General features: G+C 42.8%; 5 protein-coding genes and 2 non-coding genes across 10 annotated transcripts; 2 read left to right on the forward strand and 5 right to left on the reverse strand.

Moving 5' to 3' along the window:
* Nucleotides 1-207: 207 nt before the first annotated feature.
* Nucleotides 208-279, reverse strand: trnag-ucc (transfer RNA glycine (anticodon UCC)). Its single transcript has one exon. It is a non-coding gene; the product is annotated as a tRNA-Gly (tRNA).
* Nucleotides 280-1404: 1125 nt separating this feature from the next.
* LOC142381796 (histone H1.2-like) lies at nucleotides 1405-2156 on the reverse strand. The gene has a single exon (XM_075467027.1). It carries the CDS (start codon nucleotides 2129-2131, stop codon nucleotides 1502-1504), a length of 630 nt encoding a protein of 209 aa, XP_075323142.1. The 5' UTR covers nucleotides 2132-2156; the 3' UTR covers nucleotides 1405-1501.
* A 2974-nt stretch (nucleotides 2157-5130) lies between these two features.
* On the reverse strand, nucleotides 5131-5927 carry LOC142381803 (histone H2B). Its single transcript, XM_075467035.1, has one exon. The coding sequence runs from the start codon at nucleotides 5852-5854 to the stop codon at nucleotides 5480-5482; it is 375 nt and encodes a 124-aa protein (XP_075323150.1). The 5' UTR covers nucleotides 5855-5927; the 3' UTR covers nucleotides 5131-5479.
* Nucleotides 5928-7543: 1616 nt separating this feature from the next.
* Nucleotides 7544-7927, reverse strand: LOC142381804 (histone H4). The gene has a single exon (XM_075467036.1). It carries the CDS (start codon nucleotides 7897-7899, stop codon nucleotides 7588-7590), a length of 312 nt encoding a protein of 103 aa, XP_075323151.1. The 5' UTR covers nucleotides 7900-7927; the 3' UTR covers nucleotides 7544-7587.
* A 23012-nt stretch (nucleotides 7928-30939) lies between these two features.
* On the forward strand, nucleotides 30940-78387 carry LOC142382701 (uncharacterized). Its single transcript, XM_075468823.1, has 20 exons — nucleotides 30940-31011; nucleotides 33696-33797; nucleotides 39686-39805; nucleotides 42485-42604; nucleotides 43308-43528; nucleotides 45758-47549; nucleotides 49276-49449; nucleotides 50314-50487; nucleotides 52695-52868; nucleotides 53012-53199; nucleotides 53344-53424; nucleotides 66078-66285; nucleotides 67266-67385; nucleotides 68645-68764; nucleotides 69441-69661; nucleotides 72458-74240; nucleotides 75939-76112; nucleotides 76974-77147; nucleotides 77291-77467; nucleotides 77623-78387. The coding sequence occupies exons 2-20, from the start codon at nucleotides 33715-33717 to the stop codon at nucleotides 77636-77638; spliced, it is 6120 nt and encodes a 2039-aa protein (XP_075324938.1). The 5' UTR covers nucleotides 30940-31011; nucleotides 33696-33714; the 3' UTR covers nucleotides 77639-78387.
* Nucleotides 78388-82314: 3927 nt separating this feature from the next.
* Nucleotides 82315-82386, reverse strand: trnaw-cca (transfer RNA tryptophan (anticodon CCA)). The gene has a single exon. It is a non-coding gene; the product is annotated as a tRNA-Trp (tRNA).
* Nucleotides 82387-91362: 8976 nt separating this feature from the next.
* Nucleotides 91363-111928, forward strand: LOC142381790 (protein NLRC3-like). 4 transcript variants are annotated; one of them, XM_075467013.1, is made up of 7 exons: nucleotides 91363-91434; nucleotides 96878-97161; nucleotides 100594-102364; nucleotides 104088-104261; nucleotides 109212-109385; nucleotides 109529-109705; nucleotides 109861-111928. In XM_075467013.1, the coding sequence occupies exons 2-7, from the start codon at nucleotides 96885-96887 to the stop codon at nucleotides 109868-109870; spliced, it is 2583 nt and encodes an 860-aa protein (XP_075323128.1). In that variant the 5' UTR covers nucleotides 91363-91434; nucleotides 96878-96884; the 3' UTR covers nucleotides 109871-111928. The 4 variants fall into 4 exon arrangements, with proteins under 4 accessions (XP_075323128.1, XP_075323132.1, XP_075323129.1 ...); XM_075467014.1 differs by having other exon boundaries at nucleotides 91378-91434; nucleotides 96807-97161; XM_075467015.1 differs by lacking the exon at nucleotides 91363-91434 and adding an exon at nucleotides 92438-92601.
* Nucleotides 111929-114066: the final 2138 nt, after the last annotated feature.

Consider the following 114066-nt stretch of genomic DNA (forward strand, 5'->3'; position numbering starts at 1 on the left):
CACATGTTGCTCATTTAATTACATGTTAATGCAAAGTTATTTTGGAAATAAAGAGAAACGTACAGACAATTACTGAATTGATGTCTATTTTCGGGGAGGGGGGGGGGGGCACCACAATGTATTTGTGCTTAGGCCACCCAAATGGCTGGCGCCGGCCATGACTGATGTGTTATCAGCCCAAGATCTCATCTTTCAAAAAAAGTCAGCTGCGTTGGCCGGGAATCGAACCCGGGTCAACTGCTTGGAAGGCAGCTATGCTAACCACTATACCACCAACGCTGTGGAGAGCAACATCTGCCACATCTTTTAGCTGTGGTCACATCATCCTTCACATACTTCATAATTATCTGAAGCATGAAAAATGCTGCTGATTTAATATGAAGTGAGTGAAAGTTCAGCAGGAATTATTACTGATTCTGATCCTGATGTGATGTGAAACAACAGAATTCAGATGTTAGGTGGCCTCGTCTCGGAGTTTGTTGATCAGGAAATGAAGAGCGTGAACCTTGATGCTGTTGTTCCTGTAATAATGTACTTTATCCTTTAACAGCTGTCAGATTGGCAAAGAGTTGAGGGTGGGATGACAGAGAAGAAATATTTGACTCTTTTTGTTGAGCCGGATGTAAAATTTGAGGAGGTGAAGGAAAGATGGAGGAAAAGTGGTTGAGGACTCAGGAAAAGCCGTCAGTTCCGTGATCAGAGGCGGATTCCAGGATGAGGTTGAATGTTCGTGAGATGATGTAATGAGACGTGAGCGCACATTCCTGCTGTGTTTGTGCAGCAATTCCTGCTGAATGTGGAGAGTTTTTCCTTTAATCAGCAGCTGATGATGGGTCTCTGAACGCGGGCGGTGCTGAGTTTCTGGGCCATTCTACGTAAGAGTACATTAATATTTTGCCTGTCGTTTTCTCGAAAATTCGACTTTAGTCTCGACTTCATTCTCGACAGGCAAAATATTATATTAATATTACATCAATATATAAAATATTTTTTCTTATGTCTGGCCCTAATAGTGTTCCGTACCATTCTGAGGTAATTCAGTGAAGAAAGAAAGTTTATTAAAGTTGGATGGATGTGTGTAAAAGAAAGACTACTTGTGAATGTGAGCGAGAGGCTGGGACACTAACAGAGCCTGAGAAGCAGTTTTATTTGCTTATTTTCTTGTTCATATTGTGTTTTCTGTATGAATATTTGTTTACTTTAGTCTTTAATATGTGTGAAAGTGAGTGTCTGAGATGAGTTTGAGCCTTAAAGCGGAAGGCAGATGTGTGAGAATGATTAAGTGGAGCAAAGTGATGATAAATCAGTACAGCTAAAACATTTGTAATAATAAATGAATAATAACTTAGTGTATTACATATAAATATTTTGCAGGGTTTAACGTGAGCTGCTGTGGCTGTGGTGTTTGTGTGTGTGTAAAGGAGGATTGGGCTCTTTAGCGGAGGCTGTGGTGGCTCTTAGAAGAGCCTTTGTTCGGGGTGTTGTTGCGTTTCGGGGCCGTTTACTTCTTGGCCTTCCTGGCTGCGGGCTTCTTGGCGGCAGTTTTCTTGGCTGCGGGCTTCTTGGCTTTGGCCGCTTTGGGCTTCTTAGCGGCGGGCTTCTTGGGGCTCTTCTTGGCTGCTGCGGGCTTTTTGGCGGCGGCGGCGGGTTTCTTGGCCGGAGCCTTCTTCGGGGACTTCTTGGCCGCTGCTGCGGGTTTCTTGGCGGCGGGCTTCTTGGCCGCGGTGGTCTTCTTGGCGGCGGGCTTCTTGGCTTTAACGGGAGCCTTCTTCTTCACCACCTTCTTCACCGGTTTGGCGGCTTTGGGCTCCTTCTTGGCCAGCTTGAAGGATCCGGAGGCCCCCGTGCCCTTGGTCTGGCTCAGGGTGCCGGCGGTGACCAGCTTGGTGACGGCGGTGTTGATCCGTTTGTTGGACTTGGTGACGTCGACGCCATTCCCGGCCAGCATCTTCTTGAGCGCCGCCAGAGACATGCCCTTGCGCTCCTTGGACTCGGCCACGGCGGCCACGATGAGCTTGGAGAGGCTGGGTCCGTCCTTGGCGGCCCGAGGAGCGGCCTTCTTCTTCGGGGACTTGGCCGGGGCTTTGGCCGGGGCTTTGGCCGGCGCGGCTGCTGGAGCTTCTTCTGCCATGTTTGCGTGTCGCTGTTCAACTGAACGTCTCGAGCTCAGAGCAGGAGGCGGGACTTATTACACACATGAGAACCGTGGAGAGGCAACGCACTCCGCCGCTCTGCCGCCGCCTCTAATGCGGCCACACTTGTGTTTTCTCCGCCGCGTTTTCCACGCTAAATCCCCCCAAAACCAACGTTTTCCGACACAAGTCCGATTGGAGCAGGAGGGAAACCCTCGTCCCCCCACACTGAGCTCACGTTCGGCTTCCAGGACTTTTTCTCTCGGTTCCAGGAGGCTTCAAACCGCTCCGATACTCGGTCACTTGGAGCGGCTCGCAGCGAGTTTTCTCCACATTTCGTCTCCTAAAACGTCTAAAAGCGCTTTGTACGGGATATAAGAGCGATGTTCCCGTTAGCAGAGACATCTGTGGACAGAATTAAGACGAAATGGTGGATCTGCGGGGATTTGTTGAGTTGTAACGGAGGAAGTTTTGGCTGGAAGTAAACACACGGCCGCTGCTGCTGCTCGGGGCGGATATTCCTGTCACAGATGATCCTCAGGAACAGACTTCCTGTCTCCTCTAAACACACATTAATCAATAATTACGCCTAAAACTCAATAATGATGGTCACCGACACCTTCAGATAAAAATAAAATGCTTCTTTTTGTCTTATAAAAAGACATGAGGTTAAATGTTAGTGAAGCTGTTCCCCCACACAGATTCATTAGCTAACACAGTTACATCCACATAAAGGGGATCCATCAGATAATCCATTATTTTAACATCTGTAACTGTATGTTGAGTCCACAGTTCGGGTCAATGTTATTGAGGGCAATCGTCCCTTTAATTAAAAGAACACATGATGACCATATAAAAGGCGGCTGCCTTTGCTCATGTTGCTAAAACTGGAGATCAGACTGAGATGGATGCTTTGAAATGTAAAATAGCTCAATATAAAAAGGCTTCGGCTCCCAAACTGAAGCAAGATAAGGCGGAAGGAGTGTTGATGAGTTTAGAAGCCAACAATACAGCCACTGATGTCCACGCTGAGACGGGAGTTAAGTTCCTCGGTGTCTGGGTAGAAAGAAAAGAGCTAAACGAGTGTGAGAAGTTGAGAAATGGGAGAATAAAAACACTGATTATAAAGCTAAATGGATCCTAAACTCTTGATTTTAGTAACTTTGCTCCCTTCAAACTAAAAACTATATTGATCTTAATAAATAAATTATGATCCAAAGTTTATTTTGGGAACAAAGCAGAAAGTCCCTGAAGGATTTCTGATGTATAGAAATGAAAAAGAGCAGTTTCAGGGCATCAGAAGCACAAAGTTAATCATTCACTTTATAAAAAATATGCTTCTTGGTTTGAAGGAAACTAAAGCCAGCGGAACAAATATCAACAGACTTTAAACATCTTGGATTGTTGGTAATTAATGAAGATATAACAGAATCCTATTCCAGTATAAATCTGTAAATACAGAAGATGATAAAGAATATTAATGATGAAATAATGAATGAAACCATGTTGCTGATCTCTGTAAACAGGGCTGTGGCTCAGTGGATTTATGTTGTGTTCCCACAAGAAAATGACCAAAGTTGAACTGAAACAAGAAGCAGAATCTCCTCCATCTTCTGCTGGAACCGTAGAGATAAAGGAACCAATGGCTGCTGTGGGTTTTAACACGGAAATAAAGATAAAATCCGTCATTCATCGACTCTAAAAGACATAATGTTGGTTGCTTATGCTCATCATTAACACTCACATCTGGAAAATGATCATTTGTGAACAGATGATGATCAACAGGGACTTTAATAATATTATTACTGACTTAAAGACCAACAATTGTAAATATTTGAATTGGACAAATGTTATTTGTTCAAATTGTATCAATTGTAAGTCGCTTTGGATAAAAGTGTCTGCTAAATGCATAAATATAAACATATTTGTATCTCAACTTGATCTCATAATCAATACACTTGTTCCTGTTTGTCTTTGATCGCTAATGGCTGATGAATGTGTGCACGGGGTGCAAAATAAGCAACATTTTATTTCTGACTTTGTAGCCAACACGTCACTAACTTAGAATTTGTCTTCTCTTCATCAACGTAAATAATTGAAAACTAAACCTTGTGCTCCTCCTTTTAGGAATTAGAGCTACAGCTAAAGCTGTAACAACATAATTTATTCAACATGTACATTGTTCATGATTTTCCTTCAGTAAACTAAGTGTATTTATGCTTTAAATTAGACATTGGGGCTGCGGCTACACGAAAACGTTTTTCACTGTAAACGATACTTTTTCTTATCGTTTGGCTGTCGCGGCCACACGGAGCCGGCGTTCCCACTACCCCAAAACGATAGTTTTTGAGAACGGGTTCCAGAGTGGGAAAGTTTGAAAACGAGGTCGTTTCGTTTCCATTATTACAGCGAAAACGTTTTTGCGTCAGTCAAACGTTGACGCTGTGAGACTTCTCTATTGTCTCACAGCGTGGCGTGACACAGTGGCGTGTGTACTGCATCGTTTCATCGTTTTCATCCGTTTTCGTCTGGACCTGAGTCTTTACAGCAGCGTTGCCGTGTGGTTGCAAGAATTTTCGTACCCGTTTTAAAAAAAAAAACTCGTTTCATTTCCGTGTAGCCGTAGCCTCAATGTAATTTGCACATTGCTGCTGCTTCTGGGATACATCACCAATTACTTTTTAAATAAACATTTAAGAGATGAGATTAATATTACCAATTTTAAAATCTTTACTTCGGTCAGTCACAGAATAGATTTTAAAAGCCTGCTGATGGTTTCCATCTGTGATCTGTTCAGAGAATATAAAGCCAGCAGAGCTCTTAGATCCAAGGACTCAGGTCAGCTGGTCCAGTCCAGAGTCCAGACTAAACATGGAGAAGCAGCATTTAGCTGTTATGCTGCTAACAAGTGGAACAAACTGCCAGTGGTGATTAAACTTTCACCAAATGGAGACATTTTTAAATCCAGGTTAAAGACATTTCTTTTCTCATGTGTCTATGCATGAAATCTGCACGATATCTTTCAACTTATCTGGACTGTTGCTGGTTTTTAAATTCATTTAAATGATTTTATTTGTTTCTCTTTAAATTCTTTTGTGCAATTTTTATGCTTCTTCCACTCCCTGCTGCAATGCTTTTATATTCTGTGAAGCACTTTATGTATACAAACAATTCAATGTGCTATAAATAAATTTGATTTAAATACAGCTAATTTTCCCTGCATCGTTCCCGATTTATAGATACATATCATTGACATCCGTCAAAGTATGACAGCAGGATAATGGGCTCTCAGGGCTGGGTGGGTGGCTCTTAGAAGAGCCGTTGGGTTGTTATAGCAGCAGAGCTGTTTACTTGGAGCTGGTGTACTTGGTGACGGCCTTGGTGCCCTCGGACACGGCATGCTTGGCCAGCTCACCGGGCAGCAGGAGGCGCACGGCGGTCTGGATCTCCCTGGAGGTGATGGTGGAGCGCTTGTTGTAATGAGCCAGGCGGGACGCCTCCGCGGCGATGCGCTCAAAGATGTCGTTGACGAAGGAGTTCATGATGCTCATGGCCTTGGAGGAGATGCCGGTGTCGGGGTGGACCTGCTTCAGCACCTTGTACACGTAGATGGCGTAGCTCTCCTTCCTGGACTTTCTCCTCTTCTTGCCGCCCTTGCCGGCGGTCTTGGTCACTGCTTTCTTGGAGCCCTTTTTGGGGGCAGACTTGGCGGGTTCGGGCATGTTTATTCTCCGGAACTTTACAGCAACGAATGAGCTGCTGACGGCAGAGAGACTCTTCTTATTCAGACTGTATGGAAATCACACTGCGCTGTCCCCCGGCTGTGATTGGCTGAGCTGTTTAGGGGCGGGGCTTGTCTCGAAAAATTACAGAAACAACTGAGATTCTACTCAAATCTGTTGCATCATGTTGAATTAAAACTACTGTTTAATGTCAAACATAAAAAAAAAGTGAAATCATCAGTTCATAACACGACTTTTTTATTTTAAGACGTTCACTTTGATCTATTTTAATTCTCATTGGCAGTGAGGTGAATCAGGGATGGTCGCCTTCAATCAGCCGATGTGTGATGAAGAAATCTGCTGTAAAAGACTTTATCGAACACAGAAACCTTTATTACATTCATCAGGTCCGTCTCGAATTTACAGAAAAGTCTGGAAAGATCAGTGCCCAATGTTCAAATGAAATCTCTCTTTTTCATTATGTTGGATAACTTTCCCGTATTTGGCCCTGAAGATGCTCCATGTCCCTGTCTCCAGGCATATGGACTTCACGTCTTTGGAATGTATTTTCCTCCGATTCTCCATATTTAACTATTGGCCATCTCTGGTTGGGGACACACACTCAGCGACCTTAGTGATGCTTCTTTTCAAATATTCTCTTTAATGTAAATGTACTTTATTTATTTATACAGACAATCCTTATGGTGTACCAAAGTGCTTTACAGCAGGTGATAAATAAAGAGAAGAATAAGTAAAAACAAACAAAAATTATAAAAGAACAGTGAAAGCAGTAAAATATAACAATATCTGATAAGATAAAAGTGCCATCATACTAAGAGATTAGAGTATTAAAAGAAATCCTAAATAAGTAGGTTTCTAGCCCAGATTTGAAGAGGCCCAGATCAGAAATAAGAAGTATCTTAAGTATCAGACACTTCAGTTTTAAATAAGACGGCGGTTATATCAAAGTTATGTTGCTGTATTGATCAGAACACCAAATCATTTAGTTTACAAAGCTGGAATTCATTCTCATATATAGTATAATATACATAGTGGTGTTGTGGACGCTTTGCTGGGTTCTTTAACTATAAAGAGTTCAACAAAAAAAAAAAATTGTGTTTGGATCATGATTATCATTAAGTTGACTATAAAGTACTTTGACGTATATCGTACATTTTTAATTTTAAATAATATTAAACATTGTTTTATTGGAAGAAAATTCCATCATTCCATTGTTCAGTTTAAAGGTTTTAAAAAAATGGTTAATTTCATGGTTCAAAAAAACTTTTCAGAACCCCAAATCATGTAATTTACATAGCTGGAACCTTTTAACCACAGTGCCTTGTTCTATAGAAATCTGGATATTGAATTGGTTCTGGATGAATGGAGTAATTTTGAATTTGAATCAACTGGATGTGCTGACATCATTTCATTGAGTAATATATTATTTCATATTGTAATATATTGATATTTAAGGGCTTCCAGATGAATTCTGGGTTTACTATATTTTGAATGGCAGCATTTTGCTTTAGCTGAAATATGGTGTAAACAGTGATTATGACGTAATTTTAGGATTAATTAATATATTGTTTTTAAAAATTATTCCATATTTGCTATATTTAAATTACGCAGTTTAGTATAGTGTAAAATATGAGTGAGATCGGAGCTCTTGAGAGGAGGTGGGGGGCTCTTAAAAGAGCCGTTGTGTTCTCGGTTGAAGTGTCCCGGCAGGTTTAACCTCCGAAGCCGTACAGAGTGCGGCCCTGCCTCTTGAGCGCGTACACCACGTCCATGGCGGTGACCGTCTTCCTCTTGGCGTGCTCGGTGTAGGTGACTGCGTCACGGATGACGTTCTCCAGGAAAACCTTGAGCACCCCGCGAGTCTCCTCGTAGATGAGGCCGGAGATCCTCTTGACTCCGCCGCGGCGGGCCAGGCGGCGGATGGCGGGTTTTGTGATTCCCTGGATGTTATCACGGAGGACTTTACGGTGCCGCTTGGCGCCTCCTTTGCCGAGTCCTTTACCTCCCTTTCCTCTGCCGCTCATTGTGACTGATTCTGTTGATCTCAACGTTCAATATGAGTCTGAGCGGCAAACACTCAGTATTTAGATCTTAGCTGCGGACGTAAAGGAGGACAGTTGGCGCCAGATTCGGTGGGCGGAGCCAAACTCAACGGCTCCTCCAACGGTCAAAAGTGACCCACTACCATGTTTAGCTGTAGAAAAATACCTTAAACTATCTTTTTCCAACTTGAAATTTTATGCCTTTTCCTAAAGGGACCCCATCATTAGAAAAAGTTTATTTTTGTTTATGTCTCCATGTGGGCTGTACACCACTAGAGTACAAAGATTGTCTTATGGGTCATTTTTGACCCGTGAATTATAAAAACATTTAAACACCAGAAAAAAGTTCACTGTTTTTTTCCCTTTCAATATAATTAATTCAGAAGTAATTTCTTCACATTTATATAATAGCAATAATAAACCTTTATTATGTAAAAGAAAACTGAGAAAACAAGAAAACTGTTGGTCCAACTGACAGTTGGTTTGTGGTAAAAAAAAAAAGAAAAAAGTGTAATCCTGAAAACTGGTGATTGTGTTTTTGTATTGTGTAACAAAAAATACATGATAAAAAATTTATTGAATTGAGTTGAATAGATCAATAACAGCTGGTTTCATCACAGGGCTCTCAAGTTTTCAAGTTTGCTTGGAGTGAGATTCGGGCGGGGCAGGGGCCGGGCCATGTGCGTGGGGGGGTTTCTTTCGGGTTTTTTTGGGGGGGGGTCCCTTGCAGTATCCCATCGCCATAAACTAGCTACTTAAAGAACAACATTTTTTTTTTATTTATACCAAAATCACAAATCTTCACTTTTACACTAAATTCTGCTATATTTTAAAATAAATTGTTTTAGGTATGCAAAGTCTTAACAAACAAAAAAACAGACAAATTAAATTAAGAAAAACAAACATAACCCCAAATGGGCCCCTTGAGCAGTCCCTCTCTGTGTGTGTTTGTTTATGAGTGTTGTTGGAAGTGTTTGTGGCAGATTTTGATGCTTGATGACTGATATTGGGGGCTCCCATTTAAAGCACTGTGGCTCAATGTCAGCCATTTTCAGTCATGATGGATGACAGAGTTCCATTCAGAAACAACGTGTTCCTGGTCTTGGTTTTATTGAGCCCCACCATGGAAAAAACCCTCTCTGCATCAGCATTTCAGTGCGGCAGAACTAATACCAGTTTGGCAATTGTAGATAGTCTTATTGGGAGTCTGTTTATACCAGTCACCTTTGAAAAAAATTAACCACGGAAGCCTAATTACACTCCTACATATTTTTAATTTTTCATTAAGTTTCTCACGTCAAAGGGTGTGTGCTGAATATTTAGGCCTACTACTCCAACGAACACTTTAATCGGCAGGTATTGGTCTTTTACAAGGAGTAGGAAAACTATAGTAACTAATAAAAGATTAAAATAAATGAAGATATGACCTGCTGATGATCCTGACGGTTCTCTTCCACCTCCAGCTCGTCTACAACTTCTGCACGCATTCAGAGCATAATAGGCTATGTCCGCTGTGCATTCATGGGACGCGTGCTTGCAGCTGAAAGCTATTTCACACCCGGCAACAAGAAATTCTGTTTTCTGATTGGCTGAGAAATTCTATTTTGTGATTTGCCGATGGGTTGCTAAATCAAGACAGCTGTACCAGAGCTATAGTTCTGAGCTGTACGAGCGCACAGAAACCTGCCATTGACTCGTTTATAGTATCGGCCATTAGAATTTCTGTGCGACGAAGTTGATCATTTCTCAGCGTGAGAAATGGCATGTGTGGCGTGTGAGCGTGTGAACTTGTTGAAATGCGTGTGTCTCACGCTCATTGCGTGAGACTTGAGAGCCCTGTTTCATCATACAAAATAGATTTTGGATTTAAAATTCAATTGAGTTGCTTTATTTTGGGGCTTTGGTAGGGCGGGTAATTTCTGACCCGTAGGACAAAGGGGAGTAAACACAATGGGCCTCATGCAAGAACATTTTCGTATTTTTATTCTAAATTTCTCTCACTTTTTTCGTAAGAAGGTCTCGTACGAACACGCCACGTCAGATTCAACAAGCGCTCTTATCTTCGGAAAAAGTGTGTAAACGACCTGCGTAAATGATGAATCACACTCGTGCGTATCTTAAATTCACGTGCACGAGGATAGTAGATTTGCGTACTCCACGCCCAAAATGATACCATATAAGGCTGTGCTTCCTCGCTCCTGTGCCAGGAAGTGTTGAGTGCTGAATCATGAAAATGGCATCAAGGCACAAGGCGCAAAAAGAACAACTTTACGGGCTCTGAGATTAAAGTTCTGCTTTCAGAGATCCAAAAAGGAAAATCTGTCATTTTAGCAGTAGAAGCAGTGGACGGGAACTGCTAAAGCCAAGAAATGGGAAGCAATTACGAGTGCTGTTAATACCATGTCAGCAAAATAATTAAAAAAAAAATGGTTTCATATGAAAATGGCCAGGCGATCGATGACTGCAACTTAAAGTGATACTCCGGAGTAAATTCAACCTGGGGTCATATGAACGGTGATATCCAGCCAAGTAGCCCACCCACAGTTTTTTCGATATTGGCTGAACATCAGCTGAGTTACTGAGTTATCCCGAATAGCTTCGTACAAGGGTTAATGGATCCAGGTCCGTATCTCCAAAATTACCACACTAAAATCACATGCCATGACACCAAACTTCTACAGTAGTACAAATACGGTCTGTACTCACAAAGCGATGCATTTGGAAGTTTGAAAATAGTCCAGGAGTTTATTATTATCAACACAAGCCTGATAGCTTCTCTGCAGCTAAAGCTACGTCGACGTCACTCCAAGGCGCTGGGAGCTTCAAAGTAAGATGAGGGTTGATCTACTACTGTAGACAACAAAGTATATGCTATATTCTACATGTTTTTTTATGAATTTTTGTGTTGTAGAGTTGTGAAATTATTTTATCAATGGAGAAATTGAGCAGCCTTGCTTTGTTGTCTACAGTAGTAGATCAACCCTCATCTTACTTTGAAGCTCCCGGCGCCTTGGAGTGACGTCGACGTAGCTTTAGCTGCAGAGAAGCTATCAGGCTTGTGTTGATAATAATAAACTCCTGGACTATTTTCAAACTTCCAAATGCATCGCTTTGTGAGTACAGACCATATTAGTACTACTGTAGAAGTTTGGTGTCATGGCATGTGATTTTAGTGTGGTAATTTTGGAGATACGGACCTGGATCCATTAACCCTTGTACGAAGCTATTCGGGATAACTCAGTAACTCAGCTGATGTTCAGCCAATATCGAAAAAACTGCGGGTGGGCTACTTGGCTGGATATCACCGTTCAAATGACCCCAGGTTGAATTTACTCCGGAGTATCACTTTAAGCCGTGCAATCAGTTGTTGCCTCATCATGATGGCACTTTGATGGGGTGGTCCATGAGGGGGGTCTTCTGGCACCACACCTTCTGGTCTGCCTGGGCTGGTTCAGGTGGAGACCCTCGTTCATGGCAATATTGCGCCATGAACGAGGTATCGAGACACACCCACCCTCGCCAGCTGCTCAGTGCGCTCCACCACAGCACGGGGGCTTTGATGCGTATATGTGTCTCGTGCTCCAATTATGATTGGCAGTCCAGCCACGGGATGAAAGTCCCTCTTAATTTGTACTTGTTGGACAGCGGTGTATGGGAATCTGACGTACCACGGGTGATAAACTGATGAGAGTTTTGATGACCAAGGGGAGCGCACGACTCACGGAGGACTGGGACACTCCGATCTGTCTCCAATCTCCCTCTGAAAGGTTCCAGTGGCCAAAAATCCAAAGATGGTGAGGACCTGGGCGTGTGGTGGAATTGGGTTTGATCGGCGTGTTTCTCTCTGGAGTTGTGGCTCCAGCAAGCTGCATATTTGTAGCAGCACAATCCTTAGCAATCTAAATCGCGATCTCAGCCATTCGTCTGTCTCCACGCGCTCTCTTCCAAGAGCCTGACGCGCTAAAGGCATCCAAAAGTAGCAAGTCAGCCGCTGGTTACACTTCCCATTTACCTCGTTATATACAGATTCAAATTAACCTTCGATTAGTGCATATTTTAAGTCAAACAGAATAATGTCAGCATCATTGTTGGGTATAATGTATATATTTATTTATGTTTGCTTCAAAGTAATTAAATATACAATCCATTAGTCAAGCAAACGTGATTTGAATAACAGCGGACTATTTTACGAAACTCCTACGACAGCTCTGGATCACTGTAAATTCTGTTCGTACCTGAAAGAAAACGTAAAATACGAAAAGATTGGTGAATGCGCAAATTCTCTTAAATCACTCGTACGGACGATTTAAGAACAAATCTGTGCATACGAACGCTTCTTGCATGAGGCCCAATGTTAAGACCGCACAAAGGGTTAATCAAACGATCTGTAAAAGTCCAAGTTTGTCACTTTATAATTGACTTTAATATACTTTTGTTAAGTACAGTCAGTTTATTTCTGACTCAGAAACAGTAAACGATATAAAACAGCATGTATATGTTTTTTATCTTATGAAACACTAAACCCTGATGTAACAGAGATGTTTTCAGCATTAGGTTTTTTTGAATTGAATTGAATCCGAAACACTTCATGTGGTACCAACAGTGTGACATCAGAGCTGTTTCCAACATCACGTGATACCAAAACAGGTTTCCATACAGATTAGAATTAAAAACATAGGTTAAAGTTATTTCTTTAGTTCTCCTAATTCAAAAAACAAACCTTGACATGTCTTGTTATGACTCAGTCTTGCTGTAGCTGCCTTTTTGTTAATCTCCTTTGCTGCTTTGTTAAGAGCATATTAATTGTTTCATAGACCTGCTGCAGTTAAATAGTTAAATGATTTAGTTAAATAGTCAAATGGTTTAATGAAATACTGATGATAACTATTGACTCAGAATTGGTGAAAAGAGGCAGAGGAGAACTATTTAGAGCAGCTAAATATTTAAAGTCATGTTAATATCTCCTAATAACACTAAAGGCTAACCTTTAAAGGAACAGTTCACTATTTAAGACCGTGAGTCCCAGTTCCAGCTTGTTTATCAAGAATAAGAAATGAGGAGACCATTTTCACAACAATAGCTCATTTCTATCCATTTTGGCTGTTTTCGCTGGTCCATCCTGCTGCTACAGACAGGGTTCCATTGGGCACTCTGTTCAATGTCCTTAAAACAATACTAATGTTAATTTTAAAGAAAAGGTCAACTCACCGGGTGGTTAGTGGTATTAAAAAAAAAAAAATGTTGGCACATTTTATGGTTTTCCATCCGTGTAATCCGTGTTCTTTGCTGTTCAGAACTATTTTTCATGCTAAATCACGACGCACGTAAACATCCGGATTACAAAATGCTAAATAAAGCAAGAAATAACTTTTATTTCGCAACGCAATTTTTTTGGGACACACAGGAACATCCACGAACCACCCGGTGAGTTGACCTTTTCTTTCAACGTCCAAATCATCAAGGTTGATGTGGCCACTGTCTGTGTATGAGATTCCATTATCTGTTGTAGAAAAAATGGAAAGATTAGTTAGTTTTTATATTAGGAAGTGGCTAGGTGTTCCTAGATGCTTAAGTACTGTGGCACTGTATGGGAAAGGCATACTCCAGCTCCCAGTATCTAGTCTAGTAGAGGAGTTTAAATGTACTAAAGTTAGGACAGAGCTCCTGTTAGCTGGGAGTAAAGATGTGGTAGTTAGTAAGGTGGTTCCAAACCCAACCAAGGGGAGGAAGTGGAAACCAAGAACGGCAGCTCAGGAGGCAGAAGCAACTCTTAGACATACAGAGATTGTGGGCAATGTGCAAATAGGCCGGGGAGGCTCGGGGCTTGGCCCAGGCAAACCGGTGTGGAGTAGAGCAGGTCCCAAGGAGAAGAGAAAGCTAGTTGTTGAGCAGATTCGTAGACAGGAGGAAATGTTAAGGGGTGCAAAGGCAGTGGCTCAGGCTAAGCAGGGACGGTGGTTGAATTGGGAAGGTGTAGAGAAGAAAAAGCTTAGCTGGAAAGAACTGTGGAGTATGGAGGAAAGGAGTATTAGATTTTTGATAGGGGCAACATATGATGTATTGCCAACTCCCCAGAACCTAAAACTCTGGGTAAATGGAGACCCGTTATGTTCGTTATGTTCAGGTACTGCAACTCTAAAGCATATTTTGTCAGGTTTTAAGGTTAGTCTGTCACAAGGCTGGTATACATGGCGACATGACCAAGTATTAAGAAGTTTAGCTGCAGGTATTGAAGATAAACGAAGGCAGGTAAACTTAGGAGGGTCCAAGGTACAAAGAGTGACAATTCAGTTTGTTCAAGAGGGGGAGAAAGTTAAAAAGACGATAAGGAGGCACGGCAGCTTGGAGGATGATTGTGATTGGGAGATGCAGGTAGATTTAGGAAATAAGCTTGTTGTTCCCCAGGAGATAGCCTCTACAAACTTAAGGCCTGATATAGTCTTGTGGTCTAGGAGTAGAATGAGAGTCTATTTCATAGAGCTGACTGTTCCTTGGGAGGAATTGGTAGAGGAAGCATATGAAAGGAAAAAGCTTAGGTATGTGGAGTTGGGGGCAGAAGCAGAGCAGCGAGGATGGAAGGTTAGAATCTGTCCAGTGGAAGTAGGATGTAGAGGATTTGTTGCAAAGTCTGTTGTCTCATTGTTGAGGGAGCTGGGTGTAAGTGGACAGAGTGTGAGAAAAATAGTGCAGGAGGTTTCAGATGAAGCATTACAATCCAGTCAGTGGATTTGGATTAGAAGATGCAATAGCAGCTGGGGGCCCAGCAGGGGGAGCACTTAGGGAAAACAGACTTTTGGAAAAAGCAAAGAAGAAGTTCAAGATATTTAAGCGGTGGGTTTGGCACATGTGATCCTTTTGAAACCAGGCGGCCATTTTGGGTGAGTTGGCTTGGAGTGAGTTGTATGGATTTGTTTTTGCTGGTATTTTAGTGATTATAGGACTATTTAAGTGAGTTTGTCTGCTGAATCTGCTAGTGTGTCTTGTCCTTCCTCCACCTCTGGCACCCTCTATATTTTCACTACCCCTACCCGAACCAGGGTTTGAATCCCCACCCCGCTTTAACTGGTGTGCAGTTGGTGAGAGGCTGAGGTAGATTATGGTGGTTGTGGTGTGAGGGGCAGTGTTGGCTGGCATTAGGGGGGTGACTCTGGGACGCCAGTGGTCATTGTCTAGCCTCCTGGAGGTGTCGTGGGCCCAACTAGACGAAACACTGATGAAAGGAGGTTCCCACCTGATGACCCCAATGATATGTTGGTCAGCACTGCTCATTGATCTATATAATACGGAGTGTAGGGAATTATTCACTGAGTCTGGTCCTTTATTTTATTTTATTTTATTTTATTTTTTATTTTCTTTAGCACAAGTTTCTTGTGTTTATATTGAATCCAACTGAATTATAACATATTTTTGTTTATGCATTAAAAAATAAATTTAAATTAAAAAACAAGACATTTGTTACCAGATGAGCATCTCTTTGACAATTTGATCCCACGCTGTCACACCTCCAGATGTGTTTATCACCACTGGATCATCTTCAGTCACACTTTGTTCAGGCTGTGTTCGAAACTGCCCACTGCCCACTGCCCACTGCATACTACATACTGCATTCTGCATACTACATACTGCATACTGCATACTGCATGCTGCATACTACATACTACATACTACATACTGCATACTGCATCCTACATGCTGCATTCTGCATACTACATACTGCATACTGCATACTACATACTGCATACTACATACTGCATACTACATACTACATGCTGCATTCTGCATACTACATACTGCATTCTGCATACTACATACTGCATACTGCATACTACATAGTGCATACTACATACTGCATTCTGCATACTACATACTACATACTGCATACTACATACTGCATACTACATACTGCATACTGCATACTACATGCTGCATACTACATACTGCATACTGCATACTACATACTACATACTGCATACTACATACTGCATACTGCATACTACATAGTGCATACTACATACTGCATTCTGCATACTACATACTACATACTGCATACTACATACTGCATACTACATACTGCATACTGCATACTACATGCTGCATACTACATACTGCATACTGCATACTACATACTACATACTGCATACTACATACTGCATACTGCATACTACATAGTGCATACTACATACTGCATTCTGCATACTACATACTGCATACTGCATACTACATACTACATACTGCATACTGCATACTACATGCTGCATACTACATACTGCATAATGCATACTGCATACTGCATACTACATACTACATATTGCATAATGCATACTACATACTACATACTGCATACTACATACTACATACTGCATACTGCATATTACATACTGATCGATCAGACAGAATGCAGAGCGTTTACCCACAATGCATTTCGCTCCTGCCCGAGCCCAAATCAGCCGGCCTGAAGCTGATTTCTCTTAAGCTCTAAACTCTGTAAACTTTAGCAACATTTGAAACATTTTCAGGTGAGAAAGTAGTCGTTTAGATCCCCAACGTGTTGAAAACCTGACAAAATACCGGCTGTTTACAATTTTGTTCCCACGAATTCGGCGCTACTAAAGCTAGCCGCAGTGAGCTAACGCACTTCCGGTTATTTTCACAAAATAAAATACCCGTTGCCTTTTATCAGAGGGAAAGCCATTACCATACAATTGGTGCTTTTGTTTTGAAAACAGGAAGTGAACCTACCCTCGTTGTAGCTAGCTTGAAACTGCCGTTTTGACAGGAAATGACGATCGGCGACGTCACGTTACGTTGCATCTTGGGTGGTTTGAGTATGAGTAGTAACCTCATGATGCATACCCAACATTTCAGAGAATCTAGTATTTATCCGGGAACTTCTCGCTTACTCAAATTCGCATACTAACTCAGAAAGTTAGTAGGAGTAGTAGGATTAGTATGCGGTTTCAAACACAGCCTGAGAGACAAAGAAGATCAGCCTGAAGGAGAAATGTAAAGAAAACTCACCAATAATAAAACACCATATTCCTGGTATAATAAGCTTCTTATTAAAGTCCAAATCATCTCAGCTGGTATCAGCAGTTAAAGTCTGATAACGGTGCATCATAATGAGCTGGAGTTCACTGCCTGAGTAAAAGTATTTCACTCCAACTTCACCCCGGTCCTTGCATCACTCCACTGGCTCCCTATTCACTTCCGTATCAATTTCAAACTGCTACTCATAGTCCACAAATCCCTCCATGGCTTGGCCCCCTCATATCTGTCCGACCTCCTCCACCGTCACATCCCCACTAGCGCACTTCATTCAGCCGACCAACTGCTTCTGGAAGTGCCTAGGTCCAGGCTAAAATCAAAAGGAGACAGAGCCTTTGCCATAGTGGCCCCCACTCTCTGGAACCGTCTCCCCCTCCACATCCGCGCAGCCGATTCGGTAGATAGTTTTAAATCCCTGATAAAAACCCACCTTTTTAAACTGGCCTTTAGTTAGGGTCCTCCCTTGTTTTTAAACACTTGTATAAAGTGTCCCCTGGTTGCCTTATTAAATGTTTTTCTTTTCCTTTTTCATATTTTAAATCTCCACCAGTCACTGTTCTATAGCCCTTTTTTATCTATTATTTGATATTTTCTTTTGTTTCTTTTTCTCTTCCTCCATGTACTTTTTAGCTCTTTTTTTGACTGTAAAGCACTTTGGTGCGGCTCTGCCACTTGTAAATGTGCTATAAAAATAAACACTTACTTACTACTTACTTACTAAAGGATATTATGAATAATGGGTTATATTGAGAGCTTTGATAGTCAGGAAATACTCACGAGAACATTTGGCCTCTGATATTAAAACAGAACCTAAACTTTGTTGATTTGAATAGATGTTTTAAATAAAGTTGCTGATGAGGTTTATTTTGTACTTGTTGAAGGATTTCTGACTATAATATAGTTCGAGCTGCAAGAATGAACGTAAGCCGATGGATGCCGTCTCTCATCTCTGAGTAAGTTGAGCTGCAGTCCACACTTTGGAATTAAAAGTTACAAATTAATCAACATTAAAACAAGGAACAAGGAAACAATCCTCTGAAGTTGAACCTTAACAAGAAAATCTGATCTGATAAAGCGTGGAGGTGAAACTAACAGGATCCAACAGGTGAAACCAAACATCCCTGCCGGAGTTACTGTTTTACGAATAAACCAACAGAGAATCACTGAACCCGAGCGATAGGTCAGTGAATCGGATCAGCTTGTATATTTACTGGATTCCACAGTTAAACTTCCCTTCCTGCTTCAGCTGAAGCTGCTCAGATGTGTTACATTAAGCACAAATCTTTTGTCTTGTTTCCTCAAATTTATTTAAGATCAGTTTGTTCCTCCTGTGAGAACGTCATGTTTGAGGCCCTTGAGCTGCCCTTCCCGCCTCCACACAGCCTTTAATGAGTGTTCCCTCCCCTCTTTCTAGAAATATCACGTACATAAAGCTAAAACTGAATGTAAGAACATCCAGGTGCACAGACTGCAGACTAACACGATTCTTTCACAAGCTCAGGTCAATCTTTACTCTTTCATCTGAGCCGGACAATCTCAGGTAAGTCTAACACATTGAAAATAATAATGGTAATTATAATAACTGATTAATGGCACTGAGGTTATAACAGTATAATAGATTTAATTCTTTAAGATTAGTATCTGATACATGGGTACCCGTTTTTCATTCTTTCATACAATGACATCATATTGGTTTAAATATAACCAAATAACTTATTCTTTAGTTGTCTTTTCATAGACTGCATCTTTACTCCTCACTCACACGGCTACATATGTTTCCCAACTTGTCCTTTCAACAGTTGAGTGATAAGCTGGATCGTCTATAAACACAAACCACCAGATAAAACCAGATTCAGTGAATAACAAACAACGTGCACATTATATCACGAACCAAACTCGTTTTTGGACTTTCAGTTCTTATATATAAATGTTATGTTATATTGATCCTTATATACAGAGGCTATAGTCCTCTGTACATGGGGCGCCTGCTCATCCCATTACGCCAGGGACCCCACCTGTTTTATTATATTATTGTAAAAGTCTGCTGCTCACAGGCTTTTATTTTGTAAAAGTCTGTTGCTCACAGGCTTTTATTTTGTAAAAGTCTGTTGCTCACAGGCTTTTATTTTGCAAAAGCCTGTTGCTCTCAGGCTTTTATTTTGTAAAAGTCTGTTGCTCTCAGGCTTTTATTCTGTAAAAGTCTGTTGCTCACAGGCTTTTATTTTGTAAAAGACTGCTGCTCACAGGCTTTTATTTTGTAAAAGTCTGCTGCTGTCTGCTGTGGAACAGGAAAAGAAAGTAATCGGCGGATCCACCAAACATGGAGAAGGGTATGGAACTTTTACTCGGCCATTTTAATTTCAAAGTTCTTCCAGACGGCGGAGTCGACAGAACCAAAGTCATCTGTAAACACTGCCAAGTTGAATTGTCTTCTCAGCGTAGTAGTTCCAGTCTAAAATATCACTTAAAGGCAAAACACACAACACAAAACATTTTTGGATTCTAGATACAAATGCGATTAATCGTGATTAATCAGGGAAATCATGTGATTAATTACATTAAACACAAGTCTGCTGTTCTCAGGCTTTTATTTGGTAAAAGTCTTTTGCTCAGATCCATTTATTTTGTAAAAGTCTGCTGTTCTCAGGCTTTTATTTTGTAAAAGTCTGTTGCTCACAGGCTTTTATTTTGTAAAAGTCTGTTGCTCACAGGCTTTTATTTTGTAAAATTCTGTTGCTCTCAGGCTTTTATTTTTTAAAAGTCTTTTGCTCACATGCATTTATTTTGTAAAAGTCTGCTGTTCTCAGGCTTTTATTATTGTAAAAGTCTGTTGCTCAAAGGCTTTTATTTTGTAAAATTCTGTTGCTCACAGGCTTTTATTTTGTAAAATTCTGTTGCTGACAGGATTTATTTGGTAAAATTCTGTTGCTCACAGGCTTTTATTTGGTAAAAGTCTGTTGCTCACAGGCTTTTATTTTGTAAAAGTCTGTTGCTCACAGGCTTTTATTTTGTAAAAGTCTGTTGCTCACAGGCTTTTATTTTGTAAAATTCTGTTGCTCTCAGGCTTTTATTTTTTAAAAGTCTTTTGCTCACATGCATTTATTTTGTAAAAGTCTGCTGTTCTCAGGCTTTTATTATTGTAAAAGTCTGTTGCTCTCAGGCTTTTATTTTGTAAAATTCTGTTGCTCACAGGCTTTTATTTTTTAAAAGTCTGTTGCTGACAGGATTTATTTGGTAAAAGTCTGTTGCTCACAGGCTTTTATTTTGTAAAAGTCTGTTGCTCTCAGGCTTTTATTATTGTAAAAGTCTGTTGCTCTCATGCTTTTATTTTGTAAAAGTCTGTTGTTCACAGGCTTTTATTTTGTAAAAGTCTGTTGCTCTCAGGCTTTTATTTTGTAAAAGTCTGCTGCTCTCAGACTTTTATTATTGTAAGAGTCTGTTGCTCTCAGAATTTTTTTTTGTAAAAGTCTGCTGCTGTCAGGCTTTTATTTTGTAAAAGTCTGCTGCTGTCAGACTTTTATTTTGTAAAAGTCTGTTGCTCACAGGCTTTTATTTTATAAAAGTCTGTTGCTCTCAGGATTTTATTTTGTAAAAGTCTTTTCTTCTCAGGCTTTTATTATTGTAAAAGTCTGTTGCTCTCAGGCATTTATTTTGTAAAAGTCTGTTGCTCACAGGCTTTTATTGTGTAAAAGTCTGTTGCTCACAGGCTTTTATTTTGTAAAAGTCTGTTGCTCTCAGGCTTTTATTTTGTAAAAGTCTGCTGCTCTCAGACTTTTATTATTGTAAGAGTCTGTTGCTCTCAGAATTTTTTTTTGTAAAAGTCTGCTGCTGTCAGGCTTTTATTTTGTAAAAGTCTGCTGCTGTCAGACTTTTATTTTGTAAAAGTCTGTTGCTCACAGGCTTTTATTTTATAAAAGTCTGTTGCTCTCAGGATTTTATTTTGTAAAAGTCTTTTCTTCTCAGGCTTTTATTATTGTAAAAGTCTGTTGCTCTCAGGCATTTATTTTGTAAAAGTCTGTTGCTCACAGGCTTTTATTGTGTAAAAGTCTGTTGCTCATAGGCTTTTATTTTGTAAAAGTCTGTTGCTGTCAGTGTTTTATTTTGTAAAAGTCTGTTGCTCTTAGGCTTTTATTTTGTAAAACTGCTGGTCTCAGGCTTTTATTATTGTAAAAGTCTTTTTCTCACGGGCTTTTATTTTGTAAAAGTCTGCTGGTTTCAGGCTTTTATTATTGTAAAAGTCTTTTGCTCACAGGCTTTTATTCTGTAAAAGTCTGTTGCTCACAGGCTTTTATTTTGCAAAAGCCTGTTGCTCTCAGGCTTTTATTCTGTAAAAGTCTGTTGCTCACAGGCTTTTATTTTGTAAAAGTCTGCTGCTCAGAGGCTTTTATTTTGTAAAAGTCTGCTGCTGTCTGCTGTGGAACAGGAAAAGAAAGTAATCGGCGGATCCACCAAACATGGAGAAGGGTACGGAACTTTTACTCGGCCATTTTAATTTCAAAGTTCTTCCAGACGGCGGAGTCGACAGAACCAAAGTCATCTGTAAACACTGCCAAGTTGAATTGTCTTCTCAGCGTAGTAGTTCCAGTCTAAAATATCACTTAAAGGCAAAACACACAACACAAAACATTTTTGGATTCTACATACAAATGCGATTAATCGTGATTAATCAGGGAAATCATGTGATTAATTACATTAAACACAAGTCTGCTGTTCTCAGGCTTTTATTTGGTAAAAGTCTTTTGCTCACAGGCTTTTATTTTGTAAAAGTCTGTTGCTCTCAGGCTTTTATTTTGTAAAAGTCTGCTGCTCTCAGACTTTTATTATTGTAAGAGTCTGTTAATCTCAGAATTTTTTTTTGTAAAAGTCTGGTGCTGTCAGGCTTTTATTTTTTAAAAGTCTGCTGCTGTCAGACTTTTATTTTGTAAAAGTCTGTTGCTCACAGGCTTTTATTTTATAAAAGTCTGTTGCTCTCAGGATTTTATTTTGTAAAAGTCTTTTCTTCTCAGGCTTTTATTATTGTAAAAGTCTGTTGCTCTCAGGCATTTATTTTGTAAAAGTCTGTTGCTCACAGGCTTTTATTGTGTAAAAGTCTGTTGCTCATAGGCTTTTATTTTGTAAAAGTCTGTTGCTGTCAGTGTTTTATTTTGTAAAAGTCTGTTGCTCTTAGGCTTTTATTTTGTAAAACTGCTGGTCTCAGGCTTTTATTATTGTAAAAGTCTTTTTCTCACGGGCTTTTATTTTGTAAAAGTCTGCTGGTCTCAGGCTTTTATTATTGTAAAAGTCTTTTGCTCACAGGCTTTTATTCTGTAAAAGTCTGTTGCTCACAGGCTTTTATTTTGCAAAAGCCTGTTGCTCTCAGGCTTTTATTCTGTAAAAGTCTGTTGCTCACAGGCTTTTATTTTGTAAAAGTCTGCTGCTCACAGGCTTTTATTTTGTAAAAGTCTGCTGCTGTCTGCTGTGGAACAGGAAAAGAAAGTAATCGGCGGATCCACCAAACATGGAGAAGGGTATGGAACTTTTACTCGGCCATTTTAATTTCAAAGTTCTTCCAGACGGCGGAGTCGACAGAACCAAAGTCATCTGTAAACACTGCCAAGTTGAATTGTCTTCTCAGCGTAGTAGTTCCAGTCTAAAATATCACTTAAAGGCAAAACACACAACACAAAACATTTTTGGATTCTACATACAAATGCGATTAATCGTGATTAATCAGGGAAATCATGTGATTAATTACATTAAACACAAGTCTGCTGTTCTCAGGCTTTTATTTGGTAAAAGTCTTTTGCTCACAGGCTTTTATTTTGTAAAAGTCTGTTGCTCACAGGCTTTTATTTTGTGAAATTCTGTTGCTCTCATGCTTTTATTTGGTAAAAGTCTTTTGCTCACAGGCTTTTATTTTTTAAAAGTCTTTTGCTCACAGGCTTTTCTTGTTGTAAATGTCTGTTGCTCTCAGGCTTTTATTATTGTAAAAGTCTGTTGCTCTCATGCTTTTATTTTGTAAAAGTCTGTTTTTCACAGGCTTTTATTTTGTAAAAGTCTGCTGCTCTCAGGCTTTTATTTTGTAAAAGTCTGCTGCTCTCAGACTTTTATTTTGTAAAAGTCTGCTGCTGTCAGGCTTTTATTTTGTAAAAGTCTGCTGCTGTCAGGCTTTTATTTTGTAAAAGTCTGTTGCTCACAGGCTTTTATTTTATAAAAGTCTGTTGCTCTCAGGATTTTATTTTGTAAAAGTCTTTTCTTCTCAGGCTTTTATTATTGTAAAAGTCTGTTGCTCTCAGGCATTTATTTTGTAAAAGTCTGTTGCTCACAGGCTTTTATTGTGTAAAAGTCTGTTGCTCATAGGCTTTTATTTTGTAAAAGTCTGTTGCTGTCAGTGTTTTATTTTGTAAAAGTCTGTTGCTCTTAGGCTTTTATTTTGTAAAACTGCTGGTCTCAGGCTTTTATTATTGTAAAAGTCTTTTGCTCACGGGCTTTTATTCTGTAAAAGTCTGTTGCTCACAGGCTTTTATTCTGTAAAAGTCTGTTGCTCAAAGGCTTTTATTTGGTAAAAGTATGTTGCTCACAGGCTTTTATTTTGTAAAAGTCTGTTGCTCACAGGCTTTTATTTTGTAAAAGTCTGCTGCTCACAGGCTTTTATTTTGTAAAAGTCTGCTGCTGTCTGCTGTGGAACAGGAAAAGAAAGTAATCGGCGGATCCACCAAACATGGAGAAGGGTACGGAACTTTTACTCGGCCATTTTCATGTTAAAGTTCTTCCAGACGGCGGAGTCGACAGAACCAAAGTCATCTGTAAACTCTGCCAAGTTGAATTGTCTTCTCAGCGTAGTAGTTCCAGTCTAAAATATCACTTAAAGGCAAAACACACAACACAAAACATTTTTGGATTCTACAAACAAATGCGATTAATCGTGATTAATCAGGGAAATCATGTGATTAATTACATTAAACATTTTAATCGTTGCCCTGCCCTAGTTTGAGGATATTTAAATCGAGCTGTTTCCAGTTGAATTCCTTCTTACTGGCTTCCTTGTTCACTGTGTTTTGCAGTGTGATGGCAGGACAGAGGGACAGATGGAGGACTCAGCTGCTCCTGATCATCTTCAGCCTCCTCAGACTCACTAAAGAGTTCGGTATGAGACTTTCTGACAATTTTCAAACATGAAGTCGAGGTTAAAATTGTATTGTAGTTGTTTTTTAGATTCCGAGTCCCATTTTCACTCACTGTGAAAAAGAGGTGGGGACTTGGACTCGAGACTTGAGACTTGACTTGGACTTGAGTCCCGATTTTGATGACTTTAGTATCTTTTTTTTGTGTGTATTGGCATTAATTATCCAGCCAAGACTGATAACAGGAGTGCATTTGTAAATTTCAGGCGGCGTTATATTGAGAGCTTTGATAGTCAGGAAATACTCACGAGAACATTTGGCCTCTGATATTAAAACATAACCTAAACTTTGTTGATTTGAATAGATGTTTTAAATAAAGTTGCTGATGAGGTTTATTTTGTACTTGTTGAAGGATTTCTGACTATAATATAGTTCGAGCTGCAAGAATGAACGTAAGCCGATGGATGCCGTCTCTCATCTCTGAGTAAGTTGAGCTGCAGTCCACACTTTGGAATTAAAAGTTACAAATTAATCAACATTAAAACAAGGAACAAGGAAACAATCCTCTGAAGTTGAACCTTAACAAGAAAATCTGATCTGATATAGCGTGGAGGTGAAACTAACAGGATCCAACAGGTGAAACCAAACATCCCTGCCGGAGTTACTGTTTTACGAATAAACCAACAGAGAATCACTGAACCCGAGCGATAGGTCAGTGAATCGGATCAGCTTGTATATTTACAGGATTCCACAGTTAAACTTCCCTTCCTGCTTCAGCTGAAGCTGCTCAGATGTGTTACATTAAGCACAAATCTTTTGTCTTGTTTCCTCAAATTTATTTAAGATCAGTTTGTTCCTCCTGTGAGAACGTCATGTTTGAGGCCCTTGGGCTGCCCCTCCCGCCTCCACACAGCCTTTAATGAGTGTTCCCTCCCCTCTTTCTAGAAATATCCCGTACATAAAGCTAAAACTGAAAGTAAGAACATCCCAGTGCACAGACTGCAGACTAACACGATTCTTTCACAACCTCAGGTCAATCTTTACTCTTTCATCTGAGCCGGACAATCTCAGGTAAGTCTCACACATTGAAAATAATAATGATAATAATAATAATAACTGATTAATGGCACTGAGGTTATAACAGTGTAATAGATTTAATTCTTTAAGATTAGTATCTGATACATGGGTACCCGTTTTTCATTCTTTCATACAATGACATCATATTGGTTTAAATATAACCAAATAACTTATTCTTTGGTTGTCTTTTCATGAACTGCATCTTTACTCCTCACTCACACGGCTACATATGTTTCCCAACTTGTCCTTTCAACAGTTGAGTGATAAGCTGGATCGTCTATAAACACAAACCACCGGATAAAACCAGATTCAGTGAATAACAAACAACGTGCACATTATATCACGAACCAAACTCGTTTTTGGACTTTCAGTTCTTATATATAAATGTTATGTTATATTGATCCTTATATACAGAGGCTTTAGTCCTCTGTACATGGGGCGCCTGCTCAGCCCATTACGCCACGGACCACCCCTGTTTTATTATATTATTGTAAAAGTCTGCTGCTCACAGGCTTTTATTTTGTAAAAGTCTGTTGCTCACAGGCTTTTATTTTGCAAAAGCCTGTTGCTCTCAGGCTTTTATTTTGTAAAAGTCTGTTGCTCTCAGGCTTTTATTCTGTAAAAGTCTGTTGCTCTCAGGCTTTTATTTTGTAAAAGTCTGTTGCTCACAGGCTTTTATTTTGTAAAAGTCTGTCGCTCACAGGCTTTTATTTTGTAATATTCTGTTGCTCTCAGGCTTTTATTTTGCAAAAGCCTGTTGCTCTCAGGCTTTTATTTTGTAAAAGTCTGCTGTTCTCAGGCTTTTATTTTGTAAAAGTCTGTTGCTCCCAAGCTTGTATTTTGTAAAAGTCTGTTGCTCACAGGCTTTTATTCTTTAAAAGTCTGTTGCTCTCATGCTTTTATTTTGTAAAAGTCTGTTGCTCTCATGCTTTTATTTTGTAAAAGTCTGTTGCTCTCATGCTTTTATTTTGTAAAAGTCTGTTGCTCTCAGGCTTTTATTTTATAAAAGTCTGTTGCTCTCAGAATTTTTTTTGTAAAAGTCTGCTGCTGTCAGGCTTTTATTTTGTAAAAGTCTGTTGCTCACAGGCTTTTATTTTATAAAAGTCTGTTGCTCTCAGGATTTTATTTTGTAAAAGTCTTTTCTTCTCAGGCTTTTATTATTGTAAAAGTCTGTTGCTCTCAGGCTTTTATTATTGTAAAAGTCTGTTGCTCTCATGCTTTTATTTTGTAAAAGTCTGTTGCTCTCATGCTTTTATTTTGTAAAAGTCTGTTGCTCTCATGCTTTTATTTTGTAAAAGTCTGTTGCTCTCATGCTTTTATTTTGTAAAAGTCTGTTGCTCTCATGCTTTTATTTTGTAAAAGTCTGTTGCTCTCATGCTTTTATTTTGTAAAAGTCTGTTGCTCTCAGACTTTTATTATTGTAAAAGTCTGTTGCTCTCAGGCATTTATTTTGTAAAAGTCTGTTGCTCACAGGCTTTTATTTTGTAAAAGTGTGTTGCTGTCAGTGTTTTATTTTGTAAAAGTCTTTTCTTCTCAGGCTTTTATTATTGTAAAAGTCTTTTGCTCACAGGCTTTTATTCTGTAAAAGTCTGTTGCTCACAGGCTTTTATTCTGTAAAAGTCTGTTGCTCAAAGGCTTTTATTTGGTAAATGTCTGTTGCTCACAAGCTTTTTTGTTGTAAGAGTCTGTTGCTCTCAGGCTTTTATTGTAAAAGTCTGTTGCTCTCAGGTTTTTATTTTGTAAAAGTCTGTTGCTCACAGGCTTTTATTTTGTAAAAGTCTGTTGCTCTCAGGCTTTTATTTTTTAAAAGTCTGTTGCTCACTGGCTTTTATTTTGTAAAAGTCTGTTGCTCCCAAGCTTGTATTTTGTAAAAGTCTACTGCTCTCAGGCTTTTATTCTGTAAAAGTCTGTTGCTCACAGGCTTTTATTTTGTAAAACTCTGTTGCTCTCAGGCTTTTATTTTGTAAAAATATGTTGCTCACAGGCTTTTATTCTTCAAAAGTCTGTTGCTCACAGGCTTTTATTTTGTAAAAGTCTACTGCTCACAGGCTTTTATTTTGTAAAAGTTTGTTGCTCACAGGCTTCTTTTTGTAAAAGTCTGTCTCTCACAGGCTTTTATTTTGTAAAAATATGTTGCTCACAGGCTTTTATTCTGTAAAAGTCTGTTGCTCACAGGCTTTTATTTTGTAAAAGTCTGCTGCTCACAGGCTTTTATTTTTTAAAAGTTTGTTGCTCACAGGCTTCTTTTTGTAAAAGTCTGTCTCTCACAGGCTTTTATTTTGTAAAAATATGTTGCTCACAGGCTTTTATTCTGTAAAAGTCTGTTGCTCACAGGCTTTTATTTTGTAAAAGTCTGCTGCTCACAGGCTTTCAAAAATTGGAGGCACTATACTATTAAATATTTATCAAACAAAAAAAATCATTCCACTTGGAGGAAAAAACAAGAAAGCAATTAAACTTGAACTTGGTTTTAGCAAGACTATATTATAAAAGTTAATCAGAACAAAAAACCCTCTTAGCGAGGAAACGACCAAAATGGTAACTTGGAACTATGACTATGGCTTTGGAAAGGCAAGAGTGAAGCACGTTTGACCAACAAATACGGCACAATGGCACAAGACAAGGGGAGACGCAGGCTGTGTTGTGTGAAACCGCATACTACTCCTACTACTCCTACTACTCATGCTAACTTTCTGAGTTAGTATGTGAGTTTTAATAAGCGAGAAGACTCTGCATACTGTCTGATCGATCAGTATGTAGTATGTAATATGCAATATGTAGTATGCAGTATGTAGCATGTAGTATGTAGCATGCAGTATGCAAGTATGTAGTATGTGGTATGCAGTATATAGTATGTAGTGTGTAGTATGTGGTATGTAGTATGCAGTATGCAGAATGCTAGTATGCAGTATGTAGTATGCAGTGTGTAGTATGCGGTATGTAGTATGTTGTATGCAGAATGCTAGTATGTAGTATGCAGTGTGTAGTATGTAGTATGCAGTGTGTAGTATGCAGTGTGCAGTATGCAGTATGCGGTATGTAGTATGCAGTGTGTTGTATGTAGTATGTGGTATGTAGTATGTAGTATGCAGTATGTAGTAGGCAGTATGCAGAATGCTAGTATGTAGTATGCAGTGTGTAGTATGCAGTATGCGGTATGTAGTATGTGGTATGTAGTATGTGGTATGTAGTATGCGGTATGTAGTATGCAGTGTGTAGTATGCAGTGTGTAGTATGCGGTATGTAGTAGGCAGTATGTAGTATGCAGTATGTAGTATGCAGAATGCTAGTATGCAGTATGTAGTATGCAGTGTGTAGTATGCGGTATGTAGTATGTTGTATGCAGAATGCTAGTATGTAGTATGCAGTGTGTAGTATGTAGTATGCAGTGTGTAGTATGCAGTATGTAGTATGCAGTGTGCAGTATGCGGTATGTAGTATGCAGTGTGTTGTATGTAGTATGTGGTATGTAGTATGTAGTATGCGGTATGCAGTATGTAGTAGGCAGTATGCAGAATGCTAGTATGTAGTATGCAGTGTGTAGTATGCAGTATGCGGTATGTAGTATGTGGTATGTAGTATGTGGTATGTAGTATGCGGTATGTAGTATGCAGTGTGTAGTATGCAGTGTGTAGTATGCGGTATGTAGTAGGCAGTATGTAGTATGCAGTGTGTAGTATGTAGTATGCAGTGTGTAGTATGTAGTATGCAGAATGCTAGTATGCAGTATGTAGTATGCAGTGTGTAGTATGCGGTATGTAGTATGTTGTATGCAGAATGCTAGTATGTAGTATGCAGTGTGTAGTATGTAGTATGAAGTGTGTAGTATGCAGTATGTAGTATGCAGTATGCAGTATGCGGTATGTAGTATGCAGTGTGTTGTATGCAGTATGTGGTAAGTAGTATGTAGTATGCAGTGTGTAGTATGCAGTATGCGGTATGTAGTATGTGGTATGTAGTATGCGGTATGTAGTATGCAGTGTGTAGTATGCGGTATGTAGTAGGCAGTATGTAGTAGGCAGAATGCTAGTATGTAGTATGCAGTGTGTAGTATGCAGTATGTAGTATGCGGTATGTAGTATGCGGTATGTAGTATGCAGAATGCTAGTATGTAGTATGCAGTGTGTAGTAGGCAGTATGCAGAATGCTAGTATGCAGTGTGTAGTATGCAGTATGCGGTATGTAGTATGCGGTATGTAGTATGTAGTATGCAGAATGCTAGTATGTAGTATGTAGTATGTAGAATGCTAGTATGTAGTATGCAGTGTGTAGTATGCGGTATGTGGTATGTAGTATGCGGTATGCAGTATGCAGTATGCGGTTTTGAACACAGCTTCAGACTCTTATGCACACAGGTTTCACAGGGAACAGGTGGAATCTTGCATGTGACAATCAGACAGGGACACGAGAGGAGAGTTGATCTTTCAAAATTAAAGGGATAGTTCGGGATATTTGACATGGATCTGTATGGCATCACCATAACCAGTGTCGTGCATTCAAACTGACTTACCCCCGACAGTGTCCTGTGAGCCGAGTTCTTGTCCAGTGTTGGTCAAGGCGAAAGTAGTCCGGCTTGTTTGCTGGGGTCAAGAAATTAGCGCGTTTTTCTTCCCAAAACAGTACGTGTGCTAAAGAGTGATTTATTTCATCACAAAAACAGAAGCCGGCAAAAGTCACTCCTCGTTATCACTTGGGCCCTATACTGTCTCTCATTGTGTATCAGTGCGCACGTCATTCTGACCGCGAGCTGTGCGCTAATTTGTTGCAGATATAAAAAAGGTTGCAGATAGAAATCAGTTCTCTTTAAACCACAACGATTGTTCTAAATTCAAAGTTGTACCTACAGATAATAACATCACTGTGAACTATAACCTCAGCTCTACTTTGTTGTCATGTGGTGACTTCGTCTGGTTTCATTTTGGGGCTAATGTCGCCACCTGCTGGAGATCCAGTGAACTACACCCTGAAACACGCCTCCGGTCTCCTGTTAATCTCACATCTCTCTGTTTGGAAAGTGACCAAATCAGCCAAAACATCTGCTGATGAAAGTTCAGTTAGATGGAGTTTTCTGGGATTTATTTGTGTTTCTGTAGCTCTGCAACAGCGATTCAGATGTTATTTCAGCGTCTCAGAATCTTAAAAGATATTGAACATTTTCTCTTACCTTCTTGTTGAGAATGTTGAGAACAAATTTAAATTTATATATGTATATATATATACACATACAAATAACATTTTAAAGATACCATCCAGTGTATTTACAAATAGCTGCTTAAATCATTAGACTTCATTTCAAAAACAAAGAGCCTCTATGAAATCAAGTCCTTCTGATAAAAAAGTCAACGACTCGACCTTATTCTGTACTTGGATCAAGATAAACTAAGTATTAGTACTTTGTGGCAGAAAGAAGTAAAAAGTACAAGCTTTAGTATTAAAGTATAAGTGTCTTAGTATTAATGTACTTAGTCTTAGACTTTTCTTTATACTTCACTATACTATTCTTAAGTATATATACTACATAAAAAGTAAACTTCAATTAAACTGCGTCAGTTTTAGTATAAAATTGGTGGTACACTTGAATAAACTACTTTTTGGGTCTAAGGGCTCCACATCTAAAGACATAGTTTTATCTGCTGTACTGCATTTAGTCTGAATGAAAACATATAAATATATATATTATATATCATATACATATATATAATGTAATAAAATAAAGGCTGACTGACTCATGAAATAGTGCTTTAGATGCAGCTCCAGCTGTGGGAATAGAGGCGGAGGCGCTCTTCAAGTCTTTACTGTTAAAAAACAGCAGGAAATGTTAGTTTCACTTCCATCTTTGGGGCTGTTCGGTGGCGCAGTTAGTAAACCGGTGAGTGATTCAAATTATTTTAATACGGATCAGGTTGATCATTCTGTCTGCGCGTGCTGCGGATGGTTAAGGCGCGCGGAGCTTCAAAATGAGCATTAACTGGTTGTAAATGGATCGCATTTTACCGTCATTAACAGATGTTCAGAATCAGGCAGCCGCCATTTCATACCACAGCCAAACAACCGGAAGAGCTCTCAGAAGACTTAGATAACGAGTTAATTATTGGTGTTATTAACCCTCTGAACAGTAAAGATCTCAAACGTCTTCACTTGGATTCCACAGCCTGAACAGGATTAGTGTTATCAGGTAGTTTCAGGACGTCTTTATCCGATAAAGTTTATCCATCAGTTCAGCCTTTCACTGACAAAAAGCCTGAGCGATCAGATATCACTGCGTTAAACATTCTGTGATATTAATATTATTATTACTGTGAGCAACAACTGCTGTTTGGGACATTTAACAAAGACCAGACTTTTAAACACTGAGCTGTTTAAATATAATATACATCATGGCTGATTGTTCATATTTGTTACTTTTTTTTTCGTCTTGAATAAGAATGTTTAAATGTAAATGTGTTTTATTTCTACAGCCCTTTACAGACAATCCTTACGGTGTACCAAAGTGCTTTACAGCAGCTAATAAATAAAGAGAAGAAGAAGTAAAAACAAATAAAAACAATAAAAGAGCAGTGAAAGCAATAAAATACAACATAATGAAATAAGATAAAATAAGATAAAAGCATCATCATGCTACTGGGTATTAAAGCCATCCTATATAAGCAGGTTTTTAGCCCAGATGTGAAGAGGCCCAGGTCAGAAATAAGACGCAGCTGGACGGGGGGCTTATTCCAGAGCCTGGGGGCAGCTTTGGGAAAAGGCTCGCTCACCCCAGGGTTTGTATTCTGACCTGGGCACTTCCAGCAGAAACTGATCTGCTGACCTCAGAGCTCTACCAGGACTGTTAAAAGCTCAGATAAATACGACGGGGCGAGGCCGCTAAGAGCTTTAAAAACACACATTAAAAGTTTAAAATCAGTTCTGTAAAGGACAGGAAGCCGATGGAGGGAGTTCAGAACAGGAGTGATGTGCACACGTCTGTTGGTGTTGGTTAAAGACGGGCAGCAGCGTTCTGCCCCTGCTGGAGATCCAGTGAACTACACCCTGAAACACGCCTCCGGTCTCCTGTTAATCTCACATCTCTCTGTTTGGAAAGTGACCAAATCAGCCAAAACATCTGCTGATGAAAGTGCAGTTAGATGGAGTTTACTGGGATTTATTTGTGTTTCTGTAGCTCTGCAACAGCGATTCAGATGTTATTTCAGCGTCTCAGAACCTTAAAAGATATTGAACATTTTCTCTCACCTTCTTCATGTTTGTGGCTTTATAATCGTTAAGTTGTGACACACACCATCAGAGTCAACGCTGTCTGTGTCAGACGTTGCTGCCTTTGTGATATTACTATACTTATGTCTTCAGAAATATTAAAAAATTACAAAGATTTTAGGACGCTGAGTAAAATACGCATGTTTTTGAAGAACTTGTGACACGTTTAAAACATTTTATTTATAGAAATAGAAAAATACGTTATTTATCCCCCAATGGGGGAAATTCAAATTAGTCAAGTAGCTCAAATTTTTTTAAAATATTTACAATGATTGTATTAACAACAACAATAATAATACCAATTCTGTTTAAAAAAAATACTACTAACTAATAATAATAATGAAAAATGACTAAATAAACAAATATTTAAAAAAAATATTATATTATATATTATAATATATTATAATATTATAATATTATAATTATAGCATTTTCCCCTGAATTTAGCATCAGAGTGATCTGAGGATTCTTTAAGTCTCTGCTTACACTTTAGTCCACTTAATGTCTCCGCTGTGTTTGTAGACATTGGATGTAAATCAAGTTCAATTTCTGAGATAAACACACATATAAAGCTTTCTGATTCGCTGCTTAGTTCAGATTGTTTCAGCTTTCTGATTCACTGCTTAGTTCAGATTGTTTCAGCTTTCTGATTCGCTGCTTAGTTCAGATTGTTTCAGCTTTCTGATTCACTGCTTAGTTCAGATTGTTTCAGCTTTCTGATTCGCTGCTTAGTTCAGATTGTTTCAGCTTTCTGATTCGCTGCTTAGTTCAGATTGTTGGGTGTGAGGCAGCTGTTGGTCTGACTGATGAAGAAGGCACAGCAAAGATTTTCTGTCCTTTGGCGGCCATTTTCTCTGCTGAAGCTGCGTCACTGCTGGGGGACGCGTTTCTATGATCACCACTTTGAGAACATTTCTGTTCCTGGATCATTTCTACAGATTATGAGACGTCTCATCAGAAGCTGGATCATTACTGAAGGAGTTTACTGACAGAATGAGTGAACGAACATGTAGAGAACACACAGATAAACACAGTGAAGCTGATGTGTTTTAATCAGGACTTCAGAGCAGCTTTGGCAGCAGTAACTCATCTGTAAATCCAAACTCCACAAAGCTGCAGACAGCTGATCAGCTGGGTCAGCACAAACTGAGTCTGACGGCTCGGAGGAAAGAAATGACGTCTCCTTTCTCTAAAAGTTCCTTCTGACGTGGAACAGAAAGAAAAGCAGGAGGTTAAAGCTTGTTTCAGTTTGGCTGTGAGACCTGAACAGACGTGTTTGTCTTCATTCTTTTCTTCTCTCAGACTGACTGAAGTCCAGAAGATGGACAGAGCAGAGTCTGCAGCATCCAGCGGTCGCTCTGCCAACAGGAACCCACCCAGACCTCCAGAACCATCAGACACAAAGTAAGAGAACTGCTCATGGGGGGGGGGCAGCTTCTTATCTGGGATATCACCATGGCAACGTATACTGGCAACCCAAACAGGTTGAACATATTCAGGGTGACTTTAAGCTTATTTTTAGGTGGTCTGGCTTAACTCGCCCTAACAACGGAGATGTTGTTGAGCTGTAGTAGGATGCTGGTTATCAGCCCAGGTTTTCTGACTCTGAATATGAGCGCGTTCATGTTCATGTGGCATCAGCTGACCAATCAGAACCTCTAATTCTGTCATTGAAAAGCAGCAGCTGCTGCAGTGAAAGCTGGAAGGAAAGAAGAGAAAAAGGAAAAAGAATGCCAGCAGGAGGAGATGTGATCTGTGTGTGATGGTGTGTTTTATTAAAGCACGTGAGGAGGTTTCACACTTATTCTGTCAGGCTGAATTCTGCCTGTTTTAAATGAACCAAGTAAACAACAAACAGAAAAGAGATTGAAACAGTCAGAGGGCTTCCTGGAAAGGTCTGAGTTCATTCTGTCTTCCAGCCTCTAAAATGCTTTTGAGTGGTTAAATGACTTTTTAAAACCCTTTCTAAGATGTATGTGGATGTGAATATGAACATGCCTGTTAGGTTAAAGGATAAGACCGTTTTTTTGACATTGGGCCCTTGATTTCACATTATAACATGATGTTCTACTCACCCCTGCTTGTTGTTGAACATTTGGAGCTGTTCCGAAGATATTCGCGAGGCGTCTGGCTGCTCTCTTGAGATATTCGGCCATCAAACGGTTTCCTATGGGCAAGCTTATACAGGCACAAACTATGCTGTTTATAATTTATTAATTACTGTACACTAGCACTGATAACGTGGAGGTGCGTCGCTTACTTAAAAAAATCCGGGTTACTAATTTTGAATTTTAGCCGAATGAATAAATAGGCAGCAGGTCTGTGGGCTGTCTGTGGCAGTAGCACGACGAGGACGTCAGTAACACCCACTTTACGACAAATATTCAAAATTACAGTAACCCGGATTTTTTTAACCCTTTGATGCACAACATGGGTCAAAAGTGACCCGGCTGAGTTTTAATTTTCCATATCTTTGCAATAAATTAACTTTATCATTCAATATTCAAGGTATTCCTCAATTAACTTGTTTTTAATCATCATGCATCCTTATTTTATTTTTTCCTTTCTTACTTTTTGAATAAAAACCCTTTTTATATCACTACCCCTCTAATGCGCAACATGGGTCAAAAATGACCCGCATTCATTTTCTATGTTACTTGATGTATGCCTGAGAGTTTCTATGATATATCTCTGAAATAAATTAATCATCAATCATTTTCTATTCCAAGTATGCAGTAAATATCTTGTTTTTGTTCAGCACAAATCTTTATTTTTATTTTCCTCTCTTACCCTATGAGGAAGCACAGCTTTTGTATTGCTACATCCAGTTTCCACACATGGGTCAGACAGGGCCCACATGCATTTACCATTTTACAGCTCAGCACAGCTCCCATCACACATCTAAGTACAGTAAGTTTTGTTTTTCAATTGTACTAATATTACTTTAGAGATTTCTTGATGACAGTAGTGAAAGATAACATTACATTACATTATATGATGATTAGGTTTAGGTTACCTTGAGAGTGAGTACATTACTTGTCAGAAAGTTACAAATAATTATTATTAGCTAGCTGTTGACATATTCTATTTTAGTTAGGGTTAGGGTAGGGTTATGTGTTAACTGTTATCATGGTTATGTTATTTCCTGTCTTGGTTCTATTATTTAGTTCCTGTTTTTGTAGTGGTTGTCCTCTTGTGTTCTGTTCACTTTCTGTCTTTGTCTTTTTCCTGCTCGTTTTTGATTGCTCACACCTCTGTCTTGTTGTATTGTTTGTTCATCCCTGCCTCCTGGTGTTTTCCCCACCAATCCATGTTCTGCTCACTCCCCTCACCTGAGCTTCTCCTCCCTCTCTTCACCTGTTCTTCTTCCCCTTTGTATTTAAGTTATTTATTTTGTTGTTGCGTCATTAGTCTTCCAAAGTAAGTCTTGCCGTTTTGGTCTTTGTCTGGTAGTTGTATTTGTATTGTAGTCGTCATAGTCAAAGTCATAGTCATGTTTTCCCTATTTGCCTTGTTCTTCCATTTTCTGTTTTTGGATCTTGCCTATAACCCTTTTTGGTTATATTAAAGACGTTTTGTTCAGCCTGCAGTGTCTGCATGTGGGTCCACCTGCTTTGCCACCCCAAAAACCTGACAGTATGTGTGTGTGAAAAAATGACAAACATGTTGCAAATACTAAATAATTGTTTGGCCCCACTCACTGCTAAAGTAACTACTTGAAAAGAGTTAAATAGTATTAAGTTACTTTATTTTATGTCACATTTGGATGAATGGGTCATTTTTACCCATGTGTGTAAATTCGATGTAGTAATATAATAACTACTTTTGCTTATAAAGTATGAAAGTAAAAATGAAAATAATGATCAGTGGTGATCAAAAACAAGATATTTAAAGAATACTTTGAATATTCAATCATAAATTAAATTGATTTCAAAAGATAGAACAAAGAGAAACTCAGCCAGCTTGAAATTACCTTGGAAATGAATGCGGGTCATTTTTGACCCATGTTGTGCATTAGAGGGGCTGTTCATATGTTGCGCATCAAAGGGGTAAGCGACGCACCTCCACGTTATCAGTGCTAGTGTAGAGTAATTAATAAATTATAAACAGCATAGTTTGTGCCTGTATAAACTTGCCCATAGGAAACCGTTTCATGGCCGAATATCTCAAGAGAGCAGCCAGACGCCTCTCGAATATCTTCGGAACAGCTCCAAATGACCAACAACAAGCAGGGGTGAGTAGAACATCATGTTATAATGTGAAATCAAGGGCCCAATGTAAAAAAAAAACGGTCTTATCCTTTAACTGGTGTCTCTAAAATGTCCTCAGGAGTGAGTGTGAGCGTGTGGTTGTTTGTCTGGTTTGTCTCTGTGTGGCCCTGCGATGGACTGGCGGCCTGTACAGGGTGTACCCCGCCTCTGGCCCAATGACCACTGGGATAGGCTCCAGCCCCCCCGCAACCCTACCGACGGATTCAGCGGTATAGAAAATGGATGGATGGATGGATTACAAAACATTGCACAGAGTTTTTAACGATATCTTTTTTTAGCCACTGACTTTTTTAGTCACTGTGTTATTCTTGTACTGTTGGATTTAACTGCAGCATTTGACACAGTAGATCACGACATACTGATCTCTCGCCTGGAGCATTGGGTGGTCATCAGGGGCCCGGCGCTGGCATGGCTCAGGTCTTACCTGTCTCATCGGACGTTCTGTGTCAGCCTTGGTGATTCTGTTGCTGCGTGTACACCAAGAGCGACCTACGCTACCTGGAGAAGCTTTGTTTGAGAATTTGCTTTGATAGCTTGTGACGTCACATTTAGAATGTTCAATTTTTAAAGGGCTGTGCAGCACCCCCGCGAAAAAAAACATGAGGAAAGAGAGGGCAGGGACACGAATAAACGTGTTGTTATTTACAATTTGTTATACAAGATATACATCACGTTACAAATGATGTAAAACTACATTAGGTACACCTGAGAAGAGCAGGAATAGCAGAGGCAGCTGTGAAAAATAAACTGAATTCGAAATAAAATCCGAAATAAAACTTAATTGCAGTGAGAAAGGTATGCGAGGGGTTACTACACTATTGTATTGAAGCACTCGATACGGCAATTGCAACAGTCTCAGGATTAAACGACTTTTGTTTGGATAGGAACCAAAGTTTACACGTCTGTTTCCGCGAACCCCGCGGATTGTCGGACCCCTACAATCTGTGGATTGTCATTGGTTTTCGCCGAAACGCGTCATAGCTCATTACCATAATATTAGCTTGAGTTTAATCGCTTGAATCCGCTCTGGTAGCTCAGTTTTCTTCGCCACTGGCGAATCCGCTCTGGTAGCGCAGGTAGCTCACCCTCCATAGAGAAATAATGATTTCCGGCGCTCAGGTAGCGTAGGTCGCTCTTGGTGTACACGCAGCATGTGTCCTCCACTGCTCCTCTCTCTTACGGGGTCCCTCAGGGTTCAGTGCTCGGCCCTCTTTTGTTTTCATTATATCTTCTCCCGCTGAGTTCCATTCTCAGGAAACATGGTATTTCATTCCACTTTTACGCTGATGACACTCAGATTTTTGTCCCCCTTAAAAAAGCTGACTCCTTCTCCCTTAAGCCACTGGTAAATTGTTTAGATTGAAGTCAAGGCTTGGATGGCTCTAAACTTTTTAAATTTTAATGAAAAGAAGACCGAAGTGATGGCCTTTGGTGGCACCTCTGAGTTCCCCTCAATCGATCTCGGTTCCTTGGCGCAGTACGCCAAACCTATTATAAATGATCTGGGGGTAAAAGTGGACGCGTACCTCAAGTTTGAAAGCCAGATTAAAGCTGTGGTTAAAACAAGATTCTTCCAGTTGAGACAGTTGGCAAAAATAAAACCCTTTCTTCCAAGACAGCACTTAGAAACAGTAATCCACGCCTTTGTTTGATTGAGGCTTGATTACTGCAATGCACTTTTTTATGGGGGTTAGGGGGTCCTCTATAGCACGCCTTCAACTGGTACAAAACGCAGCTGCACGACTTTTAACTGGCACTAGGAAATTTGAGCACATTACGCCGATTTTAGCATCTCTCCATTGGCTTCCTGTCCATTTTAGAATTAATTTTAAAATTCTTTTATTTGCTTTTAAAGCCATGAATGGCCTTGCACCAGTGTACCTCTCTGAGCTTCTGCAGCCCTACGCACCCTCAGGTCAGCTGATCAGCTGCTCCTGAGGGTTCCTAAAACAAGGCGGAAGCTCAGGGGGGACCGAGCATTTTCTGTTGCTGCCCCTCGGCTCTGGAATGTAGCCTGATTAACATAGACTTTCAAATCTCTTCGAGATTCTGGTCTGACCAAGACCATAACGAATACGATTTGAAATGGCCTGGTCAACCCGCCTCCCTCGGGTTGCTACTGGTTGAGGCCAGAAAAGGCTGTGCCTAAGCTTAAGCCAATCACACCACTCTTTCCTCTGACGTATGATTTAGCTACCAGCGGGGCTAACTGGTAGATTAAACTCTTACCAAAGCCAGTAGGGAGCAAGCCGAAAACGTCTTTCCTGTCAAGAAATGATTCAAGGGCTTTTCTTTGCTCGATTTTTAACGAGAATCTCCCGTCGAACACTTTCATTACAGCATCTACAGCAGTGTCAAAAGCTTGACGCTGCTCCATGTTGATATTGAAAGAAGTGCTTCCGTGTACAATCCATGGGTTGAGTGGCAGTTCAACCACGTCACTACCTTGAACACGCCTCTACCCTGGGCCGTTGGCGCTGCTCAAAGTTGATTGCTTTCCGACAAAGTGGGTGGAGTTCCCATTTTTTCGGGAACTCGAATCCACCTGAATGAGCAGTTTGCCTGAGTAAGTGTAGCAGAGCCGAAGGTGTTGCGTCACTGCGAGGGCGGAGCCTGGGTACTGGAATGAGCTGCAGCTGCACATTAGGCAGGCCCCTTCCTTGTCCTGTTTTAAAAGTCGTCTTAAAACTCACCTCTTTTCTTTGGCTTTTACCACCGTCTAGGTTGTTTATTTTATGTGCACAGTTTTGTTTTATGATGTTTTTATTGTGTTTATTTTAATGTACAGCACTTTGGTAATCTTTGCGTTTATTTAAAATGTGCTTTATAAATAAAATTGATTGATTGATTGATTGATTGATTGATTGATTGATTGATTAAATGAATAAAACAAATCAAAGATGAAATGTGAGAGTAAATAAACATGGGCCTTAACACAAAGTTAAATGAATACAGTTGCAGAGGAAAGCAGAAATATCAATCAATGAATGCATGTGAATAACAGCATGTCTGTGTTTGCAGAGGTCAGCACCTCAGACAGAGAGCAGAGTCTCCAGGATCCGACTGTCTGTCTCTGAAGAGTGACTGGTCCAAAGATAATCCTCCTAACCTCAGTGGTGAAGCTGGACCCTCAGGCACAAAGTAAGACAACTGAAACACAGATTTCAGGACCTTTCATGATGTCTTTATTACAAAAAAAAGAAAAAATTAACAAATAAATGAAGAGATAAATTGATAAAGGACAAATGAATTCAGTGATTTCAGAATGGTTTCAGAATGATTTCAGGTGGTTAGCACCGTCGCCTCACAGCAAGAAGGTTCCAGGTTCAACTCCCAGCTGGGGCCTTTCTGTGTGGAGTCTGCATGTTCTCCCTGTGTATGCGTGGGTTCTCTCCGGGTACTCCGGCTTCCTCCCACTGTCCAAAAACATGCCTGTTAGGTTAACTGATGTCTCTAAAATGTCCTTAGGAGTGAGTGTGAGCGTGTGTGGTTGTTTGTCTGGTTTGTCTCTGTGTGGCCCTGTGATGGACTGGCGGCCTGTACAGGGTGAACCCCGCCTCTGGCCCAATGACCGCTGGGATGGGCTCCAGCCCCCCCGCGACCCGACCGACGGATTCAGCGGTATAGAAAATGGATGGATGGATGGATTACAAAACATTGCACAGAGTTTTTAACGATATCTTTTTAGCCACTGACTCTGGTCACTGTGTTATTCTTGTAATGTTGGATTTAACTGCAGCATTTGATCACGACATACTGATCTCTCGCCTGGAGCATTGGGTGGTCATCAGGGGCCCGGCGCTGGCATGGCTCAGGTCTTACCTGTCTCATCGGACGTTCTGTGTCAGCCTTGGTGATTCTGTTGCTGCGTGTACACCAAGAGCGACCTACGCTACCTGGAGAAGCTTTGTTTGAGAATTTGCTTTGGTAGCTTTGGTAGCTCGTGACGTCACATTTAGAATGTTCAATTTTTAAAGGGCTGTGCAGCACCCCCGCGAAAAAAAACATGAGGAAAGAGAGGGCAGGGACACGAATAAACGTGTTGTTATTTACAATTTGTTATACAAGATATACATCACGTTACAAATGATGTAAAACTACATTAGGTACACCTGAGAAGAGCAGGAATAGCAGAGGCAGCTGTGAAAATAAACTAAATTCGAAATAAAATCCGAAATAAATCCGAAATAAAACTTAATTGCAGTGAGAAAGGTATGCGAGGGGTTACTACACTATTGTATTGACGCACTCGACACGGCAATAGCAACAGTCTCAGGATTAAACGACTCTTGTTTGGATAGGAACCAAAGTTTACACGTCTGTTTCCGCGAACCCCGCGGATTGTCGGACCCCTACAATCTGTGGATTGTCATTGGTTTTCGCCGAAACGCGTCATAGCTCATTACCATAATATTAGCTTGAGTTTAATCGCTTGAATCCGCTCTGGTCGCTCAGTTCTCTTCGCCACTGGCGAATCCGCTCTGGTAGCGCAGTTAGCTCACCCTCCATAGAGAAATAATGATTTCCGGCGCTCAGGTAGCGTAGGTCGCTCTTGGTGTACACGCAGCATGTGTCCTCCACTGCTCCTCTCTCTTACGGGGTCCCTCAGGGTTCAGTGCTCGGCCCTCTTTTGTTTTCATTATATCTTCTCCCGCTGGGTTCCATTCTCAGGAAACATGGTATTTCATTCCACTTTTACGCTGATGACACTCAGATTTTTGTCCCCCTTAAAAAAGCTGACTCCTTCTCCCTTAAGCCACTGGTAAATTGTTTAGATTGAAGTCAAGGCTTGGATGGCTCTAAACTTTTTAAATTTTAATGAAAAGAAGACCGAAGTGATGGCCTTTGGTGGCACCTCTGAGTTCCCCTCAATCGATCTCGGTTCCTTGGCGCAGTACGCCAAACCTATTATAAATGATCTGGGGGTAAAAGTGGACGCGTACCTCAAGTTTGAAAGCCAGATTAAAGCTGTGGTTAAAACAAGATTCTTCCAGTTGAGACAGTTGGCAAAAATAAAACCCTTTCTTCCAAGACGGCACTTAGAAACAATAATCCACGCCTTTGTTTGATTGAGGCTTGATTACTGCAATGCACTTTTTATGGGGGTTAGTGGGTCCTCTATCGCACGCCTTCAACTGGTACAAAACGCAGCTGCACGACTTTTAACTGGCACTAGGAAATTTGAGCACATTACGCCGATTTTAGCATCTCTCCATTGGCTTCCTGTCCATTTTAGAATTAATTTTAAAATTCTTTTATTTGCTTTTAAAGCCATGAATGGCCTTGCACCAATGTACCTCTCTGAGCTTCTGCAGCCCTACGCACCCTCAGGTCAGCTGATCAGCTGCTCCTGAGGGTTCCTAAAACAAGGCGGAAGCTTAGGGGGGACCGAGCATTTTCTGTTGCTGCCCCTAGGCTCTGGAATGAGCTGCCGCTGCACATTAGGCAGGCCCCTTCCTTGTCCTGTTTTAAAAGTCGTCTTAAAACACACCTCCTTTCTTTGGCTTTTACCACCGTCTAGGTTGTTCATTTTATGTGCACAGTTTTGTTTTATGATGTTATTGTGTTTATTGTAATGTACAGCACTTTGGTAATCTTTGCGTTTATTTAAAATGTGCTTTATAAATAAAATTGAGTGATTGATTGATTGATTGATTGATTGATTGATTGATTGATTGATTAAATGAATAAAACAAATCAAAGATGAAATGTGAGAGTAATTAAACAGGGGCCTTAACACAAAGTTAAATGAATACAGTTGCAGAGGAAAGCAGAAATATCAATGAATGAATGTGAATAACAGCATGTCTGTGTTTGCAGAGGTCAGCACCTCAGACAGAGAGCAGAGTCTCCAGGATCTGACTGTCTGTCTATGAAGAGTGACTGGTCCAAAAATAATCCTCCAGACCTCAGTGATGAAGCTGGACCCTCAGGCACAAAGTAAGACAACTGAAACACAGATTTCAGGACCTTTCATGATCTATTTCATTTGTGTTAAACTCAGCATTTATATCCAAACCAGCTAAATGTCCTGTTAACTAGGTTACCACAGGCACTAACTAGCTGCTGTCTCCTGTTGCCATGACAACAAATGGGAGACCAGCACTCAGTCTGGTGGCAAACCCAAAACTCTGGCTACAGAGCTGAGTTTCTGATCATTTTGGTTTGTTGGAAATCTAAACTCTCCTTCCAGTTCAGGAGCAACATGGCCTCTGAACAGGACCACATGTCTGTCAGTGATGGTCTGTTTTCTGCCTCTGACAGCTCAGGGGGCCACAGTGGATGGATGTGGGATGAAATGTGATCATCTCAGTGTAGCTGCAGCCAGTGTTGTTAGAATCTATTTGATCAGCCCAGGTCTTTATCAATAGACTTATTGGTTATCTGTAATTACTAAAGAGTTTTTTATTTCTTAATTCTAAAAGAGCAAATGTAGAATAGGATTAGGACTGATTTGAAATGTTTTCTGCAGAGCAGCAGCAGTAATATTCACACAGTGAAGTCAGCACATAAACTGAGGATTGAACCAAATGTGAAACGTTGCTGCAGGAAGGGTTGAGTTTGTATTCACATCAAACAGCAGAGTTGATGCCAAATGGAGTTATTTTAAAAGGATTTTAGTGATGAAGACATGTGTTGACAGAGGGAGGAAGAGGAGTGGTGTTTGTGAGGAGCAGCAGCTGTCCTGCTGTGCTCTGTGTCAGGACGTCCTGAAGGATCCGGTCTCTGCCAGCTGTGGACACTGGTTCTGCAGACAGTGCATCACCTCATACGTGGACCAGTCTGCTCCCTCAGGAGGCTCATACTGGGACCAGTCTGCTTCCTCCTGTCCCCGGTGTGGAGAAAGATCCAGAGCTGCACCAGGTCAGATATTTCTGTTAACCCGTTTAGATGCACACACACATCATCATGTTCATCATTTTATTAACTCACATCAGACTGAATTAATACGCCAAATCAAAGCTTTATATTCTGTGGACATCAGTTAAATCAGAGCTGGATCATATTTCTGAGAGGAAGACATAAATGCTGTAATGAGCAAATGGATCAGAAAATGAAACTAAACCAACACAATTACCAAGATAGCAGCACCTGTGGAGAAGAGCAGAGTAATCAGTCTGAAATCAGGACTAAAGGAGCCAAAATAAGATGGGAGGAGCCACAGGTGTCCTAAATCACACAAATCAGCTCCCAGCAGAACAGACACTCGTTAATACCACAACCAACCAGAAGAGGACCCACGGGGTCATCAAAGGTCATCAGGAACATCATTTAAAGCTGAACTCCCAGTGAAATGGATCTGAGGTTTCTTTTGGAACACATGTCCTCTGTTCACTCTGCAGAAGGGAAATCCAAACCCAAATGAACATGTTGTCGCGTTACTTGATAAAATATCAAAGTTCTCACTGTCTAAATAAACCTTATCTAACCTCGTATGGTTTGGAACCATCTTCAAAGAAGGAAAAACACAGAATCTTACTATTCTGGTATATTAAGTTAAAATTTCAATTAATAACCAGTCTCATGTCACGCTACTTTTGTGAATTCTCGTTTGATTTGACAGACATTACGTAAAGAAAGCCTACAACACAACCTGTTAATTTGATATATATATATATATATATATATATATATATATATATATATATATATATATATATGAACTATTTATTAAAATGATATGACCAAAGACATGAACCTTAAAAACAAACAGGAGAAATTCACTGAATATGGGTGATTATATAAAACACTCAGTGAATTGAAAATAAAATATGGGGAAAGGAGAGGTACCGGATTTACTCAAGTAGTTTAGGTTTATTTACTATTTGCAGCTAAAGACTGTAGGGCTGTAGCGATACGCTAATCTCACAATACGATACACGATATTCAGCCTACGATACACGATATTCAGCCAACGATACACGATATTCAGCCAACGATACGATACACGATATTCAGCCAACGATACGATACACGACATTCAGCCAACGATACGATGCACGATATTCAGCCTACGATACACGACATTCAGCCAACGATACGATACACGACATTCAGCCAACGATACGATGCACGATATTCAGCCTACGATACGATACAATACACGATATTCGTATTTTGTACTGGATGTTTGTTGATATTACTCCGCCACCGCTAAGAAAATAGTTCGAGCATGAACGAGCTGCCAAATAAAACCAGACAGAAGCAACTTTTCACAACCAAATTTGATATGGATACCAGCGCACACAAGTAACCACTCCGGTGAGTTGATGATTTTGAAAACGGACGTTTATGGTGCTTTTACGGAACTTTTAGGACATGCAAAATACTTGCCATTCTGAAGAAGGTTGAGAAGAATCAAAATTAGGCAAATACCGGAGACAGCAGTAAAATTCAAAAAAGCGGTGAGGGGGGTTCTAAAACATTGCAGACGACTCATAAAAGAGGCTTAATGTTGAAAATACCGCAGTTCTCCTCTAACAATGGAATAGAAAAAGAAACGGCAGGAACATCTGCTAACAGTTGCATTTCTTCATAGAAATGTCCAGTTTACTGACTTCAATTGGATTTAACTATTCAGTACTACAGACCACTAGGGGGCAATATGGTTCCATAGGCAGGTTAGTCATTTTTCCAACAGGATTATTTCTTCATTATTCTTGCCAGTAAGATCGTGAAAAGGGTCTTAAAATGCAGTTCATGATTTCACTGAGAACCTGAAAGAACTTGTACAAAGATATCAAACACATTTAATACAGTTTTAAGATTCTACTGAAAGTGAATCTGAGCAAAGTCATTTCCAATTCCATGAGGCGCCTGGTTCTCTTATCTGGCTTGGTGAGGGTAGATTTCACCTTTGATTTACTTTGTCCAGATAAAGTAGGGAGTGGGTTAGTCTGGGTTTCCTCCAATTTTCTCCTAAGAGGGTCCTTTGTTTGTTCAGCTTAGTTAGCACTAAGTTGTTAATGCATCCCTCATAAGTTTATGGCGCAGGTCTGTGCCAAATACAAAAGTTTCAGTTTGTATTAATTCCACATTTGAGTTCGCTACAATGTACTTTGTGTTTGGTCTCATTTGTTCTTTGGTCGGCAGATGTTGGTGTGCAGGAGGTTTTAGATGAACATAAGATAAGTCTGAGGAGGAGATGTGAACATGTGACTGAAGGAAGTGATGGAGCAGGAGGTGGAGCCCTCCTCAGCAGGATCTACACTGAGCTCTACATCACAGAGGGACAGAGTGAAGAGGTTAATACCCAACATGAGGTGAGGCAGCTGGAGACGGCTTCCAAGATCCGCCATGACTCTCCAATCAGGTGCCAGGACATCTTTAAAGCCTTAGCTGAGCAGCAGGAAGCCATCAGAGTGGTTCTGACCAACGGCGTCGCTGGTGTTGGAAAAACCTTCTCAGTGCTGAAGTTCACTCTGGACTGGGCCGAGGGCCTGGAGAACCAGGATGTCAGTGTGGTGATTCTGCTTTCCTTCAGGGAGCTGAACCTGATCAGAGAGGAGCAGCACAGTCTCCTCACGCTGCTCCATGTTTTCCATCCAACATTACAGCAGCTCCCAGCAGAGCAGCTGGCCGGCTGCACACTTCTGTTCATCCTGGACGGCCTGGATGAAAGCAGACTGTCTCTGGAGTTCAGCTGTCAGGTTGTGTCTGAGCTCACCCAGAAGTCATCAGTCAGCGTGCTGCTGACAAACCTCATCAGGGGGAACCTGCTTCCCTCGGCTCGCCTCTGGATAACCACACGGCCCGCAGTGGCCAATCGGATCCCTCCTGCGTGTGTCGCCAGGGTAACAGAAGTACGAGGCTTCACCGATGCCCAGAAGGAGGAGTACTTCAGGAGGAGGTTCAGAGATGAGCAGGCCAGCAGAATCAGCTCCCACATCCAGGCATCCAGGAGCCTCCACATCATGTGTGGAATCCCAGTCTTCTGCTGGATCACTGCTACAGTTCTGGAGCACATGTTGACCCCCGAGCAGAGAGCAGAGCTGCCCAAGACCACCACCGACATGTACTCCCGCTTCCTGCTGGTTCAGACACAGAGGAAGAAGAACAAGTACCACCAGGGACCTGAGGCGGGTCCACAGGGGCTGACGGAGGCTGACGGGGACGTTCTCCTGAAGCTGGGGAGGCTGGCGTTTGAACATCTGGAGAAAGGAAACATCATGTTCTACCAAGAAGACCTGGAGCAGTGTGGCCTGGATGTCCCAGAGGCATCGCTGTATTCAGGAGTTTGTACAGAGATCTTCAAAAGAGAGTGTGGGATCTTCCAGAAACCAGTTTACTGCTTTGTTCATCTGAGTGTTCAGGAGTTTCTGGCTGCCGTCTACATGATGCACTGCTACACCAACAGGAAGGAGGAGGTGCTGAGGAGCTTCCTGGGAGAAAAATACAGTTACAGTTACAGTTACTCACCTCTGGAGGACTTCCTGTACAGAGTCATGGAGAAATCCTTTCACAGTAAAAATGGCCACCTGGACCTGTTTGTCCGCTTCCTTCATGGCCTCTCTGTGGAGTCCAACCAGAGACTCTTAGCAGGCCTGCTGGGTCGGACACAGAACAGTCCAGAAACCATCCAGAGAGTCATCAACAACCTGAAGAAGATGAACAGTGATGACATTTCTCCTGACAGAAGCATCAACATCTTCCACTGTCTGATGGAGATGAACGACCTCTCAGTTCATCAGGAGATCCAAGAGTTCCTGAAGTCAAAGAACAGATCAGAGAAGAAGAAACTCTCTGAGATCCACTGCTCAGCTCTGGCCTACATGCTGCAGATGTCAGAGGAGGTTCTGGAAGAGTTCGACCTGAAGAAGTACAGCACAACATATGAGGGACGAAGGAGGCTGATTCCAGCTGTGAGGAACTGCAGAAAGGCTCGGTGAGTTGATGTGTTCATTGACTTCATGAGTCAGTGTAGATTAGTAGTTTAGTTCCCTAAAAGCCGTTTCTGCACATGAACAGCAGAGATGTTCTGGAGAACCTGCAGACAGGTTCATCTGGACCTTTCCCACAGTTTCTGCTCACATGTGCTTCACAGCAGCAGACCTACTGTTGGAGGCAGGAAGCCAGCATTAACCTGCTGTTTCCACTGTTTCCCATGTGGGCCTGCTTTATGCCCACATGGCCGGTCCCCAACACAACCAGAAGCTAAGAAATCTGCCCAGCACATAAAGAGTGTTTCCATGGCAACCTGACTCACAGGAGAGCATCTTGGACAGATTGGGCCAGTTCCCAGCTCACTGGAAATGGTGCTACAGAAATCTGTGGGAATATGTTGGAACAAGTATTTTGGGGGTTTAAAGTTTTACTGAACTGGATCATTAAGAGCATTTGTCAGAATAAAAGTTTTTGTTGGTAAAATTGTGATGGTTGGATCAGCAGAAGGTTTTATAGGTGAGCGGCCTCAGTCGGGTCGTTTCATTGTTGGCTGTTGGAGGGATTGATAGTGAAAGCTTTGGCTCAACAGTCTCTGCCGTCATATCTTTTACTTCATAATGTGCCGCACATTTTCAATGGGAGACAGGTGTGGACTGCAGGCGGGCCAGTTTAGTTCCTGCACTCTGCTCCTATGAAGCCACGCTGCTGGCACACCTGCAGAATGTGGCCTGGCATCGTCTTGCTGAAATAAGCAGGACGTCCCTGAAAAAGCCGTGTTGCTCCTGTTTGGAGCTTTCAGCATTAATGGCGCCCTCACAGATGTGCAGGTTACCCACGCCATGGGCACCAACACAGCCCCACACCCTCACAGATGCTGGCTATGGAACTTTGCTCTGATAACAATCTGGATGCTCCTTTTCCTCTTTAGCCCGGAGGACACCACGTCCATCATTTCCACAAACGGTTTGAAATGTGGACTCAGACCACAGCACAGTACTGAATGCTAACAGCTTTTATAGCTGCAGATTAGAGATATTAAGACATCCATCTGCAGTGAAACGCAGACGCCATCATCTGAGAAGACGGCGTGAACTGTGGCCTTTGCACAGAATGTAAATATACGAGGGGAAAGCTCAAAGCGTACCGCCTGCAGTGTTGGAGCTGATGTCTCCGGAGACATAATGATGTTGCTCTGTGGCAGCTTTCAGAGCCCTGGAGAAGCTAACTGGTGCTTAGAAGCTTCTTAGAGTGGATTCTTCCTGTATATGGGTGTGAACAGTCCCAGCTGACAGAGGTTAGCAAAGAGATCGTCTTTCAGCTGTAAATGTTCACTAAGCTGAACTTTTTATAAAGATTCTGGAGTCAAATGAAAGCTGTAAGAATGTAAAAAGGGTTTTCTGAGCAAAACGTCCTTATTCTGACTTTGGGATCAGATCAAACATGTTTTCAGTCTGAATGTGACACCACATTTCCTTCTTTATCTGCAGATTAGAGAAAATAATGAAGAAAAGTCCGTTTAAAGGAGCTCAGGTCTGAGAGACTGAAGAGATTAATGATGTCGTGTCAAACACAGGAAGATGAGATCAGTCACAGATGTGAAGAACAGATGTTCATCAGAGGACATTACATTCACATCACTGTTCAGTCAGAATATGAGTTCAGTTGGTGTTTATAGTGCAGATTGTCTGATTTTAGTAGAACTGACTTTACGTTTTCTCTCATCACAGACTTGCTGGTTGTAATCTCTCAGAGACTGACTGTGAAGTTGTGGCCTCTGCTTTAAAGTCCAACCCCTCCCATCTGAAACAACTGGACCTGAGTGACAACGACCTGTCGGATCCAGCAGTGAAACATCTGTCTGCTGGCCTGGAAAGTCCAAACTGCAGACTGGAGGCTCTGAGGTCAGTTCACTGCAGCTCTTTTACTTCTTCTGTTTTAGTTGAAATGATTTAGTGATATGTGGAAATATCCAAACATTCAGTGTTTCCACATGTCTGAATGAATCCTCCCTTCCATCCTTTTCTCCTGCCAAAGCAATTCTTTCCTCACTTTCACACACTGAAGCAGAGCTGTTCCTTAGAAAAATCATCCTGGTAAAAAACATTTTTCTTCAGCCATAAAAGGAGAGAAAACACTTTAGATCAGAGGTAAAAATGGAGCAGCTGAAATGTAGCTTTGACTCACCTTTCTGGCCCATCTGAGAGATGTTTGATCAGTAAAGTTTGGAAAGCTGGATGCAGATTAAACTGCAACAAACTGACAGATCTGCTGCTGCTGCTGCTCATTTGAACAGGACAAACGTGCAGAGTTCAGTCACTTTAACTCCAACGACTCAGTCTGCTTTGGGCTTTAGCCTCCACCCAGTAATTAGTGACAGACTGGAGGAAATGGCAGAGCGCTGACTCTGCACTTTATTTTAAACATGGAGGAGGAAAAATCACCAAAGTTGAGAGGATCACATGCTAAAAGAATCCATCACAAAGTGCAGAAACCAGAGAGGAATTCAGAATTACACCACAGAAGAAGAACATGCTGCACACACTCATCTCAGTACTTATTTCCCTTGCTGCTCCTTCCAAATGTTCATTCTTGCTTTACTAGTGGTTTAAATAATGTGGTAAAATAACTGAATCCTTTCCAAAGATGAGCACTAGTGGCAGAGCCGGATCCAAATATGATATTTGGAAAGGCACATGTAGCTGATTAAAGTCAGTTTCAGCCTGCATCCTGCTGGCTTCAGCTTACATGTTTTATTCTTTCTTCAGATTGAGGGACTGCAGGTTGTCAGAGATCAGCTGTGCTTCTCTGGTCTCAGCTCTGAAGTCCAACCCCTCCCAGCTGACAGAACTGGACCTGAGCTGGAACACCATCAGTGACTCTGCAGAGAAGGAGCTGAGCAGCTTTCTGCAGAGTCCACACTGTGGACTGAAGACTCTGGGGTCAGACACCATGTTTTAGTTGAGTGTTCAGATTAATATGATGTGGAAGTTGTGCTGGTCTTCATGGTAAAGTCTGTGTTCTTCTTCTGGGCTTTAGTTGATGAAATGATGATCTATTAACCCATTTAGGCCGGGAAAGCATTGCCACATTTCTACCTTTAAAGCCGGGGGCGCTGTTGCGTTATTCTACCTTTAAGGCCGGGAAAGCGTACACGTCTTTTTTCCTGTATAAGGGTTGTTTTGCACCAATTTTCTTCATATACTTTTATTTTCTTACATTTCTCCATACTTGGCCTACCTGGGGTTGAAAGTCTCGATAAATGCGCAGCGTTTTAGCGGGCATACACCGGCTTTCAGAGAGTGTCACTCATATTTTGAACAACAAAAATATATATATACATAATTTATTTTAATATTTCACGATCACAATAATCTTCCAATTTAGAACTACAATAAAAAAAAAGTTTTAAAAAAAAACACAAATAAAATACACTTCAATTGGATCCTTTTTAAATGTATTTTCCCAAGCCAGGCGGAGCTGCAGCATCAGGATGAAAGTGTAGCAGAAAGCTGTGATTCTTACAAACTCAGTGTACCGAGTATAAAACGTAAACTCACTTTGAAGTAGTGCAGCAGGGCTCTGCAGGTGGGTTTTACTCCTCCAGTTTCTTTTTCCAGCAGATTTTCAGGTGGCAGAAGTGCTGGGATGAGGTTAACCAGCATAACAGCCATGTTTTCTACATACAGGAAAAAAGACGTGTACGCTTTCCCGGCCTTAAAGGTGGAATAACGCAACAGCGCCCCCGGCTTTAAAGGTAGAAATGCGGCAATGCTTTCCCGGCCTAAATGGGTTAAATAATAAGAAAACAGTGAATCTGTCAGACAGAAACAAATCTAGAATCACTGGCTGATGCTTCCAGAGCTCCAGAGTTGCTGAATATTTCCAGCAGCCCGTTAATCAGCTGATACTAACAAACTCCCCTCCAACTCTGCTGGAAATGAACAATCTTTGACCTGGTTAGAAAACAGCTTTCATCACAGCAGCAGTTCTCTTCAGTCAGATTCATTCATGATGACAAAATGCAGCCAGAAAGCTTTTCCCACTGATAACTGAAAGGAAATCACTTTCAGTTGAGCTTTATTTCATGAATTCTATCAATAATTCCCTGTTACACAATGCCAAGGCCCACTGAAGGTGATGCTGACATTTAGTGACTGTGGGGGAAACACAGAGAAGAGTTTATCAGAAGAAGAATAACAGGATTGGACGATGGCTGAGAGAACAGCTGTCGGCTAACTTGTTGCTAGGTAACGGCAGATGGAAGGAGGCTGTGAGTGTGTGTGAGCAGCTTTCCATCAGGTGAGAAATGTGTGAAAACATGCAGCAGAGTCAGTGTTTGATAGCTGTGCAGCCAAAGAGAAGCTGAACAGGTGAAGTGCTGCGACCCTGTGCAGGTGAGCCCAACACAGACACAAAGGATGATCACTGAGCTGCCATGCAGGAGGGAGGCAGGGACTGCTGCATCACTGCAGATACATGCTGTTCTGTTCCCCTGCCGGCTGTGTGCCAGCTGTTCCAGCTGTTTCATTCAGTCAGAGCTCAGAGAGCTGTGAGCAGCATGTGAGTGAATGCAGGCTGAGAAACATCAAGCTTCATCACTTTCTGTGAGAAACAAACAATCAGATTCAAAGGCCAACAAAGTGCAGCAGAAGTTTATTTCACTTTGATGTAAAGTTCATTCTTCTTTCATAGGTTTTATTAACACTTTAGTCCCATTTGTCCATATTTGAGATGTTTTCTGTTTTCAGATTCACAAACTTTCTGTCAGATTCTGAACTTTTTTCCACCTTCTGACCCGTTTTTTCACTTTCAAACTTTTGCTGCTGACCTGCTTTGAGAGCCCGGACGTCAGCTGACAGGGGGGTTAAATCCTGACTGCCAGAGCAGCAGAGGAGGCTGAAGGGACCCCCATCATGCTGCCTTCAGGGACTGTGGGAACTGCAAACCTTTCTCAGACACCTCCTGCACTCTATATTTCCATGAGTGCTGGTGAAAATAACCTGCAGCACTGACACACTTTGTTAATGTCAGCTGGTTCTGTCAGCACTCAGCACAGATCAGCTGCTCATCCTCCATGATGGACAGCAGCTGGTTCAGAGTCTTTTTCTCTGTTGGCTTCAGCTCACACGTTTTATTCTTTCTTCAGATTGTGGAACTGCAGTTTGTCAGAGATCAGCTGTGCTTCTGTGGTCTCAGCTCTGAAGTCCAACCCCTCCCATCTGACAGAACTGGACCTGAGCTGGAACACCATCAGAGACTCTGCAGAGAAGGAGCTGAGCAGCTTTCTGCAGAGTCCACACTGTGGACTGAAGACTCTGGGGTCAGACACCATGTTTTAGTTGTGTGTTCAGATTACTATGATGTGGAAGTTGTGCTGGTCTTCATGGTAAAGTCTGTGTTCTTCTTCTGGGCTTTAGTTGATGAAATGATGATTCATTAAATCATGTTTTATTCTTTATTCAGATTGAGGCTCTGCGGTTTATCAGAGATCAGCTGTGCTTCTCTGGCTTCAGCTCTGAAGTCCAACCCCTCCTCCCAGCTGACAGAACTGGACCTGAGCGGGAACAGCCTGAATGAATCAGCAGTGAAGGAGCTGTCTGAGCTTCTGAAGAGTCCACACAGCAAACTGCAGACTCTGTGGTCAGTAGAGGGTCGGAGGTCCATGCAGCTCTCAGCAGTATTTTATCAGACTTTATTTATTATTTATTCTATTTATTAAAGCTGATGGCAGCTGAGGAAGAGAGGCTCTGGAAACACTCGTTTATCTCCTCTCTTCTTTCTTCTTCTCTCTACAGCTGGGAGTGATGAACAGGACGATGTGAGCAGAGAGGATGATCTGTGTCCTGATGATCCACAGGATGAAGCAGCAGCAGCTGGTGTGCAGAGAGACTCTGACTGCACCCTGATGATGATGATGATGATGATGATGATGATGATGATGATGATGATGTGTTTGTATTCTGTGTTTTTCTTCCTTTGGAATAACCATGTTAAAGTTGGGTTAGAAATGATCAGTAATGGAAACGATCCTTAAACCTTCAGTTCCATCTGAACTTAAAGAACAGCCACAGTCTAAAGTTTGACACCAGTTTTATTCTCTCGGCTTCATTTTCTGCCTTTAAAAACTGACTTTTAATCTTTTAATCTTTAACTCCATCAGTGGAAATGAGAAGCTGTCGGTGTGATTCAGTCAGAGACGACTGAGCTGATGGAAATGTGGGAACCTGAAAGGAACATTTGATTATTATTATTGTTACTGCCTCCCAAACAGTTGGGAAAGATGAAGAAAATAGTGATGTGGCCACACTTTTCTGTCCCGGCAGTCAGGAGGATGTGCCGGCTACTTCTGTGCCGAGTGAAAAGCTGGAGGGGTCGTAACAAAGAAGAGGAACAGACTGAAGCCCAACTCAGCTGAAATCATCTTGTTGTTAAATAAACATCTTTCAACCTTTCTATAAATCTTACTAAAGCATATCTCTATTACATACAGTATTTTATGATGGCACAATCACGTTATAACACAACCATATTATTAATGTCTCTAATTAAACAGTCAAACATTTAAAGATGCACATGGAACCTTTATTGTTCTGCAGAACAGTGTCTCTCTGTTTTATAACACCCGGCCCTTTAAATGCTGTGTTGAAGGGTGGCCAGCAGATGGCGCCATCATTAATTTGACCAAATGCTTTGAAACACTGAACCGTTTCAACACGATGGCTTCATGTTGGTTCAGTGGTTCAGAAAGCTTCGGTTTCTCCATCGCTGGCAAAGATTCACAGACCAGGACACAGACGGCCTTTATTTTACAGCAGATAAACAGGAAGGAGGACCTGCAGCAAGGACCACCGGCTGGGACTGGGACCTGGACTCAGGAAACAAACCATGTATGGAGGTGACTTCCAGCTGTTGCTCACATTCAGAAGATGTCAGACTGCTGTTTGTCCTTGTTTGTCCCTTTTTGTTGGAGCTGCAGGGACATCAGTGCTGCTCACTCTGCTGTGGAGCAGAAACCAAACAAAGATGCTGCTTTGCAGGGCCGTGCAGAGACCTTCGGAGGGGCAGGTGCTCAAAGTAAAAAGGGGGCACATGGAGCACCAATATGAAACGCTCCTTTTGTTTTTGCTTTAACGTCCTCTCCTTACGGGGCATCTCTGCAGAATGAAACATGATTGATAAACTATAATCTGATGCACATAAAACACACAGTGACATTTCATACTTTTTCAGGACAAACTGTATAGCTACGAATTTGCTCCATGGTGCTGATTCATAATCTGCCCTTTATTATTCGTAGTGCTGATAATAAAGTAAAAAATAATTAAATTATATAGAAATCATGTATTTAAATGTATTTGTGCTTGACTATCCACTTTGCGCAAGAAAGCAAGGTTATAAAAGTTATATATCTATGCATATTATATTTAATTTGTGCGTATACAAATGTTATAAACAAGTACTGATTTGTTTAAATGAGAGGTTGAGAAAATCACAATTCAGACTTGTTGTATTTATACTAATATAGTCCAAAATTATGTGAATAAGCATGTAGGCTACAGTGCATAGTTTTAGTGAAATAACCTCGGCCTCATTGAGTCTGGAAACATACATGTAGGAAAAACACTGCAACTCACTGACAGTGAGATCATTCATCTCTCTAATGCACTTTTCCCATGACAAAAGAAGCATATAGAAACAAAAGGAAGCCATACATACAGGCATACAGACTCGGGTTGCCAACCGTCCCTTGAAAAACTGAATCGTCCCGTATTGAGCTGAAAAGGGACGCACTTTGTCCCGTATTACTGTGAGAGTCTAAAAATAGTCAGTATCATGCCAATGGACATTAATAACAGGGGGGAAATGTACGGTAAACTTTTTCCCAGGCCCTGTCCTGCTCTGTGACCAATGAGCTGACAGCATATTCTAGACCCTCCAGGAAAACGCGGGCTAAAATCCTTGATCTTGCGGGCTAAAATTCTGGATTTTGTGATAGAATATGCAAGTTTTTTTTAATGATTTTATGCTGTGAAACTGCGAGAAATTGCGGAAACTTGCGAATTATGCAAAAAGTTGTGAATTATGCAAAGTTGCAAAATATGCTGCTACTGAATGAAAAAGAGTCATTTTAAAGACCTACTTCACAGAAGTTTTTATTTTATTTTAACAAAAGCAGTTTCACAATACATACACACACACACACACACTTCTCGGTCTCATTCTGTTTCATTTATTCTTTATTTGGCCAATTTCAAGCTTGTACGCTACTCACCTGGTTTCTGGTAGCCCTCGCAAGGGTTTTGGAGGCTGATGCCTCGGTGAACGTCAGCTGTCTGGCTTTGGCTTTCCTTTCCGCAGCTGCAGAAAGCATTTTCAAATGTTTCGCGCTGGTAAAGTGTCACCGACGATTTTCTTTTATGCTCCAACACACAGTTGCACGGGGTGCAACTGTGTGTGGCAGTAATGTGCGTCGGTAGGTGAGATTTGTCTCTCGTTAATTTTCGACATTTTTTTCTCTTCCCAACTTTATGCAGAAAAGTGCAGAGATTGTGAAATCAAGCGAGTCCTGCATATTTCGCATATTTTGCATGGAAAATGTGATTATTGCGGTGAATATGCGGCTTTTTTTGAAAAATATTGACCCCTGCATAAATCAGCGGTATTTTGCTGATTTTGCAATAAAATCAGCGATCGCAAAATCGCGTTTTTCTGGAGGGCCTAATATTCACACACAAGAATACGCTCATCCCATTGGTCGAGGTGTTACTGTTGCTCGCGGAGAAGATAGCGGAAGACAACAAAGCAGCATACACAGCAGTTACGCCGACAGTGCTTTAAGCAGTGGGAGACAAAGCACTCAACTCCAATACTTGAGTCAAAGTATCGATACTCATGGTCAAATCTTACTCAACTACAAGTAAAAGTCATGTAGTTGAGTAAAACAATTTTACTCACGAGTAAAATACTGAAGAACTTCCTTTTAAAATACTTAAGTATACAAAAGTACAAAGTACGTTTTCTAATATCAGCACATTGCTGTATTGTTTTCTGAATGCTTTTACAGAACCATGAAACTCTGAAACCACTTTATGTAGACTTTTTGCACCACTCTGCTACAGAATAGCAACAGCACGGCAGCTCTGAGCTAACAGTGCAACAGTACGCGTTCATCCATTCATTGGGCCTCATGCAAGAACATTTTCGTATTTTTATTCTAAATTTATCTCGCTTTTTTCATAAGAAAGTCTCCTGCGAACACACCACGTCCAATTCAACAAACGCTCTTAACTTTGGAAAAAGTGTAAACAACCTGCGTAAATGATAAATCCCACCTGAGCGTATTTAAGGGGCACGAGGATAGTAGATTTGCATACTCCACGCCCTAAATAATACCATATCAGGCTGTGCTTCCTCGCTCCTGTGCCAGGAAGTGTTGAGTGTTGAGTCATGAGAATACGGGCTCTGAGATTGAAGTTCTGCTTTCAGAGATCCAGAAAGAACAACTTTAGGGGCTCTGAGACTGAAGTTCTGCTTTCAGAGATCCAGAAAGAACAACTTTAGGGGCTCTGAGACTGAAGTTCTGCTTTCAGAGATCCAGAAAGAACAACTTTAGGGGCTCTGAGACTGAAGTTCTGCTTTCAGAGATCCAGAAAGAACAACTTTAGGGGCTCTGAGATTGAAGTTCTGCTTTCAGAGATCCAGAAAGAACAACTTTAGGAGCTCTGAGACTGAAGTTCTGCTTTCAGAGATCCAGAAAGAACAACTTTAGGGGCTCTGAGACTGAAGTTCTGCTTTCAGAGATCCAGAGAGAACAACTTTAGGGGCTCTGAGACTGAAGTTCTGCTTTCACAGATCCAGAAAAAACAACTTTAGGGGCTCTGAGACTGAAGTTCTGCTTTAAGAGATCCAGAAAGAACAACTTTAGGGGCTCTGAGACTGAAGTTCTGCTTTCAGAGATCCAGAAAGAACAACTTTAGGGGCTCTGAGACTGAAGTTCTGCTTTAAGAGATCCAGAAAGAACAACTTTAGGGGCTCTGAGACTGAAGTTCTGCTTTAAGAGATTCAGAAAGAACAACTTTAGGGGCTCTGAGACTGAAGTTCTGCTTTCAGAGATCCAGAAAGAACAACTTTAGGGGCTCTGAGACTGAAGTTCTGCTTTCAGAGATCCAGAAAGAACAACTTTAGGGGCTCTGAGACTGAAGTTCTGCTTTCAGAGATCCAGAAAGAACAACTTTAGGGGCTCTGAGATTGAAGTTCTGCTTTCAGAGATCCAGAAAGAACAACTTTAGGGGCTCTGAGACTGAAGTTCTGCTTTCACAGATCCAGAAAAAACAACTTTAGGGGCTCTGAGACTGAAGTTCTGCTTTAAGAGATCCAGAAAGAACAACTTTAGGGGCTCTGAGACTGAAGTTCTGCTTTCAGAGATCCAGAAAGAACAACTTTAGGGGCTCTGAGACCGAAGTTCTGCTTTCAGAGATCCAGAAAGAACAACTTTAGGGGCTCTGAGACTGAAGTTCTGCTTTAAGAGATCCAGAAAGAACAACTTTAGGGGCTCTGAGACTGAAGTTCTGCTTTCAGAGATCCAGAAAGGAAAATCTGTAATTTTAGCAGAGTCAGCAGTGGAATTACGGGACCTGCTAAAGCCAAGAAATGGGAAGTTATTACGAGTGCTGTTAATGCCATGTCACCTGTGGAACATAATGTCACGGAAAAAAAAAAAAAAAAAAAGACATCTCACCATGGCCAGGCGCTCGATGACTGCAACTAAAGGCGTGCAATCAGTTGTTGCCTCATCATGATGGCTCTTCGATGGGGGGGTCCATGAGGGGGGTCTTCTGGCACCTTCTGGTCTGCCTGGGCTGGTTCAGGTAGTGGGAGACCCTCGTTCATGGCAATATTGTGCAAATCTGGCATGCCTTCTCTGGGCTATAGAGCAGTTTGCCCCCCGCTGTATGGAGACAATTACAGGAAATTACAGGTGCGCACAGTGTGCACAATGCAATTTTACCTACAAGTGTAATACCTACATCCACCCACACACCGGGAAGGTGCTCAAAATAAAAGGGGTTATTTCATGCAACACCAAGAACGTTATTTACATGATCAAGTGCCCTTGTGGCCTCGCCTACATAGGCAAAACTACACGCTGCATTAAAACTCGCATTGCGGAGCACAGAAGTAGCATACGCACTAATGACCAAAAAAATCCAGTTGCTGTGCACTTTAACACTTTTAAACATAACCTGTCAACATTAAAATACATTGGCATTGAACAAGTCTCCACTCCCAGACGTGGAGGAGACATTGATAACCTTCTGCTTAGAAGGGAAGCATTCTATATTCATATGTTAAACACTTTGTCCCCGAAAGGTCTCAATATGGAATTTGACTTGAGGCCCCTATTGTGAATATTTTGTATGTTATGTGTCTTCCATACCAAATATCTTTTATCGATTATTGTTCTGATTATTGTGATTGATTGTTCCTTTTGTTTTTTTGCTTTCTTTGATGACCGACTGTGATCACTGGTCTTCTTTTAAATAGTATGCCAGCGCGTCTAGGCGCTTGTTATGCCACTTGGGTGCGCTCACCTGCTTTGCCAGGTAGCTTACCTGTAGGTCATGTGATATAAGTCACCCCAGACTACTGCTCTCATTGCCTGAGGAAGATCCCACTGGTGGATTGAAACGCTGCCGTTTATGCATATATGAAATAAAGTTTATCTTCTGGAGCTTATACCCAGTGTGCGGACCACTTCATCTCACTGACTTACACAAGTGCCAAAGACACAAGATGGCGAGCCAGACCGGCGGATTCCAGTACTAAAGACAGTTCATCCTCATTGTGACAGTGAGGGGAGCGCAGGGATGGACTGTTGGTAAACTCTGCCAGAGCGGTAGGAGTGTTGGATTATATTTTCCTTTGAACTGAACTCTGAACTTGTTGAAGTATTACATTTTGTATTTTGTTTTTCCATGATTGTCATCGTTGTGATTAGCAGTATAAGAGTTATGCTTCAATTTTTATGGTGTGATTATTCTCTTGTAAGAGGAAAGAGTTGACTCAGGATGAATATTGAATTAAAATAGATTAACCTCAAATAGGATAGTTACAGACCGGTCCAATAGAACTAACCTATCTAAACTAAATAAACCAGCTAACTACGGTGGCTTACCTGAACTAAATTATCTCTAACCTAGAAAAAAACTGAGGTGAGGAAAAAGAGATGAAAGTAAAGAAATTTATTGTTGATACCTGCAGGTTGTTGAAATGTCACCTGTGTTTTACTGTTGTTTATTTCCACTAAAGAGCTGGTTATTGCATTTAAAGTACCTGGTCCCTGGCTCCATTTTATTTGTTACCCCACTCCATTAGAACCTAGAACTGGTCCAGTAGTGTAAACAGTGTGTATTGGTGATACATATGCTACACTCTGATTACCCCCAAGGTAAATACCCAAAAAACAGCAAGAAACTAACTTCAACCACCAACTGTGATTACTCAGAATGTATGAATGGTGCTTTGAACCAGACCACCTCGCCACAATGTTGGTTAATTGCATTTTTGCATCACATATGATCTGTACATCGATCGAATGAAAGTGTTTCCTGTTAACACTCTAAAAAGTGTATTTCCGCAGTAGTTGAAATAATGTGAAGTTCTGAATTAGTTTCGTTCAGATATCTGCTTTAGTGGAGGCAGTCTACATTTGTGGAGTATATCAACTTGGAATTACATGTTGTTCCCTCAACACACAGTAAACTGCTATTCTCATTTGAGTGAATCTGCATCAATTATTAAAAGAATTTTATTGCTTTCACTGTTCTTTTATTGTTTTTATTTGTTTTTACTTATTCTTCTCTTTATTTATTACCTGCTGTAAAGCACTTTGGTACATCGTAACGATTGTTTGTAAAGGGCTGTATAAATAAAATACATTTACATTTACATTACAATTAGGTTTCTCGTGATGCTGTGCGTCTGACGTCATGACGTCTCCGCCTTCCCCAGAACCTTCTAGAACTTTCCAGAACTTTCTACCGGCAGTTGGGCTGCCCGCCACTAGGGTGACCAACCGTCCCGCGTAGCGCGTGCGCGTACAGCGTTCGAGGCCAAAATAGTCCGTCCCGCAAATTCAGAGCTTGTCCCGCATAATTGATTCTTGCTGGGGTTGTCACTTTCCCCGCGCCACCCAGATAGCCAAACGAGCGTTACTTGACATTTCAGAACAGCACAGTCGCCGCAGACTGTAGAGCTACAACAGATCCACACACGCACGCGCACACACACACCCCTTGCAGTCGCATCTGACAGGCTGGCTGTTATCAAATATTTGTTGTTGCCATGACAATTGACTCAACGTTCACAGTGATGAAGAAGGTCAATTCACGCGCCTCATCACTAGGCACTTCAGTCAGTCAGTTGGCGCGGCATACTTGGCTAGAACTAGTTGTGGATTGTGGTTTGTGGATAAAAAAAAACAGGGGAAAATGGCAGTGTAAATGGTAGTGTGTGTCATTGAATGTTCAAAATATTATTGTTATCATTATTATTGTTATATATTACATCACCAATAACAGAGGAATCAATAAATATATATATATATATATATATATATATATATATATATATATATATATATATATATATATATATATAAATTGATATACCATGTAAGGTAGTATGTGCTAGAAATGGGTAAACCACTAAGAGTCTGGCGGCGGGGCGGCGTCCCCCCTTGTCCCCCATAAACATACCCCTTGTCCCCCCTTGGGCTTATGAGCAGGTGGTCACCCTACCCGCCACTCTCTCGGCTCTGACAACTTGGAAAGAATATAGATGCTGAATTACCACCGTCTCCATCGTTTTTGAAGGTAAGTAAGAGGAAAAACTAATAATTTAATTGTAGTAAGTTTAATTAGTTTAGTTATTTTAGTAAGTTCCTGCCGCGAACACCTGCTAGCATCCCAGACAGCTAGCGGGGCTAGTTACTCTCCTGCTTTCTGGGTTTAAAATCGTAACGGTAGCTTACAGTTGTGTATTCATACAGTGTTGGTGTTGGCTTAGTGTTAGTTATAAATTAGCATATATATACACACACACACACACACACACGTATATATATATATATATATATAGAGGCAGCAAGCTGGGTCGCGGTTCTCTTCGGACTACTTCGGGCACGCGCATTTATACACGACCGTTGGTTCATATGCCTGTCGGCGCGCACAGTTCAGAGTTCAGATTTGGAATACATATTTTTAAGTACATAGATGCAGATGTACGCTGTAAACATGATGAAAGACACAATCTGATTGCACAAACTAACTCTAACATATCTTTAACCCTCAGGACTTCTGTACGGCAGAGCTTCCTTTGGTTCCTGTCAACCTCTCCAGAGGGGCGTCTGCTGATGGCAGAAGGATTATATGACCTCTGGTTGGGACTCTGGTCAGTTCCACAACCCTTGGCTTGGTGTCCAATGTGACGGCTCCCCCCAGCTGGCCCGCTGTATTCTCAGCTCTCTGACTTCTTGTGCCAGAGGGACAGTCCTGTGTGGAGGCAGCCCAGGCAGCTGGTTTTATCTGTGAACCTGCATACTTTCACTTTAGCAACAACAAAGGTATGCAAGCCCAAAATAGTGATAGTAATGTCTCATTTTAACTTTATCTTAATTTAGTTTTACACAGAACAGGGATCAGTGAAATATAAATAAATTAAAAAAAATACAAACATATATATATATATATGGATAAAAAATTAGAGAGGGCTGGCTACATTTGAGGAATGAATTTTGTGTTGGCCGATGTGGCACAAAAAATCCCATCACAATCTTATTCATGATGTCCAAAAGCTGATTATATGGAGCACTACACTTTTATGATCTCAAAGCATCACCAAGCAAGGAAGTGGAGTGTGTTGAGCCACAAGAACTACATGATACCTGCCCACTGGCAGACCTCCAAATTAGAATCACTTTGAAAAGAAATGTCCAGGTTTTAAGGGTGAGGCCTCTGAATGTGAGAAGTTCTTTTAGTAAGTGGGAAAACAAAAGCCAGACTCATACAACACTATTGTGTTCTCAAAACATTTATTTTACACTGTAAGCCAAAATGGTGTGATGTCATCGACTTATTAAAAATTGATTTAATGTCATCATTGTGATTTGTAAGAAATGTGTTGTAGAAGCTGTTCAGCAGTGAAACGTGCAGCATCGAAGAAGACGACGTGTCCGGATATGTCCGGACAGATGATATCAGCGTCATGTTTTCCTCCAGTAAGCGTGGCAAATGTGAATAAAGGCAACCGCCATCATGTATAATGCACACGGTTCACCCACCGGGGGGGCAACCGCCATTCCGCCCAGGCTTTCCATATCAGGAAATGTGGGTCACTCAACAGGTGAGTCCCTTCTTCATGCATTTTACATGTTTAAGACATGTACACAGATGTGAAACAGTCTTTAAAAGCGTAATTAAGTGTAACGCACCCCAAAAGCAAATTAATGATATTAAAATAGTTTATTACACAAAAAGGAGCGACAAACACTGTTCACTTATTTATTTTAAACTGATAATAATAGGTTTTGGGCAGCCTAATACATGAAATTGGTTTTAATTGCAGCACCGGGACGTCCGACACAGGTGAGCTGTCACTGATGTCTGATCATAAGCGTTTTAGAGGAGGACAGGGGAGGAGATGGCTCCAAAGTGGTGGTGATAGTAATGCTGTAATCAGACACTAGTTCACGGTTCAGTTGTCCTGACCTGCAGTCCCCAGAGAATAGAAGCTTAGAATAGAAGGAACCAACTTATTCCAGCTTTTTGCGCATACGCAGACGTCTCAGTTATTCTGTCTCTGCATGTTAATGATGCTCACCTCTGTACCAGCTGACATGTTCTTGCTGGCATTGATGTCTGTAATTGAAATTATTAATGTTGCTTATGATGTGTGCGCTCTGTGGAGAGCTTCATTAACATGTTTCAGACTCGCCCGGTTTACATTAATGCCTGTATTTTGATATTTGAAATTTCAGGATGTTTTCATGATAGATTATTAGAGTTGGTTTGCGAGGTTGTGGAGTTCCTCTAAAAAGGCTTTAATAGGCTATTAAAGGAAGTGTCGGAATGGCGAGACGTTTATAAAAAAATAAAACCCACCGTCATTCCGACCACAGGAGGAAAAAAGTGTCAGAATGGCGTTTGATAGAAAATTAAAGTGTCGGGGTGGTCCGTGGCGTAGTGGGCTGAGCAGGCGCCCCATGTACAGAGGCTACAGTCCTCGCTGCAGCTGGCCCCGGTTCCAGTCCCCCATCGGATGGCCCTTTGCTGCATGTAGTTCCCCCTCTCTCTGCACCCTGCTTCCTGTCTCTCTTAACTGTCCTATCCATTAAAGCAGGGCTATTCAATTACAAATACAGTTGGGCCAGATTTTAAAACCGAGACCTTAAGCTGGGCCGGACATTTTCAGCAGTCAGTAAGGAGGAGGTAATGACAAATATAATGAAACAACATGTGAGGTTTATTCATCATTTCCCCTCTTCGTATGTTTGTAAAACACATTTAAAAACTGTTAAATGAACTGAGGTAGTCGCAGTACTCTGACTCCTGAAATAACCCGGGCATTAAAACAAAAAGTGCACATCCATGGTGATGAAACAGTTTTCCCTTTTGAAATGAAATAAACATAAACAAAACTTCTCTAAATAAATAGAACCTGAGGTAACAGCAATGCTGTTTTTCACTTTAAAATACTAAAAAGAATATTTTGGTCACAAAATGTCGTCTCCCTTTTGAAATGAAATCAGGGTCACATGAAGGCGGGGTTGAAACGACGGTTTTCATCGTCAGTTTTTCCGTTTGAGGGTTGAGAGAGACGAACTTTTTCAGTTGAAGTTGAGCTGCTAACATGGTTCCATCAGTAACTTTCAGAACAACGCGCTGCCTTGTGGGTTGGTTGTGTGTTGCTAGGCTACGTGGAGTGTTGCTTTCTGATCTACTGTAAGAATTCTGAGCTCATTTTCTCAAACTGTGTTTTTCATGGTTTTTCTCTGCTTTTTTGGCTGAACCACAAGTTGGGCCACTCGGGTTATTGCTTCTGGGCCGCATGTGGCCCGCGGGCCGCCATTTGAATAGCCCTGCATTTAAGGCATAAATGCCCCAAAATAATTATAGAAAAAGAAAATTAAAGTGTCGCCATTCCAACAATTTGAGGCCCATGGCGGGATGTAACCCACCGACCGTGATCCTCAGCCAATGACACTGTCTCTGCGCCCTGGTCCGACCGCTCCAGCAGGGGTGAAGAAGCTCAGAGGACTTTGTGAAGGTTTCTACAGGGCAAATAATACGTGAGTGCAACGCTCACATTCTGCCCTGTGGCGGTGTCACGGGTGGCCAGGTGGATATAATGGAATGTGAAGGGGAAGATGGGGAGGAGCAAGTTTATGCGCTGTCGGTCCTGATTACACCAAGAAAAAGCAGCTCCGGAGGACTGCAGATGTTGTCTCGCTTCTTTGTGACCCCCGACTGTCAGAGCAGACTGCCAGAGATGAGGACTGGATGAAGCTGCAGCAGCAGCTGTTGTTTCTCTCTTCAGTTGGTGAGAAAAAAGTCTCTGCTGGACTTTTTGTTGCTGCAGCTCAAACATGCATGAATGGGAGTGAGCTCACCTGATTTCCTGTAAAGGAAAAGGGGCGGAGCCTCAGACCAGGTGGACCAGGTGAACCAGTTATTCCAGATTACGACAGAACACAGACACATTCACACAGTTCAGGCTCCATTTTGAGTGGACAGCAGCAGGAGGAAACCTGAGGTCAGAATCAGGTGAGTGTGAACAACCTTCTTATTTCACTGTCAGAGTCTCTGAGTGGGTTTCCTCTCTGGACTGCAGAGGAAGAAGAAGCAGAACTCAGCAGCTTGTTTCTGCTGTTGAAACCAAGCTGATCGGACGGCTCTGATACAAAGAACTGATCCGACTCGGGTGTAAAACCATCAAGTTCAGATTGTTTCAGCTTTCTGACTCACTGCTTAGTTCAGATTGTTTCAGCTTTCTGACTCACTGCTTAGTTCAGATTGTTTCAGCTTTCTGACTCACTGCTTAGTTCAGATTGTTGGATGTGAGGCAGCTGTTGGTCTGACTGATGAAGAAGGCACAGCAAAGATTTTCTGTCCTTTGGGGGCCATTTTCTCTGCTGAAGCTGCGTCACTGCTGGGGGGCGCGTTTCTATGATCACCACTTTGAGAACATTTCTGTTCCTGGATCAGTTCTACAGATTATGAGACGTCTCATCAGAAGCTGGATCATTACTGAAGGAGTTTACTGACAGAATGAGTGAACGAACATGTAGATAACACACAGATAAACACAGTGAAGCTGATGTGTTTTAATCAGGACTTCAGAGCAGCTTTGGCAGCAGTAACTCATCTGTAAATCCAAACTCCACAAAGCTGCAGACAGCTGATCAGCTGGGTCAGCACAAACTGAGTCTGACGGCTCGGAGGAAAGAAATGACGTCTCCTTTCTCTAAAAGTTCCTTCTGACGTGGAACAGAAAGAAAAGCAGGAGGTTAAAGCTTGTTTCAGTTTGGCTGTGAGACCTGAACAGACGTGTTTGTCTTCATTCTTTTCTTCTCTCAGACTGACTGAAGTCCAGAAGATGGACAGAGCAGAGTCTGCAGCATCCAGCGCTCGCTCTGCCAACAGGAACCCACCCAGACCTCCAGAACCATCAGACACAAAGTAAGAGAACTGCTCATGGGGGGGGGGGGCAGCTTCTTATCTGGGATATCACCATGGCAACGTATACTGGCAACCCAAACAGGTTGAACATATTCAGGGTGACTTTAAGCTTATTTTTAGGTGGTCTGGCTTAACTCGCCCTAACAGCGGAGATGTTGTTGAGCTGTAGTAGGATGCTGGTTATCAGCCCAGGTTTTCTGACTGAATATGAGCGCGTTCGTGTTCATGAGGAGGTGGCATCAGCTGACCAATCAGAACCTCTAATTCTGTCAGAGTGAAAAGCAGCAGCTGCTGCAGTGAAAGCTGGAAGGAAAGAAGAGAAAAAGGAAAAAGAATGCCAGCAGGAGGAGATGTGATCTGTGTGTGATGGTGTGTTTTATTAAAGCACGTGAGGAGGTTTCACACTTATTCTGTCAGGCTGAATTCTGCCTGTTTTAAATGAACCAAGTAAAGAACAAACAGAAAAGAGATTGAAACAGTCAGAGGGCTTCCTGGAAATTTCTGAGTTCATTCTCTGTCTTCCGGCCTCTAAAATGCTTTTGAGTGGTTAAATGACTGCAGTTAGTTTTAAAACTCTTTCTAAGATGTATGTGGATGTGAATATGAACATACAGACATCAGCTGATTTAGCTTCAGGAATTTGATACCCTGCACACTCATATAAGGTACAGGTGTAGGGAAAGGCAGGGAAATCTGTTATATTTCAGAGATGATTCTGATTAAACGTTGGTTTTTAATCTTTAACAGTAAACAGGAACACGCTTTAGAGGAATTAATCCCTGTTTTAGGCTCAGAAACATTCACTGTGACTGACACGTCTCTGATAAAGATGCTTCTGAGGAGTCTCTCTTTGACTCCAGTCTGCTGGACAGAGACTCACCGTTAACGCACCGGCGGCCATTTTATTGGATCATTCTGATAGTGAAGTGAATATTTTTCTGTGTATGTGCATGTGAATGACAGCATGTCTGTGTTTGCAGAGGTCAGCACCTCAGACAGAGAGCAGAGTCTCCAGGATCTGACTGTCTGTCTTTGATGAGTGACATGTCCAAAGATTATCCTCCTAACCTCAGTGATGAAGCTGGACCCTCAGGCACAAAGTAAGACAACTGAAACACAGATTTCAGGACCTTTCATGATGTCTTTATTACAAAAAAGAGAAAAAAATGAAGGACAAATTAATATAGTGATTTCAGAGGTTCCAGGTTCAACTCCCGGCTGGGGCCTTTCTGTGTGTATCTGCATGTTCTCCCTGTGTATGTGTGGGTTCTCTCCGGGTACTCCGGCTTCCTCCCACCGTCCTAAAACATGCCTGTTAGGTTAACTGGTGTCTCTAAAATGTCCTTAGCAGTGAGTGTGAGCGTGTGTGGTTGTTTGTCTGGTTTGTCTCTGTGTGGCCCTGTGATGGACTGGCCGCCTGTACAGGGTGAACCCCGCCTCTCGCCCATTGACCGCTGGGATGGGCTCCAGCCCCCCCGCAACCCGACCGACGGATTCAGCGGTATAGAAAATGGATGGATGGATGGATTAAATGAATAAAACAAATCAAAGATGAAATGTCAGAGTAAATAAACAGGGGCCTTAACACAAAGTTAAATGAATACAGTTGCAAAGGAAAGGCGATTTTATTTATAGAGCACAATTCATACACAAGGCAATTCAAAGTGCTTCACAGCTACATAAAATCACAAGAAGGCAATAAAATCATTAAAAATAGTAATAAAAATTAATAAACCCATTAAAAATAATCATTAATTCATTTAAAAGTGAAGAGTGCAGATAAAATACTTTCAGGTGTCATATGCACAGCTAAATAGAACTGTTTTCTGCCTGGATTTAAACATTGTCAGAGTTGAGGCCTGTCTCACATCTTCTGGAAGACTGTTCCAGATGTTAGGAGCATCAAACAAACGCAGCCTCACCTTGTTTAGTCCTGACTCTGGGCCCCAGCAGCAGACCCCTCCCTGGGGCAGTAGACCCCTCCCTGGGGCAGTAGACCCCTCCCTGGGGCAGTAGACCCCTCCCTGGGGCAGCAGACCCCTCCTTGAGGCAGCAGACCCCTCCCTGGGGCAGCAGACCCCTCCCTGGGGCAGCAGACCCCTCCCTGAGGTTCTCAGAGCCCCAGTTGGTTCATATGGCTCTAACATGTCAGAGATGTACTTTGGTGCTGGACCATGAAGAGACTTGTACACAAGCAGAGCTGTTTTAAAGTCTATTCTCTGAGCGACAGGAAGCCAGTGCAGAGACCTGAGCACTGGACTAATATGGTCGCATTTCCTGGTTCTGCTCAGATTTAGGAAAGCAGAAATATCAATCAATGAATGAATGTATGTGAATAACAGCATGTCTGTGTTTGCAGAGGTCAGCACCTCAGACAGAGAGCAGAGTCTCCAGGATCTGACTGTCTGTCTATGAAGAGTGACCGGTCCAAAGATTATCCTCCAGACCTCAGTGATGAAGCTGGACCCTCAGGCACAAAGTAAGACAACTGAAACACAGATTTCAGGACCTTTCATGATCTATTTTATTTCTGTTAAATGCCCTGTAACTAGTTTAGCACAGGCATTAACTAGCTGCTGTCTCCTGTTGCCATGACAACAAATGGGAGAACAGCACTCAGTCTGGTGGCAAACCCAAAACTCTGGCTACAGAGCTGAGTTTCTGATCATTTTGGTTTGTGTTGGAAATCTAAACTCTACTTCCAGTTCAGGAGCAACATGGCCTCTGAACAGGACCACATGTCTGTCAGTGATGGTCTGTTTTCTGCCTCTGACAGCTCAGGGGGCCACAGTGGATGGATGTGGGATGAAATGTGATCATCTCAGTGTAGCTGCAGCCAGTGTTGTTAGAATCTATTTGATCAGCCCAGGTCTTTATCAATACACTTATTGGTTAGCTGTAATTACTAAAGAGTTTTTTATTTCTTAATTCTAAAAGAGCAAATGTAGAATAGGATTAGGACTGATTTGAAATGTTTCCTGCAGAGCAGCAGCAGTAATATTCACACAGTGAAGTCAGCACATAAACTGAGGATTGAACCAGATGTGAAATGTTGCTGCAGGAAGGGTTGAGTTTGTATTCACATCAAACAGCAGAGTTGATGCCAAATGGAGTTATTTTAAAAGGATTTTAGTGATGAAGACATGTGTTGACAGAGGGAGGAAGAGGAGTGGTGTTTGTGAGGAGCAGCAGCTGTCCTGCTGTGCTCTGTGTCAGGACGTCCTGAAGGATCCGGTCTCTGCCAGCTGTGGACACTGGTTCTGCAGACAGTGCATCACCTCATACTGGGACCAGTCTGCTCCCTCAGGAGGCTCATACTGGGACCAGTCTGCTTCCTCCTGTCCCCGGTGTGGAGAAAGATCCAGAGCTGCACCAGGTCAGATATTTCTGTTAACCCATTTAGATGCACACACACATCATCATGTTCATCATTTTATTAACTCACATCAGACTGAATTAATACGCCAAATCAAAGCTTTATATTCTGTGGACATCAGTTAAATCAGAGCTGGATCATATTTCTGAGAGGAAGACATAAATGCTGTAATGAGCAAATGGATCAGAAAATGAAACTAAACCAACACAATTACCAAGATAGCAGCACCTGTGGAGAAGAGCAGAGTAATCAGACTGAAATCAGGACTAAAGGAGCCAAAATAAGATGGGAGGAGCCACAGGTGTCCTAAATCACACAAATCAGCTCCCAGCAGAACAAACAGACACTCGTTAATGCCACAACCAACCACAAGAGTCATCACAAAGGTCATCAGGAACATCATTTAAAGCTGAACTCCCAGTGAAATGGATCTGAGGTTTCTTCTGGAACACATGTCCTCTGTTCACTCTGCAGAAGGGAAATCCAAACCCAAATGAACATGTTGTCGCGTTACTTGATAAAATATCAAAGTTCTCACTGTCTAAATAAACCTTATTTAACCTCGTATGGTTTGGAACCATCTTCAAAGAAGGAAAAACACAGAATCTTACTATTCTGGTATATTAAGTTAAAATTTCAATTAATAACCAGTCTCATGTCACGCTACTTTTGTGAATTCTCGTTTGATTTGACAGACATTACGTAAAGAAAGCCTACAACACAACCTGTTAATTTGATATATGTATATATATATATATATATATATGAACTATTTATTAAAATGATATGACCAAAGACATGAACCTTAAAAACAAACAGGAGAAATTCACTGAATACGGGTGATTATATTAAACACTCAGTAAATTGAAAATAAAATATGGGGAAAGGAGAGGTACCGGATTTACTCAAGTAGTTTAGGTTTGTTTACTATTTGCAGCTAAAGACTGTAGGGCTGTAGCGATACGCTAATCTCACAATACGATACACGATATTCAGCCTACGATACACGATATTCAGCCAACGATACGATACACGACATTCAGCCAACGATACACGATATTCAGCCAACGATACGATACACGATATTCAGCCAACGATACACGATATTCAGCCTACGATACGATACACGACATTCAGCCAACGATACACGATATTCAGCCTACGATACACGATATTCAGCCAACGATACGATACACGACATTCAGCCAACGATACACGATATTCAGCCAACGATACGATACACGATATTCAGCCAACGATACACGATATTCAGCCTACGATACACGATATTCAGCCAACGATACGATACACGACATTCAGCCAACGATACACGATATTCAGCCTACGATACACGATATTCAGCCAACGATACGATACACGACATTCAGCCAACGATACACGATATTCAGCCTACGATACACGATATTCAGCCAACGATACGATACACGACATTCAGCCAACGATACACGATATTCAGCCTACGATACACGATATTCAGCCAACGATACGATACACGACATTCAGCCAACGATACACGATATTCAGCCAACGATACACGATATTCAGCCTACGATACGATACACGACATTCAGCCAACGATACGATACACGATATTCAGCCAACAATACGATACACGATATTCAGCCAACGATACGATACACAACATTCAGCCAACGATACACGATATTCAGCCAACGATACGATACACGATATTCAGCCAACGATACGATACACGATATTCAGCCAACGATACGATACACGATATTCAGCCTACGATACACGATATTCAGCCTACGATACGATACGATACACGATATTCGTATTTTGTACTGGATGTTTGTTGATATTACTCCGCCACCGCTAAGAAAATAGTTCGAGCATGAACGAGCTGCCAAATAAAACCAGACAGAAGCAACTTTTCACAACCAAATTTGATATGGATACCAGCGCACACAAGTAACCACTCCGGTGAGTTGATGATTTTGAAAACGGACGTTTATGGTGCTTTTACGGAACTTTTAGGACATGCAAAATACTTGCCATTCTGAAGCAGGTTGAGAAGAATCAAAATTAGGCAAATACCGGAGACAGCAGTAAAATTCAAAAAAGCGGTGAGGGGGGTTCTAAAACATTGCAGACGACTCATAAAAGAGGCTTAATGTTGAAAATACCGCAGTTCTCCTCTAACAATGGAATAGAAAAAGAAACGGCAGAAACATTGGTTAACAGTTGCATTTCTTCATATAAATGTCCAGTTTACTGACTTCAATTGGATTTAACTATTCAGTACTACAGACCACTAGGGGGCAATGTGGTTCCATAGGCAGGTTAGTCATTTTTCCAACAGGGTTATTTCTTCATTATTCTTGCAAGTACGATCGTGAAAAGGGTCTTAAAATGCAGTTGATGATTTCACTGAGAACCTGAAAGAACTTGTACAAAGATATCAAACACATTTAATACAGTTTTAAGATTCTACTGAAAGTGAATCTGAGCAAAGTCATTTCCAATTCCATGAGGCGCCTGGTTCTCTTATCTGGCTTGGTGAGGGTAGATGTCACCTTTGATTTACTTTGTCCAGATAATGTAGGGAGTGGGTTAGTCTGGGTTTCCTCCAATTTTCTCCTAAGAGGGTCCTTTGTTTGTTCAGCTTAGTTAGCACTAAGTTGTTAATGCATCCCTCATAAGTTTATGGTGCAGGTCTGTGCCAAATACAAAAGTTTCAGTTTGTATTAATTCCACATTTGAGTTCGCTACAATGTACTTTGTGTTTGGTCTCATTTGTTCTTTGTTCAGCAGATGTTGGTGTGCAGGAGGTTTTAGATGAACATAAGAGGAGTCTGAGGAGGAGATGTGAACATGTGACTGAAGGAAGTGATGGAGCAGGAGGTGGAACCCTCCTCAGCAGGATCTACACTGAGCTCTACATCACAGAGGGACAGAGTGAAGAGGTTAATACCCAACATGAGGTGAGGCAGCTGGAGACGGCTTCCAAGATCCGCCATGACTCTCCAATCAGGTGCCAGGACATCTTTAAAGCCTTAGCTGAGCAGCAGGGGGCCATCAGAGTGGTTCTGACCAACGGCGTCGCTGGTGTTGGAAAAACCTTCTCAGTGCTGAAGTTCACTCTGGACTGGGCCGAGGGCCTGGAGAACCAGGATGTCAGTGTGGTGATTCTGCTTTCCTTCAGGGAGCTGAACCTGCTCAGAGAGGAGCAGCACAGTCTCCTCACGCTGCTCCATGTTTTCCATCCAACGTTACAGCAGCTCCCAGCAGAGCAGCTGGCCGGCTGCACACTTCTGTTCATCCTGGACGGCCTGGATGAAAGCAGACTGTCTCTGGAGTTCAGCTGTCAGGTTGTGTCTGAGCTCACCCAGAAGTCATCAGTCAGCGTGCTGCTGACAAACCTCATCAGGGGGAACCTGCTTCCCTCGGCTCGCCTCTGGATAACCACACGGCCCGCAGCGGCCAATCAGATCCCTCTTAAATGTGTCGCCAGGGTAACAGAAGTACGAGGCTTCACCGATGCCCAGAAGGAGGAGTACTTCAGGAGGAGGTTCAGAGATGAAGAGCAGGCCAGCAGGATCAGCTCCCACATCCAGGCATCCAGGAGCCTCCACATCATGTGTGGAATCCCAGTCTTCTGCTGGATCACTGCTACAGTTCTGGAGCACATGTTGACCCCCGAGCAGAGAGCAGAGCTGCCCAAGACCACCACTGACATGTACTCGCACTTCCTGCTGGTTCAGACACAGAGGAAGAAGAACAAGTACCACCAGGGACCTGAGGCGGGTCCACAGGGGCTGACGGAGGCTGACGGGGACGTTCTCCTGAAGCTGGGGAGGCTGGCGTTGGAACATCTGGAGAAAGGAAACATCATGTTCTACCAGGAAGACCTGGAGCAGTGTGGCCTGGATGTCCCAGAGGCATCGCTGTATTCAGGAGTTTGTACAGAGATCTTCAAAAGAGAGTGTGGGATCTTCCAGAAACCAGTTTACTGCTTTGTTCATCTGAGTGTTCAGGAGTTTCTGGCTGCAGTCTACATGATGCACTGCTACACCAGCAGGAAGGAGGAGGTGCTGAGGAGCTTCCTGGGAGAAAAATACAGTTACTCATCTCTGGATGACTTCCTGAAGAGAGTCATGAAGAAATCCTTTCACAGTAAAAATGGCCACCTGGACCTGTTTGTCCGCTTCCTTCATGGCCTCTCTGTGGAGTCCAACCAGAGACTCTTAGCAGGCCTGCTGGGTCGGACACAGAACAGTCCAGAAACCATCCAGAGAGTCATCAACAACCTGAAGGAGATGAACGTGTTTAACATTTCTCCTGACAGAAGCATCAACATCTTCCACTGTCTGATGGAGATGAACGACCTCTCAGTTCATCAGGAGATCCAAGAGTTCCTGAAGTCAGAGAACAGATCAGAGGAGAAACTCTCTGAGATCCACTGCTCAGCTCTGGCCTACATGCTGCAGATGTCAGAGGAGGTTCTGGAGGAGTTGGACCTGCAGGAGTACAACACAACAGCTGGGGGGCGAAGGAGGCTGATTCCAGCTGTGAGGAACTGCAGAAAGGCTGGGTGAGTTGATGTGTTCATTGACTTCATGAGTCAGTGTAGATTAGTAGTTTAGTTCCCTAAAAGCCGTTTCTGCACATGAACAGCAGAGATGTTCTGGAGAACCTGCAGACAGGTTCATCTGGACCTTTCCCACAGTTTCTGCTCACATGTGCTTCACAGCAGCAGACCTACTGTTGGAGACAGGAAGCCAGCATTAACCTGCTGTTTCCACTGTTTCCCATGTGGGCCGGCTTTATGCCCACATGGCCGGTCCCCAACACAACCAGAAGCTAAGAAATCTGCCCAGCACATAAAGAGTGTTTCCATGGCAACCTGACTCACAGGAGAGCATCTTGGACAGATTGGGCCAGTTCCCAGCTCACTGGAAATGATGCAACAGAAATCTGTGGGAATATGTTTAAAGTTTTACTGAACTGGATCATTAAGAGCATTTGTCAGAATAAAAGTTTTTGTTGGTAAAATTGTGATGGTTGGATCAGCAGAAGGTTTTATAGGTGAGCGGCCTCAGTCGGGTCGTTTCATTGTTGGCTGTTGGAGGGATTGATTGTGAAAGCTTTGGCTCAACAGTCTCTGCCGTCATATCTTTTACTTCATAATGTGCCGCACATTTTCAATGGGAGACAGGTGTGGACTGCAGGCGGGCCAGTTTAGTTCCTGCACTCTGCTCCTATGAAGCCACGCTGCTGGCACACCTGCAGAATGTGGCCTGGCATCGTCTTGCTGAAATAAGCAGGACGTCCCTTAAAAAGCCGTGTTGCTCCTGTTTGGAGCTTTCAGCATTAATGGCGCCCTCACAGACGTGCAGGTTACCCACGCCATGGGCACCAACACAGCCCCACACCATCACAGATGCTGGCTTTGGAACTTTGCTCTGATAACAATCTGGATGCTCCTTTTCCTCTTTAGCCCGGAGGACACCACGTCCAGGATTTCCACAAACGCTTTGAAATGTGGACTCGGCACAGTACTGAATGCTAACAGCTTTTATAGCTGCAGATTAGAGATATTAAGACATCCATCTGCAGTGAAACGCAGACGCCATCATCTGAGAATATGGCGTGAACTGTGGCCTTTGCACAGAATGTAAATATACGAGGGGAAAGCTCAAAGCGTACCGCCTGCAGTGTTGGAGCTGATGTCTCCGGAGACATAATGATGTTGCTCTGTGGCAGCTTTCAGAGCCCTGGAGAAGCTAACTGGTGCTTAGAAGCTTCTTAGAGTGGATTCTTCCTGTATATGGGTGTGAACAGTCCCAGCTGACAGTGGTTAGCAAAGAGATCGTCTTTCAGCTGTAAATGTTCACTAAGCTGAACTTTTTATAAAGATTCTGGAGTCATATGAAAGATGTAAGAATGTAAAAAGGGTTTTCTGAACAAAACGTCCTTAATCTGACTTTGGGATCAGATCAAACATGTTTTCAGTCTGAATGTGACACCACATTTCCTTCTTTATCTGCAGATTAGAGAAAATAATGAAGAAAAGTCCGTTTAAAGGAGCTCAGGTCTGAGAGACTGAAGAGATTAATGATGTCGTGTTAAACACAGGAAGATGAGATCAATCACAGATGTGAAGAACAGATGTTCATCAGAGGACATTACATTCACATCGCTGTTTAGTTAGAATATGAGTTCAGTTGGTGTTTATAGTGCAGATTGTCTGATTTTAGTAGAACTGACTTTACGTTTTCTCTCATCACAGACTTGTTGGTTATAATCTCTCAGAGACTGACTGTGAAGTTGTGGCCTCTGCTTTAAAGTCCAACCCCTCCCATCTGAAACACCTGGACCTGAGTCACAGCCAGCTGTCGGATCCAGCAGTGAAACATCTGTCTGCTGGCCTGGAAAGTCCAAACTGCAGACTGGAGGCTCTGAGGTCAGTTCACTGCAGCTCTTTTACTTCTTCTGTTTTAGTTGAAATGATTTAGTGATGTGTGGAAATATCCAAACATTCAGTGTTTCCACATGTCTGAATGAATCCTCCCTTCCATCCTTTTCTCCTGCCAAAGCAATTCTTTCCTCACTTTCACACACTGAAGCAGAGCTGTTCCTTAGAAAAATCATCCTGGTAAAAAACGTTTTTCTTCAGTCATAAAAGGAGAGAAAACACTTTAGATCAGAGGTAAACATGGAGCAGCTGAAATGTAGCTTTGACTCACCTTTCTGGTCCATCTGAGAGATGTTTGATCAGTAAAGTTTGGAAAGCTGGATGCAGATTAAACTGCAACAAACTGACAGATCTGCTGCTGCTGCTCATTTGAACAGGACAAACGTGCAGAGTTCAGTCACTTTAACTCCAACGACTCAGTCTGCTTTGGGCTTTAGCCTCCACCCAGTAATTAGTGACAGACTGGAGGAAATGGCAGAGCGCTGACTCTGCACTTTATTTTAAACATGACGGAGGAAAAATCACCAAAGTTGAGAGGATCACATGCTAAAAGAATCCATCACAAAGTGCAGAAACCAGAGAGGAATTCAGAATTACACCACAGAAGAAGAACATGCTGCACACACTCATCTCAGGACTTATTTCCCTTGCTGCTCCTTCCAAATGTTCATTCTTGCTTTACTAGTGGTTTAAATAATGTGGTAAAATAATTTAATCCTTTCCAAAGATGAGCACTAGTGGCAGAGCCGGATCCAAATATGATATTTGGAAAGGCACATATAGCTGATTAAAGTCAGTTTCAGCCTGCATCCTGTTGGCTTCAGCTCACATGTTTTATTCTTTCTTCAGATTGTATGGCTGCAGGTTGTCAGAGATCAGCTGTGCTTCTGTGGTCTCAGCTCTGAAGTCCAACCCCTCCCATCTGACAGAACTGGACCTGAGTTGGAACACCATCAGAGACTCTGCAGTGAAGGAGCTGAGCAGCTTTCTGCAGAGTCCACACTGTGGACTGAAGACTCTGAGGTCAGACACCATGTTTTAGTTGTGTGTTCAGATTAATATGATGTGGAAGTTGTGCTGGTCTTCATGGTAAAGTCTGTGTTCTTCTTCTGGGCTTTAGTTGATGAAATGATGATCTATTGAATCATGTTTTATTCTTTCTTCAGATTGAGGGACTGCAGGTTGTCAGAGATCAGGTGTGCTTCTCTGGCTTCAGCTCTGAAGTCCAACCCCTCCTCCCAGCTGACAGAACTGGACCTGAGCAGGAACAACCTGAAGGAATCAGCAGTGAAGCAGCTGTCTGAGCTTGTGGAGAGTCCACACAGCAAACTGCAGACTCTGAGGTCAGTAGAGGGTCGGAGGTCCATGCAGCTCTCAGCAGTATTTTATCAGACTTTATTTATTATTTATTCTATTTATTAAAGCTGATGGCAGCTGAGGAAGAGAGGCTCTGGAAACACTCATTTATCTCCTCTCTTCTTTCTTCTTCTCTCTACAGATGGGAGTTATGGTGATGAACAGGACGATGTGAGCAGAGAGGATGATCTGTGTCCTGATGATCCACAGGATGAAGCAGCAGCAGCTGGTGTGCAGAGAGACTCTGACTGCACCCTGATGATGATGATGATGATGATGATGATGATGATGTGTTTGTATTCTGTGTTTTTCTTCCTTTGGAATAACCATGTTAAAGTTGGGTTAGAAATGATCAGTAATGGAAACGATCCTTAAACCTTCAGTTCCATCTGAACTTAAAGAACAGCCACAGTCTAAAGTTTGACACCAGTTTTATTCTCTCGCCTTCATTTTCTGCCTTTAAAAACTGACTTTTAATCTTTTAATCTTTAACTCCATCAGTGGAAATGAGAAGCTGTCGGTGTGATTCAGTCAGAGACGACTGAGCTGATGGAAATGTGGGAACCTGAAAGGAACATTTGATTATTATTATTGTTACTGCCTCCCAAACAGTTGGGAAAGATGAAGAAAATAGTGATGTGGCCACACTTTTCTGTCCCGGCAGTCAGGAGGATGTGCCGGCTACTTCTGTGCCGAGTGAAAAGCTGGAGGGGTCGTAACAAAGAAGAGGAACAGACTGAAGCCCAACTCAGCTGAAATCATCTTGTTGTTAAATAAACATCTTTCAACCTTTCTATAAATCTTACTAAAGCATATCTCTATTACATACAGTATTTTATGATGGTACAATCACGTTATAACACAACCATATTATTAATGTCTCTAATTAAACAGTCAAACATTTAAAGATGCACATGGAACCTTTATTGTTCTGCAGAACAGTCTCTGTTTTATAACACCCGGCCCTTTAAATGCTGTGCTGAAGGGTGGCCAGCAGATGGCGCCATCATTAATTTGACCAAATGCTTTAAAACACTGAACCGTTTCAACACGATGGCTTCATGTTGGTTCAGTGGTTCAGAAAGCTTCGGTTTCTCCATCGCTGGCAAAGATTCACAGACCAGGACACAGACGGCCTTTATTTTACAGCAGATAAACAGGAAGGAGGACCTGCAGCAAGGACCACAGGCTGGGACCGGGACCTGGACTCAGGAAACAAACCATGTATGGAGGTGACTTCCAGCTGTTGCTCACATTCAGAAGATGTCAGACTGCTGTTTGTCCTTGTTTGTCCCTTTTTGTTGGAGCTGCAGGGACATCAGTGCTGCTCACTCTGCTGTGGAGCAGAAACCAAACAAAGATGCTGCTTTGCAGGGCCGTGCAGAGACCTTCGGAGGGGCAGGTGCTCAAAGTAAAAAGGGGGCACATGGAGCACCAATATGAAACACTCCTTATGTTTTTGCTTTAACGTCCTCTCCTTACGGGGCATCTCTGCAGAATGAAACATGATTGATAAACTATAATCTGATGCACATAAAACACACAGTGACATTTCATACTTTTTCAGGACAAACTGTATAGCTACGAATTTGCTCCATGGTGCTGATTCATAATCTGCCCTTTATTATTCGTAGTGCTGATAATAAAGTAAAAAATAATTAAATGATATATAAATCATGTATTTAAATGTATTTGTGCTTGACTATCCACTTTGCGCAAGAAAGCAAGGTTATAAAAGTTATGTATCTATGCATATTATATTTAATTTGTGCGTATACAAATGTTATAAACAAGTACTGATTTGTTTAAATGAGAGGTTGAGAAAATCACAATTCAGATTTTTCTAATTATTATCGTCATTGTTGTATTTATACTAATATAGTCCAAAATTATGTGAATAAGCATGTAGGCTACAGTGCATAGTTTTAGTGAAATAACCTCGGCCTCATTGCCTGTAGAAACATACATGTAGGAAAAACACTGCAACTCACTGACAGTAAGATCATTCATCTCTCTAATGCACGAGTCAAAGTATCGATACTCATGGTCAGATCTTACTCAACTACAAGTAAAAGTCATGTAGGTGAGTAAAAAAAATTTACTCAATTTAAAATACTGAAGAACTTCCTTTTAAAAATACTTAAGTATTCAAAAGTACAAAGTACGTTTTCTAATATCAGTACATTGCTGTATTGTTTTCTGAATGCTTTTACAGAACCATGTAACTCTGAAACCACTTAATGTAGACTTTTTGCACCACTCTGCTACAGAATAGCAACAGCACGGCAGCTCTGAGCTAACAGCACAACAGTACGCGTTCATTCATTCATTGGGCCTCATGCAAGAACATTTTCGTATTTTTATTCTAAATTTCTCTCACTTTTTTCGTAAGGTCTCGTGCGAACACGCCGCGTCAGATTCAACAAGCACTCTTAACTTCGGGAAAAGTGTGTAAATGACCTGCGTAAATGATGAATGCCACCTGTGCGTATTTAAGGGGCACGTGCACGAGGATAGTAGATTTGCATACTCCACGCCCAAAATTATGCCATATCAGGCTGTGCTTCCTCGCTGCTGTGCCAGGAAGTGTTGAGTCATGAGAATGGCATCAAGGTGCAAAAAGAACAACTTTACGGGCTCTGAGACTGAAGTTCTGCTTTCAGAGATCCAGAAAGGAAAATCTATCATTTTAGCAGAGTCAGCAGTGGAATTACGGGATCTGCTAAAGCCAAGAAATGGGAAGCAATTACAAGTGCTGTTAATTCAATGTCACCTGTAGTTCGTAATGTCACCGGAAAAAAAATAAATTGTTTGATATGAAAATAGCTTTAAAAAAAAAAAAAGTCTCGCCTTGGCCAGGCGCTCGATGACTGCAACTAAAGCCGTGCAATCAGCTGTTGCCTCATCATGATGGCTCTTTGATGGGGTGGTCCATGAGGGGGGTCTTCTGGCACCTTCTGGTCTGCCTGGGCTGGTTCAGGTTGAGACCCTCGTTCATCCTTCTTAATTTGTACTTGTTGGACAGCGGTGTATGGGAATCTGATGTACCATGGGTGATAAACTGATGAGAGCTTTGATGACCAAGGGGAGCGCACGACTCACAGAGGACTGGGACACCCCCGATCTGTCTCCAATCTCCCTCTGAAAGGTTCCAGTTGCCAAAAATACAAGGGTGGTGAGGACCTGGGCGTGTGGTGGAAATGGATTTGTGTTTTTCTGGAGTTGTGGCTCTAGCAAGCTGCATATTTGCAGCAGCACAGTCCTTGGCAATCTTAATCGCGATGTCATCCATTCGTCTGTCTCCACACGGTCTCGGAACACACGCTCTCCTCCAATAGTCTGACGCGCTAAGGCAGGGGTGGCCAACCCGCGGTTCCTGAGCCGCATGCGGCTCTTTGTCTGGTTTCAAGCGGCTCTTACGTTCATATCAACATTTGTGTTTGTGGGTTTTTTTTAATGTGCGTGTTCGCTTCGTTTGAGTTCAATACGGCAGCGGTCTCCAACCTTTTTTGCCTCATGGACCGGTTTAATGTCAGACAATATTTTCACGGTGTGGCGGATAAATTCTACAAAATAAAACGATACGACCAACACAGACTCTGTGGTATTTAGTAAATAATAATAAACTTGAATCCACTGTGTACTTGTATGTAACTTTATTAGCAGCGTCCTCCTGATATAACATCCTCTCTGCCTCCTAACGCTCTCTGGTCGCTATGGTAACGCTTCAACATGCCTTCAAAATGCAGCTTTCTTTTTCTTGGGGGTCACAGCCTCTTCTTCTGTCTCCTCACTGGGAAGAAGCTTTCCAAACACGTCTGTTTTTGACTCATTTTGCTCGGTTCGTGGGTTTAATATCAGCGTTGATACGTCACGTGACCGAGACGAGAATTAAGAGTCAAGAACAGACGGATGTAAAGGAGAGAATCGGTCATTTTTCAAAAATAATGTGGCGCTTTGAGGTCACACAGTAAAAAATGCGGCTCTAAAGCCCTATTCGGACGGGACTAGTTTAATGGGGGGACCTGGGGTAAAGTAATAATAACCGGGAAATCTAGTCCCGTCCGAACGCGCCATGTCAGTAAAGATAGCGGAGTATGTCGGTAAACTTTGCCGAGAATTCTACCTCCTGTGAAACGGTCCGGAGTATCTACCATAGGTAATACTAATCCCGTGCGAATGCGACCTTCGGTAATAAGTACGGAATATGTCGTCACATCCTTTTAAAGAGAGAAACAATTAGGTGTAAAATAGAAAATGACACTTAAGTTTCGTTGTGCAATCCCTTTTTTAAACTATACTTTACATTCAGGTAAAATAAGTATCCTGAGCAAAACTTTTGGTGAACAGTACTTTACATTAAGGTCAAAAATGAATAAATCTTCTGTTCTGTTATATTGTACAATACGTTTTAGTAATACTTATCATTCAGGTAAACAAACAAAAGGCTAAGGCATCCAAAAATGGCAAGTCAGCCGCTGGTTACGCTTCCCATTAACCTTGTTATATACAGAGTCAAATTAACCTTCAATTAGTGCATCATTTAAGTCAAACAGAATAATGTCAGCATCATTCTGGGGTATAATGTATATATTTATTTATGTTTACTTCAAAGTAATGAAATATACAATCCATTAGTCAAGCAAACTTGATGTGAATAACAGCGGACTATTTTAGGAAACTCCTACGACAGGTCTGGATCACTCGTAAATTCTGTTCGTAGCTGAAAGAAAACGTAAAATAAGAAAACATTGGTGAATGTTCTCTTACATCACTCTTACGCACGATTTATGAACAAATCTGTGCGTACGAACGGTTCTTGCATGTAGCCCAATGACTCTGACGTGATTTGAACACACAACCTTCTGATCTGGAGTCAGACACGCTACCGTTGCGCCACAGAGTCCCATGAAGAAGAATAAATCCCTTCTGAACGAGTCAGCTCAGCTCTATATCAGAGCCTCTGGTAGGAAACACTGCACATATTCTACAATACTCTACAGATTTCTGTTGGAAGACGAGGTCGGAAAGGGTTTTAAAGACCAAAAAGTAGACATGTTCCATCGTTTCTCCTGTTTCACCCATTATAGTCGGTCTCTTTATGAAGGAAGTGGGAAGGAGAGCAGAGAACTCTTTAAAAATGTAGATAACGTCTGGGTCAAAATCAAAATCTCATGAAGAATTCAGCCTTCACTGAATGTATAAACTTTTTACGAGCAAAAACAAACTCTTTGAACTCTTTGAACTCGAGGGAGAAGACGAGGAAACACACAGATGTTAGAAAAAGATCTTAAACTAGATTTTTGTTAAATTCAGCTATAAAATCTGGAAAAACACCAAAGCATTCCAACACGGTTCAGAGACACTATTGGACCAAAAAGGTGTTTTATGCAAAGGATAAAACTCCCAAACTGAAGCCAGTTCTTTACACAGTTGAGAGGAACGCTGCTGAAGAGTCCTGATTGGACTGCTGTGTTTCTAAAAGTAGAATGGGAGGCAGAGCCCTCAGTTATCAGGCCCCTCTCTGTGGAACCAGCTGCCAGTTTGGGAGGCAGAGCCTTCAGTTATCAGGCCCCTCTCTGTGGAACCAGCTGCCAGTTTGGGAGAAAGAGCCTTCAGTTATCAGGCCCCTCTCTGTGGAACCAGCTGCCAGTTTGGGAGAAAGAGCCTTCAGTTATCAGGCCCCTCTCTGAGGGACCAGCTGCCAGTTTGGGAGGCGGAGCCTTCAGTTATCAGGCCCCTCTCTGTGGAACCAGCTGCCAGTTTGGGAGGCAGAGCCTTCAGTTATCAGGCCCCTCTCTGTGGAACCAGCTGCCAGTTTGGGAGGCGGAGCCTTCAGTTATCAGGCCCCTCTCTGTGGAACCAGCTTCCAGTTTGGGAGGCAGAGCCTTCAGTTATGAGGCCCCTCTCTGTGGAACCAGCTGCCAGTTTGGGAGAAAGAACCTTCAGTTATCAGGCCCCTCTCTGTGGAACCAGCTGCCAGTTTGGGAGGCAGAGCCTTCAGTTATCAGGCCCCTCTCTGTGGAACCAGCTGCCAGTTTGGGAGGCAGAGCCTTCAGTTATCAGGCCCCTCTCTGTGGAACCAGCTGCCAGTTTGGGAGGCAGAGCCTTCAGTTATCAGGCCCCTCTCTGTGGAACCAGCTGCCAGTTTGGGAGGCAGAGCCGTCAGTTATCAGGCCCCTCTCTGTGGAACCAGCTGCCAGTTTGGGAGGCAGAGCCTTCAGTTATCAGGCCCCTCCCTGTGGAACCAGCTGCCAGTTTGGGAGGCAGAGCCGTCAGTTATCAGGCCCCTCTCTGTGGAACCAGCTGCCAGTTTGGGAGGCAGAGCCTTCAGTTATCAGGCCCCTCTCTGTGGAACCAGCTGCCAGTTTGGGAGGCAGAGCCTTCAGTTATCAGGCCCCTCTCTGTGGAACCAGCTGCCAGTTTGGGAGGCAGAGCCTTAAGTTATCAGGCCCCTCTCTCTGGAACCAGCTGCCAGTTTGGGAGGCGGAGCCTTCAGTTATCAGGCCCCTCTCTGTGGAACCAGCTGCCAGTTTGGGAGAAAGAGCCTTCAGTTATCAGGCCCCTCTCTGTGGAACCAGCTGCCAGTTTGGGAGAAAGAGCCTTCAGTTATCAGGCCCCTCTCTGTGGAACCAGCTGCCAGTTTGGGAGGCAGAGCCTTCAGTTATCAGGCCCCTCTCTGTGGAACCAGCTGCCAGTTTGGGAGAAAGAGCCTTCAGTTATAAGGCCCCTCTCTGTGGAACCAGCTGCCAGTTTGGGAGGCGGAGCCTTCAGTTATCAGGCCCCTCTCTGTGGAACCAGCTTCCAGTTTGGGAGGCAGAGCCTTCAGTTATCAGGCCCCTCTCTGTGGAACCAGCTTCCAGTTTGGGAGGCAGAGCCTTCAGTTATCAGGCCCCTCTCTGTGGAACCAGCTGCCAGTTTGGGAGGCGGAGCCTTCAGTTATCAGGCCCCTCTCTGTGGAACCAGCTGCCAGTTTGGGAGGCAGAGCCTTCAGTTATCAGGCCCCTCTCTGTGTAACCAGCTGCCAGTTTGGGAGGCAGAGCCTTCAGTTATCAGGCCCCTCTCTGTGGAACCAGCTGCCAGTTTGGGAGGCAGAGCCTTCAGTTATCAGGCCCCTCTCTGTGGAACCAGCTGCCAGTTTGGGAGGCAGAGCCTTCAGTTATCAGGCCCCTCTCTGTGGAACCTGCTGCCAGTTTGGGAGGCAGAGCCGTCAGTTATCAGGCCCCTCTCTGTGGAACCAGCTGCCAGTTTGGGAGGCAGAGCCTTCAGTTATCAGGCCCCTCTCTGTGGAACCAGCTGCCAGTTTGGGAGGCAGAGCCTTCAGTTATCAGGCCCCTCTCTGTGGAACCAGCTGCCAGTTTGGGAGGCAGAGCCTTCAGTTATCAGGCCCCTCTCTGTGGAACCAGCTGCCAGTTTGGGAGGCAGAGCCTTCAGTTATCAGGCCCCTCTCTGTGGAACCAGCTGCCAGTTTGGGAGGCAGAGCCTTCAGTTATCAGGCCCCCTCTCTGTGGAACCAGCAGCCAGTTTGGGAGGCAGAGCCCTCAGTTATCAGGCCCCTCTCTTGTGGAATAAGCTGCCAGTTTGGGAGGCAGAGCCTTCGGTTATCAGGCCCCTCTTGTGGAACCAGCTGCCAGTTTGGGAGAAAGAGCCCTCAGTTATCAGGCCCCTCTCTGTGGAACCAGCTGCCAGTTTGGGAGGCAGAGCCTTCAGTTATCAGGCCCCTCTCTGTGGAACCAGCTGCCAGTTTGGGAGAAAGAGCCTTCAGTTATCAGGCCCCTCTCTGTGGAACCAGCTGCCAGTTTGGGAGGCAGAGCCTTCGGTTATCAGGCCCCTCTTGTGGAACCAGCTGCCAGTTTGGGAGAAAGAGCCCTCAGTTATCAGGCCCCTCTCTGTGGAACCAGCTGCCAGTTTGGGAGGCAGAGCCTTCAGTTATCAGGCCCCTCTCTGTGGAACCTGCTGCCAGTTTGGGAGGCAGAGCCTTCAGTTATCAGGCCCCTCTCTGTGGAACCAGCTGCCAGTTTGGGAGGCAGAGCCTTCAGTTATCAGGCCCCCTCTCTGTGGAACCAGCAGCCAGTTTGGGAGGCAGAGCCCTCAGTTATCAGGCCCCTCTCTTGTGGAATAAGCTGCCAGTTTGGGAGGCAGAGCCTTCGGTTATCAGGCCCCTCTTGTGGAACCAGCTGCCAGTTTGGGAGGCAGAGCCTTCAGTTATCAGGCCCCTCTCTGTGGAACCTGCTGCCAGTTTGGGAGGCAGAGCCGTCAGTTATCAGGCCCCTCTCTGTGGAACCAGCTGCCAGTTTGGGAGGCAGAGCCTTCAGTTATCAGGCCCCTCTCTGTGGAACCAGCTGCCAGTTTGGGAGGCAGAGCCTTCAGTTATCAGGCCCCTCTCTGTGGAACCAGCTGCCAGTTTGGGAGGCAGAGCCTTCAGTTATCAGGCCCCTCTCTGTGGAACCAGCTGCCAGTTTGGGAGGCAGAGCCTTCAGTTATCAGGCCCCTCTCTGTGGAACCAGCTGCCAGTTTGGGAGGCAGAGCCTTCAGTTATCAGGCCCCTCTCTGTGGAACCAGCTGCCAGTTTGGGAGGCAGAGCCTTCAGTTATCAGGCCCCTCTCTGTGGAACCTGCTGCCAGTTTGGGAGGCAGAGCCGTCAGTTATCAGGCCCCTCTCTGTGGAACCAGCTGCCAGTTTGGGAGGCAGAGCCTTCAGTTATCAGGCCCCTCTCTGTGGAACCAGCTGCCAGTTTGGGAGGCAGAGCCTTCAGTTATCAGGCCCCTCTCTGTGGAACCAGCTGCCAGTTTGGGAGGCAGAGCCTTCAGTTATCAGGCCCCTCTCTGTGGAACCAGCTGCCAGTTTGGGAGGCAGAGCCTTCAGTTATCAGGCCCCTCTCTGTGGAACCAGCTGCCAGTTTGGGAGGCAGAGCCTTCAGTTATCAGGCCCCCTCTCTGTGGAACCAGCAGCCAGTTTGGGAGGCAGAGCCCTCAGTTATCAGGCCCCTCTCTTGTGGAATAAGCTGCCAGTTTGGGAGGCAGAGCCTTCGGTTATCAGGCCCCTCTTGTGGAACCAGCTGCCAGTTTGGGAGAAAGAGCCCTCAGTTATCAGGCCCCTCTCTGTGGAACCAGCTGCCAGTTTGGGAGGCAGAGCCTTCAGTTATCAGGCCCCTCTCTGTGGAACCAGCTGCCAGTTTGGGAGAAAGAGCCTTCAGTTATCAGGCCCCTCTCTGTGGAACCAGCTGCCAGTTTGGGAGGCAGAGCCTTCGGTTATCAGGCCCCTCTTGTGGAACCAGCTGCCAGTTTGGGAGAAAGAGCCCTCAGTTATCAGGCCCCTCTCTGTGGAACCAGCTGCCAGTTTGGGAGGCAGAGCCTTCAGTTATCAGGCCCCTCTCTGTGGAACCTGCTGCCAGTTTGGGAGGCAGAGCCTTCAGTTATCAGGCCCCTCTCTGTGGAACCAGCTGCCAGTTTGGGAGGCAGAGCCTTCAGTTATCAGGCCCCCTCTCTGTGGAACCAGCAGCCAGTTTGGGAGGCAGAGCCCTCAGTTATCAGGCCCCTCTCTTGTGGAATAAGCTGCCAGTTTGGGAGGCAGAGCCTTCGGTTATCAGGCCCCTCTTGTGGAACCAGCTGCCAGTTTGGGAGAAAGAGCCCTCAGTTATCAGGCCCCTCTCTGAGGAACCAGCTGCCAGTTTGGGAGGCAGAGCCTTCAGTTATCAGGCCCCTCTCTGTGGAACCAGCTGCCAGTTTGGGAGGCAGAGCCTTCAGTTATCAGATCCCTCTCTGTGGAACCAGCTGCCAGTTTGGGAGGCAGAGCCTTCAGTTATCAGGCCCCCTCTCTGTGGAATAAGCTGCCAGTTTGGGAGGCAGAGCCCTCAGTTATCAGGCCCCTCTCTGTGGAACCAGCTGCCAGTTTGGGAGGCAGAGCCCTCAGTTATCAGGCCCCTCTCTGTGGAACCAGCTGCCAGTTTGGGAGGCAGAGCCTTCAGTTATCAGGCCCCTCTCTGTGGAACCAGCTGCCAGTTTGGGAGGCAGAGCCTTCAGTTATCAGGCCCCCTCTCTGTGGAACCAGCAGCCAGTTTGGGAGGCAGAGCCCTCAGTTATCAGGCCCCTCTCTTGTGGAATAAGCTGCCAGTTTGGGAGGCAGAGCCTTCAGTTATCAGGCCCCCTCTCTGTGGAACCAGCTGCCAGTTTGGGAGGCAGAGCCTTCAGTTATCAGGCCCCCTCTCTGTGGAACCAGCAGCCAGTTTGGGAGGCAGAGCCCTCAGTTATCAGGCCCCTCTCTTGTGGAATAAGCTGCCAGTTTGGGAGGCAGAGCCTTCGGTTATCAGGCCCCTCTTGTGGAACCAGCTGCCAGTTTGGGAGGCAGAGCCTTCAGTTATCAGGCCCCTCTCTGTGGAACCAGCTGCCAGTTTGGGAGGCAGAGCCTTCAGTTATCAGGCCCCTCTCTGTGGAACCAGCTGCCAGTTTGGGAGGCAGAGCCTTCAGTTATCAGGCCCCTCTCTGTGGAACCAGCTGCCAGTTTGGGAGGCAGAGCCTTCAGTTATCAGGCCCCCTCTCTGTGGAACCAGCAGCCAGTTTGGGAGGCAGAGCCTTCAGTTATCAGGCCCCTCTCTGTGGAACCAGCTGCCAGTTTGGGAGGCAGAGCCTTCAGTTATCAGGCCCCTCTCTGTGGAACCAGCTGCCAGTTTGGGAGGCAGAGCCTTCAGTTATCAGGCCCCTCTCTGTGGAACCAGCTGCCAGTTTGGGAGGCAGAGCCTTCAGTTATCAGGCCCCTCTCTTGTGGAATAAGCTGCCAGTAAATGTCCAGGAAGCAGACACCCTTTCCACTTTTCAGGCTTAAAACTTTCCTTTTTGATAAAGCTCATAGTCAGGGATGGCTCAGGTGGTCCTAAAACATCCCATAGTTAAGCTGCTATAGGCCCAGACTGCTGGGGGGCCTCATCTGTCACACCTTTCCTCACTTTACTCTCTTTTTCCCCCGTTTAATTTCTCAAATGATATTATGTACATGTGACATTATTATGGTCATTAACTCGTGTTTCCCTGTTCCAACAGGTATCCTTTGAATGGTGTTACAATGTATGTTGTCCCCTCTTTTCTGTCTTCTCAAACCCCAGCTGGTGGAGGCGGATGGCCACCCTTCCTGGTTCTGGTTCTGGTTCTGCCAGAGTTTTCTTCCTGTTCAAAGGGAGTCATTCCTCTCCACAGTCGCCTCAGGCACGCTCAGGACGGGAGATTGGACTGAAGACAAGTTTCGGTGCAATCTGTTGGTTTCCTTAGCTGGGAAACTGTTTTTGAATTGGCTCTATATGAATGAATTGGATTATTTTATAAATAATTATGATTACAATGAATTGAATTCCAATTGGCTTGAATTGGACTTTATTATTTAAGTGCCTTGAGATGACATTTGTTGTATTTGGCGCGATATAAATAAAACTGAATTAAATTGAATTGCATTATGCAGATCGGAGAGTAGAGAAGCAAGCAGAGAAATGAATGCAGGAATATTTTTCCAGAGAGCGATATTTGCAGCACCGGGACGTCCGACACAGGTGAGCTGTCACTGATGTCTGATCATAAGCGTTTTAAAGGAGGACAGGGGAGGAGATGGCTCCAAAGTGGTGGTGATAGTAATGCTGTAATCAGACACTAGTTCACGGTTCAGTTGTCCTAACCTGCAGTCCCCAGAGAATAGTAGCTTAGAATAGAAGGAACCAACTTATTCCAACTTTTTGCGCATACGCGGACGTCTCAGTTATTCTGTCTCTGCATGTTAATGATGCTCACCTCTGTACCAGCTGACAGGTTCTGGCTGGCATTGATGTCTGTAAATGCAATTATTAATGTTGCTTATGATGCGTGCGCTCCAGCTGGCTGCTGTGACGGCTCACTGACACTGTGTTTCTGCTTCATTAACATGTTTCACACTCGCCCGGTTTACATTAATACCTGTATTTTCATGTTTGAAATTTCAGGGGATTTTCATGATAGATTATTAGAGTTGGTTTGCGAGGTTGTGGAGTTCCTCTAAAAAGGCTTTAATAGGCTATTAAAGGCCTAAAAAGGTTGAGAACCACTGTACTAGATGGCAGCCATCTTGAATTTCACGGTCAAAACAAAGTTGTAATATCAAAATGATGTCAGATTTGGAATCCTCATGGTTGACTTGTATGAAAACGTGCCTTCATACACGATTCTAGGTCATTCAGATCAAAAGTTATTTTGTAGAGATGGCGCCGGGCGCCATTTTGAATTTGGATCTCTAGCAAAAAATGCCGGGATTTTTGGGAGGGACATGGGGGCTAAATCTTTTCTAAAGGGTCCATAGAGGTCAAATCAATCATCAAAACATTGTTGCCAGAGGATGGTCACTGAACCTCACATTATGACCCGACTAAATGGTGAGACATTTATAAAAAAATAAAACCCACCGTCATTCCGACCACAGGAGGAAAAAAGTGTCAGAATGACGTTTGATAGAAAATTAAAGTGTCGGGGTGGTCGGTGGCGTAGTGGGCTGAGCAGGAACACCATGTACAGAGGCTACAGTCCTCGCTGCAGCTGGCCCCGGTTCCAGTCCCCCATCGGATGGCCCTTTGCTGCATGTAGTTCCCCCTCTCTCTGCACCCTGCTTCCTGTCTCTCTAAACTGTCCTATCCATTAAAGCAGGGCTATTCAATTACAAATACAGTTGGGCCAGATTTTAAAACCGAGACCTTAAGCTGGGCCGGACATTTTCAGCGGTCAGTAAGGAGGAAGTAATGACAAATATAATGAAACAACATGTGATGTTTATTCATCATTTCCCCTCTTCGTATGTTTGTAAAACACATTTCAAAACTGTTAAATGAACTGAGGTAGTCGCAGTTCTCTGACTGCTGAAATAACCCGGGCATTAAAACAAAAAGTGCACATCCATGGTGATGAAACAGTTTTCCCTTTTGAAATGAAATAAACATAAACAAAACTTCTCTAAATAAATAGAACCTGAGGTAACAGCAATGCTATTTTTCACTTTAAAATACTAAAAAGAATATTTTCGCAAACTGTGTTTTTCATGGTTTTTCTCTGCTCTTTTGGCTGAACCACAAGTTGGGCCACTCGGGTTATTGCTTCTGGGCCGCATGTGGCCCGCGGGCCGCCATTTGAATAGCCCTGCATTAAAGGCATAAATGCCCCAAAATAATTATAGAAAAAGAAAATTAAAGTGTCGCCATTCCAACAATTTGAGGCCCATGGCGGGATGTAACCCACCGACCGAGATCCTCTGCCAATGACACCGTCTCTGCGCCCTGGTCCGACCGCTCCTGCAGGGGTGAAGAAGCTCAGAGGCCTTTGTGAAGGTTCCTACAGGGCAAATAATACGTGAGTGCAACGCTCACATTCTGCCCTGTGGCGGTGTCACGGGTGGCCAGGTGGATATAATGGAATGTAAATGTGAAGTGGAAGATTGGGAGGAGCAAGTTTATGCGCTGTAGGTCCTGATTACACCAACAGAAAGCAGCTCCGGAGGACTGCAGATGTTGTCTCGCTTCTTTGTGACCCCCGACTGTCAGAGCAGACTGCCAGAGCAGACTGCCAGAGATGAAGCGGAGACGCTTTGAATGAGGACTGGATGAAGCTGCAGCAGCAGCTGTTGTTTCTCTCTGAGTTGGTGAGAAAGAAAAGTCTCTGCTGGACTTTTTGTTGCTGCAGCTCAAACTCTGAGTGTGATGTTGCTGTGTGTGAGGACAGATTAATATGTGAGATATGAATGGGAGTGTCGGCGTTGGGTTGGGTGATAAAAGCTGACCTTTGAGCACCATAAACACTGATATGAGCTCACCTGATTTCCTGTAAAGGAAAAGGGGCGGAGCCTCAGACCAGGTGGACCAGTTGATCCAGATTACGACAGAACACAGACACATTCACACAGTGCAGGCTCCATTTTGAGTGGACAGCAGCAGGAGGGAACCTGAGGACAGAATCAGGTGAGTGGGAACGACCTTCTTCTTATTTCACTGTCAGAGTCTCTGAGTGTGATGTTTATTCATCATTTCCCCTCTTCGTATGTTTGTAAAACACATTTAAAAACTGTTAAATGAACTGAGGTAGTCGCAGTTCTCTGACTGCTGAAATAACCCGGGCATTAAAACAAAAAGTGCTCATCCGTGGTGATGAAACAGTTTTCCCTTTTGAAGTGAAATAAACATAAACAAAACTTCTCTAAATAAATAGAACCTGAGGTAACAGCAATGCTATTTTTCACTTTAAAATACTAAAAAGAATATTTTCGCAAACTGTGTTTTTCATGGTTTTTCTCTGCTTTTTTGGCTGAACCACAAGTTGGGCCACTCGGGTTATTGCTTCTGGGCCGCATGTGGCCCGCGGGCCGCCATTTGAACAGCCCTGCATTAAAGGCATAAATGCCCCAAAATAATTATAGAAAAAGAAAATTAAAGTGTCGCCATTCCAACAATTTGAGGCCCATGGCGGGATGTAACCCACCGACCGAGATCCTCAGCCAATGACACCGTCTCTGCGCCCTGGTCTGACCGCTCCTGCAGGGGTGAAGAAGCTCAGAGGCCTTTGTGAAGGTTTCTACAGGGCAAATAATACGTGAGTGCAACGCTCACATTCTGCCCTGTGGCGGTGTCACGGGTGGCCAGGTGGATATAATGGAATGTAAATGTGAAGGGGAAGATTGGGAGGAGCGAGTTTATGCGCTGTAGGTCCTGATTACACCAACAGAAAGCAGCTCCGGAGGACTGCAGATGTTGTCTCGCTTCTTTGTGACCCCCGACTGTCAGAGCAGACTGCCAGAGATGAAGCGGAGACGCTTTGAATGAGGACTGGAGAAAGCTGCAGCAGCAGCTGTTGTTTCTCTCTGAGTTGGTGAGAAAGAAAAGTCTCTGCTGGACTTTTTGTTGCTGCAGCTCCAACTCTGATGTTGCTGTGTGTGAGGACAGATTAATATGTGAGATATGAATGGGAGTGAGCTCACCTGATTTCCTGTAAAGGAAAAGGGGCGGAGCCTCAGACCAGGTGGACCAGGTGAACCAGTTGATCCAGATTACGACAGAACACAGACACATTCACACAGTGCAGGCTCCATTTTGAGTGGGCAGCAGCAGGAGGAAACCTGAGGTCAGAATCAGGTGAGTGGGAACGACCTTCTTCTTATTTCACTGTCAGAGTCTCTGAGTGGGTTTCCTCTCTGTGGACTGCAGAGGAAGAAGAAGCAGAACTCAGCAGCTTGTTTCTGCTGTTGAAACCGAGCTGATCGGACGGCTCTGATACAAAGAACTGATCCGACTCGGGTGTAAAACCATCAAGTTCAGATTGTTTCAGCTTTCTGATTCGCTGCTTAGTTCAGATTGTTTCAGCTTTCTGATTCGCTGTTTAGTTCAGCTTGTTTCAGCTTTCTGATTCGCTGCTTAGTTCAGATTGTTTCAGCTTTCTGATTCGCTGCTTAGTTCAGATTGTTTCAGCTTTCTGATTCGCTGTTTAGTTCAGATTGTTTCAGCTGTTTATCTGGGATATCACCATGGCAACGTATACTGGCAACCCAAACAGGGTGTGAAGCAGGTTGGAAATATTCAGGGTGACAAGCTGACTTTAACCTTTTGTTGGCCTGTATGATGGGGGCATCACTTCATCTGTGCATCCATTCTTACCCTGATGCTGCCATCACTCTGGAACAGGGTAAATCTGGACTCATCAGACCACATGACCTTCTTCCATTGCTCCAGAGTCCAATCTTTATGCTCCCACCAAACTGAAGCCCTTTTCCAGATTAGCCTCACTGATAAGTGTTTTTCTTAACCCTCACACCTGATTTAAAACACAACTTAATTTCTGAAAAGGTACATTTTTGTCCCCTTGTAAAACGACCTAAAAACATCATATGTTAATGGTTTTTTTCTGCTTTTTTTTCCGTAGATCTTTTATTCAACTTCAGTTCTGATCATAACTACCAAGTTTTCAATTATTTTCAGAAATTGGTGTTTACTTCATATAAACCAGTATTTTAAGAGTTACATTTTTGAAAATAATTGAAAACTTGGTGCTTATGATCGGAACTGAAGTGGAATAAAAGATCTACGACAAAAAAGCGGAAAAAAATATTAACATATGATGTTTTTAGGTCGTTTTAAAAGGGGACAAAAATGTCCCTTTTCAGAAATTAAGTTGTGTTTTAAATCAGGTGTGAGGGTTAAATGCTGCATCCGCTCTCCCTGGTACAAAGCAATGATTACCCCATACTGGACTATATCGAGATAATGTGTGCTGTTCCTTTAAGTATTTTTGAACATCATACCATATCTTTAACATATGCTTTACTATTGGGTTTTTAGTTAGTTTCTTCAATCTTTTGCTGTGTCTGAGTATATGTATGAGGGAAGAGGCAACCCCAGACCATGAGACTCCATTTCAGTCCAATGTGGAAGCTCATTTGTTGAAAAGTAGAACATAATAGACCTCAGCTATTTTTATAGTTTTATATTTTGAAATAGATAAAGTAGCTTTGGCGCAGAGGTCGCGTTAACCGACAATTGTCCGTCATTGACGGATTTTTTTCAGCTATGACGGAAAAAATTGAAGGCCGTCCGTCATTTTGACGGATTTGACCATTACCATTACCAATAATAAAAAAATAACAATAAAACACACAATTGAAATCATAGGCAAGTTATGACATTTTTCTTACTCTACATAAGTTTCATTGCCGTCACCAACTTTCAATCTGAGCCGCAGCTTTGGTGTTCAGTGGGCCGATTAGCCAGCTGCGCGAGGGTGTTCTGATAGCCGCCCGTCTGTAACTTTGACCACAGCCATGTGCTTTGACAGATGATGAATCATAAAAGTAGCCTACCGGTAACCTCACGCCCGACCTGGTGGTGGCGAGCTCGTGCATATTAAAGCAATACTATGTAACATTTCTACCTTAAAATGAAAGGGTCGGGAAATCCCACGTTCAGAGGCTCTTGCCGGCTTCTTATCGTTTCATTGGGAGACGTGTTTCCCGACTTCAGAGCTTTGGCTGAAGTGGCGCTGGTCATTCCAGTCTCCAGCGTCGCAGCTGAGCGTGGGTTCAGCCTTCAGAATAAAATTGAAACCTCAATGAGAAGTCGCCTGTCGGAGGCAAGGACGCAAAATTTAATGACAATCGCCTCGGCAGCAGTCTCAATTGATGCGTTCAATTTCACACAAGCGAGCTCCCTATTCAAATCAATGCGGGCCGGAAGGAAGGTTTGAGCTACAACAGTAGCAGATTGCAGATTACCACTGCAACCATTCTAAGTGGACTGTTCATATTTCACTTCAATTGTTCTAAGTGGACTGTTCGTATTTTCACTACAATTTTCTTCGTTCGACTACGTTATAAAATAACATGTTCATATGCCCAACAGCCGCAATGTTTTTAGCAGCGAAAAAAACGAGTTCACAAGTGACCGAACGTCAATCTCTGAAGAAATGCATCAATAAAAAAAATATTAGATAATACACACTTGTTCTGTGAATTATTTTTTAAATGAAAATAAGTCAATAAAACACGAGTTATTATTATAAGCATTAGGATATAGCCTGTATATTAGCCTACCATTTAAAAGCCTGTATATTACCATTTAAAAAAAAAAGACGGATAATAATGGACAATGACAGAATTTTTACGACCCTGTCCGTCAAAATGACGGACAGTGAAAAAGTCTAGCGCAACCACTGCTTTGGCGGTATATTCATTTATTTAAATATTAATTCTCCCAATTATAGATACTGGTAGTGACATCCATCTATCGATTGATTCATTAATTTCCATCATCAAAGGTTCATAATTAGCTTCAACAATGTTTTCCAATCTTGGCAAAATCTGTACCCCCAAATATTTAAACTGATCCTGATGTCGTTTAACACTTTGACCAGAGCTGTTTCAGTGCTGTGATGACGTCTGAAGCCTGATTGAAAGTTATCAAGACTTCCACTTTCATTCAGAAAGTCGTTGAGCTGGTTAAATACAACTTTCTCAATAATCTTGGATATAAAAGAGAGATTAGAGACAGGTCTGTAGTTGTTCATCATAGAGGCATCTAGAGTTCTCTTCTTTAGGAGCGGCTTAATGGCAGCTGTCTTTAGTGACTTGGGAAAAATGCCTGATGCCAGTGAGCTGTTAACTATTCGTAGGAGATCACTTTCTACTGAGGTAAAAACAGTTTTTTAAAAAGTCGGATGGTATTATGTCCAGAGAACAAGTTGTTGATTTCAGATGCCGAACTGTTTCCTCTAGGATTTTTAAATCTACAGTATTAAATTGGGACATAGAGTCAGAGTTATTTCTAGATTTTAGACACAGATTAGTTTTCTTGTTTGTCTGTCTTGCATGAATGTTTTGTCTAATTGTTTTGATTTTTTTGGCTAAAAAAGTTGGCAAATTCGTTGCATTTCCCTGTGGAGAGGAGGTCTGGGTTTTACTGTTTAGGAGGATTTGTGAGTTTTTCAACCAAAGCAAACAGAGTTCGAGAATTGTTGACATTCTTATTAATGATTTCAGATAAATGCAGCTGTCTGGCCTTGCACAGCTCATTGTTATAACTACGCAGGCTTTCTTTGTACAGCTCATAGTGAATCTCAATAAACCCAACACCCAGTTTATAATGAGTAATTTGGATAAATGTGTGGTAGTTTCTATGGAATAAACCATGAATCAGGGCTGCAAACTGACCAGTTATCCATTTCCATTTAATTACATATTAATTACTTCTTAATTACATAGCAATACTACAATAAACCCAACACCCAGTGTTATGAGTACTTTGGAAAAATGTGTGGTAGTTTCTATGGAATAAACCATGAACCAGGGCTGCAAACTGACCAGTTATCCGTTTACATATTAATTGCATAGTACTTGCATACTAATTGCATACTAATTATACTAATTGCATGGTACTTGCATAGTAGAATAGGATAGATTTTTATTTTATTTTTACTTGTCTGTATGCTGCTACTGCGAAGTAATTTTACGGCCAGGATGAATAAAATACTTCTATTCTAGTACTTGCATAGTACTTGCATAGTACTTGCATAGTATTTACATAGTAATACTACAATAAACCCAACACCCAGTGTTATGAGTAATTTGGAAAAATGTGTAGTAGTTTCTATGCAATATTCATGAATCAGGGCTGCAAAGTGATGAAATACTGTGACCACATAAATATCGGGGTACCTAATCAGCCATGGCACCTCGTGTCAATCAGCTCCGGTGTTCTGGCTCATCAGTTAATGATCAGGTCACACTTCCACATATCTCCACATCTGCTCCTTTCCTCCTGTACTGATGTTAATGATGCTGCTTCTCCTGCAGTTTAAAGGAGAAAAGTAACAGCTGTTCAACAGTCCTGATGGATTTCTGTCAAACCTGTCGGATCTTCACAGAGTAAAGATGACAACACCTAAAGAGATCCTCCTGCAGACTCTGGAGGATTTGAATAATGAAGAGTTTGAAAAATTTAAGTGGCTCATGTGCCAGAGGGGCGTCCTCAAAGACTTCCCGGCGATCCCAAAGAGTCGGCTGGACAAGGCGAACCGGATGCACACGGTGGATCTGATGTTCCCGACCTACTGTATAAACACTATTAAGGTCACTAAGATGCTGCTGGTGAAGGTGCCGAACAACGATCTGGCTGAAAGACCTCCAGAGAACATGTTAGAGACTTCAGGTAAGTCTGTAAAACTGAATGTTGGATTGATATCAAAGAATTAAGCCATCGCTGAGACTGACTGGATAACATGTGCTACAACAGCACTGTTTCATGTGAATCTGGTTTAATAAAACATGAATATAAGTAAACACAAGTTCCTGTTTTAGTTGTTCACGATGCATAAAACTGTTTCTCTGTTCCAGAGAAGTCTTCTGCGAAGTGGCCTTAATGTGTTCGCTGAGCCCAAAGCCACCGTTTTTAATGTTCTGCATTAAGATTCAGATCAGATTTATTGCTCATTAACCCATCCAGGTCTGCACCTGTTGACACACTCATAGAGACAGATGCCAACCTGGAGCGGTGGGCAGCCATTCAGCGCCCGGGGAGCATGGGGGTACGGTGCCTTGCTCGAGGGCACCTCGGCCGTGACAAGGAGGTGGACTGACACCCCTCCAGCTGTCAGTTCAGTTCAGTTTAAGAGGCCTGGAACCTGGAACCTGCCAATCTTCCGGTTATTGGACGACCGACTCTAACCACTGAGCCACGGCAATCAGGATATATCGATATATAAATATCGGGGTACCTAAACAGGCATGGCACCCCATGTCATTACAGATGTGTCAATCATCTGTGATGATTTTATTTGGATAAATGTGTATCTCTTAACTTTGATCGATCATAATGGTATTTGGATTTACACATCATTCTATCCAACCATCCTTCCTTCCTTCCTTCCTTCCTTCCTTCCTTCCTTCCTTCCTTCCTTCCTTCCTTCCTTCCATCCATCCATCCATCCATCCTTCCTTCCTTCCATCCATCCACAATTCATTCCTTCCTTCCTTCCTTCCTTCCTTCCTTCCTTCCTTCCATCATCTTCTCCGGGGATCGGGTCGCGGTGGCAGCGGCTTGAGCAGAGAAACCCAGACGTCCCTGTCCCCGGCCACTTCCTCCAGCTCTTCTGGGGGTACCCCGAGGCGTTCCCAGGCCAGCCGAGAGACATAGTCTCTCCAACGTGTCCTGGTCTTCCCCGGGGCCTCCTTCCAGTGGGACGGGCCCGGAACACCTCACCAGGGAGGCGTCCTAACCAGATGCCCCAGGAGGCATCCTAACCAGATGCCCCAGTAGGCATCCTAACCAGATGCCCGAGCCACCTCATCTGACTCCTCTGGATGCGGAGGAGCAGCGGTTCTACTCCGAGCCCCTCCCGGATGACCGAGCTTCTCACCCTATCTCTAAGGGAGAGCCCAGACACCCTGCGGAGGAAACTCATTTCGGCCGCTTGTATTCGCGATCTCGTTCTTTCGGTCACTACCCACAGCTCGTGACCATAGGTGAGGGTAGGATCTCGTTCTTTCGGTCACTACCCACAGCTCGTGACCATAGGTGAGGGTAGGAACTCGTTCTTTCGGTCACTACCCACAGCTCGTGACCATAGGTGAGGGTAGGAACTCGTTCTTTCGGTCACTACCCACAGCTCGTGACCATAGGTGAGGGTAGGAACTCGTTCTTTCGGTCACTACCCACAGCTCGTGACCATAGGTGAGGGTAGGAACATAGATTGACTGGTAAATCGAGAGCTTGGCCTTCTGGCTCAGCTCCTTCTTCACCACGACGGGCCGGTGCAGAGCCCGCATCACTGCAGACGCCGCACCGATCCGTCTGTCAACCTCCTGCTCCATTCGTCCCCCACTCTTGAACAAGACCCCGAGATACTTGAACTCTTCCACTTGGGGAAGGATCTCATTCCCGACCCGGAGAGGGCAGTTAACAACAGTCAACAACAGTCAGAAACAGTTAACAGTCAACAACAGTCAGAAACAGTTAACAGTCAACAACAGTCAGAAACAGTTAACAGTCAACAACAGTCAGAAACAGTTAACAGTCAACAACAGTCAGTAACAGTTAACAGTCAACAACAGTCAGAAACAGTTAACAGTCAACAACAGTCAGTAACAGTTAACAGTCAACAACAGTCAGAAACAGTTAACAGTCAACAACAGTCAGTAACAGTTAACAGTCAACAACAGTCAGAAACAGTCAACAACAGTCAGAAACAGTCAACAACAGTCAGAAACAGTTAACAGTCAGAAACAGTTAACAACAGTCAGAAATGGTTAACAGTCAACAACAGTCAGAAACAGTTAAAGGAAAACTCCGGGGCATTTGAAGTGCAATCCCATTGCTAGAGGTTCTCTAGAAAAACTGCGTTCAAGTATTTAAAACATTACAACAATATTACTGGGCATGTATTGTTGTAATGTTTTAAATACTTGAACGCAGTTTTTCTAGAGAAGATAATTGTTTTGTATATGGGAGTATTCTCCATCGACTCTTTTGGGCTTTCACATGCGCGAGCCTACAACCAGCCGGTGAGTTACATGCTGTTTATAAAGTTGTTTTGTAACGTCCCCATGCCAGTAATGTAAGAACCATGCATATGGGTTTGATGGTAAGGCTTGTGACTTTATTGTCGGATGGTTTATAAAGTGGTGTGACGTTTCTGCAGTGTGCAAGTTGTTGTTTTACGTGGAAGGGTTAGCAGTTGCCCCTTAGCCACCACGTATTAGCCTCGCATGACAGGCTGCGCAAACAGCGCAATCTCCACACAGGGAGCGCCGATTTGCACCAGCCTGTGTCCTACTGTCAGTATTTGACAACCTCTAGCAATGGGATTGCGCTTCAAATGCCCCGGAGTTCCCCTTTAACAGTTAACAGTCAACAACAGTCAGAAACAGTCAACAACAGTTAACAACAGTCAGAAACAGTTAACAACAGTCAGAAACAGTTAACAACAGTCAGAAACTGTCATCAACAGTCAGAAACAGTTAACAACAGTCAGAAACAGTTAACAACAGTCAGAAACAGTTAACAACAGTCAGAAACAGTTAACAACAGTCAGAAACTGTCAACAACAGTCAGAAACTGTTAACAACAGTCAGAAACTGTCAACAACAGTCAGAAACAGTTAACAACAGTCAGAAACAGTTAACAACAGTCAGAAACAGTTAACAACAGTCAGAAACTGTCAACAACAGTCAGAAACTGTCATCAACAGTCAGAAACAGTTAACAACAGTCAGAAACAGTTAACAACAGTCAGAAACAGTTAACAACAGTCAGAAACTGTCATCAACAGTCAGAAACAGTTAACAACAGTCAGAAACAGTTAACAACAGTCAGAAACAGTTAACAACAGTCAGAAACTGTCAACAACAGTCAGAAACAGTTAACAACAGTCAGAAACAGTTAACAACAGTCAGAAACTGTCATCAACAGTCAGAAACAGTCAACAACAGTCAGAAACAGTCAACAACAGTCAGAAACAGTCAACAACAGTCAGAAACAGTTAAGTCAACAACAGTCAACAACAGTTAAAAACATTTAAAAACAGTTTTATGTTTTATGTAAATTCATTGTCATATTTCTGTTATTGTTTTCTGTTTTCATTCAGAGATCCTCAGTGGGTGTCAGGATAAATTTAAATCTGCTCTGAAGAAGAAGTTCCAGCGTGTGTTTGAGGGGATTCCTGACGAAGGAAAGGAAACCTCTCTGGATCAGATCTACACAGAGCTCTACATCACAGAGGGAGGCACCGGAGAGGTCTGTGATGAACATGAGGTCAGACAGATTGAAGCAGCATCCAGGAAAGCAGGCAGAGCAGAAACATCCATCAGACAGGAAGACATCTTTAAAGGCCCACCTGGAAGAGATGAACCAATCAGAACAGTGATGACAAAGGGAGTGGCTGGCATTGGGAAAACAGTCTTAACACAGAAGTTCACTCTGGACTGGGCTGAAGGCAAAGCCAACCAGGACATCCAGTTCCTGTTTCCATTCACTTTCAGAGAGCTGAATGTGCTGAAAGAGAGAAAGTTCAGCTTGGTGGAACTGGTTCATTACTTCTTTACTGAGACCGAAGAAGCAGGAATCTGCAGCTTTGAACAGTTCCAGGTCGTGTTCATCTTTGACGGTCTGGATGAGTGTCGACTTCCTCTGGACTTCCACAGCAAGGAGCCCCTGGCTGATGCTACAGAGCCCACCTCAGTGGATGTGCTGCTGACAAACCTCATCAGGGGGGAGCTGCTTCCCTCTGCTCGCCTCTGGATAACCACACGCCCCGCAGCAGCCAATCAGATCCCTTCTGGCTGTGTCGGCATGGTGACAGAGGTCAGAGGGTTCACTGACCCACAGAAGGAGGAGTACTTCAGGAAGAGATTCAGAGATGAGGAGCAGGCCAGCAGGATCATCTCCCACATCCAGACATCCCGAAGCCTCCACATCATGTGCCACATCCCAGTCTTCTGCTGGATCACTGCTACAGTTCTGGAGCACATGTTGACCACAGAGCAGAGAGCAGAGCTGCCCAAGACCCTGACCGAGATGTACATCCACTTCCTGGTGGTTCAGACCAAAGTGAAGAAGGTCAAGTACGATGAAGGAGCCGGAAAGGATGCAGAAGATGTCCGGAGGACGATCGAGTCTCTGGGAAAACTGGCCTTTGAGCAGCTGCAGAAAGGAAACCTGATCTTCTACGAGTTCGACCTGAGAGAGTGCGGCATCGATAGAGACGCTTCGCTGTACTCAGGAGTGTTCACGGAGATCTTTAAGGAGGAGAGGGGGCTGTACAGGAACACCGTTTACTGCTTCGTCCATCTGAGTGTTCAGGAGTTTCTGGCTGCAGTCTACATGATGCACTGCTACACCAACAGGAAGAAAAAGGTGCTGAGGAGCTTCCTGGGAGAAAAATACAGTTACTCATCTCTGGATGACTTCCTGAAGAAAGTCATGAAGAAATCCCTGGATAGTAAAAATGGCCACCTGGACCTGTTTGTCCGCTTCCTTCATGGCCTCTCTGTGGAGTCCAACCAGAGACTCTTAGCAGGCCTGCTGGGTCAGACACAGAACAGTCCAGAAACCATCCAGAGAGTCATCAACAACCTGAAGGAGATGAACGTGTTTAACTTTTCTCCTGACAGAAGCATCAACATCTTCCACTGTCTGATGGAGATGAACGACGTCTCAGTTCATCAGGAGATCCAAGAGTTCCTGAAGTCAGAGAACAGATCAGAGGAGGAACTCTCTGAGATCCAGTGCTCAGCTCTGGCCTACATGCTGCAGATGTCAGAGGAGGTTCTGGATGAGTTGGACCTGCTGAAGTACAACACAACAGCTGAGGGACGAAGGAGGCTGATTCCAGCTGTGAGGAACTGCAGAAAGGCTGGGTGAGTTGATGTGTTCATTGACTTCATGAGTCAGAGTAGATTAGTAGTTTAGTTCCCTAAAAGCCGTTTCTGCACATGAACAGCAGAGATGTTCTGGAGAACCTGCAGACAGGTTCATCTGGACCTTTCCCACAGTTTCTGCTCACATGTGCTTCACAGCAGCAGACCTACTGTTGGAGACAGGAAGCCAGCATTAACCTGCTGTTTCCACTGTTTCCCATGTGGGCCGGCTTTATGCCCACATGGCCGGTCCCCAACACAACCAGAAGCTAAGAAATCTGCCCACTTTTTCAGATCGGCACATACAGAGTGTTTCCATGGCAACCTGACTCACAGGAGAGCATCTTGGACAGATTGGGCCAGTTCCCAGCTCACTGGAAATGATGCAACAGAAATCTGTGGGAATATGTTTAAAGTTTTACTGAACTGGATCATTAAGAGCATTTGTCAGAATAAAAGTTTTTGTTGGTAAAATTGTGATGGTTGGATCAGCAGAAGGTTTTATAGGTGAGCGGCCTCAGTCGGGTCATTTCATTGTTGGCTGTTGGAGGGATTGATTGTGAAAGCTTTGGCTCAACAGTCTCTGCCGTCATATCTTTTACTTCATAATGTGCCGCACATTTTCAATGGGAGACAGGTGTGGACTGCAGGCGGGCCAGTTTAGTTCCTGCACTCTGCTCCTATGAAGCCACGCTGCCGGCACACCTGCAGAATGTGGCCTGGCATCGTCTTGCTGAAATAAGCAGGACGTCCCTGAAAAAGCCGTGTTGCTCCTGTTTGGAGCTTTCAGCATTAATGGCGCCCTCACAGATGTGCAGGTTACCTACGCCATGGGCACCAACACAGCCCCACACCATCACAGATGCTGGCTTTGGAACTTTGCTCTGATAACAATCTGGATGCTCCTTTTCCTCTTTAGCCCGGAGGACACCACGTCCATGATTTCCACAAACGCTTTGAAATGTGGACTCAGACCACGGCACAGTACTGAATGCTACCAGCTTTTATAGCTGCAGATTAGAGATATTAAGACATCCATCTGCAGTGAAACGCAGACGCCATCATCTGAGAAGACGGCGTGAACTGTGGCCTTTGCACAGAATGTAAATATACGAGGGGAAAGCTCAAAGCGTACCGCCTGCAGTGTTGGAGCTGATGTCTCCGGAGACATAATGATGTTGCTCTGTGGCAGCTTTCAGAGCCCTGGAGAAGCTAACTGGTGCTTAGAAGCTTCTTAGAGTGGATTCTTCCTGTATATGGGTGTGAACAGTCCCAGCTGACAGAGGTTAGCAAAGAGATCGTCTTTCAGCTGTAAATGTTCACTAAGCTGAACTTTTTATAAAGATTCTGGAGTCAAATGAAAGATGTAAGAGTGTAAAAATGGTTTTCTGAACAAAACATCCTTAATCTGACTTTGGGATCAGATCAAACATGTTTTCAGTCTGAATGTGACACCACATTTCCTTCTTTATCTGCAGATTAGTGAAAATAATGAAGAAAAGTCCGTTTAAAGGAGCTCAGGTCTGAGAGACTGAAGAGATTAATGATGTCGTGTTAAACACAGGAAGATGAGATGAGATCAATCACAGATGTGAAGAACAGATGTTCATCAGAGGACATTACATTCACATCACTGTTCAGTCAGAATATGAGTTCAGTTGGTGTTTATAGTGCAGATTGTCTGATTTTAGTAGAACTGACTTTACGTTTTCTCTCATCACAGACTTCCTTATTGTTATATCTCAGAGACTGACTGTGAAGTTGTGGCCTCTGCTTTAAAGTCCAACCCCTCCCATCTGAAACAACTGGACCTGAGTGACAACTACCTGTCGGATCCAGCAGTGGAACATCTGTCTGCTGGCCTGGAAAGTCCAAACTGCAGACTGGAGACTCTGGGGTCAGTTCACTGCAGCTCTTTTACTTCTTCTGTTTTAGTTGAAATGATTTGGTGATGTGTGGAAATATCCAAACATTCAGTGTTTCCACATGTCTGAATGAATCCTCCCTTCCATCCTTTTCTCCTGCCAAAGCAATTCTTTCCTCACTTTCACACACTGAAGCAGAGCTGTTCCTTAGAAAAATCATCCTGGTAAAAAACATTTTTCTTCAGTCATAAAAGGAGAGAAAACACTTTAGATCAGAGGTAAAAATGGAGCAGCTGAAATGTAGCTTTGACTCACCTTTCTGGTCCATCTGAGAGATGTTTGATCAGTAAAGTTTGGAAAGCTGGATGCAGATTAAACTGCAACAAACTGACAGATCTGCTGCTGCTGCTGCTCATTTGAACAGGACAAACGTGCAGAGTTCAGTCACTTTAACTCCAACGACTCAGTCTGCTTTGGGCTTCAGCCTCCACCCAGTAATTAGTGACAGACTGGAGGAAATGGCAAAGCGCTGACTCTGCACTTTATTTTAAACATGAAGGAGGAAAAATCACCAAAGTTGAGAGGATCACATGCTAAAAGAATCCATCACAAAGTGCAGAAACCAGAGAGGAATTCAGAATTACACCACAGAAGAAGAACATGCTGCACACACTCATCTCAGGACTTATTTCCCTTGCTGCTCCTTCCAAATGTTCATTCTTGCTTTACTAGTGGTTTAAATAATGTGGTAAAATAATTTAATCCTTTCCAAAGATGAGCAGCTTTCTGCAGAGTCCACACTGTGGACTGAAGACTCTGAGGTCAGACACCATGTTTTAGTTGTGTGTTCAGATTAATATGATGTGGAAGTTGTGCTGGTCTTCATGGTAAAGTCTGTGTTCTTCTTCTGGGCTTTAGTTGATGAAATGATGATCTATTAACCCATTTAGGCCGGGAAAGCATTGCTGCATTTCTACCTTTAAAGCCGGGGGCGCTGTTGCGTTATTCTACCTTTAAGGCCGGGAAAGCGTACACGTCTTTTTTCCTGTATAAGGGTTGTTTTGCACCAATTTTCTTCAGATACTTTTATTTTCTTACATTTCTCCATACTTGGCCTACCTGGGGTTGAAAGTCTCGATAAATGCGCAGCGTTTTAGCGGGCATACACCGGCTTTCAGAGAGTGACTCATATTTTGAACAACAAAAATATATATATACATAATTTATTTTAATATTTCAAGATCACAATAATCTTCCAATTTAGAACTACAATAAAAAAAAAGTTTTAAAAAAAAGAGCACAAATAAAATACACTTCAATTGGATCCTTTTTAAATGTATTTTCCCAAGCCAGGCGGAGCTGCAGCATCAGGATGAAAGTGTAGCAGAAAGCTGTGATTCTTACAAACTCAGTGTACCGAGTATAAAACGTAAACTCACTTTGAAGTAGTGCAGCAGGGCTCTGCAGGTGAGTTTTACTCCTCCAGTTTCTTTTTCCAGCAGATTTTCAGGTGACAGAAGTGCTGGGATGAGGTTAACCAGCATAACAGCCATGTTTTCTACATACAGGAAAAAAGACGTGTACGCTTTCCCGGCCTTAAAGGTAGAATAACGCAACAGCGCCCCCGGCTTTAAAGGTAGAAATGCGGCAATGCTTTCCCGTCCTAAATGGGTTAAATAATAAGAAAACAGTGAATCTGTCAGACAGAAACTAATCTAGAATCACTGGCTGATGCTTCCAGAGCTCCAGAGTTGGTGAATATTTCCAGCAGCCCGTTAATCAGCTGATACTAACAAACTCCCCTCCAACTCTGCTGGAAATGAACAATCTTTGACCTGGTTAGAAAACAGCTTTCATCACAGCAGCAGTTCTCTTCAGTCAGATTCATTCATGATGACAAAATGCAGCCAGAAAGCTTCTCCCACTGATAACTGAAAGGAAATCACTTTCAGTTGAGCTTTATTTCATGAATTCTATCAATAATTCCCTGTTACACAATGCCAAGGCCCACTGAAGGTGATGCTGACATTTAGGCCCAATCCCAATTCTATTTTCTACCCCTTCGCCTACCCCTCGCCCCTTCAAACGGAGGGGTAGGCGAAGGGGTAGGAATGTCACCCCTTCGAATTGGGACAGCACTTCACACTCACGAACGTAATAAGTCCGCGCCGTCAGTTGTTACGTAACCAAAAGCGACAGCTTTAGCCAGAAGTAAACAAACATGACCGGTGCTGTGGTGTTCGCGCTGTCCTGGGCTATTCGGATATCTTTAGAAATATCTGCGTCGAATCGACGGAGTGCCATCAGGCGAAGGCGTCTTCGACATCTGGGAGCATTGCTGGATCTTGTTACGGTATGTAGAATAAGAAATTAATGCAAATAACGCTTGTGAGTGAGCAGCTGGTAGCTTCCAGAGCCGGCGTGTGAATATGATAACGTGTGTTTGTGTTTGAAAGTGCTTTTAACTGTACATTTGTGATATCGTGTAATATAGAAACAATTTGCTTGTCTCGTTGGATTTGCTGATTTATTGATTGGAGTAGTATCCTAACCTGGCTAACCTAGCTGAAAACATAAGCTAACGTTTAGCCTTTGTTACTCGCCTCGTTCCGTTTGGAATAAACATGCAGCTCATGCATTTTTGAAGCGGTTTTCTTTGTACCAGGTTCAGATTTGATGACATAAATAAATGCACTGCATTGTGTGTGCTATCACTGTGTTGGTTTGGGAGGATGAAAGCCTGATCTTTCCATGTTTTTCTTTCCAGCAGACGGGTCGTCCTACAAATTATTGCCCATTGGACCACAACATGTACCCCAATTTTTTTGTTATCCCTTGTATAATAAATCTCTTCATACCAATATCCGTTCCAGTCGTTAATATGATGTTGATGTGATAATCATGCTCAAACCTTTGCAAACCTTTTGTCCTTAATTTCTTTTATTAGGCTCACATTACAGACTGGTAAGGCAGCTCATTTTCAGAAATAACAGCTTAAAGTGTGTGGTGCAAATATGGACAATAAACAGTATGAATATAAACAATATGAACATAAACGGGCAACAGTGCAATCATCGAGAACGAGATGACCGGAGCAGGAACAGCGGAGGGCGCATCGGAGGTGCTGCATGGGCTCAGTGATGTTCTGGTGGAACAAGACACGACATTATAGCATGCACTTTCATCCATTGTAAAAAATTAAAAAAGGTGTTTCAGAATGCGGTAGTGGTGGCTGTGTGTACAATAGGTGCATGGCGCATCAACTCACCGTAAAGTTTGTCTATCATGCGCTCAAACAGAGCTAAAAAGCGCTCCGTTTTCTGCTCGTGGCGCTTCTGCTCCTTCAGGCTTTCCTGTATCAGGTAATACATTATGGGATTGGACTTCCTACTTCTTTTTGGGGATGGGGATGACTTTAGAAACAGATCTTCGTTTTCGGCGCTAAACCTGATCAGGCTCTTTGTTTGTGCTTGAGTCCCTGTGAATCAGTCACGTATATGAATACTTGTGATAATAGGTAGCGAAATGATGCTCAAAAGGAACTTCTCTATGGTTAACCAACTACATTGCTTGTAAATACTCGTGTGATATAAAAAACGACAACTCTTTCGCAGCACCTTCACATGCATTGACCGATTACTCCATGTAAAATAGCGACTTTTCCCATGTGCGTTTATATCAGAAAACAACTACACATTGCCACCATATTAAACTCACACAATACACCAGTTATCACAACCTAAAACGATTAAAAAGACTCGCGATCTCCCGGTAGTCGCGTTGTATTCTGGGAAATATATCATACCCCTTCAAACGGAGTCTGCCTGGCCGAAGCCCTCCGTTTCAAGGGCTACAACGGAGGGGTAGGGCTAAGGGGTAGGGCTTTGGAAGAGTATTGGGACAACACTACCTCTACACGTGAACGCGCAAAACGGAGGGGAAGGGGTAAGAGGTAGGGCCAAGGGGTGAATTGGGATTGGGCCTTAGTGACTGTGGGGGAAACACAAAGAAGAGTTTATCAGAAGAAGAATAACAGGATTGGACGATGGATGAGAGAACAGCTGTCGGCTAACTTGTTGCTAGGTAACGGCAGATGGAAGGAGGCTGTGAGTGTGTGTGAGCAGCTTTCCATCAGGTGAGAAATGTGTGAAAACATGCAGCAGAGTCAGTGTTTGATAGCTGTGCAGCCAAAGAGAAGCTGAACAGGTGAAGTGCTGCGACCCTGTGCAGGTGAGCCCAACACAGACACAAAGGATGATCACTGAGCTGCCATGCAGGAGGGGGGCAGGGGCTGCTGCATCACTGCAGATACATGCTGTTCTGTTCCCCTGCCGGCTGTGTGCCAGCTGTTCCAGCTGTTTCATTCAGTCAGAGCTCAGAGAGCTGTGAGCAGCATGTGAGTGAATGCAGGCTGAGAAACATCAAGCTTCATCACTTTCTGTGAGAAACAAACAACCAGATTCAAAGTCCAACAAAGTGCAGCAGAAGTTTATTTCACTTTGATGTAAAGTTCATTCTTCTTTCATAGGTTTTATTAACACTTTAGTCCCATTTGTCCATATTTGAGATGTTTTCTGTTTTCAGATTCACAAACTTTCTGTCAGATTCTGAACTTTTTTCCACCTTCTGACCCGTTTTTTCACTTTCAAACTTTTGCTGCTGACCTGCTTTGAGAGCCCGGACGTCAGCTGACAGGGGGGTTAAATCCTGACTGCCAGAGCAGCAGAGGAGGCTGAAGGGACCCCCATCATGCTGCCTTCAGGGACTGTGGGAACTGCAATCCTTTCTCAGACACCTCCTGCACTCTATATTTCCATGAGTGCTGGTGGAAATAACCTGCAGCTCTGACACACTTTGTTAATGTCAGCTGGTTCTGTCAGCACTCAGCACAGATCAGCTGCTCATCCTCCATGATGGACAGCAGCTGGTTCAGAGTCCTTTTCTCTGTTGGCTTCAGCTCACATGTTTTATTCTTTCTTCAGATTGGAGCGCTGCAGTTTGTCAGATACCAGCTGTGCTTCTGTGGTCTCAGCTCTGAAGTCCAACCCCTCCCATCTGACAGAACTGGAGCTGAGTCAGAACACCATCGGTGACTCTGCAGCGAAGGAGCTGAGCAGCTTTCTGCAGAGTCCACACTGTGGACTGAAGACTCTGGGGTCAGACACCATGTTTTAGTTGTGTGTTCAGATTAATATGATGTGGAAGTTGTGCTGGTCTTCATGGTAAAGTCTGTTTTCTTCTTCTGGGCTTTAGTTGATGAAATGATGATCTATTAAATCATGTTTTATTCTTTCTTCAGATTGAGGCTCTGCGGTTTGTCAGAGAGCAGCTCTGCTTCTCTGGCTTCAGCTCTGAAGTCCAACCCCTCCTCCCAGCTGACAGAACTGGACCTGAGCAGGAACAGCCTGAATGAATCAGCAGTGAAGGAGCTGTCTGAGCTTGTGGAGAGTCCACACAGCAAACTGCAGACTCTGAGGTCAGTAGAGGGTCGGAGGTCCATGCAGCTCTCAGCAGTATTTTATCAGACTTTATTTATTATTTATTCTATTTATTAAAGCTGATGGCAGCTGAGGAAGAGACGCTCTGGAAACACTCGTTTATCTCCTCTCTTCTTTCTTCTTCTCTCTACAGCTGGGAGTGATGAACAGGACGATGTGAGCTGAGAGGATGATCTGTGTCCTGATGATCCACAGGATGAAGCAGCAGCAGCTGGTGTGCAGAGAGACTCTGACTGCACCCTGATGATGATGATGATGATGATGATGATGATGATGATGATGATGATGATGTGTTTGTATTCTGTGTTTTTCTTCCTTTGGAATAACCATGTTAAAGTTGGGTTAGAAATGATCAGCAATGGAAACGATCCTTAAACCTTCAGTTCCATCTGAACTTAAAGAACAGCCACAGTCTAAAGTTTGACACCAGTTTTATTCTCTCGGCTTCATTTTCTGCCTTTAAAAACTGACTTTTAATCTTTTAATCTTTAAATCCATCAGTGGAAATGAGAAGCTGTCGGTGTGATTCAGTCAGAGACGACTGAGCTGATGGAAATGTGGGAACCTGAAAGGAACATTTGATTATTATTATTGTTACTGCCTCCCAAACAGTTGGGAAAGATGAAGAAAATAGTGATGTGGCCACACTTTTCTGTCCCGGCAGTCAGGAGGATGTGCCAGCTACTTCTGTGCCGAGTGAAAAGCTGGAGGGGTCGTAACAAAGAAGAGGAACAGACTGAAGCCCAACTCAGCTGAAATCATCTTGTTGTTAAATAAACATCTTTCAACCTTTCTATAAATCTTACTAAAGCATATCTCTATTACATACAGTATTTTATGATGGCACAATCACGTTATAACACAAGTATATTATTAATGTCTCTAATTAAACAGTCAAACATTTAAAGATGCACATGGAACCTTTATTGTTCTGCAGAACAGTCTCTCTGTTTTATAACACCCGGCCCTTTAAATGCTGTGTTGGAGGGTGGCCAGCAGATGGCGCCATCATTAATTTGACCAAATGCTTTAAAACACTGAACCGTTTCAACACGATGGCTTCATGTTGGTTCAGTGGTTCAGAAAGCTTCGGTTTCTCCATCGCTGGCAAAGATTCACAGAGCAGGACACAGACGGCCTTTATTTTACAGCAGATAAACAGGAAGGAGGACCTGCAGCAAGGACCACAGGCTGGGACCGGGACCTGGACTCAGGAAACAAACCATGTATGGAGGTGACTTCCAGCTGTTGCTCACATTCAGAAGATGTCAGACTGCTGTTTGTCCTTGTTTGTCCCTTTTTGTTGGAGCTGCAGGGACATCAGTGCGGCTCACTCTGCTGTGGAGCAGAAACCAAACAAAGATGCTGCTTTGCAGGGCCGTGCAGAGACCTTCGGAGGGGCAGGTGCTCAAAGTAAAAAGGGGGCACATGGAGCACCGATATGAAACACTCCTTTTGTTTTTGCTTTAACGTCCTCTCCTTACGGGGCATCTCTGCAGAATGAAACATGATTGATAAACTATAATCTGATGCACATAAAACACACAGTGACATTTCATACTTTTTCAGGACAAACTGTATAGCTACGAATTTGTTCCATGGTGCTGATTCATAATCTGCCCTTTATTATTCATAGTGCTGATAATAAAGTAAAAAATAATGAAATGATATATAAATCATGTATTTAAATGTATTTGTGCTTGACTATCCACTTTGCGCAAGAAAGCAAGGTTATAAAAGTTATATATCTATGCATATTATATTTAATTTGTCCGTATACAAATGTTATAAACAAGTACTGATTTGTTTAAATGAGAGGTTGAGAAAATCACAATTCAGACTTGTTGTATTTATACTAATATAGTCCAAAATGATGTGAATAAGCATGTAGGCTACAGTGCATAGTTTTAGTGAAATAACCTCGGCCTCATTGCCTCTGGAAACATACATGTAGGAAAAACACTGCAACTCACTGACAGTAAGATCATTCATCTCTCTAATGCACTTTTCCCATGACAAAAGAAGCATATAGAAACAAAAGGAAGCCATACATACAGGCATACAGACTCGGGTTGCCAACCGTCCCTTGAAAAACTGAATCGTCCCGTATTGAGCTGAAAAGGGACGCACTTTGTCCCGTATTACTGTGAGAGTCTAAAAATAGTCAGTATCATGCCAATGGACATTAATAACAGGGGGAAATGTACGGTAAACTTTTTCCCAGGCCCTGTCCTGCTCTGTGACCAATGAGCTGACAGCATATTCACACATAAGAATACGCTCATCCCATTGGTCGAGGTGTTACTGTTGCTCGCGGAGAAGATAGCGGAAGACAACAAAGCAGCATACACGGCAGTTACGCCCACAGTGCTTTAAGCAGTGGGAGACAAAGCACTCAACTCCAATACTTGAGTCAAAGTATCGATACTCAAGGTCAAATCTTACTCAACTACAAGTAAAAGTCATGTAGGTGAGTAAAAACATTTACTCAAGTTAAAGTACTGAAGAACTTCCTTTTAAAAATACTTAAGTATTCAAAAGTACAAAGTACATTTTCTAATATCAGTACATTGCTGTATTGTTTTGTGAATGCTTTTACAGAACCATGTAACTCTGAAACCACTTAATGTAGACTTTTTGCACCACTCTGCTACAGAATAGCAACAGCACGGCAGCTCTGAGCTAACAGTGCAACATTACGCGTTCATCCATTCATTGGGCCTCATGCAAGAACATTTTCGTATTTTTATTCTAAATTTCTCTCACTTGTTTCGTAAGAAGGTCTCGTACGAACACGCCACGTCAGATTCAACAAGCGCTCTTAACTTCGGAAAAAGTGTGTAAACGACCTGCGTAAATGATGAAACCCACCCGTGCGTATTTAAGGGGCACGAGGATAATAAATTTGCATACTCCACGCCCAAAATTATATCATATCAGGCTGCGCTTCCTCGCTCCTGTGCCAGGAAGTGTTGAGTCATGAGAATGGCATCAATGGCATTCAAATTGAGCTTTAATGTTGGCCTGTTGGGAATTTGATATACGTGGCTGAGATGCGGATAATTCTGTCCCACGCGGCTGGCATGGCTCGGCTCAGGGTAGACTGGCACAGTCCCAATCGGTTGGTCAGCTCCCTCTGGAATGCTCCGGTTGGAACCCCAGTGTGCACATCACCTGTGAGCACAGGCAGCGCATGGCTCCTCGCTGTGTTGCGCTCCAACGCCGACCGCAGCTCTGCGCACAGTTCAGGAGGATTTCCCTCAAAACGGCTAATGAGTAATCAGCCGCCATCATGTGCCAGCAAATCCTCTCTGTCTCTGAACACACGCTCTCTTCGAATTGCACCATTTGCAAAGTCTTCTAATACTGCTAAAGCAGCCTTTGTTTTTAATGGTATGCATTGCACCACTTTGCGCTGCTTTTATATCCACTCGTGTAAATGGAGACACATGGGTGTATTAATTGTTCATGTGTCTCAAATGTGCACATCACTGTCTGAGGACTAATTGTTTTCACATTTATTTATTATAACAGTTTCCCAACATCACCTTAGGTGTCGCCAAAGAATCAACAGCTGCAGAAACGTGCGTACGCCAGCCCTGAAGCTGCCGTGAGGCACCGCACATTTCCACGGTCTTTTCGTTCTTGATACATCTGATCGTTGACGTGAAAAGGTGCGTACGCCACTATTTTGTGGTACGCACCCTTTGTACATGAGGCCCCAGGAACATAAATTATTTAGTGAACTACAGAATATGAATACATAAAGTCTAAAAATAAAGCCAATTTATAACAATCACATCCTGTACACTATATAATGGCATTCTGAATTCACACACGCTTATTGTTGATGCAGGGCAAGTTGGGGTGGTAGGGAAATTGATTCCAATAGTGTTTGCACATTCAGCCTGTTGTACTCTGATTACCATCCTTAAAGGTGTGTAGGTGAAGTTTGGGGGCTGCATGCACACCTTTAGGGATACATTACTACATTAGGCTACAATGAGCTGGTTACTTTTCTTCTTACCTCTTTGGTATTCTACGCCTCATTATTTTTATCCCCCCGCGTACGCCTCATTTTAATGTTTTATTCTGACAGAGAGAGAGACTTCCGCCAAAAGCTCTACCACCTGACTGTGTTCCACCAATCAGACGCAGCCGTGCAGTCTGGTCACGTGACCGTACTCGATCTCAGCGGCGGGACGGGTTAGCTTTAGCATTAGCAGTCGTAGCAAACAAACAAAGAAACGGATGAAAAATGTCAGAACCAACGGTGGGAAATGAAGACGCAGACGAGGCCTCATACTGAAAGCATGTTTACCTTACAAAGAGTGAGAAA

Source organism: Odontesthes bonariensis, chromosome 6, assembly GCF_027942865.1.
Source record: "Odontesthes bonariensis isolate fOdoBon6 chromosome 6, fOdoBon6.hap1, whole genome shotgun sequence".
In the NCBI taxonomy this organism is placed as follows: domain Eukaryota; kingdom Metazoa; phylum Chordata; class Actinopteri; order Atheriniformes; family Atherinopsidae; genus Odontesthes; species Odontesthes bonariensis.

What these genes read in the sequence shown, in the direction of transcription:
- LOC142381796 (XM_075467027.1), bottom strand. Translation starts at nt 2,131, where the DNA reads ATGGCAGAAGAAGCTCCAGCAGCCGCGCCGGCCAAAGCCCCGGCCAAA.
- LOC142381803 (XM_075467035.1), bottom strand. Translation starts at nt 5,854, where the DNA reads ATGCCCGAACCCGCCAAGTCTGCCCCCAAAAAGGGCTCCAAGAAAGCA.
- LOC142381804 (XM_075467036.1), bottom strand. Translation starts at nt 7,899, where the DNA reads ATGAGCGGCAGAGGAAAGGGAGGTAAAGGACTCGGCAAAGGAGGCGCC.
- LOC142382701 (XM_075468823.1), top strand. Translation starts at nt 33,715, where the DNA reads ATGGACAGAGCAGAGTCTGCAGCATCCAGCGGTCGCTCTGCCAACAGG. An exon ending in GGATGAAGCAGCAGCAGCTG is followed by an intron (nt 53,425 to 66,077) that starts GTGTGCAGAGAG and finishes TTTCTCTAAAAG; the next exon opens with TTCCTTCTGACGTGGAACAG. An exon ending in TGCAGACTGGAGGCTCTGAG is followed by an intron (nt 76,113 to 76,973) that starts GTCAGTTCACTG and finishes TTCTTTCTTCAG; the next exon opens with ATTGTATGGCTGCAGGTTGT.
- LOC142381790 (XM_075467013.1), top strand. Translation starts at nt 96,885, where the DNA reads ATGACAACACCTAAAGAGATCCTCCTGCAGACTCTGGAGGATTTGAAT. An exon ending in GAACATGTTAGAGACTTCAG is followed by an intron (nt 97,162 to 100,593) that starts GTAAGTCTGTAA and finishes GTTTTCATTCAG; the next exon opens with AGATCCTCAGTGGGTGTCAG. An exon ending in TGCAGACTGGAGACTCTGGG is followed by an intron (nt 104,262 to 109,211) that starts GTCAGTTCACTG and finishes TTCTTTCTTCAG; the next exon opens with ATTGGAGCGCTGCAGTTTGT.